The sequence below is a fragment of the Quercus robur genome, chromosome 10 (assembly GCF_932294415.1).
Source record: "Quercus robur chromosome 10, dhQueRobu3.1, whole genome shotgun sequence".
Lineage (NCBI taxonomy): Eukaryota > Viridiplantae > Streptophyta > Magnoliopsida > Fagales > Fagaceae > Quercus > Quercus robur.
The window spans coordinates 45,767,109-45,899,289 of NC_065543.1; the positions used below are offsets into that span (position 1 = coordinate 45,767,109).

Here is a 132,181-nt window from a genome sequence, read left to right on the forward strand (position 1 = left end):
TAAACTGTGGTTGTTGCTCTTTGTACTCTTTTAGTCTTTGCCACTAATCATCTCACTAAGTGTTCGTTTGACTCAGTTTTTAACTTTTTGTTTTTATATATAGTTTTTTAATAATTTAATTTTTTTTTTAAGTACAAGTAGATCTTAGCAGACTTTTAGAATTTTATTTTTATTTTTACTTTTTTTAAAGCTAATGAGCTGATATGAAATTCTTACTTAATCAATGGACAGTGTGCAGTGTGCTTTGGTTTACGATTAGATGTTTTGGTATAAGATTAGATGTTTACCTGTAATAACGATTCATTATTTGGGTCATGACATATTTCTTCGTATGTCCTATAGTAATGGCGAGGTTTCATTTACCAATTTTGTTAGAATTGGATTAATGATTTTTCATAATTTAGGGTGCATAATAAAAGTATTTTTTAAATTAGAGCATTTACATCAATTAATGTAAATTTTATCTATTTATTTTAGTATAAAAATCAACTTTAAGTGTGTGTTAAAAAATCTTTTCCCTTCTCTCTATGTATGTGTTAAAAATACTTAGTATTCTAAAAAAAAAAACTTTTTATTTTATATAATCACTTAAATATATATACATATATATATATATATATATATAAAAGTAAATCTATCTCTTTAGCAAAAATATATATATATATATATTTTTTTTTTTTTTCAAAAAATAAAATCATATACATCTTTTATTGAAAGAATTAAGAATACCAAAATACAATAATTCATTTAGCTTACCCCTTAAAAAGATTTTCAAGCTCTATAACTATATATTTATATACAGATGCTCATCACATATATGCTCATTACATATAACGGCATTATAAATTTCAATATGAACATAATCTCCTAAGTAGCAAGTATCAATATTCATGAATATTTATGAAGGCTTCTAAAAGATACACCATTCTCAAAACAGTAGGAACTGCAAATATTTCTGATTTTTTTTTTTTTTTTGTAACACAAATATTTCTGATTGATTGATGGGAGTTTCTTTTGATTAAGCATTAATTCTATACAACAATAATGCATTGCCCACTAGTTATTTTTTGCATAATTATTTATGAACTTTTTCGTGCCAAGACTCGTATGGCCAACAACAAGAAGGACGGTGTCTCTACCAACTAACGTGGAGGAGGATATACAACAGAGTCTGAGCTCTGCAAATTTACACGTGTCATGTAGTAGGCCTCACACTTGTATTTAGCTGCAGACCCACCATTTTTACGAATGGAACATTAGCCATAATTGGAAGGAATCCTTTCGTTTAGGCAAGAAATAGAAAGAAATTAGATCAACCACCTGCAAAATTTTGTGTTAGATATATATATATATATATATATATATATATAGAAAGAGAGAGACAGATAGTTAATGATGTATACTTAAACTACGTGATTACTATCATGTTATGTTATGTACATTTAGAGTGAAGTTAAATTAATAACTAAATAATCAAAAATATGCGTTTTTACTTTTCAATAACAAAATACGTGTTTTGTGTTCAAAACTTCGAACCCTCATTTCAATTCATAGTCAAATTTCGAAAATAAAAGTAAAAATATGACCACAAGGAATTTTTTTTTTTTGATAAAACTAAAAGTTGGTCATTATCAAATTTGTATGTTATTTTTAAGCTCAAAATATTTTTTGTAAACCCCTTTGTGCTGAATGCAACCTCTTCGAATAGGATGCATTGCAATCTCTGGTGGAGGTTCATGCTTCATAATATCATATTTGATTTTGAATGTAAGTTTAGGATTTAAGAAGGGAAAGCAAAAATTTGAGGAATGACACTTGTGGTTAATAGAAATTTATTTTTGATTAAACGATGGCCATACATCAAATAAATATCAGAAATTAGAGGATAAATTCTCTATGGATAATAGAATTGATGACGTGTAGTTGAAATGATGTTGGGATTTGGCTTGAAAGAGAGAAGAGAGAAATAAAAAGCATAAGAAAAATTATTATGATTTTAACTTAACGGCTTATATCTAACATTCAAAACTCTAAGAAGTTACATCTTTGTTATTAAGCTATGTGTAACAAAGTAGCTAAACTTAAGCTAATGCTAACGGTCCTAAAGTTAAAGTACTTGTGTTACAACTAAGATTACAATTACTTTAATTACTCTACAAGTGCATAGGTCGGCCTACAGTGAGTTTTGAGTCTGTTAGGCCATTAAATCTCAAACGCCTACACTCAAACTAAAGGTAGAAGTTTGAATTTGGAATGCTAAACCTTAATGTCAAATAATTGTTATATCTCAAACGCCTACCCTCAAACTTTAATTTGGAATGCCTACCGGAAAGATAATTGTTATATATGCATGTCAAAATAATGGCTGTAGTAGTAGCCAGAATAATGCATTGACAAACAAAAGCATCGTTGATACATGGATGATGGTGGAACCAACTGTGAGAATGATAAGATCAACTATAGATATAGCGTCATCAGTGGCTGGTTAATTGACAGTTAGTTTGAGACACACACATACCCTTATGAAGGGCACATGAAAGAGTTGTTGTGTGAGGACACATGAAGGCTTGTTCAGGCACATGAAAGATAATTTTGTGACTATTCTTTCAACATCATGTAGCAGTCTTTCAAGAGATTGAATTGTGTGTTTTGGAGAAGAAAATTAATATTTGGATGGGGGTAGATATGTAGCGAGTGATAAAATTTCTGAAAAAATAGGCATTGTTGTGAGGAAAGAACATCAGTTAGAGGCCGATCAATCTTCGTACATAAGAGAAAGCTCTGAATGACTATATATTTACTATTATTGGGGAGATAAACACCTACAACAGAAAGTTCTAAATGACTATATCTTTATAATTGTTGAAGAGATAAATACTGTAAGGAGACTTTTTGAGTAGTTAATATAACATATAAAGATATACTTTAACCCAAAATATTTAAACCCAATGTGTATATTCTCAACCATGTTATATTAACTAAATATTTTTTTCATTATTATTTAATATAAGACTTCTTTCACACATGTAAACCCAACAATTATTAAAGTCTACGATAATTTTACACATTTCACTCCTATGTCATAATAGCTCTTACGAAAACCGAATAAACGCTAGTGATATAAATAAAGATAAATGTCATAAATTAGAAAATAAATTGATTGATTGATATATCCAATTAAGTCGGTAGTTCTAGAAGTGTTTTATTTTATTTTATTTTTTTTCTGGCGGGAAATTTACAGTTGTGGAACAAAAGTATTGGAGTCTGCAAGTGGTGATGTTGATAGAATACCAAGTTTTGGAGGAAGGAAGATATCCAATCTGTACGACTAAGACAAGCTTTTAATCAAAGTATAATTCATAATATTATCATATCAAAGCATGATTTATAATATTATTAACCTAATAAACCAAGCAAACATGATAACCTAGCTAGGTTGGGCGGTGATTTAATGGGCTAAGCCTAAATCATAATGGAATGTACTTTTGAAAATTTGTTTTTGGATGATACGTACTCACTAGTAATTAGTACTAGTAGCATACATGAGACAATATGAGCAAAAATATTATAGATATGGAGAATTTGAAGGTCTGTATGAAAGTGATTGGGTGTAAATCAACCACTTCTCAAGGGGATCATGATGTGACAAATTTTTGTTGGCTTCTGTTTAGGTCATTGTTGCACTATCAAGACAAAATTCATATATATATAAATTGTATTTAAAACTTGTGAAAGATGATTTTTATTAAATGAATATGCTGGAAAGCATGGAAAAAGAACTTCTTTTTTTTTGTTTATAGAAGAAACACATTCATTATTGTTATAAGTCAAGGCCACTAGAAGAAAATGTATGAAATGGACCTGCCATTAGGTTTGTTTGTCATATTGTTGCTTTTAAAATTTTTTTTGAATGGAATATGGCTGCAAATTACAACAAGCTGTGGCATGATTGGCGCATATCTGGTGTGAATTTTATCACTCTAATTTATCATGCATTGTGTGCCTTTTTCTTCAAAGTAAAAAATGTCATGCATTCCTTATCACTTGGTTTTCACATTCCTCATGTGTAAGTTTTATTCACTTTTCACTTTGAATGATTACTTTTGAATTATTACTAACTAGTTTAATGTAGGAATTGTTTAGTTGAGATCTCATTGATTGTTCTTTTTCTTGCTAGTGAATTAATTGCCAAGCATGGGGTAAAACTCTAGAATAAGCTATCCAAGTGCAATCAAGAGCAGTGTGAGTGAGGCTGTGTCTGTAAACTTAATAATTGAAAGTTTTGACAAAGTTTTTAGCAATGGACTATAATGGCCATTGAGAGTGATTTTGTCGAACAGTCTAACCTATCACCTAATTCCATTGCGTGAAGTTGTATTAGCTTTTAATAACCATGTGAGCTCTCTAGTCTCAACCTCATCATGCTCCGCAATCGATCCCCATGATTTGTTCCTATTAGGAAAGGGATAGAATTCCTCTCATCAGCAATGGGGGTTTTAAATTTCAAACCCTTCCCTTCAAAATGAAGCTAATAATGTAATTTCCAATAAATTAAAAAATAAAGATGAAAATTTATAATTGGTCCTAAAATTTGAGATAGGTTATATTTTTGTTTTTGAAATTTATAGTGTTATAGTAATTGTAAAGTTATCATGTTAGTCTTTCCGTAATTTTGTATTTAAATGGAGTACTATGAGCCTTTGTCAAATTTTGTTATGTATGTAAGAATGACCAACTTGGTATGTTTAGGGTTTTTTTATATGATTGAAAATGAATTTTTTTAAAAAATTTTAGAGACTAAAATAAAGGCTTATCCAAATTTTAGGACCATGTATGAAAATTTTCTCCAAAAAATAATTTTTAAAATTGGACTGCTAAACTAAATTAAAAAGGTTAAATTATTAATTTGGTCCTCCAACTATTGGATGAAGGGAAATTTGACCTCTCAACCAATAATTGTTTCAATTGAGTCCCTCAATTTTCAAAATCAACTCAATTCCATTAATGATAATGGTTGAAAACTTGAAACTGATTTGACTTAAAAAAATTTGCAATCCTTTTAATTTTTTTCTTCATTTAATAAATTAACTAAATTCGTTAAAATTTAAACAAAAAAGTTTATTTAAGGATGAAATCGACTTAATTTTCAAAATTGAATGACTAAATTAACACAATTAATAGTTAAGGGACTAAATTGATACAATCAATTGAGGGGTGAAATAAAACCTTACCTTATAGTTGGGGAACCAAATATTAATTTAACCAAATAAAAATTGGTATAATTAATGGTTTCGCAATATAGAATATACCATTAATTTAGGTTAGGTTTCAACCATGGGCCAGGACAAACGTAAGCTTCTTAAGGTTAGACCTAATGGGTGTGAAGTGTGAATTGTGAAATCGTGAGAGACTTTAAAATAAAATGTCAATAGGAAGGGAATTGAAGCAATTAATTAGTTGGTAACGATTCAATTGTAGGTTCATGTCGTGGTCTTTTCATATTTATGGCCCATTAGCCATGTGAGACTACTTGCTTCTTCAGTCAATTTTCTAGAACAATAATTTTCTTTTAAACAAGGAATTCTTATTCCAAGCAACGTGCTAGTACTGGCTTCAAATTGAGGAGACTTTTAGAAAGCAAAACTTCACTGATTTGTTGGATTTTGAAGTACGTATATGGCATATATACTACACCAATTCTGGATTCCACAAGGTGTTAATTGAGGCCCAAGCCTATCCAAGTCCTAGTCACATTGGGTCGTTGAGTTTTTCATCTTCAAGGCAAGAAAAGTATTATTATCCACAGAATCCATATATATCCACCTACAAGAATATTCCTTGGTTTTTATCCACACAGAATCCAAGTCCTCTATTCATCCACCCTTTGCTTCTCGAAACATTTTATTCTCTTTTAGCTAATTCTTGAGAACATATGCTTTATTTTTAATAATGGGCATATAAATGAGAGATCAGGGCTTCATATCTACTTTGCTAGCATGTGTAAAATCAGCCCATATAATGGCGGAGCCAGGATTATTTTTTAGGAGGGCCAAGCTAAACATAAAAATATTCTTAAGGAATAAAAAATCTTTTATGATCAAAAAGTCGTATCTAATGTTCTTTTATGGTACTAAAATAATTTATAATTGATTCTAAATGAAATTTTTTAGCCGGATTTTTTCTACATTCACAATTAAACGATCACTTATTAAAATCTCATGTTTTATATTGTTGAAATCCAGGATCATATTTAAAGAAACGATATATAATTTTTTAAGTTCACATTTGGGAGCCTTTCTAAGATGTTCAATATCTAAAGTTTCTTTCAGCAGTAGGAATAGATTGTGGATTTTTTTTCACAAATTACTCAAATTTTAGCTAATTTAAAAAGAAAAAAATTATGAATAATTAAGTATAAACTACTAAATGCAATGAGATAAAACCAAACAATTAAAAATTTCTCTAAACCAAATATAATTACAATAAACAGTACTGTTATATATAAACATTCACTTTGAACTGACATCACTGTTATTCATTCACGCAACAACACTGTAATATACTAATACTAATATATTATTATATAAAGTTACAAACAAAAAGGTAAAGAAATTGGCAGCCCAAAAAAAAAAACTTGACAGCCACAATTTTTTACAGCTTTTCTCCACGATTTGAAACACAAAGAAAAAGAGAGTTGAGAGAGATATAGAGTTGGTGAGATTAGGAAAAAAAAGAAAAGAAGAGGGAGAGAGAGTAGATCTGATTTTTAATTTGGTTTTGTGAAAATATTGTTAATAACAAAAAAACATTAACTCCGTTTGTGTTAAAGGATTAAATTGGTCATTTTTTAAAAATGTTGAATGTGTTTGGTATTATGTCAAAAATCAGGGTAGTTTACTAGATTTTACCCTTTAAATTATCAAAGTACAACAATACAATCTACAGCACATAGTATCTCAAAACAAAAGCAGTAAAACTAACAGTATATACCATATACACTTCTTTGACCGAGTCATTCACGGCACTTAGCAATATATACTATATACACTCCTTTGACAGAGTCATTCAGTATATACTATATACACTCCTTTGTCTGAGTCATTCACAGCACTTAAACAAAGAGAGAAAAGAGAGAGAGAGATATACCGCTGGTATTGCTATTACTAAATGAAGGAGAAATTTGGGTTTTTGCTTTAGGATTTGGTGGCCATGGGTAAATGAATGGGCCATCTGGTGGGTTCTTTCTTAGGTCTTTTTTGGTATCAACTTTTTTTTTTTGGGTTTTACTGGACTACTTCAAAAATTTGAGGAGCAAGAATTTGAGGAGCAAGGACCAAATTCTAAGATTTAGGAGGGGGGGGGGGGTTTGGGTTGGGGGAGGGAATAATACACATGCCTTAAATCTCTAAGGGTCTATTTGGATTGAGGGAGAGGGAAGAATAGTAGAATTGGTCGGAAATAGACTAATTTCTAGCCAACTCTACTCTACTTTGGCCTTTGTCTCTTCCTCAATCTAAACAAACCATAAATGAGAGTTTGTGAATTGAAATATGAGGTTTGCTTGAGTTGAGTTTCGAAGGAAAAAAAAGAAAAATGGATGGACATGTTTGGGCTTCTTGGGGGCGGGACAGTTTGAAGTGTTTGGTTGAGACCAATATCTACAAGCCCATTGACAGAGCATGGGCCTCATTGCGTTGCTTATTTGTGTATACACAGAACTGTTGACTATGCCTACAAAGGTCCAACGGACCAGAATTAACATTAAATAAATGTGACCATGTGAGCCATTAAGTAGGGCAGTAAGAGCATTCCCATTCGTTCCTGCCTTTTTTTTTTTTGGTAATCCATTCGTTTATGCCTTGATACTACTTTTTTTTTTATGCGTGCTTTCATACTACTTGTGCAATGGTATATAAGGATTTGAACAAATAGCAATAAATGACAAATAAACTAACAAGCACATGTATAAAGAATACAAGACTTAACGTGATTTATCAAATAATTTACCTACATAGAGAGAGAGATCAAATTCATTGTATTTATTATGGATTACAACAATCACTTTACATAACTTTCATAGGATATTTTTTCAGCCCCAAAAGAATTACAAAATTATTTTTCCTCCTTCAAGAGTTCTCCTCTATCAAGAAATCAAAAAAAAAAAAAAAAATTACCTACATAGAGAGAGAGATCAAATTCACTGTATTTATTATGGATTACAACAATCACTGTACATAACTTTCATAGGATATTTTTTTAGCCCCAAAAGAATTACAAAATTATTTTTCCTTCTTCAAGAGTTCTCCTCTATCAAAAATTTTTTATAAAAAAAAAAAAAAACTAGATCCTTGGGTTAAGGTCACCAAACTCTTTATTGTAGTGTCTATATATATATATATATATATATATATGTCTATAAATGCTATTACTTGGTGGACAAGAAATATTAATTACTTCTTTAATAATGAATAAATTTTTCTTCCTCGTAAAGAAAACCCAAAAGAAGTAATTATATCAACTTTCTTATCACACCAAAAAGAGCCAAATAGGTAACCTAGTCCAAATAGAAATTTAAGATAATTCTCAACACCTTGGTATAAAATGTCAAAATTAAATTCTTAGCATAATCATGTGCATCCAATGAGCAATTCTAAGAATGTTGAGGTTACACTTTCTCTTAGCTTACACTTTTAAGAATGCTAACCTTTTTCAAGCCTCATATTTTTTTTCTAATAAAATTGTATTTTTATCCACTTTTAACAAATAAGTCAATCCAAACACACATGTAATCTCAACTTAAAAGCTCACAAACCTGAAAGTTCTAGTCTGACAATAGTTCATCTTGATGAAATATATTTTTTTTTTTTTTTAATTGGTTCACTGCTTCATCAAATTCAACATGATCCATTTGGGTCACAGACCATTTTCCGGAGAACAAAGTTCTTATTTAAGGTTTGCTTGAGCCACTGCCCTCTGAAGACTGAAAATTTTGTTCTGCAGCTCCATTGGATCTAGAACACCTTTAATTATAAAGCAAAACTTCAAAGTTTTGTTGAATTTTGAAGAATACAGTATGTACTACACCAATTCTGGATTCCACAAGGTATTAATTGAGGCCCAAACCTATCCAAGTGCTGGTCATATTGGGTCGTGTTGGGTTTTTCATCTTCAAGGCTCTAGAAACAAGAAAAGTATTATTATCCACAAAATCCATATATATCCACCTACAAGAAATATTCCTCGGTTTTTATCCACGCAGAATCCAAGTCTTCCATTCATCCTCCCTTTACTTCTCGAAACATTTTATTCTCTTTTAGCTAATTCTTGGGAACATATGCTTTATTTTTAATGGGCATATGCTTAACTGAGAGATCAACATTTTTCACATATACTTAGGGTCTAAAATGTTCATTCCACACGCACATACACATGCAGTAATGCTATGCCTCATTGCGTTGCTTATTTGTCTATACACAGAACTGTTGAGTGTTGACTATGCCTGCAAAGGTCCGACGGACGTGAATTAACATAAATAAATGTAACCATGTGAGCCATTAAAAGTAAAAGCATTCTCATCCGCTCATGCTTTGATGCTACTTGTGCTGCAAAGCCTGCAATGGTATTCAATGGATTTCTCGCTTGCATTAGAAACCGATTAGTATTTTAGTTTGATGATAAAAGGGTTATCACCAGGAGCGAACGCACGACATAGGTTGAAACTTTCTAAAAAAAAAAAAAAAATTATTCAATGCATTTGAACAAATAACAGTAAATGAAAAATAAATTAACAAGCATACACTTAAAGAACACAAGACTTTACGTGGTTTATCAAACAATCTATTTAAATAGAGAGAGAGAGAGATCAAATCCACTATATTTATTAAGGATTACAACAATCACTTTACATAGCTTTCATTGGGTAATTTTTTTCAGCCCCGAAAGAATTTTCAAATTATTCTTCCTCCTTCAAGGGTTCTCCTCTAAAAAAATAATAATAATAAATAAAATAAAATAAAATAAAACCAAGACCCTTGAATCAAGGTCACGGAACTCTTTATTGTAGTGTCTATTTATATGTCTATAAATATTATTACTTAGTGAACATGAAAGATTAATTACTTCTTTAAAAATGAATAAACTTTCATTCCTCATAAAGAAAACCTAAAAGAAGTAATTATGTCAACTTTCTTAACATACCAAAAAGAGCCAAATAGGTAACCTAGTCCAAATAGAAATTAGAGATACTTTTCAACCCCTTGGTATAAAATGTCACAATTAAATTCTTAGCATAATCATGTGCATCCAATGAGCCATTCTAAGAATATTGAGGTAACACTTTCTCTTTGGATTCAAAAAGGTTACACTTTCTCTTAGCTTACACTTTTAAGAATGCTAACCTTTTTAAAGTCAAATTTTTTCTAGTAAATTTTTATTTTTATCCACTTTCAACAAATAAGTCAATCCAAACACACATGTAACCTCAACGTAAAAGGTCACAAACCTGAAAGTTCTAGTCTGACAATAGTTCATCTTGATGAAATATTTTATTTATTTATTTTTAATTGGTTCACTGCTTCCTCAAATTCAACCTGATCCATTTGGGTTAGACCATTTTACCAAGAACAAAGTTCTTATTTAAGGTTTTTGCTTGAGCCACTACCCTCTGAAGACTGAAAATTTTGTTTTGCAACTCCATTGGATCTAGAACAACTACCTTACTACAAACACAATTCTTTAGATTTCCCAACCTCAGGTTTTGGGATTTATTCACTATTCCATTGATAGGAATAAATCACTATTCACTATTTCCAGGATGGTTTTTCAAAGAATTTTAACATACCAATGATGGTTACCTGCATAGTCTTTGAACATACACAATTTGACCTTATGAAACAAATAAGCATCATTTCACAGATTCTTATCAGGAAAAAAAAAAAAAAAAAAAAAAAAAGCAAAATTTGACAGATGAAAGCTGTATTCGCTCGTCAGCTTCACCCAAAGGACACAATCAGTGCACTATATTCTAATTCTTCATCATGAAGACCCTTGTTGAATGTCAAATTTAAGAAACTTTTTTGAGAAGCATATATTAGTTTTGTATAAATTAGTAGTCAATTATGCCATTAGTAACGCTACTAAGTTCAATTTTCTAAGCCAAAGGCAAGGTGTTTCTTTGATCTCAAAGTCAAGTTGTTGGGTAGTCTCAGTCAGTGGTATCTTTTGAATTTCAAGGCCAACTTGAATTTCTTGTTGAACCGTTTAATTTCTTGGTTCTAGATTCACCAGTTGTGCAAGAAAGAGGTTGATGTGTGCAGTGTACACAATTGAATCAGCACACTTTTGCTTATAGAAGGGGCAGAGCATAATAGGATGGAAGGTTTGCTTGGAGAAGGTAGTGACTGAAATTGCAGGATTGCGCCACGCCATTGACTGAGCTTCACTCAATGGCATAGCTTGCTCTCCTTCCTAAGGAGAACTAAGGTTTGAATCCTCCCTCTCCCATGATAGTAATCCTCTCCCCCAATGTTATAACTATTGTATTATCAAAAAACAAGAGACTGAAATTTCAGGATTGCTGCCAAAGATATTTGAACCTCTGTCCCCCCGTGTAGTGTGGGCCAAAAGAACAAACCCATTGCAGCTTAGAATTAATGATCTACTTATGACACTAGCAATTGGCAATGATAAGCACAAATGCTCACAGAACCTAACCCCTTTATAAAAAATATTAAAAAACAAAAAAACAAAACAAAAGAAGAAGATTTTGAGCTGTAAAGATGTTTAATTTCCCAATTAGTCCAGCCAGAAAAACTCGTTGAGGTCAAAAACAGCTCACAATATCATTTCCATTGATAAAGCAACCATGTGATTACAACAGAAAAAAGGAGTCCATTAGGTAAAAACTAATAGCTAAGATTATACTATCAATATACACCAAAAACAAATGAGAAAATTCCACTTATCCCCTCTGGCATCTCTGCTAGCTAGGTTCCTCACCATCCATTTCCATAAACTGAACATGTCAACATAATTTGCATTCTCAATCATTCTGATTCTTGACAGCAACTCACAACTGCCCCTATTTTCCTCCACGCAAAATTGATTCTTCTGTACTGTCTGTGCTCTGATTATGATATTTATTACTCCCATCCACGATTCACTTCAAGCCAACTACCTATTTAAGGCCTGTGCGAGCCTTAAGTTGCTGGGAAAACAAAACATCCAATTCAAATTCCGCTAATAGAGTTTTTTCTAATACAAATTTTGTGGACATGCAAAGGCAAATAATTGAATGTAAACCAAATAGAGCAGTCAAAAAATGAAAAAAAAAATAGTATATACTAGTCAGAAAAATAACCTTTTTTTTGGGGGGTTTAAATCAAAGTGTTATGATATTTATGTGTGAGTGGTGTGATTGGTTAAAAAGTGAAGTTCTATATTGAATATTAATAAAAGAATGAGTTATTAATATAATGTAACTAAGCTCATTCCCATAGGCTTAAATCTTTTGGGGTATAGTGGCGTCCCTATTTGTTATATTAACTACTCAATTGGAGGCGGATAACTCTCTCCAAGACAATGTAAATTTTGATAAGTCATAAACAATAACTATGACAGGAAGGGCATCTACTAATGAAGTAACACAAGAGGTCATTTCTTGCTACAGAAAGAAGTAAGCATAAGCTACATGACTTCATCTAGAAGAAGGGCATATTGGAACAATAAAGCACAGATGATACAAGAATCAAGTGGAGATAAAGATTATCCTTATCCTCCCCACCTTTTGTATGGTCCAATCAGATTCAAATTTTAACATCCAGACACCACCTCCTCTTTATTCGAGCGAATTCTCTACAATACAATGCCTACTAGAACACTCTTTTCACCAAAGTAAAGATTCTACATGTCACAGCCTAGAGAGACAGCAAAGATCAACATTTGTTACACAAAATGATTCCTGCAGCATTAAGTAGATTCTTCTAGAAAGACTTTATATTCCAATTCACAACTGGTTCGTTCTAGAGAGCCATCTTCTACCATCAACATATATAATACAAAAGTGAATTCCATGTAGCTATAAAGTTCATATATTCTAGAAAGACATACATCAGAATGCACAATTGATGGAATAAATGTATTTTGAAGAGAATATTTTGGATTTCAATACTTTGTTTAAGAACAGATTTTGCTATTAATAGAATTTATATATGGAAGAATCTGAATTTTATTATGAGCACGTGTAAGATGTCATTCCAAATCCATTATATGAGCAACATCTCCAAGAATCATATCATGATATCGTGTTAAATATATATCAAACAGTTTATACCCATAATTATTGTTCAAATTCCTCGATTCTAATTAAATCCGTAAATCAAAAGGCAACCATTATTTTCTTTGGAATCTTGTAAAACTTTATACTTGTATAACAAAAACAACAGTTTTACGTACTCCGTAAACTCTATTAACAGGTTAATACTCAAAAGAGGGTTTAAAACAACATTGTTCATTGGACAATTTCACCAAAAAAAAAAAAAAAAACTACTAAATCAATTTTCTCGACATTACTACCAGAGAAAATCCCAGATTTTACACTTACATAATAACATGAGCACAACTATTTGATCACAGAAATAGTACCTTGGTTCTGAATGACTTGATAATTGCAATCAACAGCCTATCTCCTGCTAGATGTCTTAATCGTTGTATCAGTTCATTTCTTGAAAGCTTCCTCTCCTGCCGATCCAACAAATTGATGAGAACATATGAAACCAAGGGGACAATGATAAAACAAAAAGCTAGTTTGTGTTTGTGGCCCATGATAAATGTAGTGCCGAAGTACTTACTTTGTGAGCTTCATGATGCTTGCGGATCAAGGAAACAGATTGTGTAGGTAAGAACTTTGAGAGTTCTGAAATTAGAACTGGAAATGGCATCCAAGGTGAAGTTGGTTCACATGGCTGCCTTTTAGTTCTTACAAATCCTACACAAATTACACATACACAAAAATTAGTAAAAAAATAATAATAATAATAATAATAATAATAATAAAATAAAAAATAACAACCAGCATCTATGAATTAAGTCAAATTGCTCACCTGCTAAGCTAGGGGGAGCTCTGAAACTCACAATGTACTCAGGCAAGGTATGAGTGTTCATGTGGGTGCTCCAAACAATATACTTGGTAGGGGTCTGAAGATTGTCCATTCCCGAATCAAATTCTTCAGAACTAGGCTGACACTGCTCAGAACCAATCGATACAACCTCTGATTTCCCCATTATAACTCGAGTCAACAAAAGATGTCTTAGACCATCCTTATCAACCGGCGAATTGCACGCACTATATACAACACAATCACAAATTCATCAACAAAACCACAGCAATCTAATAACAAATATACTATATAATTTATCAACAAAAATTAATCATTAAAAAACACAACAATATAACGTACATACTAAATTATCGACCTATTGTGTGCGTGTGTAAAAAAAAAAAAATTAAAAAAAAAAAAAAAAAAAAAACCTATATTAGAGAGTAAGTTACCTTTCTAAAGGAGAAGAATCCGGAGTAAGATAAACACCAGAACCATACAATCCATTATTTTGAGACATTTCATTTAGACCAAATCCATAGGAAACAATCTTTGTTATGTCCTCCTTTGAACCACCAAACCAACTATATTTGATGCTGGCATTGCCACCACATTTGTTCTCAACCGCCTTAGCGTAAATCTGAAACGAATTCAACCTCGCTTGTTCCTTCACGCCCAAGTAAACATGCTTGTGAATGCTCACCACGCTTGCTTGCACTCCAAGCCTCTCAAAACTCATCATGAATTTTCTCTTGATGATGTCGTAAACCTTTTCGCCTTCGTCAAGCTTTACCAATCCCAAACCTTCGTCGAACAGACGAAACTGCTCGTAACTGGCGCAGGACACGGCACTCTCGCTGTCGGAAACCGACGGTTCTTCTTCATCGGAGAGGCTCTCGGAGAGTGAATCCTCGACACCCATGTCGTCGGATTTTAGTTTTTCCGACGAGGCTGAAGTGTACGAGGATGAAGTCTCCGAAAGCCCATGTGGAGATGAATCACGTGTGTTTGAAATTTCTTCGGTTGACGGTAACAAACTTTGATTAACAACATTGCTATATTCCATATCAGAAAAACAAAGAAAGAAACTGTAACTTTGTTAAGGAAAAAAAAGCAAAGGCCAAGAGTGATTTTTGCAAACTAAACTAAATCCTAAAGAGAAAAGAGGTTAAAGATTTGAGGTTGCTCTTTTTTCCATGCAGGAACGTGTATATTTGTACGGAGTGTACGAACTTAGAGTTGAAAAAGAAACAGTAGATGATTTTTTTGAAAGCTAAACAGTAGATGATTTAAGAAAAAGAGAATCCCAAGAATTGTATGCTTTAATTTGGAACCAAAAGAAAAAAAATGAAGATATTGATGTACTTTTTTTTTTTTTTTTGAGAATCAGATATTGATGTACTTATATATTGGTAACAAAAGCAAACGAAGAACCCATATGACTAAGAATCTGTACCCAATTAAACACAATGTAAAGTAAGGTTTGGCTGATATTAAAGCAAATCGAAAATTGGAGAATTGGGTGTTACTATATTCAATGAAGTATGAAATGGGATGATGGGCTTTTTGTAGATTGAGGAAGATAGTATGGATTCTAGGAATAGGAGACTTGGCGAACAAGTATGTATGTATGTACGTGCTGTTGTGCTTTCAAATATGTGTGTGTTGTGTGAGTTTGGTATTTTTGAATGAGAAACAGAAATGAAATGGGTTTTTTATTTTGTGTTTAGTTGGTGAGAGAGAGAGAGAGAGAAATATCAAAAGCTATGGACGGTTATGGAGAGAGAGAGAGAGACAAAATATTGGAACCGGTGTGGGTTAATTTATGGGCGGTGAAGGGCGGCGCTAATTGTTTTTGTCTTGTTTGTTTTCAAAAGTTGAAGAGAGAGAGAGAGAGAGAGAGGGCCATCTGTTTTTGGAATTCAATTCTTGGAGAGGACTCTAGACTCTATTTTACTATTTTTAGAGTCCACAGGCGGACGTAGTTTCCTGATTTTTGTTTTTTGAATGAGTGAAATTACTGTCACACCCTTTAGATATATTTTTTTAAAAATTTATTTTTTAATTTCTGATTATTAATTAATTAATTAATAAATAGTAGAGGATAAGTCTTGTAAGGATAATATGGGAATTACAGCTTCTGGGGTGGGTAGATTTTTTTATTTTATGTTTTATTTTTTATTTAAATTTTGAGTATTATTAAATTAATTAATTAATACTAAAGGATAAGTCTTGTAAGGATAATATGGGAATTAGGGCTTCTGTTATATTTTTTATATTTATTTTAAATTCTGAGCAGTAATTAATTAATTAATTAATACTAGAGGATAAGTATTACAAGGACAATATGGGAATTACAACATTTGGGGACTCTGAAGATATTTTTTCTGGAGATATGTATGTGATGTGGTTTTGGATTGAGAGATTTTAAGTTTAAAAGTTTTGATCATGTGACATGTTAGTGTGACTCACCAATTCAATGAATGGTACTCAGAAAATTTTCTTAGTTAGGTCTCCAATAAATTTCAGCAAAAAAAAAAAGTTAGGTCTCCAATAAAAATCATCTAGTCTTTTTTGGTGAAAAATAAAAATCATCTAGTCAGTTTCTGCTTTTTTGTATTGTCTCCATAAAAACTGAAAAATATATTTATTTTAAGCTACTGTTAAAAATAGACATTTTAGATATTTTTTGGACTTTCTATAGATATACAAGATACAAAGATGATAAGCAAGTTTAATATAAACAAAAAAAAAAAAAAATGATTTATAGTGACCAATGAGAGATATTTTTTTTTTTTAATGAAAAAAAGACATGATATTTTGAGAGTGAGAGGGAGAGAGTTTTATGTAAGGAAGCTATATATCTCTTTAAGATCAGTCTCAAGAATGAGATTTTGATAGCCCAATTTCCACATAAGAGATAGATCATCTATTCATCTCTAATCTCCCAAAATTCACAAGCAAAACTAGTGGTATGGTATCAAAATTTAAGCTCATTTAATTTACCAAAAAAAGGTTCTATATTACTACTTGTGGATTAAAAAAAAAGGGTATGGTACCCTCTCCACTATTGATCAGACCCATGAAAATTAATCTTACTTTTAATCAATCATATAAAACAAAAAATATATTACTATGGAAACTTAAAATGAATCTACCATCCAAATCTGAATTTAGGGAATGTTTAGATGAGCTTATTACCTCATTTAAAAATAGAGTTTATTTTCATTAAAAAAAGAAGAAGAAGAGTTTATTACCTAACCAAATAAGCCAAAAAAAAAAAAAAAAAAAAAAAAAAGAAGAAGAAGAAGAAGAAGAAGACAAAGTTTGACTTCAAATAAGACTTCAACCACTAATAGAAAGATAACTTAACCCAACATCGGGCCGAGTTATGAGCATTACATATAGTGACATATATGTCATCTTCCTATTAGATGTTTAGAGCAAACATTTTTCAAAAATACGTATACTGAAACAAACACTCGTCTCATCTTGGAATATCCCAATATATTGTCCTGTTTTTAAAATTATAAATTATTAATTTAGTAATGTTCCTATTATGCCCCTACTTATTTCCAAAACCATTTTTGATAAATTTATTTAAGGATAATGTTGGAAACTTATACATTTTTATACCGCCGACAAGATAATAAATAATATTTTTTTTAAAAGTTGGATTTTTGAAATAGAAAAAACAAATTAAATTTGTATTTTCTCACAACACAAGTCAAACTATGATTCTTAATGTTATTGTTATTATTTTGAAAATTATTAAATGAATTTACAATCCAAAATATAAGTGTAATGAAAAATAATTTTGTAAGTAAATTTGAGGTTGCTTGTGTGACAAGTCAATGTATGCATCAAATTTGCATGAGTACAACGAATTTGCATGATCCCACGATGGTTCCATAATTGTGTACGAGTTGCAACAAACAAGCAGATCTTTATATGGAGAAGCTGTTGCTAAATAAGGGGGCGAAATATGCCAATATAGAAGAGTGGGCACATTCGTAATTGACCCAAAACCATATTCGTAAACGATGTTATGGGTATACAGTGGGCTTGGTAGGACTTTTCAGTTTTCAGGACACTTGTGCCTGGAAAGCTGTTAACACACGTAATATTGTGTGCTTGAAGCTTTACCAAAAGTAAAAATAAAAAGTAAAAAAAATTGTGTGCTTAGAGGATAAGTATGAATATGATGGTATTCCAACTCTTTTTTTTTTTTTGGTTAAAATATTCCAACTCTTTTGTTCTATCCAAGCACATCTTTTTCTTCTCTTTATATTATTTATTATTATATTTGATTTTTTTTTAAATATTATTTTTTATTTTTACTTAATAAGACAATCCTCATATTCTCACTCGATGTGGGCTGATAGACACTAAAATTATTGTAATTTTTTTATTAAAAAAAAAAAAAAAGATGGTGAATTCTAGTTAATTCAATTGGTATAGTCTCTGATAGTTGTATAAGAGATCTAAAATTCAATCTTTACTTACACAAAAAACTAAATAATGTCTTAGTTTGATAATAAAAATCATAAATTGAAATTCTCTAAAAATAAATAAATAAACCAAAAACAGGCAGCAAGAATTGTGGAGAAGACAACTGGTAGGCAAATGGGCTTCTTGGTCCGTTTCAGATTCTGAATTTCATATTTAGATTCCACATACGGAGATCAAAATCCATATCAAATTATAGTCGATAATGGGGGCTAGAATACACCAATTCTGCCGCACGTAAGGTGATTCTCTTAACTACGGAACCCAGCAATGTTATTGAATTATAAAATTCTTGAGGTGCACGTGTTTTATTATTCTTATTTGTTTAAAGGTGACACAAAATATGACTTTTGTATTTCTAAAAGAAATTACTTAAAACTTAAACCCACTTTACTTTCCTCTCCTTTGTATGTATGTGTTAGTTTCTCAAAAAATAAAAATAAAAAAGAGAGAGAGAGAAAGAAGAAGAAAAACTCAAAATTTTGGACTTTTGTAGTTTTGAGCTTATTTTAGTGGTCTTACACAAAAAATAAATAAATAAATAAAAGAAAAATAAGAAGAAAATTTTCTCACATTACTTTTAACAAATACTAGCCTCTAAGCATGCGCTCACGCGCGTGCTCAGAGGCTCTTTTATTTTTTGGGTAAAGGTTAATTTAGAGTATTTATTATACTTTGGGATTACTACATTTTTCAATCACAAAAAAACCTAGAGGTGTGATGAAAAATTATTTCACCTGTTAACGCATAATACTTATCACAACCATAGGTTTTTTTTGTGATTGAAAAATATAGTAATCCCAAAATATAATAAATGCTATAAATTAACCCTTACCCAAAAAATAGAAAAGCCTCTGAGCACTAGTATTCCGTAATTATTATCATTTTTTGTCAATTTTGTTTATGTAGTAATCAACGTGTCATCCTTCAACCATTTTTACATCTGTCATGATACAAATCCAATTTTTTGTACCTTGACAATGAGAGCCTAATAAGCACAGAACAAAGGTAATTGATAACGACTCCATAAATATTGGGAAAGAAGAATTCAAATAAATGAATACTAGGTTCCCAACCAATCACCTCTGCCATTCCAACAAGTGAAAAAAGAAATGGAGATGATAATCTTGGGTTCAATACTAAAATGCCATACGAAACGAAAGTATGATAGGTTTTCTATTTAGAAATAATAAATAGATGGTAAATATAGGATGAAAGAAAATTGCCACTGGGGGACAATCCTTGGGATGGAACCTCACGATCCTCTTCTCGTTGGCTTCGGACACAAGCGAAAAAAAGAGAAAAGCAAATCAGATTCTACACCAAAATATGATATGAAGCAATACGTATATTCCCTTGTTAGAATTAGAATTTAGAACCTTTTTTATTGCAACCACCAAATCATCTCAATGAACCTTCTGGTGGGAAAATTATTAGGTGTTCCCGGAGTACCATAAATGCGTACTCTCCCTCTCACATAAATGGTGAGTCCTACCATGAATTTAATTAGTGAGACCCATCATTCATGTGAGAGGAGAAAGTACGCATTTATGGTACTTCGGAAATACACAAAAACTTTCCCCTTCTGATGGGCAAAAATGGCCCATTACCATCAATTTTCAAAATAATTTGCCCAGAAACACTGTTTTCAAACTATATAGCAATGTACCACTTTTTTGGGTACTCGAGTTTGGTGAGCTCGAGTACCATGTTTTTTTAATCCACTGTCGTCCCATATTCAAGGAGCCCTATAGTGGCGTTTTTAAGCCCTATAGTGACGTTTTTGGGCCCTATAGTGGCGTTTTTAAGCCCCCATAACAGGTTAAGGGGCCCTATAGTGACGTTTTCGGGCCCTATAGCGGCGTTTTCCTGCAAAAATTTTTTATAAGTCCCCATAACAGGTTCAAGAGGCCCTATAGTGGCGTTTTTAAGCCCTATAGTGACGTTTTTGGGCCCTATAGCGGCGTTTTCCTGCAAAATTTTTTTATAAGTCCCCATAACAGGTTCAAGGGGCCCTATAGTGGCGTTTTTTGGCCCGAAAACGTCACTATAGGGCTTAAAAACGCCACTATAGGGCTCCTTGAATATGGGGCGATAGTGGATTAAAAAAACATGGTACTCGAGCTTGGCAAGCTCGAGTACCTAAAAAAGTGGTATATTGCTATATAGTTTGGAAACAGTGTTTCTGGGCAAATTATTTTGAAAATTGATGGTAATGGGCCATTTTTGCCCCTTCTGATGTGCTAATACAGTAAGTTATTAGTAGCACTGTTGAAGGCAGATTTAGAGGATTTTTAGTTCTATTGCGTCTCAATTCACTGTTTAAAAAAAAAACAATCAGAAAGCAAAGGAATTTGTATAATTAAGAGCGAAAAGCATAATTAATAGTTGTCCTTGAATGTGTGCGTGCCTTAGTTCACTGGTGATTGAACAGAGAAGAGGTCGAGACGTTGAATGCCGATGTGGCTGACAAAAAACGGCCCCATGTGGTCAAAGGTTAATGGTGGTTTCCGATGGCAAACGGCGTTGTAGGCATTGCTGTGAAATGAGAGATAGTTATAAAATAATTTTTTTTTTTAAATGACAAAATAAATTTGTAGTACTGATTGAATTTTGAAAACGAATAGAAAAATGGTCTTATTTTGTAGGCAATATTATACGTGAAACTTAAATAGTAGTATAGATAATTTGCTAAATTTAAGGATATGGATGAGAAGTTATAGTAATAGTTTTTTAATAGAAGTGTTTTTTGCTTTCCAAAAAAAAAAAAAGGAGTTTTTTTTTTTTAATTCAAAATAAATAAGATATTTGAAAAAAAAAAAAAACGTGAGATCATGGAGTAAGGAAAACAAATTCTATATATTTGATAAAAAACTATTATAATAATAGTTTTTTAATAGGAGTTTTTTTTTTTCCCTTTAAATTCAAAATAAATGAGAAGATGTTTGAAAAAAAAAAAACAAATGTGAGATCATGGAGTAAGGAAAACAAATTCTATTAAAAAAAAAAATGAAAACGTTTAACCAAGAGAGTGGTTCTATTTATCACCAAAAAAAAAAAAAAAATGGTTCTATTTTGTTAGCAATGTTTTAGTGGGAGTTAAAAGATATAGTTTTACCATATTATCCTTTAGTTTTGTCTCTACTTAAACCTAGAGAAATATGGGTATTTTGAAAAAAAAAATAAATCAAGTCCAAACAGGGACAGCCTCTTAAATAGTAGTATAAAAGCAATCAGTAAAGCACATTCAAATTTATTAGTTTCGAAAGCCCTGCTTTTTATAAGTACCAACAAATTTGTATGCTTTCAAGAAATCGACATAAAACTAATTTAAGCACTCTATAAGATAAACATATTCTTCTTTTTTTTTGGTTAAAATAAGATAAACATAATCTTCAATTTGAAACATAATAATTGGTATTAAGATATAGCTTTAAATGAAAGTCATTATAATATCATATTTTTATGAGTTTTTAGGCGTGAACAATAACTAAGATTTCAAATTATGACTCTCGAACTTTTTAAATAAATAACATGGTAAAACTACATAATTGCATTTCGCCCGAAAGGTGTGGTAGAGTCATGGAGAATCTGTGGGTGATGCCTCAGTGGGGCGGCTACTGCTAAGCTAAGTTAGAACTATGTTGTGGACTCGACTATAGTTTGCCTTGGAGAGAAAGATAATAATCATCTTTGTTTTATATAAAGTACAGGAACATGAAGATTTTTAAAACTTTTATTGCAATCACTGTCATGATTTATTATATATAATTTGTACATAATAAAAATAGTGTTAATAGTAGGTACACATGAAATCGATATTATTCTGACTTACTAAATCAACAAATTGTAGGAAAAAAAATAAAGTCCTGAATGTTGCTTTTTATATATATTCAATAATTTTTTTTTCATATATGATGCATATTTATTTAATAAGTATTAATAATAAATAAAGAGTCAATTAGAGTTCGATTGTGTAGAAAATGATATACCTAATTTAGTTAGAATTTGTTTATAGAAAATCAAATCAAATTTAATTAATTTAAACTAATATATCAAACCTTGATTCTTATTTACTTAATTTTAAATATCAGATTATTTCCTCAATAACTTTTAATTGCTTTAATAGAAGTACGTATTGACACGATTGGTGTCACATAAACATCATAATTAATGAACTTCTTTAATTATTATTTTTGTTGCGTTCCAATGCGTTCCAAACACCAAATTAAAAATATATCTTATAATGATGTTGTGAGAAAATATAACATTTTAAAAGCAAAATTGTGACGAAGTTGTGAAAAAATTGGTAGCATTGTACTTACACTTCTGAAGATGATAAAATATTGGGCATGATGGGCTTACCTTAATGGGCCTGACGGATTGGGTCTCTTGGGCCTGCGTAGGTATGGTCCCAGCTTTGAAGGCCCATCACTACTGACGCAGCAAGGGCCCATGATCCGGTAATGAGAATCCTTGCTCACCACGTTTGGAAGAATTGGGAATAGAGTCCCACATTGAAAAGATGTGGGAACCAGAAAGGGAAAGTCAACCCCTTATCACTATAAAAGGCGTAATACCCACAGAAATCGAGGTATGCTTTTATGAACCCTCTCTAACGCACTAAGTAAAACAGAGGAAGTCTAACTTGACCGTCGGAGAGTCTTTGGCCGGCACCACACCGGTGCTCTCTGAAGGATTCTTTAGTTTGTTTCGTCGTGCAGGTTCAATTCGAGTCGCGAGTACGGTGTGACCCATTGGTGACGGTAATCGACGTCATCAGTTGGCGCCGTCTGTGGGAAATCGACGACCGGGTACGGTAACATTTCCTAGATAAAGGAGTTACATGGTACTCACGCGCTCGATGGCAACCACAAATGACGTCCAAGAAGAAGCTCCTACGACTGCCCTTGAGAGACAGGTCAAGACGCTCGCCGCAACTGTGGAGCGCCTCACCAAACAAAACCACGACCTGACGGAACAGCTGAATCAAAAGAGTGCAGCCGTGAATAGCCAGGGAGATCAAGAAGGGAACAGTGCGGAGAGGAGAAATAATGACGGACCGCAGGAGAGCAACGCACCGAGCAAACAAGTGCGACGGGACGCTAGCATCCCCTCAGTGACGGACACAGCTCCACAACCCATCATCGCAGAGATGCAGGCGATGAAGGAACAGATGGAAGTCCTGATGAACGCTCTCAAGGGGCGAGTGTCCAGCGATCTTGACGACCTTGTCAACCGGACTGACTCGCCATTTACGGCGTCCGTCAACTCCTTCCCCCTGCCGAGTAAGTTCCGCATGCCGTGCATGGACAGTTATGACGGAGTCAAGGACCCCCTCGATCACCTAGAGACCTTCAAGACCCTGATGCACCTCCAGGGAGTGGCGGACGCAATTATGTGTAGGGCATTCCCTACAACCCTGAAGGGCGCGGCAAGGATTTGGTTCAGCCGCCTGACACCAAACTCCATCGGCACCTTCAGAGAGCTGAGCGCTCAGTTCACTACACACTTCATTGGAGGACATCGGTACAAGAAATCCACGGCTTGTCTGATGAACATCAAGCAGAGAGAGGAGGAGACGTTACGGGCCTACATATCACGCTTCAATAAAGAAGCGCTCACGATCGACGAAGCCGACGACAAAATATTGGTGGCCGCGTTCACAAACGGGCTGAAGGGGGGTAAGTTTTTGTTCTCCCTATACAAAAATGACCCAAAGACAATGTCGGAGGTGCTTTACAGGGCCACCAAGTATATGAACGCTGAAGACGCTCTACTAGCAAGAGAAGACAGACCGAAGAAAAGAGACAGACAAGAGGATCCCCGACAAGACCAGGGGCGAAAAAAAGGACGGATGGGAGATCGAAGGGACGAGAGACGTCCAAAACCCATGGGTGGAAGGTTCACAAGTTTCACCCCGTTGACCGCTCCGATAGACCAAGTCCTAATGCAGATTAAGGACGAAGGATCCCTGACGTTTCCGGGAAAGCTGAAGAGTGATCCCAACAAAAGGTCAAGAGACAAATATTGCCGCTTCCACCGTGACCATGGTCACGACACTGCCGATTGTTACGACTTGAAGCAACAAATCGAAAACCTTATCCGACAAGGAAAGCTGAAGAAGTTCGTCAGCAAGGAAAGAATGGATCAACCCCAACAAGAACAACACCCCCGTCGAGAAAACGAGCGGCCAAGGCCCCCAATAGGGGACATAAGGATGATAATTGGAGGAACAGCTGCGGCCGGATCGTCCAAAAAGGCTCGCAAAACGTACCTTCGGATGGTACAGAATGTCCAGCTGGCAGGCACGGTACCAAAGATGGCTAGAAGGGAAGGCCCCATTATCGGGTTCTCGGAGGAGGATGCAAGACGCCTACACCATCCACACGACGATGCACTCGTCGTCACCTTGCGGGCAGGCGACTACAACATCCACCGGGTGTTGGTCGACAACGGTAGTTCGGCCGACATCATGTATTATCCGGCATTCCAACAAATGAGGATTGATAGAGAGCTGCTAATACCGACAAACGCCCCGCTCGTTGGCTTCGGGGGGAGTAGGATATTCCCTTTGGGCGCCGTCACGTTACCGGTGACGGTAGGAGACTACCCCCAACAAATCACCAAGGACGTAACATTCTTGGTGGTCGATTGCTCGTCAGCCTACAATGCTATTATTGGACGGCCCACTCTCAACTCGTGGAAGGCGGCAACATCAACATACCACCTGATGATCAAGTTCCCAACGGAGTATGGGGTAGGAGAGCTACGCGGAAGCCAAATTGCCGCACGAGAATGCTACGTAGCTATGATGGAGGTGGAAGACCAGATCCAGGCCTTGAACATAGAAGAACACCGAACGACGGCAGAACCTACTGAGAAGCTAGAGGAGATAGTTCTCGACAGTTCCAATTCAGATCGAACTACCAGGATCGGAACGCTTGTCAAACCCGCAATCCGTCAAGAGCTCGTAGCTTTCTTGAGGAGCAATAAGGATGTGTTCGCTTGGAGCCATGACGATATGCCAGGAATCGATCCCTCGGTCATGGTACATAAGTTGAATGTGTTGCCCTCGTTCCCACCCGTCCGACAAAAGAAGAGAGTATTCGCCCCGGAGCGAGACCAAGCAATAGCGGAAGAGGTCCGCAAACTCCAAGATGCAAGCTTTATCAGGGAAGTCTACTACCCCGATTGGCTGGCGAATGTGGTAATGGTGAAGAAAACGAGTGGCAAATGGCGGATGTGCGTGGACTTCACCGATCTTAACAAAGCATGCCCCAAAGATAGCTATCCCCTCCCAAGGGTCGACATCCTAGTGGACTCGACGGCTCAACACCAATTGCTAAGCTTCATGGATGCTTTCTCGGGTTATAACCAGATCCGCATGCACGAGGACGACCAGGAGAAGACTTCGTTTGTAACCAGTCAAGGTCTCTTCTGTTACAAAGTAATGCCATTCGGTCTGAAGAATGCGGGGGCAACATACCAAAGACTAATGAACAAGATGTTCGCACAGCAAATCGGGAGGAACGTCCAAGTTTATGTCGACGACATGCTGGTGAAGAGCCGGAAGGAGGAAGACCATTTGGAAGATCTCAAGGAAACATTCGGCACACTCCGATCCTACAACATGAAGCTCAATCCAGGAAAGTGCGCGTTTGGTGTAACGGCAGGAAAATTCCTAGGATTCATGGTATCTCAAAGGGGGATTGAAGCTAACCCGGACAAAATCCGAGCCATAATGGAGATGGCCCCCCCGAGAAACGTGAAGGAAGTACAGAGCCTTAACGGCAAGGTAGCGGCATTGAATAGATTCGTGTCGAGAGCGACGGACAAATGTTTACCTTTCTTCCGAACATTGAAAAAGTCATTCGAGTGGACGGACGAGTGTCAACGAGCATTCGAGGAGTTAAAAACCTATCTATCTTCACCACCTCTACTGAGCCCCTCGCAACCAGGTGAAGAGCTCTTCCTCTATTTGGCCGTCTCCACTGTGGCCGTCAGCGCGGCCTTAATCAGAGAGGAGGACAGGGCACAGAAGCCCGTGTACTACGCCAGCCGGGCGCTCCGCGGTGCCGAGGAAAGATACCAACCTATGGAGAAACTCGCTTTTGCGTTGGTCACGGCGGCTCGCAAGCTCAAGCCCTACTTTCAAGCCCATACCGTGAACGTAGTGACCGACAAGCCCTTGCGAAGGGCACTAAGTAATCCTGAGGCCGCAGGTCGACTGACGCTGTGGGCAATAGAATTGAGTGAGTTTGACATCAAGTATCGTCCACGTGTGGCCATCAAAGGACAATCTGTAGCCGACTTCATAGCTGAGTTTACGCATGACGCGGACAAGGGGGCAGAAGAACCCCCCCAGTGGAACATCTACACCGACGGATCATCCAATAAGCGAGTTGGAGGAGCCGGCATAGTATTGCTGTCACCTGAAGGAGACAAGATTGAATGTATGGTCCGTCTCGACTTCCCCATTACCAACAATGAAGCAGAATACGAAGCGGTAGCAGCAGGACTCGACCTAGCCAAAGCCGCCGGAGCTGAAAGTGTGGTCGTGCATTGCGACTCTCAAGTCGTGACCAATCAAGTAAACGGAGATTATGAATGCAAAGGGGAAAGGTTGAAGAGATATCTCGATCAAGTGAGGGCTAGAGTCGACGGGCTAAAAGCAACGTTCGTCCAGATCCCCAGGGGAGACAACGAGCTCGCTGATCGGCTAGCCAAAGCCGCTTCAGCAGAACACATGATAACACTGGGTAATGTACTTCCCTTTGTTCAAATCTTTCTGCTAATAGACCCCGACAACATGCAGGAGATACGCTCCGAAAGAAACTGGACTACGCCGATAGCTTCATACTTAAAGGACGGGATATTGCCTGAGGAGAAGGAGGCAGCGAGAAAGCTAAAAGTCCGAGCGGCAAGGTTCGTCTTGATAAAAGACATTCTTTACAAGAGAGGTTTCTCCCGTCCTTACCAAAGATGTCTCGGGGTTGAAGAGGCAGACTACGTGATGAGGGAAGTACACGAAGGAATATGCGGGAACCATTCTGGATCGCGGTCGTTGGTGCACAAACTGTTACGAGCTGGTTATTACTGGCCGACCATGCAAAAGGATGCTGAGTCCTATGTTAAAAGATGCGACAAATGCCAGAGGTTCAGCAATTTTATCGGACAGCCAGCTGAAGAGCTGACCCCCATAACGGCTCCATGGCCGTTCGCTCAGTGGGGACTGGACATCATGGGACCTTTCCCAACGGCGATAAGGCAGCTAAAGTTCTTGGTAGTGGGCATTGACTACTTCACGAAATGGGTAGAAGCGGAAGCCTTGGCCACCATTACAGAAAAGAACATTAGAAGTTTTGTCTGGCGGAACATAGTATGTAGGTTTGGTATTCCTAGAGTCCTTGTCTCAGATAACGGGAGGCAGTTCGATAACGGCCCCTTCCGTGATTTCTGCTCACAACTAGGAATAAAAAACCACTACTCATCCCCCGCCCATCCTCAGGCTAACGGTCAGGTTGAGGTCACAAACCGATCCTTGCTAAAGATTATCAAAACTCGGCTCGAGGGGGCAAAGGGCATATGGCCAGAAGAACTGCCAAGCATACTGTGGGCATATAGGACAACGGCGAGGACTCCGACAGGAGAGACACCGTTTCGACTGACCTACGGGAGCGAGGCAGTCATCCCAGCGGAAGTTGGGCTCACGAGCTACAGGGTTCACAACCACGACGAGGGAAGGAATGACGAATCCATGAGGCTACAGCTGGACCTTATAGACGAGGTCAGGTCGGAAGCAGAACAGAGGATCGCTAGATACCAGGATCGCATGTCCAAACATTTCAACTCCCGGGTCCGACAAAGAAGCTTCCAAGTTGGAGACCTCGTACTCAGGAGGGTCATGGGTACAACTAGAGACCCTACACAAGGAAAACTCGGCCCCAACTGGGAAGGACCCTACAGAGTTACGTCGTGGAAAAGGAAAGGGACATACCACCTGGAGACAATAGACGGAGAAAAGCTACCACATCCGTGGAATGCCGAGCACTTGAGGAAATACTACCAGTGATAGCGACACGACAACCAGTTTCTCTCTTAAGACTTTTTGGGAATTATTAACTTTTATTGGCACTGTTTAACTATTTTTGCTACAATATTGTCGTGCCTTTTTTAAGCCCAAGGGGGCAGGCACTTTTCCTTTACGCATTCTACAATCAGATGCAATTTTTGATCTTCTACTTGAATGTATGTCATTGCAATTGCCCACAAAAGTTAACGGAGACGATAGAAGTCCGCAAGATGGACGGATTATCCTACAGGGACGATCCCACTACGTCCACAAGGTGGACGGATCGTCCTACAGGGACGATCACCCTGAGTCCACAAAGTGGACGGATCACTAAGGTGATGAAACAAAAGTCCACAAAGTGGACGGATCACTAAGGTGATGAAATATAAGTCCACAAAGTGGACAGATCACTAAGGTGATGAAACAAAAGTCCACAAAGTGGACGGATCACTAAGGTGATGAAATATGAGTCCACAAAGTGGACGGATCACTAAGGTAGTGAAACATAAGTCCACAAAGTGGACAGATCACTAAGGTGATGAAACAAAAGTCCACAAAGTGGACGGATCACTAAGGTGATGAAATATGAGTCCACAAAGTGGACGGATCACTAAGGTGATGAAACAAAAGTCCACAAAGTGGACGGATCACTAAGGTGATGAAATATGAGTCCACAAAGTGGACGGATCACTAAGGTGATGAAACATAAGTCCACCAAGTGGACGGACTACTTAGGTGATGTGACATAGGTCCACAAAGTGGACGGATCACAAAGGTGATGCAATTAGTCCACAAAGTGGACGGATCACTAAGATGTTGAAATACATGAAATAAAGTCCTTGAGATGGACGGACTGTCCTACATGAAATAAAGTCCCAAGGTGGACGGATACAATAGATGGACGTTTTCGCAAAGTGGACGTATACTGGCTACGTTAAAATTTTCTACAAGTCCATTAAATACGCGATATATTTAAAAGTGATGAACAACGCCACAAAGTGGACGGTCCGCATAATAAACCCCTCAAAACAGACGGAGAAGGAAAATCCTCACCGATGTAAATGCTCAATCAACACAAGATAACAAGTCTGCAATGTGGACGGATAATCACAGATTAACAAATATTCTCACAAAAATAATCCCTCAAGAAGGTAGACGGAGTTTTAAACAGAGCACCAAACAATTATAAAAAGCATGTGAACTTTTAAGCCAAAAGCCCCAAAGGCAAATGTTCAATACAAAAAAAAAGGGACGGTTTGTCTTAAAAAATGAATAAAAAAGAAAGACGGATTGTTCACAAAATAAAGTACATATGCATCAATCTTTCTTTTCTTCAGCATCTGGGACATCCTTCGACGGGGCGAACTCTCCGTCTCCCTGAGCAGCACCGTCTCCAAAAAGGTCCTCCGTATTTTCGGAGGCGACGGGGAGGGCAGAAGTCTGGGCTTGGTCCTCAAGTTTGACCATTGTCAAGTCCAGCTCTGGATAAGCCTTCTTGACTTGACGGAGGGAATCATCGAATCCTTGGAGGAAGGAGTCCGACAGCTCGCCCAAACAGGACTCCGAGCATCGGTACTCCTCGACGGCTGCCACTCTAGCCTGACGGATCTCTTCTTTGAGTTGTTTTATCTCAGCTTCTTTGTTCTCTATGACCGTCAGCGAAGTGGCCGTCTTCTCCTCAAGCTCCTTCCTCGCCTGCTCAGAAAGCTCCAGCTTCTTCTCCATCTTGGACCTCCATCTCTGAAGTTGTCCGAGCTCTTCCTCCGTCTGCTGCGCCTTCGCGCGCACCCGGTCCAAGCTACTCTCACGGTTGAGACACCGGTCAAGTAGTCCCTTCATCGTGACCAAGGACTGCAAGTAGAAAAGAGACCGTCACATAATGTAAGTAACAGGAAGAATGAAAAACAAAAACTTATTTGACAAACATAACCAACCTGAGCGACGGCGAAGAGGCCCGTCTCCCCCATGGCCTCCGTCGAATGGTTTCCCAGGTCTTCATAGTCTTCTGCCGTGATGATGGACGACAGTTTCTCCAATGCATACTTGGAGTCATCACGAAGAAGGGAAGGAGGTCTCTCTTGCTTACCGTCTGGGACCGCCATCAATCCTTTGCCCTTCCCCTGCTTCGCTGGGGTGACGGCCTTGTTACCCTCAGCCATTAAGCCAACCACAGGTTCAAGAGAGACCTTTGGTTGCTTAAAGGGACGGTCGGATTTTGTCGTCAGTTTCCTTTTAGGGACTGAAGCTGATGCCTTAGGAACCTCCTCGCCGGATTCCCTCTTCTTGACGGCTTGGGACTTGATCAAAGCTCTCCTCTTTGCGTCATCCATCTCTGCAAATAATGACGGATGAAATTAAAACAAAATAAAGCAAAGTAAATGACAAAGTAAAGTTGACGGGCTTACGTTTGTGAACTCGCTCGTCGTATCTTATCGCTTCTTGGGTGGGCTCAGGACCGTCGCAGTACCAATGTATGGTCCTCGGGTTCACCAACTTCGCCCAAGTCCTTTCCTCCGGCGTAGTCTTCTTGCAAACCTTTTCAAGGAAGCTAAACTCCTCGAGGCTGACTTGTGGGCGCCGTCTACCTGCAAAGAAAGATGATCAAGATATACACATATAACTGGACGGATATGAAAAGCAACACAAAATTTAGACGGATGCATACGTGTCTGATTTATAACTGCCCAAGTTGTGTCGACGGGCATGAACTCCGTCTCCCCTGGATGGTTCATCCATCTATCACCCTCCAGGAAGAAGTACCGACTCTTCCAGTCTCTATTTGAGTCTGGGGTCTCAAAGATCACCTTCAACAAGGGGCTCCGACTGGCAAAACTGTACATCCCCCTTGATCCAGAAATCTCGTCTGGACGGTAACAGTGAAGAAATTCACGGACCGTCAATTTCCTTTCCCCGTTTGACATTGCACCGTAGAGAATCTACATGGCTATGAAGACCCTCCAGGCGTTAGGGGATATCTGGGTGACGGACAACCCCAGATACTGCAAGAGTTCCCTATGAAGGGTAGAAAGCGGGAATCGAAGTCCAGCCTTCAATGCCTGTTCGTACACTCCTACACCGTCTACCCCTTCGTAATAACACTTCTCCGACACATATGGTAGACGGATGGAGACATAGTCTGGGATTTGGAAGTTGGTCCTGAAGGTGCTGAAATGTCTCTCCCTGATGACGGATGTAAACCTATGAACAATCCACTCTGGCAACATGATGAACTGCCTTAGTCCATCAGCGCCTACAACGGACTCCAGTTGTTGATCCCCGTCATCATCGGAACCCTCTACTTCGACTATCTCCACATCCTCATTTGTTGAGGATGAAGAGGAGGCAGACGGACTCCTACTTTCGCCGGGGCTCTCTTGGTCTTTATGACCGGACGGGTATACATCCTCGTATTCCGTCCCATCACGAACCACCGACTGGTTACTTGACGCACTAGACATTTCCTACAATTGACAATAAAACCTAAGACCGACGGGTTTGAAAGTGTTGACGGGTATGGAAAGCCTAACAACAATGCATGGAAGAGAATGTAACTTGACTATAGTAAATTAGAAGCACTTACCGAACTTAGCAGAGGACAGGTGACGGTTGGTGTAATCAGCGAGTATTCGTCCTCGACGGATTGCACAGATAAGGTTGACGGCTTTGCTCTGACAGGGTTGACGGCTTCGCTCTGACAAGTGTTTTCTGAGTGAAAATTGAAAAATGAAAGAGTGAGGCGCCTTATATATATAGGAAGTGCACGGAAGACGAAGCGACGCTTCGATCCTATACAACGACCATTCAGAGAGTGACACGTGGCATGCTTAATAAATGCTGACAACCTGTCAGTACGTACCAACAGATTTGTACCTGCCATGTATCCGTCAACTGGATGATTCTCCCTTTGACGGGTTGATCCAGCTAGGACCGTCGTTCTATTTTGCATGAATCCGTCATATCCATATGTAAGGACCGTCACCCCACTGATCCTTTGACCTTAAAGGTGACGGATCATCGGGGTGAAGGGGGCAACTGAAGATGATAAAATATTGGGCATGATGGGCTTACCTTAATGGGCCTGACGGATTGGGTCTCTTGGGCCTGCGTAGGTATGGTCCCAGCTTTGAAGGCCCATCACTACTGACGCAGCAAGGGCCCATGATCCGGTAATGAGAATCCTTGCTCACCACGTTTGGAAGAATTGGGAATAGAGTCCCACATTGAAAAGATGTGGGAACCAGAAAGGGAAAGTCAACCCCTTATCACTATAAAAGGCGTAATACCCACAGAAATCGAGGTATGCTTTTATGAACCCTCTCTAACGCACTAAGTAAAACAGAGGAAGTCTAACTTGACCGTCGGAGAGTCTTTGGCCGGCACCACACCGGTGCTCTCTGAAGGATTCTTTAGTTTGTTTCGTCGTGCAGGTTCAATTCGAGTCGCGAGTACGGTGTGACCCATTGGTGACGGTAATCGACGTCATCAACTTCTATCCATGATTCATGCACATCTTTTCCTTCTCTTTATATTATTTATTATTCTTCTTTTTTTAATATTATTTTTTTATTTTTACTTAATAAGACAATTCCTGATATTCTTACTCTACGTGGACTGATAGACACTAAAATTATTGTAATTTAAAAAAAGAAAAAAGAAAAAGAAAGACGGTGATTGAAATAAATACAGCTAAAAACAGGCAGCTAGAATTTTGGAGAAGACAACTGGTAGGCCTATGTGATGGGTGCACTGCACCATGGTCCAGCTCACATGCTTTTCAAGAGCTCATTTACTGAGCATGTCACTCCATGCCTTGTGATAAGTCTGACTTCTCTTAATGAGAAGTGAGACAAAGAAACAAGCTAAGGCCATTCGGCCAATGAGAGCTGAAGGAAGAGATTTTGGTTTAAGAAAAGGTAAGTGGCTTGTATTTATTGTGATTTGATGTGAAGAGTGTGGAAGGAAGAAAAGGAGAAAAGGTGAAAGATATAAAAAGGGGAGACCATTCGGCCATTTGAAGAAAAGAAAAAGAGAGAAGTCCCAGCAAGTGAGACTTAGGACTAAGTGCAGTCTGGCAGAACTGCGCGTGTGAGTAAGCAAGCAAGAGAGAAGAGAAAAACAAAGTGAGAAAGACAAAATTGTGATAGATACGCGGTGAGAAAGAGTGAGTGAATAGAAAATGAGATTTTTTTTTTTTTTTTTAAAGTTATATATCTAAATGTTGTAATTTTTATTTAATATAATGAAATTATTTAGAGTTTGTCTCGTAATTTTTTCTTTAAGAAGAAAAATTTTTTACGTAAATTTTTGTATTTTTATGTGATTGTGCTTTAACTATATTTACTGAAATTTATTCACAGTTACATAGAATTTTTCCAACACTATGGCCTTCTTGGTCCGTTTCAGATTCTGAATTTCATATTTAGATTCCATAATACATTAACCTTTGATTCTTAAATAAATAAAAAAAGATTCCATAATACATATACGAGATCGGATATCAAAATACATATTAAATTATTATCGATAATGGGCTGGAATACACCAATTTTACCGCACGTCAGATGATTCTCTTAAGTAGGGAACCAAGAAATGTTATTAAATTATAAAATTCTTGACGTGCACGTGTTTTATCATTCTTATTTGTTTAAAGGTGACACAAACTATCACAAAATATGGCCTTCTGTATTTCTAAAGGAAATTACTTAAAACTTAAAACCATTTTACTTCCTTCTTTCTTGTACGCACGTGTTAGTTTCTCAAAAATATATATATAAATATATATATATATATATATATATGTTGGAAAAATTGTATGGAGCGAATAAGAAATTGATATTTTCTATGTTCACTTAAAGATTTTATTATAAGTGGTGAAAATTCTTGAGTCCCACATTGGAAATAATAGAAAATATGAGCTTTGGACTAGATATTGGGTTGGACTTTAAGCATGTGTGGACTAGGCCCACTTATCCAATTAATAATAATATTTTATTATTTTATTATTGAGTTAGTTATTGAGTCAGTTAGTTTGGGTACAACAGTTATTACTGAAACAAAATGCATGTTTAGTAGCATATAAGTTTCATAGTTCCTCATTCATGAAAACGACTTTTTAGAAAAACTCTCAGCGTGAGAATAATTTTTGTTCATTCATTTTGTGTCAAAGAGAGAGAAAGAGGCATTGAGTTGTTCGCAGAGCACGACCTTGTGTGCTTTATTTTCGTACTGTAGATCATTTTATCTTGGGAGACAGACGTCCATGAGTTTCAAAGCACCACAGTAATTGTGTGAGGGGCGGAATCTGCTTTAAGGATATTGTGTAAAACACAATCTCCTTAAAACGATTTTTTCAGAAAAGTTTCATAGTCCCTCATTCATGAAAACGACTTTTCAAAAAAAACTCTCAGCGTTAGAATAATTTTTGTTCATTCATTTTGTGTCAAAGAGAGAGAAAGAGGCATTGAGTAGTTCGCAGAGCACGACCTTGTGTGCTTCATTTTCGTGCTGTAGATCATTTTATCTTGGGAGGCAGACGTCCATGAGTCTTAAAGCATCACAGTAATTGTGTGAGGGGCGAAATTTGCTTGAAGGAGATTGTGTAAAATACAAGACTTGATCTCAGTTGTTCATCCTTTTACGCATTTGATCTATGAGTCTTTTATTATTTGCAGATTTCTATTTATATTTATTTAGTATTTATTTATTACTTTTGCCTATCACATCTATTTGTATTATTGCTTATTCTTAGATCTATTTATTGTTCCTTTTGCTTTATCACAAAGTAAAATTTTGAAATATATCCAACAAAATATATATATATCCAAATGCATACGCAATTGCCAAAAAAGAAAAAAGAAAAAAGAAAATCCAAAATTTTGGACTTTTATAGTTTTGAGCTTATTTTAGTGGGTTTACACAAAAAATAAATAAAAAGAAAAATTTCTCATGATACTTTTAACAAATAAGCAATCAGTAAAGTGCATTCAAATTTATTAGTTTCAAAAGCTTTGCTTTTTATAAGTATCAACAAATTTGTGTGCTTTTAGGAAATCGATGTAAAACTAATCTAAACACTCTGTAAGATAAACATATTGTTCACTTTGAAACATAATAATTGGTATTAAGATATAGCTTTAAAATGAAAGTCATTATAATATCATATTTTTATGAATTTTTAGGCGTGAACAATAACTAAGATTTCAAATTATGACTCTCAAACTTTTTAAATAAATAACATGGTAAAACTACATAATTGCATTTCACCCGAAAGGTGTGGTAGAGTCATGGAGAATCTGTGGGTGATGCCTGAGTGGGTAAGCTACTACTAAGCAAAGTCAGAACAATGTTGTGGAATCGACTATAGTTTGCCTTGGAGAGAAAGATAATAATCATCTTTGTTTTATATAAAGTACAGGAACATGTAAATTTTTAAAACTTTTATTGCAATCATTGTCATGATTTATTATATATAATTTGTGCATAATAAAAATAAATAAAAATAGTGTTAATCATATCTACACATGAAATTGATATTACTTTGACTTACTAAATCAACAAATTGTAGGAAAAAAAAATAAAGTCTTGAAAGTTGCTTTTTATATATATTCAATAATTTTTTTTTTTTTTTTCATATAGGATGCATATTTATTTAATAAGTATTAATAAATAAAGAGTCAATTAGAGATCGATTGTGTAGAAAATGATATACCTAATTTAGTTAGAATTTGTTTATAGAAAATCAAATCAAATTTAATTAATTTAAAAAAAAATTATATTTGCTTTAAAAATTATGGTGGTTTTAATTAATTTAAACTAATATATCAAACCTTGATTCTTATTTACTTAATTTTAAATATCAGATTATTTCCTCAATAACTTTTAATTGCTTTAATAGAAGTACATATTGACACGATTGGTGCCACATAAACATCGTAATTAATAAACTTCTTTAATGATTATTTTTGTTATGTTCCAAACACCAAATTAAAAATATTTTATTTCTCAAAAAAAAATTTTAAAAATATTTCTTATAACGATGATTTGAGAAAATACAATATTTTAAAAGCAAAGTTGTGACAAAGTTGTGAAAAAGTTTGTAATGTTAAACTTACTCTTCTATCCATGCACATCTTTTTCTTCTCTTTATATTATTTATTATTATATTTGATTCTTCTTCTTTTTTAATATTATTTTTTATTTTTACTTAATAAGACAATTCCTGATATTCTTACTCTACGTGGACTGATAATAGTCGATAGACACTAAAATTATTGTAATTTTTTTTTTTTCAAAAAAAGAAAGAAAGATGGCGATTGAAATAAATACAGCTAAAAACAGGCAGCAAGAATTTTGGAGAAGACAACTGCTAGGCCTATGGGCTTCTTGGTCTGTTTCAGATTCTGAATTTCATATTTAGATTCCATATACGGAGATCAGAATCCATATCAAATTATTCAGCCGAAAAAAAAGAATCCATATCAAATTATTATCGATAATGGGCTGGAATACACCAATTTTACTGCACGTCGGATGATTCTCTTAACTATGGAACCAAGCAATGTTATTAAATTATAAAATTCTTGACTTGCACGTGTTTTATTATTCTTATTTGTTTAAAGGTGACACAAAATATCACAAAATACAACCTTTTGTATTTCTAAAGCAAATTACTTAAAACTTAAAACCACTTTACTTCCTTCTTTCTTGCATGTACGGGTTAGTTTCTCCAAAAAAAAAAAAAAAAATTATAAACCCAAAATTTTGGACTTTTATAGTTTTGAGCTTATTTTAGTGGGCTTACACAAAAAAATAAAAAATAAAAAATAAAAGAAAATTTTCTCACAATACTTTTAACAAATAAGCAAACAATAAAACGCATTCAAATTTATTAGTTTCAAAGGCCTTGCTTTTTATAAGTATCAACAAATTTGTGTGCTTTCAGGAAATTGACATAAAACTAATCTAAACACTGTAAGATAAACATATTGTTCACTTTGAAACATAATAATTGGTATTAAGATATAGCTTTAAAATGAAAGTCATTATAATATCATATTTTTATGAATTTTTAGGCGTGAACAATAACTAAGATTTCAAATTATGACTCTCAAACTTTTTAAATAAATAACATGGTAAAACTACATAATTGCATTTCACCCGAAAGGTGTGGTAGAGTCATGGAGAATCTGTGGGTGATGCCTCAGTGGGGCAGCTACTGCTAAGCTAAGTCAGAAACTATGTGGACTGTACTATATATAGTTTGCCTTGGAGAGAAAGATAATAGCCATCTTTGTTTTATATAAACTACAGGAAACATGAAAAATTTTAAAACTTTTATTGCAATCATTGTCATGATTTATTATATATAATTTGTGCATAATAAAAATAGTATTAGTTGTCCTATCCAAAAAAAAAAAAAAAATAGTGTTAGTTGTAGCTACATATGTAATGACTTGTTCAAAATCACAACTTATCACATCAACAAATTGTAGGGGGAAAAAAGTATTCAACATTGCTGTCTTATATATATTTTAAAAAAATTTCGTGCATGATATACATTTATTTAATAAGTATTAATAAATAAAAAATCAAATATAGATTGTGTAGAAAAGTATATACCTAATTTGGTTAGAATTTGTTTATAGAAAATCAAATCAAATTTAATTAATTAAAAAAAAAAATTCTATTTGCTTTAAAAATTATGGTGGTTTTAATTAATTTAAACTAATATATCAAACCTTGATTCTAGTTTATTTAATTTTAAATATCAGAATAGTTCCTCAATAACTTTTAATTGCTTTAGTAGAAGTTCATATTGACACGATTGGTGACACATAAACATCATAATTAATAAACTTCTTTAATTGTTATCTTTTTTGTATTGTCTAAACACCAAATTAAAAATATATCTTATAATGATGATTTGAGAAAATCCAACCTTTTAAAAGAAAATGTGAGAAACATAAGAAGACGTTAACAAAAGTTTAAAGGTTTTCATTATATATATATATATATATATATAGAAAATGTGAGCTTTCAAAAACTTATGTGCCAACATTAGAAGAAGTTATCAAAAGTTAAAGACTTTTGTTTTAAGTATATTTATAGAAAATGTGAGCTTTCAAAAACTTATGTACCAACATTAGAAGAAGTTAACAAAAAGTTTAAAGCTTTCATTTTTTAATTTTTAATACATCATAAGTGAAGTAGGAGATTTGAACTGAATCAGGGCCGGCTGAATGGGTGAGCAAAAGATGCAATCGCCTAAGGCCCCAAGTAAAAAAAAGGCCCCCAAATTTTAACCAATAGGGTTATTTATAATTAATAAATAAAATAATATTTTTTCCCATATGAGAAACAAATAAAAAAGAGAGAAAAATGCAACGTTTACAATATTTTTCATAACACTTTTACAACTAATGCTAAGTAGTAAGTTGTTGCAACTTGTTATTAATGGCAAAAAAATAATTATAGTGATATTTTCAAATAGAAAACAAAAAACAAATTAAAACCTAGGATTTGTTGCAAAAAAAATATTGTGAATGTTGCACTTCTAAAAAAAATAAGAATAATAATAAGAGGTGAGTTAGCAAACTTTTATTAGTTTTCATCTAAATCTATCACTAACCCCACTCTTTTACTTACTACTACAATAAGTATGAAAAATTTTGTCAAGTTTTTTCTGTCTATAAAATTTCTAAAAAAAAGAAAAATTATATGTAATTCATGTTAATTAGTAGTAATTTTGCATCTAAAACAAAATAATCAATTTTCGCCTTAGGCCCCCAAATAAATCAAGCCGCTCCTGAACTGAATACAACTATTAGAATCACTAAAAAGTTGAGCTTAGGTAAAAGAACCCAAGTGAAGTTTTTTCTAGACAAACAAGGGGCAAGAATATCGTCTGGTATATTGCAGAAGAATACTCATTATAGTAAGGGAAGAAAAAAAAGAAAGGAATATATATATATATATATATATATATATCTGGTTCATATCTTCGTTATTGAAATAATTATAAATTTCTTGGCTGCTACGATAAGGAATGAGAATTGATGTGTGAAGTAGCTGTTATTCTCATGTCAATATCAGCGGTGGGATCACGTATATCATTCCACACTGCATTCTTTTATTATACGATACCGATTGATGATGGTCAATAATAAGGAAAATAGTAAAAGAAAACAAAAGAAAATGAAGGAAGCAAATTGTCATTTGAGAAATCATGACAACATATGATGTACAATGCTTTTATCCAGATTCCCACTATATATTCTATTGCTAGAAGAGACTGCAAGAACCTTGAAGTGAAAGAATGGTGTCCCTTAACAAAATAATGGATCAATTTGTAAATGACACATGTCTAAGGATAAATAAAATAATTATAAAAAAAAGAAATAAAAGAGAAAATCTAAGATTTGTTTTAAAGTTATGGCTCAATGAATTAAAGAGTAGTGAGAGCATATTTAATGGCTCATATTGTCTAATTTAGTTTGTTCTTTATAGCTAGGTATATAGCATTTTGCATGGATGCAAAGGCATGTGCCCATTATCATTTAGATATTGAAAAAAGTTCGTAGCCATTAATTATTAGTCATTAGGCCATTGTCCTTTGATCATAGATGCAAAGGCATGTGGCCATTAACCTTTAGAGATTGAGAAAAAAAGCATGTAGCCATTATCAATGCTTGTATAATAGAAAAAAGTACTACATTTTATTTAATTAAATCTAAAATTCACTCACATCAAGTCATATAAAATTGTGTAAAAATGCATAGTTGCCATAGTAACCTTTTAAATTTACACTAGTATTATTCATTTGTATTTAGTTTTTTATTCTTTCTTTATGTATCCCGAGGATAAAAGAAAATAACGGATTGTAGTTGTTATTATGAAGAAATAGAAACAATTAATAAAAAAATAAGAAAAATTGATGTTTTAATGAAATACAATGTAAAATATACAATCTTATGTAAGATATTTTGAAAAATGAGTAAGTAAAATAATAATAAAAAGTAACTTTTTATGCTATAATAGAGAAAAAATTTTGCATGAACGAATGGGAATGCTTTTAGTTATTAACCATTAGTCTTTGTGCAAGAGTCCTTGACCACGTACTCCATAGTCTCTCATGAAAGCAAGGGTGAGAAAAATGCTAACTACAAGTAGGGACAACTACAACTACAACAATAAATTTTGGCCATATACTTGTAAAAGACAACTCTACTAGAGAGGCAACAATACAAAGGACGTGTGCAGGAAGCACTATACGCGTGAGTACTATTTTTTTGTCAAGACTTTGTGCATGAGCACCAACTGTATGAACATGAAGTAATATATTTTTCTAATAGGAAAACAAATTCCTACCGTTACAAAAGGATGATGGACACAAGAAAAACACACTCTCTCCCTTTTGCTACAATGGTTTCCACATCTAATAATGTCTTTATCCATTTTCTTATTCTCTAATTTTTTTTTCCTCTTTTCACTTTACTCTTTTGTAAGTATATACACTACTATAACAATTTTCAAAACAATAGTGGATCATTAACCTATGATTTTCTCCCTCTCCAAATATAGAGGATTTCCGCGTAAAATAATCTATGTTTTATTTTCCTTTACATTTGTATTTTCTCTTTATCAAGCACTAACATTTAGCTGCCATGTAAATTTCATGTGGTAATTTAATGCCTGACTCATCTGAAAATAATTCCACACTATCATGTACACCCAACAAGCTTTAACATACCTCCGGATTGTTGGAACTTGGAGGAGCTTAAGTTGCTGCATTAATATCCCACATCCATATAGTGAAGTCTAGAAAAAATTAGAATTCTTATGGAACATGAAAGGAGATAATGCCCTATTTTCAATTTTTTGTTGGATTTTACATTTTCTACTCTAAGTCTAAGGTGGTCGTCTATTAAAAGGGCAAGATTTTAAAGCAATGAATACAAGCCACACCCTATGTTAAATATTACAGGAATACCATAGATAGTAGATACTATGATTCTCTCTCTCTTTTTTAAATTCTCATTGGGATTGTCTATTCACAAGGCGTAAAGTTTTAAAATAGTGGAGTAGATAACGCAGGAAGTGGTAGTATTCGAAATTCAAAAATTGCTGATCACACGTGCGGAGGTGATGTTTCTGAAGCCCAAATGTGTCAAGCAGCAGATAGGGGACTGGGGAGACAGATGGGACGGATTGGAAAAAGGTGATCAACTTTTGAGGATGGGGTTTAGCCAACGTGATGATATGACAGCACATAGCTCAGAAACTTGCACCGATGCGGGTGTTGAGAAAGAAGTGCACGATGGTTTTTCTAAAGTGGGCTTCCCACTCCATGAGGCCGAAAATTCTCATGAAGTTACTAGCCCAAACAAGCCCAAGAAGGAGTATCAAGCTGGTGTCACGGTAGAGGAACACAAACCGGCCCATGAGGCTTGCATTAGAATGTCATTGTACTGGTGACTTAATTTTTGAATCATGCAAGTGTCAAGAAAATCAAGCATAATCCCAGATGATGAGAATTGAGACAGATAGGAGAGCAAAGTTATATTGCACCACCACGAGTTTGGTGTCTTTTTCCGTTCTAGTTAGGGCAGCAACGAGGCAGAGAATTAAATCATCCCAGTGAACCCCTAGTCCTGATCAGAATATTTACCACAAAAATAAGCTGATGATAATTTTAAACTATACGCTGCTTCTGTACAGGTTATTTGTTCAGGTATCTCGTTATATATACACCAATTTACAACCATTACAAGGAATCGGATCACAAAAGAAAATCGCCTCAACAATATTCTGCAAAATGAAAAGCCGCCTGTACAAAATTGACTGCCGTCTGGCTGAAGAAGACAGATTTTATCACAACCAAGCTCCCCATCCAGGAAACATATGACACAAACGTTCAGGATCAATTGCATCTTGTATTAGTTGTTGAACCTACAAAGGAATATTCAGATTGATTTTACATCAGATATGCTACCACATATTAAAATACCAATCTCATCCTTTGCACAAATTATGGCCACCAACCCAAAAAAATTGCAAAAGTTTCCTTGCCTGAATAGAGCGGATTAATTTTGCTACTAAATAAACTTCCTAACATCTCATATTCCACTTTTGGCTACTAACCAAAATTATAGCCCCAAGTACTAGAAAAGGAAATTGCAAGGTTTCTGAAGTTCTGTTTCGAAGTCCAATCAGCTGCTTCTAACTTAGGTTACTCAGCCTTGTTATATCCAGGTTGACTAAACCTTCAACAAGACATTTTTGTTTTTTTTTTTCTTTTCAACATATTCTTTTCAGTGTAAACACCGGCAAATACTGCAAAACATAGAACCCCCTACTCTACAGACCTTTTTTTTAAAAACTCTACAGACCCTAATTACCAGCAATATCTGTTTGAATTCAAGGTCTTCCCCTTACCACTAGGCTAAGAAGGCTGAAGTTGTGTAAACATCAAATTACAACGAAAACTAAACAAAAGTTAGGCCATGATATCGACCTTTTGTTAGGCTAAGAAATAAAAACCCGAGATACTTGTTTGGCTACAAGGCTTGCAGTGTCTTGGTTCAGGAGGCTGACAAGAATTTGCATTTGCTGTCAAAAATCTATAGTGCATTGGATAAGTATTTAACTCAATATTTCTTCACTATTTCTCTTATCAATCATGTTTAGAAGGAAAACTAGCTATTATTCATAACCATTGAACATGAACATTGCTCTGAGAAGCAAATTTTACCTATAAAGGAAACGAGAAGTATAGAAAAACACTACTAAGCATGATGATAGGGTTGTGCTCACTAACATGCATATTAATTTACATGGCCAAACTTATACACAATTAGGTAAAAGACAGAAGCCACATATTTGCATATGGGAATATGCATTAATATTGGAAAATTACCTGCCCACGTACACTTCGCATTTCACCTTCTTCATATCCATCTAGTTTTTGTTTGACACGCATCAGTGCACGTGTAGCATCCTTGTTCCCTTCACATTCATCTTGTGAGTCTTCCAAGATTGTCTCTATATCGTCATCAGTTTCCTATCGAGGAGAAAAAAAGAAAATGTTGCATGACCAATTGTGTATAGCATGCTCAACATATAGACGTGTTGGGGCAATTATACGTTTAGAAATATATAATTGAGAAGAAGATAAAGAGAATAGAGAGAAAACATGAGAGTTTACATGGTTAGGCCTTATGGCTTACATCCGCGGGACAAGAGACCAAAGGGCTACATTTTCTCATATACTTTTCTTGATAGTACATTGCAATGAAATTCATATTTATAATGGAATTTACACACAAAATCAATGATGATTTAAATTTTGAATTGGATATTGATAGTCCCAAGATTTTCTCTGCAATCAATGTCTTGATTTGCTCCACTTTCATAGAAAATAAATTTTATATTCTAACAGTAATGCAACCAATCCCAACCAAAGAGTCACAGCCAACTAAAAAGTAGTCATCAAGTAAATTGCACCAGGGACATATCTGGGTACTAAAAAACACAACAAAGAACACCATGTGGCATTTTAGCGGGGGAAAAAAGCCCTTGTAATGATCACATCTTCATTGAATTGTATTATAATTTTTAAAGTCATTTTCTAAGCTTTTTTTTTTGGGTGCCAAAATACAATATGTGATCCAGATGGAAGGATTTTTTGTGCTAGATAGATTTTTATTACAGCTTATGTGATTTTTTGTTTTTTGTTTTTACCCCCAATGAATCATTAAGGGGCCAAATTGAAACAACTTTTAAAGTTCACGATTTTATTTGAAACTTCTTAAAATCCAGTAATTTATTTTGAAACAACCCCCAAACTATAAGAAGAATAATGTAATTTACCCTTTTGTTTATTTCAAGTCATTAATATTCCAATATCATTATTGTTATAACCAGTCTTTCACAAGCTTCAACAAAATTTCAAAAAAACCTTTGTCCCTTTCCCTCTTTATTTTCCAGAGGCAAATTAGTCCTGGACCCAATATATATGCATATGATCAGAAAAATTTCTGAAATACCTTTTGACGCTGCAAAGCCTTCAGAGGAGATAATGCCCACTTATACAGGGGATCATGAATAAAAACCTGAAAAGAATTCCCATCGGCTATCAAGGATTTAAGAAATTGCAACTTTGATTCACTATTGAAAAAACTGGCAACAATAGTTATACTTCAACAATGGTCAGCAATGCTTCTTTATTTGCCCGCATAACAGAAAGTGTTTCCTCACAACATCTCCTGAAAACCCCTTCCACTCCAGTGACACCCATGCCATCAATTATGTCTCTTGTGAGCCTGAATGGAACCTGCCAAAGTTGGCATATTATGAGTTAAGACATGAAAAATAAGGAGACCATATAAAATGGTGACAAAGTAAACAGAGGAAAAGGAAAAAATAAATCTTCATAAGGACTGGGAAAAACAAACCCGCTCTGGCGTCTTTAGCATCAACCCTTGTTCAAAGGCAACACCAAGATCTATGTGAACAACTTCAGCAGTCGCTTGATCAATTAAAATATTCATGGAATGTCGATCTCCAAGACCAACAATATAACCAACCTGAATATGGAGCAAGTTTGTTGGCATTTAATACAGTTGCAAGATAAGACGATAATCACACCGCATATGTACAATTTGGCTGACTTTAATAGAAAGAGATCTTTTTCCAGATGGAAAGAGTTAAAAGTAGGATTTGGATTTTGCCTCAAAGGATGAAATTCCACTGTTTGGTTAGTTAAGGAACTTGGGGTGCAAGAGTTACAGTTATCAGAGAGAACCATACCCACATTGGTTTGGTTGTATAATCAGAAATGTCCATGGCAAAACTGTTTTGGCAGCCATATGTTGGCACAAATTAGCAGGCGATGCCATTGAATAAGAATAAAAAAAAGACATGCAAGATAAGCTTTTAGGAAAATTCATCCATCTTTCACCTGCTTCTGTTACAAGTACATGCATGTATTCATCTCACCACTAAAATAGAAGGAAAAAACAATCTAATAAACTTCCAAGTATTATATAACCATATTAAATATATTAGAGGGGAAAAGATTGCGATGAAAATGCAAACTTGGATTCCATAACAGATAGAAACCATGATCATCTCAATAAATAATGGACAACATCAATATCATAGCCAGGGTAGAACAAACTGACCATGGAACTAGCAGCCACACTTCGTGTGTAAGCAAGCCTCTTCTCAAACCAGTCAGCTGGTTGTAAAAATCTTTCCAAGAAAAAGTAATGCATGACAGGCCTGCATGTGGTGTCACAAAAAAAAGAAAAAGTTGTCCAGTTGATTTTTTTTCTTTGTGGTTTTGTTTTTAATTTTAAACGATATTTTCTACTCAGACAAAGGATTAACCTGAAATTCTCAGAGACTGCATGAAATGCTTTGCGCTTGTCCTTTTCCTATCAAAAAGACCAAAACACTTAAAGGTGAAAAAAAAATATTTTAAAAGAGCAAATGATAGAGTAATTTCAATCTACTTTCCCAATTCACTAACGCTACTTTCAAATTATCATGGTAAGGTGTTGAATTTTTTACTCTGGCAACAGAATATTTCACAAGAAGTAAAGTTCAAACGAAGGGTGTTCTCATACATGCTTTTGGTATAAGGTTCTTCTTTAATTATTGCATCATTACCACAGTTTTAAAAGCATTCGTTAAACTGGTCTGTAAGAATAAGCACTGAACTAATATTAAGGAATGCTGAGCCATGCATGAATAAAAGTTTAAAGATTATGGTCAAACTTTTTGGTAGTGAGCCTTGTATTTACCCATCCTTTAAAAGAAAGAACAAGGGCTCAAAATGATATTACAATCCTTTCCCAAAAAATCTCCCACCGGAGAATTGAATCTTGGCAAGGCCATTGACCCTTTCAGAAAATGTCATAATATCAATACATCAAAGCATTTATCTGAGAATAAAGATGCATAAAATAATCACTATTATTATAATTATTCTAAAGCAGTGCTATTAATTTTTCTTTACTTAAAATTCCCATTGGCTGTTATTCTCCAAAAGTCATTTTATCATCAATAGTGAATGTTTGCACTTGAAACAACACTTTTATACCAATGTTAGCCAGACACTCAATTAATAAACACAACTACTTTTCACAAATTATACCAAATGCTCAACTGATTTTTCAAAATCACTTTTTCATTTAGCAATTATTGAAATAGCCGATTTTTCAAAAAAGCCTGTTTTCAAATAGCCATACCAAATGAACACCAAGCCTGTTCTCCTGTGTTCTTTGTTTGAATCTTTTATAATAATGGGGGGTATCTATTAATTCATTAGTAGCAATGGATCTTTTATATTTCGAATTGCAATTCTGGAGACTTGTATTTTAGAGTCCTCTTATTAATAAAATTCATTATCACTTAAAAAAAAAAAGCAGTTATTATTACCTAAAAAGTACAGAAGTATGGTACTTACATTTGTCATATGCTCTCGGCATCTAAGAAATGACCAGTCTCCTAATCCGTACCGACCATGAGCACCTCCATTTCTGGTACTGCAATTTGAAGAATGTGATATTAACATATAAAGACCAGATATACCGAGGCAACACTAAAAGACCAGACCTGTTGGAATTTAACTGACCTCCCAATAAGATATTCCCCAAGGGGAAGGGTGCCATCAACCCATTCAAGAACACCGGCACTTGGAGTAAAAGGAACCACCTATTTAATGTAAGAGATGCAAATTTCCAAACTTCATGAGCACCATAATTATTAACAATGAACATTAAAGTTCTATGCACATATGTATGTAACAATTAAGAGAAAGCAATAACTGCAATCTTTTTATACACAAGATTCCATTTACCCCAAGATCAGTAAAGGGTCAAGACTACTAGAGTAATGTCCAACTATGGGTCAAGTTCTTCAAAAGTTGGATATCCAGTACATGTACAGAAAAATTGTACCATTGTAGGAAGAATACAAATTACTAGAACCAAGAAAAATGATACAGCCCAAAGAAGTTTATGTCAAGAGTACATATGCGTGAGGGATAAAATTGCAATCAGTATAATTTCCCACATATAAATAAGGTGTATGCGTGTGTTAAGGTAAAGTAATTAACCCAAACACAAGTTCCAAGACTTAATATGACATTGCCCTAAAAAAACATGTTGGCTGCCAACAATCAGGCAGTGAATCCCGTTGCTTCTAATCATGTGTTTCATGAGCAGACCTTGAGAAAGAGTGGAAAGAGGTGTAATTGCTACTCCACATCTCTACAGGAGCTCAAGTCCCTAATATATTTACTAAACCTTTGTGCAATACACATTTTGGATTTGTTATGTTAGGTAACAAGCTGGGATTATATAATATTTGTCCCAGTTTGGGGGTGTTATGATAATGTATATGTGAAGGGTAAAATAGTAATATTCTAATGTCAATATAATTACACACATGTAAATAAGATGCATATGTGTTACAGTAAATTAACTAACCCAAACACAATTCCAAGGGTTAACAGTTGAAAAGGATTTTTAATTATTGACCAGGTCAAAGAGTTAAATCAAAAGAAAGATGGAAGAATAATATCATCCACTTATCAACAATCAATTGTTTCCAGATGGAAATCCAAAGCAATTTTCTTTCGTGCTAAAGTTTGAACAGAACTGACTTTTCATTTTCACCAAAACTTTCATCTATAAGAAAATCCATCAAATTTAATCTCAACCGTGTCTTTTGTTATATTTGAAAGGAAAAGATACCTTGTATGTACGCACACCCAATCTTCTTTTCCATGTATCCCGATGGTTCTGTAAAAAGGTGTTAACTAAACCAAAAAATTGTTCCATAACCTGTAAATGATTTAGAGATATACCATCAGGGTGATGAGACATAAAACATGCATCCTGTATTCCTAAAAAATAAGTTATTCCAGCATTCTTAAATATAGTTATATATATATATATATATATATATCAAAAGTATTTCCACAGGGAGAGAGACAAGAAAATGTATTTTAAAACTAAGGTGAAACTATTACAGAGGAAGTGCTACGTTTATCATAATATGTATACATAGACCCAATCCCAACAAAAAGCAGCAAGTATGCTGATTTTAAAATGTGCCAATTATTTTTTTGATAAATAAGTGAAACTTTAATAAACCTGAATGAGAAAAAAACACCAAACAGTAAACAGGACATATACCGTAAGGGATAATCAAACAAAATTTCAATAATCTAGAAAATCCAGCATACTAGAGAATGAATGACCACTTAGTGTAGCCATCCAAGCATACAAGGTACATAACAAACTCAGTTTCACACTTGCCAATGAATGTTCCAAGTCTTCGAATGTCCTGTTATCCCATTCCTTCCAGATAATCAGCGTGATGCATAGAGGGATAGCATTCCAAATAACTCCTATACGATTCCTAGAATCCCGCCAATTCCAACACACCAACAGCTCCACCACCTTTTTAGGCATAACCCATTGCAACCCAAACAAGCAGACAACAAATGACCATATCTCTCTAGCCATAAGACAATGAAACAGCAGACGATCCACAGACACCCCATCTTGCTTACAAATACAACACCAGTCAACAAAAAGAATCCTCCGTCTTCTCAAATTATCATAGTAAGGATTTTCCCTAAGCAGCAGTCCAAACAAAGAAAGCCACACCTTAGAAGGAGCTTTAACCCTCCAAATTCTCTTCCATGGGTATAGGCTCGCACTCCTTGTGTAACACTTTATAGAAATATTTTACCTCAAGACAAGGAAGAAGAACTTGGCAGGTGGTTGATGCAGAACAATAAATTCATACTCATTTACGTAATGCCAATATCAGCTATAGAAGTAGCAAGGACTGAATTTGGATCAATTATTGCCAAGCATGGTCACATGGAGTTTATGCTTCCCATTCAAATTGATTGAAAACTTATTGCATATTTTCCCAATGTTTAAATGTTAACAGAGTAAAAAAAATGATGAAGAGTGTAGTTAAAATTCTTACAGCATCTTGTCGCAGATCATCATTTCCAGATTTTGCAAGCTGTCGATATCTGCGACCATCAGAACCTAGGCATTCTACCACTTTTGGAGCATTAATACCATTCATTACCCTGCATGTCTCATCATATATATTAGATTATTAGCATCACATCAAGTACTGCTATTATAGTGAGGAAAAAATTGCAATTTACACCCACTTAATTAGCCCAAAAATCATTTAGTCCTTAAAGATTGAAGTTGGTCATAGAAAATCATTTTAGTCCTTAAAAGGACTAAAATGATTTTTGGGTAAAGCTACTGGACAAAATGACCAACTTCAAACTTAAAGGACTAAAATGATTTTTGGAAAAAGTTGGCAGGTCTAAATTACATTTTTGTCACAAAAAAAAAAAAAAATAAACAAATAAATTGGTATGAAACTGATTTATCTGGCTAATACATACATTACAGAATCCACTAAACCTTTGAAGTAAGGAAAAGAGCCTTCATGATACTGACAGCTACGATCAACTGGAAAGGTAGCTGTCACTACTGGTACCTGAAGATCCAACACAAATGCAAAACTTCTAAGGTTTTTACTACTTTAAGTGTGGGACTAAGGAAAGAAAAGTAATGCAAGATCAATGACACAATGTTGCATCAATAAGCCAAATAAGAAGCAAATATTGAACACATCATCAAGCATAAGTCTCAAGAGTCACAAAAATCACTCACAAACTCTCTGATGAATTTGCATAAATGTATAGGCTATTTCAGGTTAACATTTTTATTCCAAGAATTACAAAAAAAAAAAAAGTCTTCCTTTTCTTTTGGGAGGGTGGGGGGTTGATAAAAATGAAATTGTTAGGGTTCCATCCAAAATAGGCACCTTTTACACATGAGGCATGTGATCCCCAACATTTCATTTTAGTCCATACCGTAGGGTGAAAATGTAATATTGAAAAGTTTGTGGGACTAAATTCTGATAGGGCCAAACCACAAGGAGGAAAATTGAAATTTATCCTCTTGGGAAACTGAGGGACATTTTTAGCTTTGAAACAGAAGTTGTTAGGGTTCCATCCAAAATAGGCACCTTTTACACATGAGGCATGTGATCCCCAACATTTCATTTTAGTCCATACCGTAGGGTGAAAATGTAATATTGAAAAGTTTGTGGGACTAAATTCTGATAGGGCCAAACCACAAGGAGGAAAATTGAAATTTATCCTCTTGGGAAACTGAGGGACATTTTTAGCTTTGAAACAGAAGTGTTGCAACAAAATGAAAACTTTGAACTGAACTGCATTACATTGTAGACATCCAACAATCATGTAATGCTGCTGTGGCTGTGAAATATATGATTGATATAGGAAAGCCCTTGGCATGAGATACTTGAGAATGAATTGAAAGAGTAGATATTGATATAGTCCAATGTACAAAGTGAGAATGAAGGCATGCATGCCCAACCAACCAAACATCTGAAATCTGTCTCATTTAATCATTTGGGGAAAACTGTAGGTGCCATCACTTGGCAAGCATCTGTCTAATGTATATACAAAGCAGGCCAAGGGCATGTATAAGAGAGTAATTGCCTGCCTGTAAATGTGGTTGTGGATATATGTGGAGGGATTTGCATTGCATCTTGTGGGTGCTTGTGTCAAAGGCGTGTATTTAATGAAACTAAAAAAAAGAGCACCTAGAAATCAGATAGTAGAATTGCTAACATGGCACAGTTAGAGAGAGACAAATAAAAGGATCTAGCTGACCACAAACCTATCTTGTTTTTTGTCTAAAAGCTCGACTTCAACTTCACATTACCATTCTCTCTCATCACGGAAACTATCTTGGGCTAATAGTGCATCATCAAATCAATATAAAACACAAAAATCCCAAACTAGAGATGATAGTTTTGTACTTACAAGTTCTAGCTGTCGAAGACTACGTATTTCTCTTGGTAGTGTCATCCTCTTATTGGTATCCTGTTGACAAAACAAATTCTCAGCTTTCACATTAGGAACACAATATTGAGTTTTTAACTTCCATAATTAAGAATGAAATAAATGGAAGAGAACAAATTCTGAAATTAGAACCTATTTGACTAACCTCTCTCCTTGTTTCTAGTTCTGCAAGTTTGATATAGATCTCTACCATTTGTTTCATCTATACAGATAGAGAGAGAGAGAGGGAATAATATAAGATTTTACACAAGACTGGAATCTTACAAAGGTATATTTATAGAAGTCAAACATATGGAAGTTACTTGTACTATAATAGCTCCATGATATGATGATAACTCCTTTAATAGATTTTCTGCTGCAATTTTTTTATCCAAATCTACCACGAATGAGTTTCTGCTACGCTGTTTGTCCTTAATACGGTCACCATTTGCCAGAGCTAGAAGCTAGTAACACAGAGAGAAGTAAAACATTAAAATATGAAAAGGGTGCAAAAGGCCACATTTACAATACCTCCAGTCAAACATGCAAAAGTGCATATTAATATATCATTGATAAGGTGAAGGTTCAAGTTTTGCGCTATACTTATCAGTTGCAATTCCATACAGAAGTAATCCAAAGGCAAATTATGCGGATGAAAACCATAAGCCACATAATATGCTTCAGACCAGCAAAAGGAGTGGATCTTATATACCTGAAAGATTGTGTGGTATGGATGGTCAATGGCCATTTTCTTCACCAGAGAAACCAAAGCAAACTGCATTGTCCAACAATCCTGGTTAAAAACGAACACCAAACTCTATAAAGTATAAAAATATCACCTCAGTTTCAAACCTGAAAATTATGTGGCCCCGAAGTGTCCTTTGAGCTACCCATTCTTGATGCAATTTGGTAAGCAAGTGGTATGAATTTGTAAGACTGAACCTATATTTATATATATTTAAGAATAAGACATCAAACATTTTTAAGAAAGGGGAAAAGAAATTTAAGAAGTAACCAAGCCTGCTAATTTCAACGTACCTCATTAATTGTGCTAAGCATGCTATTTACAACATTTTGTCTAGAAAAGAGAGTGAACCACAGGGAAACTAGTCGAAACACCTGAAACCACATATGTTAGGTCCTCCAAGGAAGCTAAATTCACTTTAATTAAAATTCATGTAAAGTAATTCAGATTCAGTGTCATATATTCTCATGTATCATGATTCAAGCTTTTCAACTTTATCCATTTCACCCAAATAGTGCATAACATATTTCAATTTGTTGAAAAGAGGACATGGATAAATAATTGCATACCACTCTCACATCGTATTTGTCACCTATAACCAAACAACGTTGATATCCCTCCAATGCTAGACTGAGAAAATTGTCTCTGTCATCCTGCAAGATTAAATGAAACCAATCACAAAATTTAATTAATTCAAACAAAAGTTTATAGGCTTAAAATTCCTCTCCGTTAGATATGAACAAGCATCCATGTAAAAATTAAACATAAATATTCCAAGTATGCTTCACTGGCAACTCCATCAAGTGGGTTTGAATACAGAAACAAGTTTGTACATTCATATGCTCAGCAGATTACTGACTGTTCAGTTCACCAAAGGTCCTGTTCAGCAGAACATGTGACATAGACAAATTCTCAATACCTGCAATTTTTCAGCCTCTTCCCCATCCATTGCAAGTTGCTTTTGTAATTCTAGTATTTTTACAGAGTAGTCAGTCTTCTCCCCCTAAAATATTGTACATGAAAATCTTATTAGAAAGGTAAAGCAACTTAGTGGCATACCACTATGGAACCAACAGTACAGAATTCACCAGTAAAATAAGTGGATTAGGCATTGGAGTTCACCTTTGATGAACTTCTCAAACGTCTAATAAGTGCTTCCAATTCTATTTTCTGCATAATTAACATACCCATGAAATTTAAAAAAAAAAAAAGAAAAAGTGTAACTTAGGATTCCAAGGATCTCATAAATTAGTACTGATACCTTGTGTTTCCTTAAGCGCATTGCTGCTTGCCACTCATTAGAGGTAAGTCTTTCCTCATAACTCCTAAATAGAGCGTCTGCATAATGAGCAAGATGAAAATGAGTTTGGCTTTGTCTTTCGATAGACTTCTTGTTTGTCGTATTCTGATCCGCAGCAAGCGAAACTGCAGGTTTCAAATACTTCTCTAAAATAGTTCTGGAGCTGCATTTTGAACCACAAGCAGTGTGCAAAACAATTAGAAAAATTAAAAATACTAGCACATATAAAACCTAAAGGGGCACAAAACAAATTTTTTGAATATATAAATTTAGAGTATTACTTGCTAGCTCGAGTTTCTGCCAGCCACTTCCCAACCAAGCGATATACATCTGAAGCCTCTTCATTTAACTCATAATTCTGTATGATATATTTTGCAAGGCTGATAGCAATCTCATCCTGACCTTGGGCGCGCAAAAGCTTTGCTTCTTCAAGCTGCCATCACACAAGTACTTACAATAATGCATGTGCTAATTATGTCTGAGCATATCAGCAATACACATGAAATAGATGTCTACAATTGGGTAGAAATTAATGTATTTAAACGAATAAGCACAAAGTTTCTATAGAAACCAAAAATCTTGATAGTTAGTTTTCTCTCCATTCAAACCAAGGATAATGATTAGAAATATCATGTTCTTTCCACAGGAAAAAGGGGCCTGTCAAAAGATTTTCTGCACAAAGGCTAGCAAACGTTCTAAGGGAGCAAATTATGCAGTTCACTAGTTATAGTAGCAAATAAAATCCATAGACATGACAGAAACGCAAACTAGATATTAGTTTCAATTTTTTTGGGTCAGAAGCATATTGGAAGTCTGGAAATGGTATAAACCTAAACAACTGTCACCCACAATATAAAGGATATTGCATATATGGATAGGAAGATGAAGCATTAGGTGAGGCTCATTAGAGAAACTCAAAAAGTTTAACAATGAGCAAGTGCCTAATATCTAGAGATCCAGAGGTTCATGTGTTCAGATAAAAGATAAAGAAAAATGATCCCTGTAGTAAATGAAGTGTCAATACACATGCAATCACATGTAAACCCAGACACACTGTATATCTGTCTGATATCAAAAGATTTAAAACTATTTTACTGATGTATTAATTAAATGTAGACATACAGTCAACTCTGCTTTGCATTGCATTGCTTCTGAGATCAAATGAGTTTTAAACAATTCAAAACAGATTCATACATGCAATAATTTCAAAACACAAAATTGTTCAAAACAATTCAAGAAACTAGTAAAGTCAGATTCAATATGATGGAGAGTTGATAAAAATAAATTAATACTAGCTCTAACAGTTTACACTCAAACAAAGTTTAAAGTTCCAGACATAAGGAAAAGTATTGGAAACTCTACCCTTCCAAGCCAATACAAGGTTGAGTATTGCTCTGTGGCTTCAAGACATAGGAACTTAAACTCATGCAAAGCTGCAGCAGCTTGAGAAAACCTGGAGCCCTATAACCAAAGAACAAGATATCAGAAACAGGATTAAGTCAAGTTATGGATTAAAAAATAAATTAAATAACAATAACCATTGTTCATACCTTACGAAGTGTGGATGCAGATTGCAATAGATGTTGCATCTTACTGTTTTTACAACTAAGGATTTGAAGAAGTACTCGCCTGAATGCTATAAATGGTTCCAACAGATTCATATGTAGCTGTGATCTTTCCAAAATGGAATTCCAATCCGTATTCAACCATGACAACTAGTTGACATTCAAAAACTTCGATCAGAAGAACAGAAAAAACAGAATATCTTTTCTCTTTTCTTTTTCTTTTTCCTTTGCAGTCTCCCTTCCTCTATATATATACACATATGTTTTGGGTGTGAAAATGGAAATATGCTTCAAAATTCAATCACAATAGACTTCTGCCATAAACGTACATTATTATGATAATTATGCAGCTTCTTCTCTACATGAAAATTTGGTTTAAAGGAATAAAAATGGCAATTTTCCAGGAAATATTGTAACAACGGTTTTTCTTAAGCATCTAGGAGCACCCTATCATTGCGGATAAGTATAGAACAGGCTCTAATCTTACTCCGCAAAGACCTCAAAGCCCTCTGACATGTCACTATTACAATTTAAGAACGGATCGAGGAAGTATATTGCCACAAAATTAAACATTAGAACATGACTGGAATTGAACAATCTATTAAAGGCAATGCAGTTTCTATGGTTTAGGAATAAAGGATCTATTAGAGGAACCAACATCATCAACAGAATAAAATAAAAAAACAACAAAACAGAAGAAGAGTGAGCTTTTATAGAATAAAAGACAGATGCTTGCATTTTATTCATCACAAAAGCAAGGTTGATAACAAAATACCTGGTTTGTGGTTGGAATTGCAGGCTCAGAAAATACTTTCTGCTTCTCCAGAAAGAATTTTATTCTCTCACATGAAGATGTTGTCCAACGTAAATCCCAAGACATGCCTAGATGATAAAAAATCTGCAAAGGGGACATTGACATAGCAGAAATTTGAAACAAACACTATATAAAGAAAAATAAATATATTTTATATTCATTATTAGCAACCAAAAAAAAAAAAAAAAAACCATGAGACCTGCACAGTGATTTAGGTTCTAAAATTTCACAGGATTTCAAACCATTCAAATACCTGCTAGACTTTGTGTTGGTACCCACCAAAATCAACATTTATTGAAAGAAAATCTGTTAATATATCTACCTAGGTTTTCTAGAAGTTCAGCAACTACCAGGATTGACTAAAATCAATTCTAATTATCCAAAGAGAACTATACCAATGTCAGAAAGAACCACAAGTTATAATTTAGACTTGATTTCCAAAAGGTTGCTACTACTAGTTTATGCTTCAAAATTTATGAAGCCATACTGGCTATTGCCCTTTATGTTAGGAGCATTGTATTACAAGTATTATAAGTACCTGGAGTTTGATTATTGTTGAGTAGATTTATTCAGTGCTCTCTTCACTTTAGGAGCATTGTAATACAAGTATTATAAGTACCTGGAGTTTGATTATTGTTGAGTAGATGTATTCAGTGCTCTCTTCACTTGCACGAGAAACAGACAACACAAGCTCCTAAAACAAATGAAACATAAGTTGATTACATAAAGTCCAATTGCTGGTTTAAGGATATTAAATGTTGATGAATATTACCTGCTTTGAATCTTTCAGTTTTCTATGAAATTCATCAAAATCTCCCTCCTGCAATGCCCTCAAGCAACTAATTTGTAGAATAAAAAAGATTGCATTAGCAACAATTTGATGAAAATACGTACTTTTCTTGCTACCCTATTAAGTGCACTAAATATACATTCACATGTCCTACATAATATGAAATATCTATGGGTGAAAAACATTAAAAATTAAACTCCTAGGTGTGATGTGAGGTTAGAATCATGAGCTACTTATTAGCCTTCTTTTATACTTTGTAATTAGTAACCTATGGTAAAGTGTGACTTGATGCAGCATAGTTCAAATGATTTCTCAATTTTGGCTATGTATTAAAGGGGGAAATGGTTTCTTTACTATTATATATCAAGAGTATTCATTTCAAATAAAGAAATTTATTATTGAAATGTTTACAATACACCAATGTCATAAATACCATATTGGTGGTTCTTTCAAGTTGGCCACTAGAACGAAATGTTCTGGTATTGGTGTGTACCACTATACCGTTTCAAGATTATTGCTAATATGTGTGTGTATTTGTAAAAATACAAAACCAAACTAAATATACCTTAATTTCTTTTCTTCTTCTTTTTATCTTGTTGAATAAGATTATTTTATTTATCAAAACCTTAATTTAATTTATAAATATTATTTTGTTTGTACTTTTTGGGAATTAATCTCTTAAAAAGGTGATTTGGAGAGTTAAAAAGAAAAAAAAAACCATAAGCCATGTTTGAGTTGGACTAGTAGTTCTACTTTGGCTCAAGACCTTGCTAGAGAACAATATAACAAGTCCATTGCATGACTCATTTTCCAAGGTCCAAACTCCAAAGAAAGTAAAATTAAAATGAAAATAAGTCATAGTGAAACGTTATGGTCCACTTCCCACAATTTTAGAGTCTAGATCCTTCAAGATTCCAAAGGTAAATTCAATATACAATGAAGGCATAACTGATCCCAACCATTCATTAACCCCCCACATTCACTTTCAGATTACTTCACATGCCACACTCCACCACCATTGCCGGCATTCGCTTCATCTACAGACTGCTCCTAAAGTTTCAAAACTCAAATCAATAGAAAAATTGAGAATAAGATCTCCTGAATATGGCAGCCTTGTCGGAGACTAATAAAACATTGAGACAAACAGGTTGACAGTGGCGCAGAACAAGATGTCGCGCAGTGGCTCAGACATGAAATTGCTGGTGACATTGTTGTGGCTTTGAAACTCATTCATGTCAAACAAATATTTTGGCTGAAACAGCTATAAGAAACCTAAGGGCCAGTATTTTAGGCAAGATAGAACACGGGGTTACTTGTACTAGTTGGGTGGCCAGTACGAAAAATTCTCCGAATTCCAGCCAGTAAGGTATAAAATTTAGAACTTTACAATAGACTCCTATTAAACAAAAGGCCAAAACAAATTACCTGTGCAAATTTTCATTGAAATGGTCACTTCTTATGTGCTGACTAGAAGATGGAGAATTTGCTCCCACATTAAGTAAAGAGAAATCCCAGTTTCCTGCACGCCATGCAGCCTCATACTACAAACAAAAATGAGGAAAATGGAAATTTTAGCATCAATTTATCCAAATAACTTACTACAACTAGAAAGATGGGTGACATATATTGTTAATCATAACTTTATAACAAGACAAAATAAACAAAGAAGGCAAACCTGCAATTCAGCAAATTCCAGATCATGCTGAAACTGACCCTTCCCAGAAGTCAATCCTTGGCAATATAGGTCCAGCACATGCATACAGCCAATTTGCTGCAAAGATCTAATCAGTCCTTTATAAGGTTTCCTGTGTGTCATCTCATCCTCCAGTTTGGATACCGATAGATGATTTGTTGGTTGAGTTTCTTCCAATGACAAATATCTGGAACTACCATCCATTTGTAGTGAGGCATCTGATCGTACTTGCAAGTCATAATATTCAAGGGCCTTGCTCCAGTTCCCCTCGTGCTCAAAGGTAATGATTTGAGAGATCAACTTTTGAAGCCATTACCACCAAAAGGCCACAAAAGTACAGAAGTGTGAGAATATAATTATATTGCGAATGTAAATACAAGCTACAAACCAACACAGATATTGAGTCAAACTATTGTAGCAGAAAAAAAGTTACAAGCTCAGACTTTCATTAACCAGTTTATATTTGGATGATGTTTTGGTCCCTGTCAGCTAAGCATCATCCAGAAGAACTGATGAAAGTTATATGAGTTTGCCATTACAATTGCTACTGAAGTTTGGCCATTTAGTAGTGTAAATTAAATCAAGTCATCAAATTGAGCATTAGATCCACAAAAGCTCAGTTAGATTGAATGACTTCAATCGCACAATGTTTGACCAAATCTACCAATTAAGTGATATATATACACTTTGGCAGTTCAACTCGCTAATTGACAAACCAACTAAATGGAGGATCCAATCAGTGGAGAGGTGTCAAACCCATAAAACAAAGACAATTTTAAATTATCATAAAGTTTTGGCTGGGTGAGCATTAAACGCCACCACATGAAGAGTGGTAGAGTCTGTTACCCAAAAGTAGTTTGAGAATCCAACGAATAGAAACAGCAGGTCGGAATTAACTAGATAAATCAGACTAAAAAACAAGGATGCAATCAATACATCAAAGGGGTGGCCCATAGGTCACTAAAAAGAAATATGGAGTCACATCCGTGTAGACTATTCAGTGTACAGCACCCAGACAGAAGTTCAAATTCCAAACAGCATGGTAATATACACGTAGATTACCCTTGTTAATATACATACATGCATACACATATACAAAAATAAATAAAAAAGAATCTAACCAGGCATAGTAAACAATACATCTAAGCAGGGGCCAAAAAAATTACTGATTTGCACCATTTGCCATTTATTTCCATATCAGGGACAGCAAAGGGTTGTACTATTAGAACTTTTCTCCCATTTTCCCCTTATCTCTTTTTTGTTCTGTTTGTCCTCCACACCCCCCCCCCCCCTTCTTCTCCTTTTGGGTTGTTTAGGGAGGGTTTTGTTTTTTGGGGGCGGGGACAGAGAGGTACACAAAAAATCCTCCTAAGCACAGCACAAAAGGTAGCACTACACAAATAATAAGCACTAGGGCACAAAAGATGCTGATAATGGGTCGTAAGGACATTTAGAAAGGTAAATAATATAGACTAACCTTGTGTGACTGGATGATCCCATACAAGCTGTCAGGTTCATTGATTTGAGTGACTGCTGAGACTAGTATTTCAACATGAAGTGGTAACTGGTGATCAAGAAGACCCATAAAAACAAAAAAGACTGGAATTATGAGAATCTTCAAGAATGCAGAGGAGCAATAGAAATAAGAAAAGTTCAAATGTACTTGAAGATTACATGGATCCTTGGTGGCTGTCTATTTTTCTACAACAAATTGGACCATAAACATGATCCTGAATAGCAAAAAAAAAAAAAAAAAAAAAAAAAAACCTCTATATCTAAAATGGGTATGACACACAGTATCTCCATGAGACTTACCATTTCATTATGGGAGAAATCTGGGCTCCCCAGTATGAGGCTGTTGAAATGCTCTTCACACCAATACTCAACATACATCATAGAAGTAAAATATGAACCGCAGATCTATAAAGTAAACAATCCATGTCACAGAAACCGTCAAATAAATGCTAAAGAAGTAAATGGATTGGGGCAGCAAAATTGAAAACAAAAGAATAAGAAGCAAACTTCGATACTCACAACTGCTGATTTAGCTACACGAAGATAATCAATGCAAAGCCAATAAACCTGGGAATAAATGTAACATGTTAGAAAAAAGTAAAATGGAGCAAAAAACTGTCACATATCATGATCTCCGTAAAAGACTAAATCGCAATTAAATCCAAATTTTCTTTTTTGATAAATAACTAAATCCAATTTTCATGATGTTATAAGCCAAATATTACAACATAATATGAACACAAATTTATAAGTTTTGTGTGTATGTAGATAATACCTTGTCCCATAAAGATGTTGCCATTTCTACTGCACTTGATGTAGTAACTAAATCTCTGGCCTTTACTGTGGTGGAACGGGATTTTGAGCTATAACTTGAAGGCTTTGCAGACTGCAGAACAAAGCAGTATATTATTTTTTGGGAGGGGGCAGTGGGGTCATCAAAAAGAACTCCAAATAAACCATGCACTGGCTAAACTAGTGTAATTAACACTCAAATGGGAAGATTATCACGACTGACCCAAATGATACAAGCTGAATTCATGAGATTAAAAAAATTTGTTAAGGATTTGTGAACACATTAGTATTTTTTTTATTTGAAGTAAAGAGTTTTTGTAGGTAACAGCATCAATATATGTGTTAGAGTTACTTATTATTATTTTTATATTAACATGTCAATAATGTATTCTTATAATCATTCCATAAACCCTATTATAGATATGTGATGAGGTGAAGGACTGCTTGGAGTAGCTAAACCTTCTCTCTCTCTCTCTCTCTCTCTCTCTCTCTCTCTCTCTCTCTCTCATATTTGACAACTGAACTTTGTATCTCATATTTCTCCCTTCTCCTTGTTTGGATGTTTTAAAAATTATATATGGGGAGGGGAATAGATACCCCTCCCTTTTGTTTGGATGTTTTAAAAAGTAAAATGGGAAGGAGAAGAAATGATAATACATCATATAAATTGACAATTACACCATGCTCTTTTTTAATTTAAAGAAACATATATAAATTGACATCATAAAGGTCCATAGAAAAATTTTAATACAAGTAGAATCTCTCCCCTTCCAAATTCCCCTGACTCTAAAGAATTAAAAATGAGGGGTTCGGGTGTATCTTACCCCTCTGAATCCACTCCCCATAAAAAAAAATCCAAACAAGGTCAATCAAAGACTCCCCATCCCCTTCTCTCTACTCCCTACTCCTCACCCTCCATCCAAACACACTATTAGGTGATAATCTCTCAAATTCATTAGCTTGTAACTCCTTTCTGCCATTGCCTTTCAAGCTAGGCATGTTTGGTCTATATTCTCCACCTTGAGGTGAGTGTTAAGAGTTGATTCTTGCTATTTATTTATATTAGCATGTTAATAAAGGTTATTAGAATTATGGTTAAATGATTAAATTCACTATTTCTTAACAGCCTAAACTTTTGAGAGAATTGGTAATTTAACCTGGTACCAGAGCAAGAGATCCTAAGTTCGATCCTTATCTTCACTCTTCACTCTATCTCCCATTTAAAACATTATGAAAATCCCACATGTTGAGCCCTACTTATTGAGGGGAAGTTTAGGCCCACAAGTGAGAGGGTATCAGAATTATGGTTAAATGATTAAATTCATCATTTCCTAACATCTTAAGCTTTTGAGAGAATCAGTAATTTAACAAGGGTATTCTTGTAATCATGTCATAAACATTAATATAAATATGTGCTAAGGTGAAGGGTTGATTGGAGTAGCCTAAATCTTTTCTCAAATCTCTCCCTATCTCCATTCTTTTTTCTTTTTCTCTTTTTTACCTATAACATCTCACATTCCACAACTCAACCATATGAGTTGAATATAATTGGAGAAACCTAAGGAGTCTCATATACCAACATTTAAAGCAATCTATAAAGCATAGACATGCCAAAATAAGAAAAATGTCAGTGTCCAACATGAGTCCGACATAGCCACAACTACATGTTGAAGGGAATGGCTCTAATTCCCAAAACCTATGAGAAGCAAAAATAGAGAACGCAAAGAACAATCACACAAGAAAAAGATTTACATGGTCCACCACTAGGGCTACATCCATGAGTTGCAGCGATTTTCATTATGTCAAGAAAGAATAATACAGAGGCAGCTTACAAAACATCAAACCCTAATTCTGAAGCGACAATATATATAAGCCAAAGAACAAGCCTCCACTTCATGAACTAAGTCCAATAAAAAACACTTTTAAAATCATAAAGTTTCCAAGTCAAGTCTGGTCAAAACCGAATTGAACACAAACCAGGCTTAACATAGCCTAACACATGCATCTCCCACGAGCATCTCTTTTTTTGAAGCAAAAATAATTCTTTTTTTAATGTGGACACTTTTGTAACACAAATAGGAAATGCTTACAACACAAATTGGATGTTGTTAAAGACGAGAATAAAAGCTGAAGCAAGAAAGAGAGAAGAACACAAGAGATTACTTGGTACATCCATGAAATAAAGCCCTAGTGGCTACATCTTTACCATATGCTAAAGTCATCAATTACAGTAAAAACCTTTAATAGGGTATATATAGAGACTACAAGCTAGGGATAGCAAAACATGGGCTTACAACATAATTGGACCTCTTGGGCCATTACATCAATATAAATCCAATACTTTAACAAATGAAACTATGCAAAAAAAAAGGGGGAAGAAGAAGGCCAGATTTGGCGACAGGTTTGCTAACCTAGCACCACCTCCATCATCTATTGAGGGTTTTAGCACAAGCTTCTCTCTCTCTCTCCCTCTCTCTCTCAACCGACCAACCTTAGATCAACCATCAGATTGGTGACCAACAATCCATCAAAGCCTAACCAACCTCTTTGGGGACCAGTGACCCACAGTTAATTTTTGGACTTTCCCACTCTTATTCACACTCCTCCATTCTCTTTTCTCAGACTAAGCTGTTTTCTTTTTTGGTTTTCAAAGGTGGAAGACTAGTTGCCAGGTAGTGACTTGTGAGAGGAGAGATTTTATTTGGTTTGGACTTTTGAATTAAAATTGTTTTGGAACTATTGTGGTAATAATTTTTTTTTTTTTTTTAAAAAAAAAAAAAATTATGATAGAGATTTGGTTTGGTTATGATTGTGTAATTACTTAATTTTTTTTAATTTGAACTCTTGTTTTGTACTTTAAACAGCATTTTATGGGTATCATTATACTTCTTTGGTATTTATTACTACTTTTAAATTAATTTTAGATAGTTTTACAAACATTTTGCCTAAAAATAAATATTAATTAATTAATTTCCGTGTTCTAGTTTTTTAGTGTTCAAAACATCAGTCTATCAAGCACAAATATGCAGATTAAACTCTTGAAGGCAAATACATTGTGAATGCGTTTATATCCGTGTGTGTGCGTGTGTGTAAGACAAAGAAAATAGGACTGGCTCACCCCTTCTAACACCCCACTTGGCTGAACGAGCACTAAGTAATGACCCATAGAAACTTTGACAGCTTATGATTGACGGAATTAATTTGTTTGTCTTATGACAATTAATTTATACAAAACCAAATAAGCAAAGCCTCATCCCGTCAAAAGCAATGTAAAGACCAAAATCAGGAAACTTTGTCCCAACTTTATCTATACTTATTTTCCTCAAAACTCTTTCTCAACAATCATAGCATCAACAAAATAAAAAACCTCTTCTTATCTTTTTCCTTCATATATTTCTGATAACCCAAAGCAAATTTAATAAATAAAGCTATATATATTTAGCACAAACAAATGCATCACAAAGTCATGAATTAAGTGGGAATTGATGGATGTAGTCTTAGAGGACAATATTTTATTTATTTACTGAATTTAAAATTTAACAATCTGAGAAAATCCAAGAACTCAAGGAGCATCAAATACAAACAACTCAAGGATAGTTTAACAAATTCACCTTAGAACTTTCCCTCTTTGATGGCAGAGAAGATCTTTCCATGACATGACATAATCGGAGTTCATTAAGGGCATTCAAGAAAACTTGAATTGATTTGATCAACTTATTAGACTCTGTGAATATATGTTCCTGCAACTGCAAGTGAAACCAAGTTAAAAAGCAACTTTGTGAGAGCAACAATGCAAAAGATATAGCAGAATGGCACATCAGACTATAATTACGTTAAGCTTAATTGTAATGATGCTGATGCACATTTGTCAGTGAACAACTCAACCACAAAGCCAATACCCAGCTACTTGCAAACAGTTACAAGGGCCAGTACAACCTAGTGCAGTGTACCTTTGTTTCTCATGCATAAAGTATTTGCATATTGTCCTAAAATGGTTCCACATCCAATATACAAGGATTATGTTAAATTCTTAATCTTTTATCTCTGTTTGGATATCACTTGTCCTTGTCAAAATCCTCCTTTCAGAGCTGCTTCAGAAAGCAGTTGGAATTATAGAGCATGGTTGACCTTACACTCACCTCATGATATCTTCCCATTTTATTTGAGAGCAAGAAAAGGCATAGCCCACAAACAAGAAACAAGTGACAATTCTTTCCACAGACACTCCCTGAGTTATTGCCTCCCAAAGAGTGATCGGTTTTAAACAGAAAATGTCTAAATATTCCACTGATTTTAAAAGTAAAATAAATTTCAAAAACTTATAACTAGAAACCAACCAAAAGAGCTTAAGAATACAACCTGCAAGGAGATAGTTTTGTGAAGACCAGCTTCCAAATCGTTCCTACCAGCCAGATTGACAATAACACTTGGTAATAGAAGCTCAGCAACCTCAGCTTTCAACAACACAATTTCTTGACATAATCTGCATACAAAAATTGAACCTAATTAACCAAAATATGAGGCAACCATAATGAATACCAGTAAAAAGAATTTGGTTTAGGACTCTCAGGATATCTCTAGGAAGTATAAATACAATACCTTAGAATCACATCATTGCAATATCCAATTAGTGCATACACAAGTGGACAAATCCACATCTCAAAGGTTTTACCCTGTGTCACCCATGCAGTAGATTTCTCCAACGAAATTGCTCCAGCTGATAATATAAATACAATCATATTAGTGAATATTCAATGCACTAATCATCAAAAAAAGAAGGGGAGATCTAAACTCCAGAGGATAAACTAAAATGTACCAAGGAAATAAAATCAGAATGTGAATTATACCAAACTGAAGGCATAAATTAGCCTAGTTCCAGTTTTTTTTTTAATTCAGATGATAGTTGTGAAATACTGAGGCACTTACAGTTCCAATAAAAAACGATGGTAGAATTATGATAATTAAAGAAGGGCCTGCAAAGCTGGGCTACATGATTAATAAATACAAGATAGTTATCATCCTTACTCAAACACTTGTTGGATGACATTATATCCATTCCAAATTGATAATCCTGAACATCACTTGTCAACTATTATATTTAGATCTCTTCAAATCCTTTTTACTTCATTGTCACCAGAGACATGGTTATGCAACAATTTGTCGTGTAATTTTAAAGGCTACTCCTACATATGGACTCCACATATACATAGTACATATGAATATGTGTGTTTTGATAGGAAAATACAGGTAATGCAAGTTTAAAACCAACGATTCAAGGCCAAAATAAAGGATCAAAGAACAATCATTTTCTGTAGTCTCAATAAAGAGACCATAAGAGGAATTAAAATAGAGTAGAAAGGAGATGGACAAAAAAGAGGAGTGAAGACAGAGAAGAAAACTTCTAATAAGTTTCTAAGGGGCGGAGGGTGTAACAGAGGTTCACTGGAAAATATAAAGCACATGGTTAACAGGCTATTGAAAAGAAACAACCAAAAAGCAACTGAAAAAAGAATCATTCATCCACCTATCCTAAGAGAAAGAAAAACGTTGACTATAATGAGTAAGAGCTGACAACACCATGTAATTACACATTAAAAAAATTACCAAAAACACTTCCATAAGGAAAAAGCATCACATGCAAAAAATCACATCAGAAATACAAATAAGCTTCAAAATATAGCACCGTGTACCTTTGAACTTCCTTTCCAGATCCAAAAGGAACTTTTCCACTAGATCGATGTTTATTCCTTTTGAGTGAACCTGCAAGACGACCAAATATACATGAATTTTCAATTTTCACAAAATGTTGAAAGTAAAAGTTAATTTGCGCACTAGGTTCCAACATGGTTGATTCATCATCTTTTGGTTTTCCTTTGTAATCAAAATAATATTTCACAAAAATCTCATACAAATTTGATTCCAAACCCCACCACATTGCATCTAATTCCTAACCACTGAAAGTCCCTAAAAATAACTTTGACTCATCGTTAACGTGGAAAATTCAATATGAATCAGCGATAAAAGTAGTGATGCTGAGGAAGCTATTACTGATACCCTAACAATAAGATTTGAAGCCTTTAAGCCAAAACAAGAACCTTTTTACCATATTGCCAAAATGATTTTATAGCATTTTATGGCTTGAAAAAAATAATATTAAAAAATAGAAATTTAAAATAGAAGAATACTTGCCTCAATAAGAGACCTCTCATAAGAATCAAATGACATTAAAGCTCTTTGACCACTTTCAGTTGAAAGAATTCCCTGGTTTAGGCGAAGAAACAATCATAAACACATAAATACACTGTTAGTAACAAAATAAACACTAGAAGACAATTCAACAGGAACAAAGTCAATCTTGCAAAATAAACACCTTTATATGAAGCACTGTTAGTAACAAAATAAGATTATGAACAAAAGGCATACATGCAAAGTTAATTCTCAAACAAAACATTTTGAACACAGGTCCTAAAACTAGATTTCCCACATATACATTCAACTGTCATGAGCTTCAAAGTCTAGAAACGGAAAAAAAATAACATGACAGCTACCACAAACCTTAAGAAGTATGCAGCAGGAGATCACTTTGTCAAAATCTTAGATCGTCATACAATAGCATGTAGGTAAGTATTTCAACTAAGGGAACCCAACTTTTTTTCCTAAATAATTATGTGGACAATTTAGGGAGAGTGGAATCAATGCACTTTTGAAAGGAGGAACACTCTGTTGGATGTGCGGCGTTTTTTCTTTTGTTCTTTGTATGATTAGATGGATATGATGAGTGGTCATTCTTTCTCTTCTCTTATAGAATTTTTAAATCTTTGTACTTTCTGTTGTTTCCTGTCCCTAGTATACTACCTGTGTACATGAAGGCTTGCTTGTTGTTTTTCAGTTCTTTTCAATGAAGTTTTATTACTTATCAAAAAAATTTACTATTTTCTAGTCTTTCTCATAACTATTCCAAATTTTTGAACAATAATGATATAATTGAAAATCATATCATGCCTCAATGCAGTCCTAAAGGCATATCCTTACCAGAAATTTCTTCATCTTTTTTAGAATAACTTATGTCCTCTGCCTTATTCCCATCTTGATAAGCTCTCCAATACTTTCCATGAATCTCCAAGTCCTTGCATTTCATTTCCCCCAATCTACATCCCTCAATTATTACTCTCATCAACATTGTAACACTCTAATCTAAACTTTTCCAATGAGTTTTTCTGTTGACAATTTTCATCTATAATTAATCAATTGATCAACTACAAACAATCCATTAGCTTTTACAATGTTCCTTATGTTAAGAAAGTGGATGATGAACTAAAACTCCATTGGTCTGTACATTTTACAATGATTTACAATTACAGTTCTCTTTGTAGTCGTTTTGTCTTGTAGCCCTTCAACAACTCTAGTCTTAATGGCTAACATTTTGACTATGCATTTAAGAGTAGTAACCATATTTTAAACCTTTCCATTTCCATCATCACTTTTCTTAAACCAAGTAATATCTGCAAAAGATAAAGAACAGACACCAAGAGACATAAAAATATATTAATCATAAGGTGCAGGCTAACTTGCCAGACATCCCACCTTCACCTGGGATTGGTTGTCCCGTTAAGGATCAAGTTACACCCTGTAGAACATTTAGTTATTTTTACATCCAAAAATGACTTCCTGTGCAAAACAAATACCGTGAAACCCTCCAGTCAAACTTATATCCTCTCTTGCTCCATGTACCAAGACAACAGAGGAAAAAGGACTGTATCATCTTAAAAATTTTGAAACTAAATTTCATTGAGATTTAAACAAACAAACATGATTTTGTTAATCGAATAGCTAATGAAGATATTATTTTATACCTTACCACAAGCCTTCAAAATAATAAGTCAAAAACTCCCCCCCCCCAAAAAAAAAAATGATTATCTATTGTTTTAATGAATTTTGTATTATACAACCAAATCACAGACCAGGTATCAAGCAAGTTGAGAGAGAGAAAAGGGGGGGGGGGGGGGGGGGGGGGGGGGGAAGCAAACATAGTGCACAAAACTATGTAGTTATGTCTATCACTCACCCGAAGAGCTTGTGATGTCATATCAATTATTTTAACAGAATCATCCATCAGGTACTTTTTCAGAAGTTTCAAAATAGCCATTAAAAGTTCATCAGAAATGCTAGTAAACATGTGAAAGTTGATTCCTGTAGCAGTGTCATGATTAATTGATTGGCAAACATGAATGTGACTAGAATCTCCAGGCAAATGGAAAACAACACAATGTGGGTCCCCAATACCAACCTGCAGTCAATCAACAGAGATCATGTCACAAGCCCAATTACATGAACCTGTAATAAAAAAATATGAAGTGAAACTATCTAATAATGATACCCTAGAAATGAAATCCGAAGCCAATGCTCTAACACTATCAGCATCATCTGAACCACACATACGGACAAGAGTCCAGACTGCATGCACTATCTCATGGTCACCATTCCAATATCTATCTGTCACAAGATCTTCTGAATTCTTTCCACTCAGACAAGTTTCACCCATGAGTAACTTCTTGTGCAGTGCTTGGAGACTGCAAGAATATACCAAGTTTATAAAGGATCTCACAAGCCATGTAAGATCACAAGTTTTCAATTAACAGAACTAGAACATTGCAAATTGAATAATTTAATAATAGGCAATCAAACCAACTTTCTAGTACATCAAAAGTTGATACTCTTCACCAAAAAAGAAAGTTAATACTATGCAATTCTATTCCTTATTTTGAACATTTAAAGCAATATCATTTTATAACTTCAGATTTGATGTACTTCATGAGTACAGACAATAATGGTAAATAGGAAAATCACCTCCACAAAAGTAACCTCGGTGGAAGATAGGAAGATCTCTTCACAAACTGAAAATGGGACCAATAGAAGGGGAAAAAAAGTGAAACAAGGTGTGAACAATATCTAATTACTTGAACACCAATGTAAACCTTTTAAAAGCTGAACACATTCTACCTTCAATAAGTGGTCTCTTGGAGAGTAGGCACGGCATAATTCCTGATGGAACTTTCGTATTTTATCAAAGATATCTATTTCAGGGAATGGTTCCAATTCCTGCCATAAAGATATCTTTGTCAATTTTCAGACAATATTTCAACTAAATTGAATTCAAGACTTAATTACAAATGAAATAAATCTGCTTCTAAAAACCTTACTCTGATGTAATCATAAAAGGCTGGATCAGAATCTACAGTTAGCTGGAGTAACAAAGATAAAACTTGAGACGATCTAGTTCCAGAATCCTCCCCATTAGCTTCTGATGGAATGCAACAAGCCACCAATTTTGACACCAAAAACTGCAACACACAATCAAAGGAGAGCAGTAACTTTTGACTGAGAAAAAGGGCAAACTACTAAAGATCTTATGATCAATATATGACATATACCTGAAGTTGTTCACCCAGCACACTGATCATTTCCTCAGATGGGTTACTTTTAAAAGTCCTCAGCAATGCGGAAATGATACCACAGCATTGGTCTTGTAAAGCGTGAGAACTAATGAATTGCCCAATTAAGTTGAAAAGATAACTGCATAAATTCAACATTAGAAAATCTAAATGAGAAGTCATATTAACTGCAATGTGACATAACTGAACAAAATTAGCACTGTATAACATGAAAATTAATTAATAGCCCAATTTTCAAACAACAACACTGTAAAAATTCACAGCATTAAGTGAAAATATAATATCCACCAATCATAAAGAAAAAAATAGTGAAGCACTCCCCGACCTAGAAAATCTGAAATATTTTTAAGCCAACCAGAAAGCAACCATCACAAATTACATTAAGAACATCCAGCAAGTGATCATCCTCTTGACCTTTTCTAATTAATCATAGAAGCTAAATCCAAAGAAGGAAGTTAATTCTTTCTCCCACAAGGTGAAGTCTAATACCCTCGCTAATAATTGAAACTTGGAGAACAAGTTCAAAAAAAAAGAGGGGGGGGGGGGGGGGAGACAAAGTAATTATAAAACATAGAAGAAAGAAGAGAGAAGAAAAGACAACAAAAGCGGCTGCAAGCTGACTTCAAATCTACTTGAACAGAGCTAGTAAAATAAAATCTTTTGAAGCCTAAATCCAAACCTCTAGGCCCCACAACATCTGAGAAGACTTTTTGAAAGGGGATTTTAAACATATGAGGCCTTAAACAACAGCTCCGCTTCCTGTGCACCTCAACCACATCTTAACAGACCAAAATAGATACTAATGGGCAAATTCTAAGTACTTCACATTAACAACTAAAACATAAAGCTTTTCAATGTAAACTCACTTGGAAGTACTTGAAACAGCAGCTCTGTGCCCGAGAATATTTATAAGAACTTCAATTCCGGCCAACCGATGACATTTATGCCTATGATGAACAGCTGCTGCTATTTTATAATGCATTTCTACTATAAACTGCACAATGCAGGGAAACTCTAAGAAATAAGAAAGAGACCTGGAATTTGCATGAAAATTTTCAGAAACACAGAAACGGAAAAGCATATTAGATGAAAATGCAACATCACCATGAAAACTCTATCTGGGCGAAAAATGTTAATCTTATCGACAACACCAGCAGTTATAGGATTGTCCTCCCTGCATGAGTCCAGTAAGAACAAATATGAATATAAGGCTCCACAAAGGAACACAGAGAAATCAAAGAGTGTAGAAAGGCAATGCACATTTCCAAAAAACCATCAACAACTGTTTGAACTGCATGCACAATGGTATCCTTGGAAAATAAAGGGACCGGAGGATCTGATGCACAAGAGGCTAGAGACAGAATGTGGCTGACAATAGATACCTACAAATATCAAAGAAGCCAGACAACAAATTATAACTAAAGAATCTTTAAAAAATTCACTCAGTCCTGACTAACAAGAAATATAAATTAGTTTTTTATCAACTATAATATAGATCAGAACAAATCAGCATTTGCATAACGAACCTCTCATGGAGAGATGCACATGGAAATTAGTGATGATGTACCATTGGGCTGGATGGAGAAGAATTTTCCATTGTCAATGCCCTAAACTAGCTCATAAACCCTACTAAGTTTAAGAAGTCCTTTTAATCCAATAAGAGTCCATGGAAGTCAGCTGATATATAGTAGATTATTGTTTTGACCATTTATGCCTTTTCAGGATTTTTAATTAAGGTTTTAATGTAGGGCCAGATTTACTCAATGGTGGGGCCAGAGTTTTTTTTCTTAGGGTTTTCTTTAGCATTACAAAAAAAAAATGTAATTCTAATAAATAACCTTCAACAAAAATAACCAAGCCTTAGTCCAAACACTTTGGGCTCAAACATGGATCCTCAACAAACTAGTAAGGGTTGGCCACATGTATTCTTTTCCACCATTCCATTCAATCCAAAGTCTTACTCTCTGTTACTTCCTTAATTGACACATTCTTTTTTTACTACTTCTATACATGTTATTTTTGTTCTTCCTCGACCTTTTTTCATTCCATTAACTTGAATCAATTCACTTCTTCTAGCTGGTGCATTAATTGCTATTCTCTAGATATGACCAAACCATCTCAAAAGTTTAAACTAGAAGTTACCTTGATCTTTAAAAGAATTTCCTCATTTTGACAGGAAATGGTAAAATTCAGCTTGTTCCAAAAGTTTAAACTAATAGGAAATAGTAAATTTAATCATTTAACTTTTATTCTAATACTATCCCTCACGTGTAGGCCTAAACTCCCTTAATATGTGGGGTCTAGCACGTAGAATTTTTAATTTTTTAAATTAGAGGTAAAGTGGAGACAAGCTTTCAACTCAAGATCACTTGCTCCAATACCATGATAAACTACCACTTGTCCCTAAAGATTAAGCTGATGGGAAGGGTGAATTTAATTGTTTAACCATTATTCACTCACATTTAAGAATATGCACATTTAACAATATGGCAAATTATTGAGAACTGACAGATTAGAGCTACATTTGATTTCCCAATATCTTGCTATCATTCTGTTTCTTTCTCATTCATCTTCTACTTGCTCTTTAATTTACTCTTTTTATTTCTCTACTTTAACTGTTTGATCTAAAAATTAGATCAAATCAGATCTGCAAAGTGCAAACACCCCTAGAAGCCTATTAAACCCTAAATCTTACTCCAGATACTTTTCACTATCAAATCCTAATTGGCCCTACCACTTTCTACATCAACCCTAACCCCTATTCCCCAAAATAGAGTTAGAAGGTGCAGGACTCAGCTGCTGCCTTGTTTCAATTAACATAACACCAAAATCAACAAAATACTAATACATAGCAATCACCACACATTTGATAACCAATTATTTCTTTAAAAAGTATATTAAATTAGCATAAGCCTTCCTTTCTAGGATTTAACATAATTTCTCAATCCTTCTAGCATATCAATAAATCAGATAATAGTCGATTGGAGTTGCATATGCAAGAGAAGGGGCAAGAACCCGGATCATTTCCTATTCCACTGCTCTTTTTAAAGGGAGTTGTGCAAGTTTGTCCTTGGGATGTTCAGAGTTTGGGGGGTGATGGCCAAGACTGTGCTTTTGTTGATTGAAGGTTGAAGAAGGAAGCCAAACTCTTTCTGACACAGAGCTTGGGATTTAGTACAACCATGTTTGATGTGGACTTTGTGGAGGGAAAGTAATCAAAGGATTTTTAGGGCGCAGCAATTGTCAACTACAAGAATTAAGTTGATGTTGGTAAGCTCATTGTTTTCGTGGCTTTTAGTTGATACGGGGTGACCAACTGGTTTAGTAGATTTCATATCCTCTTTACATTTTTCAGAGATCTTTTATTTTTAGGAGGAAGACACCCAGCATACTCATCAAACCAAAGATATGATGTATCGGTGACATACATTTTTCAATAAAATTTACTCATTACTTATCCAAAAAAAGAAAAAGATTACACAGTTCAAAGAGCATGAGACTATGTGATGTCTTTTAAATTAGACTAATATTTTTATGCATGCCATAGATCTTAAACTTCCTGAATCATTTATATATATATATATATATATATATATAGAGAGAGAGAGAGAGAGAGAGATGAAAAGCAGGAGCAAACCATTTGTTTCTTTATGAGTTTGTCTCGTTCACTCTCAGATATCTCAGCAAGATGCAAAATTGAACTCTGAAGCACAACTGCTCCCTTTTCCCACCCAGATTTCTTACTGCAATGCAATGCCATACAAATGGCAAAGATTGGCACAAAGTGATTTTTGACCAGAACTGCCAACGGGTGACAAGCAACCTGGTATCAAACAACCATCAGATTCAATGACAAATTTACAAGGAAATATATTTTTAAGAAGACAGATAAAAGAACCAGACACCAGCACAATCAACAAGCAATATACAGAACACAACAGTTATAACTTATATATTTAACAATGACATTCTAGAAACTCAAGTATTCAACAAAGAAACTTGATATCAAGCTGAAATTAGAGGTTCCCATCCCCTTGTTACAAAAATGAGATAGATATTAGAATATGCTCATACCTTAGCAACCCAGCTTAGGTTGGAGATATCCCCATGTAGGACCAGAGCTGGAAGAAGCCAATGGCAACAATACTGTACGAAATAACTAGGTTCGGCATCTAAAACAAAAAGTTGACGTATCTACATTGAACAGGTGCAATGTGGTCAGATGGAACACTTATGGACGCCATAACACAAACCAAGAAAAAACCATTAAAAGAATATAAACTTTGTTAGGATTATGGTTAAGTGATTTCATTCGCCATTTTTTAATAACTTAAATTTTTGGGACAATTGGTAATTTAACATGGTATTAGAGCAAGAGACCCTAAGTTCAATACCTGTCTCCACTCAACCTCATATTTAAAATGTTAAAATCCCACGTATTGGACCTCACTTATTAAGGAGGAGTTTGGGCTCACACATGAGGGGGAGTGTTAGAATTATGGTTAAGTAATTAAATTCATCATTTCTTAATAGTTTAAGCTTTTGAAAAAATCAGTAATTTAACAAACTTTAAATAGTCAACAATAGATTGATAATGTGGAAATTTCAATATAGGTTGGAGTTGAGCTACCAGCATTGCATACACATAAAGGCACTACACAAGCAACAAGCAATTGAATATTCAAAGCATCAACTTTGTTTACAACATTAATATAACAAAATAACACATTGGTGGTCAAATAAAAAGGGACTATAGGTTAACACCATTTAGACTTATAAAGTTCACAAATGCATTTCATCCAAAAAAAAAAAAAAAAAAAAAAAGTTCATAAATGCATTTTCTTATCAGTTTCATGAATCATTTTTAACTAAAACAAATGAAAAATATTGGATTTTTGAAATAGTTCATACCAAAAGGCACCAACTCCAATTAAACCACCAGAATAAGTCAAACAGGTTACAACACACTATATCAAAAAGCTACCAAAGCATTCAAATAGTGAATTCTCTGAAATTCCCACAACTCCAAATATTTTCCAAGATTTGATTTGGTGTGTGTGTTGAAATTAATTCTTTTTTTTATTTATTGCTAAGCGGTGGCAGGGTCAGAATGTGACATGTTAAAATGCAATACAATGAACAGGAGATGGACATGCCACATCAAAGGATAAAGCACAAGACATAGTTGCAATAAAACAGGCATAAAAATCAATGTAGTTTAGGATAAACTCAAATCAAGAAAATAACCATTGCTTAATCTATTTCTCAAACAGAAGATCAAACACATTGGTTAGCTTAAAAATAGAAGCATCCAGTACGGCAGTATATGACTTAAAGAATTAACCTGTAAAGAACTTGGTTCCTGGCAATATAGTACAAAAATGCATACTTAAAACCTTTTTTCCTTTTCTTTTTTTGGTAAAAATACATACTTAAAACATAATATTCAAGTTTCCCGTCAAGCATATATATCAATATCTTTGAATTTTCAAAAGATCCATGCCTTATGGAACAGAAACAATTTGATTACGGGGTAGAAATTATGCAACCCTGAATCATTTCCAGTTCAACAAAAGGAAAGCTTTTTGAAACACTTGAAACTGAGGTCACCCTACTTTGTATTGGAGAATGTCATGTAAAAATAATGCAAGGAGGAATATCACAACTTTATTTCCAGTTTATAAAGTGGGAAACAACTTAATGTTTCTTTCTAAGGGAGCAGATGCCATCCTTGTCTGATTCCTAAATCAATACATTAAACCGTAGACACATATCGGCCCCTAGTAATTTTGTGAGCATAGTGTTTATGTCAACTCCTTTTCCAACATGTTAGGTTGTAAGTAAGAAAAACATCAATTCTAGATGTTCTTCCCTTTGTCTGGTCTAAGAAGACAAAAGGGGAAAGTCGTAAAAGGACAATCTTACAAAAAAAATCAAAAAGCTAGTACAAACTTATAATTTAATTTTTTTGATGTAAGACTTTAAATTTCGTCTCCCTATCTCTACAAACTCTGTCCTCAAGTTAACTGACATGCAACCTATGCCAAATATGATAGCAGTTTCCCTACCTATGTTGGAGAAAACTATATTATCAATGAGGGTTGTTCACACACACTAAGACAAACATTACCTCCACAAGTGCAACTAAGCTTACACCACAAGCAACCCAGCAAAAGAGAATTGATCCCATTAGTTCCTCCAAATACTGCCAAAGAACACAGGAAATTCAAGAATATCAGAGAAGTACTTCAACTTTCAGGAAATTTAAGTCCATTAAGATGAATGTTCTCACAGATCCTTTAAAAAGTAAATAGTTCAATTAGTTTCATGAAATTTTAGACACTACCAAAAGAAGAAAATTATATTCATTACCTTCAGCATAGATGTGTACTTAAGCTGTCTGGATAGATTATGAAGTACTGCGTTGACCAATTCCCTGAAAAAAAATAAAAAATAAAAAGGCTGCAAATAATAAGAAACTAACCATTACTAATTGATAATGCAAACCATAGAAATAGGATGGATTTTATACCTCTGACAAGGATCAATAGCAGCAACTGCACACATCATAAATACAGCCTGGATGAACCATCAAGAATCGCGAATAAACATAATGAGTTGATATATACGCATGAATTTGAAATTCCAGTAACAGGATTGTAGCAAGTTTTAACATCCTAGGCATTTTTTATACGCCACACCATGGAAAAGAAACAGATCAGTAAGAAAAAGACTACTTATATGCAAAGTATGTATATATGAACATGCATTAAGAAATAATCCAATCTTCTACCAGCAAATTGAGTACCCTCCAATAGCTGTGATGAAACTTATTATCTAACTCTTGTTAAGGGGAACAAATCAATCAACTCTTGATGTTGTCTTCTTTGCCTCAACATCAAGATGAGAGATGCCAATAAACAAAGATTTCGTGTATAAAGGCAAAAAGGCATTGAAGATTCAGGTTGTAAGATGCTTTTTGGAGATTGACCACTTTACCAATGGTGAATTGTTTAACAATAACAAATTGGCCTTGTTCAGAATTCAATTCATGCTCATCCATCATGAGAAATTACCTGGTATCCATCCACTTTGATTGCACTAAATCTTAGGTGGAGATCTGGTAACCTTCATTATTGATGAAGCTAGGCATTACAAGAATGGACATCTTCACCACCATTTCATATTCTTTTTTTTTTATTGGTAAATTCAGATATGTAATGAATAAATATGCATATGCATATTAATTTTTCATTTTGCATAATTGGGAAAAAAAAAATTTGGGGGGGGGGGGGGGGGGGGGGAAGGGTTGGTTCATATTCTAATTACTGCGTCTTTGATTTTTCTTTGTATTTACCTCATTGTCCTTTGCCTCACATAAAAAAATGCTCTGAATAAATAAATGAATGAAAAGGCACTATGTATACCTCCAGCTCTACTTTCTCACTATAAAAAGCAATGTGCATTAGAGTAATAATAACAGTTTCCAGCGTGGGTTGAGGCTGAGGACCAGCAGCTAGGACCTCCCTCGCTGTAACAAGTTTTTCTTTTGAGGAAACCACCAATGTAACACCAAAGTTCGAACTAGAAGAGAATATTAATAGACATTAGTATTGAGAATCACTTTTTCAAAATCTAAATATCAATCTCTGTTAACCAAAATAACATTCACATTCATAGAAGAATCTAGTGACGGTAATATATACGGCTGCAACCACATGACAATAAAATATTGACCATAACAAGAATAGGGCTTTAACAGTGCAAAATTCTATTTGATTCTGTTACTTCTCTTATGGTTCAGCACTTCGAGTCTCTAGTGATGCAGGTGGCAAAAGGTTGGTCTTGTTATATTTTTGTGGTATTTTCTTTTAGTATTCAAGGGTCTTTTGGAGCTTTAAGGTTTTCCAGAACGGCTTGTAGTTTCAGACCATTGGGTCGTTTTACTTTGGGTTTAGTTATTTTATTGGGCTTTTTTTTTTCTTTGTGGTTTTTAATGGTTAAAAAAAGATAAATTTACAGCTATAATGGTGTAGAGGTTTGTTTGATGCAATCCTTCCCTAAGCAATGTCAAGGACCAAAGGTGTAACGCCTGGAAAAACTAGGTGCAATGTCACCTATCAAAAAAATATATATGCAATGTCTAGATTTATCTTCTTCTTTTTTATTCCTTTCTCTTTAATTTCCATTAACCTGAAGTCTTGCAACTAGATCATAATTCCACACCCTGAGAACCCTAAAAAGAATAGGATAAAAACCCTTGTATAATCCACAAACCTATATCTGCATTACTGAGTTATTGCTAACAACCAACCAGATCTGCTTTTCTTCCTTTTTCACACCTTTTTCAACTGTTGAGCTCCAAAATATACCCAGCTTGTTACTCCCTAATTGAATCACAATCAACCTATTTTTCCAGCATTGCCAACCACAAATCCCTAACCCCAACAACCCTAATTCCCTCAAATACATGCTGCAAAACTAAATCCTCCATCCTTAATTCCTATTTGCGGCCCCATGAAACCCTTCATAATTTAATATTTCCAAGTGCATTTTAAGTCATAGGTCAACTATGTCTTTCTTCTACATAAATTCTAAATTTTTTTAACTAGTAAATTACACACATACCCAATGGATCTTGAACCCATAGGTTTTCCACTTAATATTAAAACTGGTATTTCTGCAAAATGACCATCAACTTATTCAAAGAGAAATTCTTAGGAAAATGGTGAAAGTAATAGTTGAATATGACTATCCAATATTATTATTTAACAATTAAAATCAATAGCTTTCAACAGTGACCTGGTTTACTGATGGCCTTTCTAATATTTAAAAATCCTGAAAATCCTTAATAACAGTAATGGTTTCAACCAAACGGAGAAGAATAAGTGAAGTTAGTAGTTATGATTCAATCTAGCAAACAGAAATATAAAAGAGGTACAAAATTTAGGCAGCAACTCAATAAATGAGTACATGCATTAAGGCATTGCAACAAAGCAAATAAATGGGCACCAAAGAGAAATCACAGCTAATGATGATCAGACTGATTAGAGAAGGTAACAATATCCATAATGTACTTTTGGTGATAATCATGATGTGCATTTATGCTCAAACTAAGAGACTAACACAGAGTTGTTATCAGGAATGAGATCAGGTGAAAATCTGATTTGATTTGCGTTTATGGATTATGGTAATCTAAAGACATCAGCATCACAGATTCACAGACATTCTTGCAGAAGACAATTTCAGTACACCAAAATGTCAGAATAATGCTGACATTCTCCTTGCAACATGTATTGCTTCTCCCTAAAGACAAAAATATCCACTTGCCAAAGAATTCAATAACAATATCTACCACTAGGATGGCCTCAAAAAAATTAGGAATAACCACGACAGGGCACATTAAAGCAAATTGCACACCCCCCCCCCCCCCAAAAAAAACAAAAAAAAAAACAAAAAGGTCAACATCATATAGTAAATTTTGTGGTGGAACACACCAAATATCCTGGAATAGCTCTTCATGACCATCCCACGTTTGGAAAAGCACACCAATTCGTCTAGCAAGGAAAAATCTAACTCGATAATCAGGATCTCGAAGCAACATAAGCAACCCTTCAATCATTGCCTGTAAACAGATACACCACAGCAAACATATAACAAAGAATTGAAAGAAATTCCAAAAAACAATGCATGCAATTAGAGAGAGAGTCATAATGGCCTCAGATATCCTGAACACCAAAATTACAACCTTAGGGCTAACAAACTAAATTCCCAATCATTAAAGTCCATATGAAATCTCATATCCCAGCTCCTCCTTCCCCCCCCATGTCATCGTACCAACAAAGAATCCATTGACACCTCTCTAGCTAATGAACAGTAAATGCCTCCCTCAAAGGCTGATCTCCACACCAATTGTCGTGCCAGAAACAGACCCAACTAACAATACCTACTTCAAAGTAAAAGTGTTGTAAGAACCTATCCCACCCTTCTCACACTGGTAAATACCTCAGGCTATGTCCTTGCAACTTAAGACAGATTCATAAATATTAATCCTACTCATGAGAGCAGACAGAAACATTAATGACTAACCAACTTGTGAGTCAGTCAACGACAGGCAGACAGGCAATAGGTTTCCCATCTAGAAATCTGACTCTCACCAACCTGTCTGACTCTTAGTCGTCCGTAGCAGTGCCACCATTCGTAGCTCTCTGCCACTCTTTGCCACTTGAGATTTGCCAAATCTCATTGGATCTGGCGAGATCTCTGCCACACTCCACCATCGATGAGAAAGGCAGCTGGTTCAACTGATCTCAATCATAGAAATTTTAAGTCCATCAGTCAGCATCAATAGTGGGTTTTTGAGACCCAATCAAGTCAAACTGAGTGGCAGGTTGGTGGGGAATTTGAACGAACCTAACCCATGGATACGCCTAGTGGCAAAGATTCTTTTTTTTTTAGGGTGGGGGGGGAAGGGGGGCAATTTCATTTAGCATGACAAAGAGTTATAGCTCAAACGGTACCTCCTCTACCCCCCTTCCCAATTAAAATAAAAATAATAATAATAATAATAATTTTTTTTTAAAAATCTTTATAGGGCTTCACGTTTTAGCCCAATATCTTGTTATCTTGAGCCTCATTTACTGAAATCATAGAAAACTCAACACATAGCAAATCTGCACATTGTTTACCATAACCTACAATTTTCTTTTGGTCCTCCAACCTAAATTTATGGAAATCCTTCTGGGTGACATCATGAGTAAATTTAAATGTCCCACTACCCCCACCACCCTCAGCACTCACACCAATAATTGCGTCAAAAGATAATCACCTGACCAATCTGCGGACAAAGTAAAACAAAATCACATGTGCAATCAATCAGCTTAACACGACCAAACCAGTCAAGAAGATCTAAGTCAGCAACTTTATTCACCAGATCTCCAAGATGTGTCAATCTCTGCAAAGCAAATCAAGAAGTTTCTCAATTGAAGTTTAGATGAATACCATAATTACAATCACACAACAAAGGCAACCCAGCAACATTCATCATGATAAGTCAGAACAAGAACAAATTCAAATATCTCATTTAATAAAATTTTCTCCTCTCCCAACATATTTATTTAATACCTATTAACTGGTAAGTAAGTTAAACACACCCAGCAGGTTTTGAACCCATGACCTCACCCTCCACCCACACTTATGAGAGGAGGGAGTGCATTTGAGCTAGGGTTCATTGGCAACAAGAAGATTTGAAATACCTGTTTAGAATCCTTCTCCCCCAAAGATGGGCCAGCATATTTATCCTTTCTGACAGTCACCACGGATAATAAAGAAGCAAGTAACCCATGCATAGCAGCAAGTATATTAACACAGTTGAGCTTAAGACTCACTTGCATTTCAATCATGTCATTAAATAAATTCACCTGCAAAATAACGCAAAGGATCAAAAATAGTACAGCATATTATTATTTATATCTTAATTGATTGTTAGATGAAATGTATGCAAACGGCATCAAGTTATTCTCTTACCAAGTCTGTAATTTTTGTTGAAGAGGACCAGTAAGGATGTTGACAGAGATTGTATAAGATCTTTTCACACACCTGAATTAAAAAATAGAACCTTTAACACATCAATTAAGAAAAATTTTACATGAATTTATATATGTGGAATATACCTTCTGATCAGATTCTTTTCCCATGAGTTCAAAAAGGATATCCCATGTAACAATAGGTAAAACTGAGAAAAAACTCGAAATGACTGATATAATGCTAAACTTCCACTTCTCTGAAGAAAAGGATATGCCTGTGGCAATCTTCACACCGACAGTTAAAATATCCACATCTCTGGAATCTTCATTCACATCCAACTCCATATCCATGATCCTACTTTTATTACCATCAGATGCAAAAGAATTTTGTACAGAGTTATCAGATACAGATAAGTCCTGCAAGATATTCTCAGAACGGAAGTTCCTTACACATTCAGAATATTCTTCGTATAGTTTCACCAGTGCATGTAAAAGCCTTTCCATGGATTGCATAACCGACCCATAGAGGAATACTTCCAGATCATCTTGATCTCTCCACTTCATGAAAATTGGACAGCAAATGAAACTTCGTAAGGACGCAACCAGAGTGTTTGTTCCACCAAAAATGGAGTCAGAGCCTAAGCAACTGAGAGATCGAAAATTAGAGTAGTTTCCTTGAATGACACTACGAGCATGATCTAGCAACTCTAACAAGCACTTGCCCATTTCAGAGAGAAATGGTGAAACTTCTTCACTTTTCCTGAAAAAATTAACAAAGCCTGTAAGCATACATAACAGTGAAGAAACACAAGGGGCCAACATCAGATGCCAATGGACGCAAAATATCAAAGTACAACACCATAATGTTGATATTGCTGAATGCCTTAAAGATCCTACATCAAGAATCTAATTTAGTGCAGAATGCCTAAAGATCCTATATCAGAATTGGTATCAAAGCTCATTCAAGCTACTGTCCTGCATCAGAAGATGACACAAACCTCGTGAAACATGAGCCATATATGAAGTTTGAAAATAGCGCGCATCTAAAGAATATATCTGAAATAGGACTCTTTTCAATTTCCTTGTCCACAAGAGATCCAAGAATATAAGTCTCCATTTCCTGCAGCAGCTGATCTCTCAACTGACGGGGAAGCCGTACACCCTGATGGCTTTGAAGTGGGGAAACCTGAAAAAAATAAAAGAGAGGGATTTATCCAAAATTTATCATATAAAATCCAAAGAGATGAAGTGATTCTCAACACAATATTTCAGCACCTCAACGCCACAGTCCTGATCAATTCTCGCAAGAACTTCAACAGAGCACTCAAACACTTCATGAAGACTATCATGCTCAAAGTCTTCTGTCTACAAGCATAATCAAATTTTGGGTTTCTCAGAGAAAACCAACATGCATGTGATCCAAAGTTGGATGGTAATCAGAACAGGTCAACACAAACCTTAACCTGTTCTAGTATGGCCTCAGTATCATCTACAAAAGAGTACGACAGAGGAAACCCATTGTAGCATTGCTTAAAAGGAGCACAACCAGCACATAGAGCATACACTGCTGCAGGCAAGAATAATACCACCCGATCATTTAATATAGAAGGCTCCTACATAATTAAAAAAAAACAGTTACTAATACATAATACCACAACATTCAAAAACAAATCAAATATAAGATCCCTACCAAGTACTAACATAATTTATCAATGATTCAAGTGTGCAGGCTTCAAAAGTGAAAAATACACATCAAATAGAAGAAAGGAAATATAAAGCATCATATAAAACATCTTCAACTAATAGCAAAATGAAACACCTAAGGTCCATATGCAAATTTAAATTTTAAGTCTATCACAATAGTTCCAAAAGAAGAACATGTCAATCTCTAGCTCTTTGAAGTATAGATTATATTTTTTTTAATACTCTCTCCATCCCACTTTGTTTGTCCTCTATTCCATTTTGGGATGTCCCAAAATATTGTCCTGTTTCTAAAAATAAAAGTCATTAATTTACTAATGTTCCTATTATACTCTTATTTTATTAATAATTCAATTTTTTGATAAATTTATTTAAGGGTAGTTTGGGAAACTTATATATTTTTAAAAGGTAGACAAGACAATAAATGATGTTCCCTCAAAAAGTTTGACTTTTCAAACAGGACAAACAAAGTGAGACGGAGGGAGTAATATTTAAGGTTTCATAAAGCTGAGGGTTCAGTTAAAATAATTTTGGCATAACCATACATTTTCCTAGGGGTCTATACACATTTCTTACCCTCCTAAAAGAAAATTCCTGCCTCTTTTGTTTTCTAGGAGTAATAATGGACAAAGTACTTTTATCATGGCCACATTATGACAGTAGTTGCGGTGATCAAGGTGAGCACAAGCCAGCAATGCGAGTACATCTAGTCAACTTCTCAAATACTACAAATGGTTCAAGCCCTTTTAAGTTTCAGGGATGAGAAAACACAATCAACTAAATGATGCTTTCCTTCATCACCTAAAACCAGACCATGGAAAATTGAGCTTACCGAGATATTTTTAGTCATGGATATCCAGTACAGGGAGACTACAAAGCACAATGGATGAAAGTAATCTTACCACCTAAAAGTCAAGTTTAACAAAAATAATGCAAATTTCTTAGACGCAAGATCTTTTAGACAAAACTTCAGAATTCTAACACATAAGGATAATTTATGCATGGTAAACTAAAATATTTGAAGCTCCAGTCTTTAAGATCACATTCACAAGTACCACAACAGATATCAACATCAACATTAACATCAATGCTTCAATAAATTAGAAATATTGTAAACCAAATGAGAACAACTAGAAAACTAAAGAGCATGTCATATTCATAATACTATAAGCAAACGGACCTTCCAGTTTGCATGTCCCAAAACTGCTCTAAGGAGACTTTTCCTAAGATTTAAAATGTCACGAATGTCACCCTGCACAAAAATGAAGAAAGTGAATTCGTACAAGTACACATGTTGGTACACAACCCATAACTGAAACTCATTACATAGAACAACCCATGTAAGCATTAAAGAAATTTGCATTCTTGATTCCTTGAAGAAGGATCTGATGCGTGGCCAATCCAAGAATACATCCAAACTCATACAAAAGTCAATCAAACCCAAACTCACATGAAACTTAAATGTTCTACAACTCTAACCCAGCTTCATTAAGTTGACAAGTACCTTGTGTTTGTTTATTCTCAAGAAGTGAATTGGGTAAAAATTAAATTACCCTAAGACAAGACATTTCATTTATATGAAGTTTCTAAACATTATAAATAATTTTTCCTAGCATATATACTACTCATAACACTTGTAATGGCTTCTCAGGCGGTGTGGCCAAAGAACTATCAATGCTGGTGAAGGAGGCAATGGAGGCAATCAAGGAAGACACGGAGGAGGACTGACACTCATAGAGGAAGGAGATGAATAATATGAAGTAGACTGAAGAGAAGGCAGATCGTGGTGACATTGATGTTGAAGAGGAGAAGTAGATTATTCAAGTGCTGCTAACTAGGAGGAGTCACAAGCATCAAGATAGTAGAGTCCACCAAACTCATGTCCACCCAAAGTCTTCCTCCCAATCAAGAGATCCAGGAAGACAAAATACAAAGGATGTGATCACTGGCGATGTGGAATGTCAGAGTTGGCAATGGTAGGTGGTGGGAGGTGTGTTGTGCTTCTAATACCATGTTATTACAGGGAAGCGTGTAGGGTAAAAATTAATAATTTTCCCCTAGCTTATATACTACTTGTAACATGCTTAATTCCGTTCGGGCTAGCAAGAGCTATGACTAAACTTTTGCGTGTTCATTTGTTTCGCCTATAAATTATTTGGGAATTTTTAGAGGGATAGTTAATGTAAAGTAAAGGAGTCTGTCAATCCTTTTTACATGTGTAGAAGATAAAGTAGAGGAAAGGATAGGGGCTTTCTTTGAAGCCTAGTTACACCCACCTTTCTTTCTTTTTGGTTTAGCTGTATTTTTGGAAACACATGTTTCATTAAAAGACATTCCAACCTGTCCCAAATCGCTCGATTATGGGAAGAAAGGATAGGGAACCAAAATGGGTGGGTTTCTCCTTCCAAATTCCTCCCTTTCCTTCCTCGAAAATCTACAAGAGGCAAACACTATACTCTATATTCCTCCCTGTTCCTCTTCTTTCTGCCCAAAACCCCCCTCCCAAAGAAAATGCAAATGATATTCATCTAATGTATAAAGACAAAATCATCCATCTCAACAAACATAAGTCAAATATAAGCCAGATAATGGACAAGAAAAATCCAAAAGACGCCAGCTTAAGCCACTTACTTGAGAACCTTTCCTTGAAAAGTAACATGAAATGAAGTACAAAACAGACCTAAAAAAAATTATAAACATAATTAGTTAAATCCACATAATAAATAGAACAGATAGACTTTAAGTTCCATAAGTATACACGAAAAGAGGGGGCTAAAGTATCATGTATTTTTGGTGTCTAGGGTAAATGCCAAAGTCAATGCACGATATGCTAGCATGTTGGAAAGGGCGTGTAGGACATCAAGGCAATGGAGGGATTTGGCAAGAACCTCCTTTGTGTCTCATGTAGCTTCTTTGGAGAGAGTGTAACGCTAGGTCTTTCGAGGGCCATGAATTGAGAGGAGCGAAATTGAAATATTTATTGCTGAAGGCATTATATGATTGGATTTCAGTCTTTTGCTTTTTTCTGTCAAGGGATTCCTAGAATGCCTGCATTGCCTGAGTTTTCACTAGCTCTATACTTTAAATTGATTTGTTTCTTGCTTTCTCATGTTTTTGTGTTGCACTCGCAGTATACAACTCATCTACTTGGGTACCACCCTTCTCTTTATCTCAATGATATTTACTCAAAAAAAAAAACCCTATTTTTCCATTTTAGATGACAAAATGTGACTTTTGCGTTTTCCATGACTTGTAAGGGGGATGCTAAACATGGTTATATACTCATAGAAACAATATACACTAACATCTACAATCATGCATTTATGTTTTCTCATTAATATCTACATGGGAAATTCGCCAAATCAATGAAGAATAACACTTGCCAGTAACTAGTGTGTGAAGGAAAAAGTTTTGAACTATTAGGTATTCTATGACAGTTTGGTTTTAACAAAGATGGACAATCAGATGCAATTTGGGAAACTTATCAATCCAAAAGTCAATCACCAAGTCACCAACTAGTTCTGTCGTCTGCCCTCCCTGGGATGGCTCAGAATTTTCACTCTATTCCCGACACAAAATTTCCTCAAGAGATAAGAGTTTGAGAAATAACAAAAGGCTACAAGTGACAAAATATGTCACAATGTTAACAAAGGTCCAATACAATAATTCTAGAATGTAACCACAAAAATTAAAAGGTTGATTAGTTAACTGTTGATATGGCAGTGCCATTGTATAAGCTGTAAACACATCCTGGGTGGAAATTTCAACCCTCCACCTTTAAAATGAGTGCATCATGCTAACAAATTCTATCTTGCACAAGAATAAAACATAATATGGTGACTGCCACTTAATGGAAAACCAACAATTTACGAGTGCTTACATGCACATTTGTACCTAGCAAAAATGTCTTTACTGCACATATCACATAAATCAAACAGCCAACTAAAATTGACAAAACATACAAACGTACTGAGCAATGCAAATATTTTCTCCTCAGTTCCTCTATTTAAAAGACTATAATGAAGCAAGCATGGAGAATCAAAAGGAATTTGTTTCCACTAACATGTAATCAAAGTAAAATGCACTTACACTGATGGCATTCTTTTAAATAACCTAAGATCCCATATGTCTTGAGGTATGATATATGTGTTTATTAAATCCTGGAAAGAAGAATAGGTGACATAAAACACTTTCAGAACAAAAGTATGTACATTGGTGTAAATGGACTATTATAGAAGGCATCGCCTAATTGCTTAGAAAAAAGAATAATGCAAATAAAGTGTGAGAACACAGTCTAAGAGGATACACGTTCTGACACTCACATATGAAATTATGTTTCCAAGGAGCACCAAAGCAGCATCAACCTGCATGGAAATTAAAATGTACATTAAAGTGGCACTCGAACAAACAATTAGAAAAAACCTGCAGGCTATGTTAGTAAATTTCCCAACAATTAGATCTTTTAGGCTATTTATTTCTTACTGTCAACAAACCAAAGAAAGGTTGTCTATCATCATAACTATAATTCAGTAAGGCATAACTTACTTATAAAATAAAAGTACACAAAAAAATAAAAATAAAAAACAAACAAACAAATAAAAAAAGAGTTAAGTTGAGTGAAAATTTAAGGTGCTCAAAGAAAAATAAGTTGAAGAACTATACAAGAACTCAAACCCTCAATAGCTTATACTGAGACTACCAAAGAAGATTGAAACTACCAAAGATGATTGTACAAACTGAACTTACAAAAGCTATATTGACAATACGAAAGAAGATTCCATAAACAAAACTTACAACTGCAGTTACTGAGCTGAACATTGGTAATCCATGCATGAGACAACTCCATATTACTTGCCAACTACAGTCAAACTGCAAAATTTTCTCCCAAAAAAAAGTCAGTTTTTAGTTCAATATGATGATAACAATATTAATCAGAGCAATACAGAAGACATATATGTTCATTAATAGCATTTATAATTTTGTGATACATAAAAACATTTCTTGCAAAAAAAGAGGAACTCAACTACACAAAAGTGCACAAGAGGATCCCTTCAAGAAATTTATAGAACTCTACAATGCCCAGAGAACATAAAAAGATAGACCTAGCCCAAAGGAAAAATCAGGTAACTATTGAATCCATGACCTTACCCACCATCCCATCTATGCGGGCTAGAAGTGTCATTCAATCTAGAGGTTAGGGAATTGGATTTCTTCTTCAACTATTCCTAATTGCTGCAATTATTCACCATTTAACGATTCAAAATTGTGACAAACCCCACAAAAAAATGAACCAACAATCCCACCCTAATTTCTTTTCCTGATTCTCCAGACTGACAATTTCCCACCACCTCTAAATTAACAGTACTTAAAAACCCTAACCATTTTGATTATTAAAAAAATAACTGAAAGTGATAAAGTCTGCTGACTTCAGGTGCTGTCTATTAAAGATACATTCAAGAAAGAGGCTGGAGAAAAAAAAATTAGATACCTCACTCAAAGTAGAAGATGATATAGATGATATCTCCCCCTTTGAATCTGGAAGCAGCAGTACAGAAGAGAGTTCCTGCAAACTCCTTTTAATGCAAGTAAATATACATATGAGCTCTAAAGGAAGAAGGGGATAAGCCATATCTATGCATGCTAAGCCAAACCAACAATGAGCACTGATGCAGACATATGAACATTAAAACGGGGGTGAACTAACAATTTTTAATATTGAAACCTAAAGCACGCAATCCCCACAGTATTACTAACAAGTGCTGAAGAAACAAAATTTTAAATAAAAAGTAATGTATGGTTACACTTAATTAGGGCATGTACCGTAGAGTCCACAGCAAACCATCATAATCATGTCCCATGTTTGCATCATTCAAAATTCTGCAATATATTCCCACGTGTCAGTCCAATAAAGAACAGAACTAAAACAGCTCAAATTCTTATTCATGATAACAAGTAGGGCTTTGTGTTTGGGAATGCATAAAATGCGGATTTGTAACTGTTTTACACTAAATCTAGTATGTCAGAACAAAAAAAAAATCCTAACCAATTTATTGTCAAGCATAAATTATGTAAACAAGCCTGCACAGATGCAATTTCACACATAGATACTTGACAGGTTTTATTAGAACTGTGCATGCATGGGCACGTGCCACTCAAATTAGTGTAGATTTTCATCCATTAAAGATCATGAAATTAAGGAGTTTGTGCATGAGTTTGAAAAACAATAATCAAGGACAAATAAAAAGAAAACTGAAAAAAAAAAAAAAAAAAGAGGCATATAAACTCAAGATTTGATTATTAGTAACCAGAAAATTACACATTTCCAGAGTATTATATGTGACAATAATTCGGAAGAACAAGAAAATGGAAGTGGTAACAATTAGAAACAGAGAAGACCCTAGCATTTCGCTGTTCATATTTCAACGCTATAAGCAGTATTTTTTTCAAGAGCAATAACATTAAACCTGTGAAAAGAGAAACATAATAGAGACAATAAATCTAATAAAAACTAGAGCAAATCACAATCAACGCTATCTATAATATGCATAGAATAACCTTTCAAAGTTTGAACATATGCCCTTGAACCAGTAGACCAAAAGATCCTTACTAATGCGGTTGTTGTAGTTGTGAGTAAGATAACAGAATGCAGCATTCCTGTAGTACATCCCTTTCACATTAATATCCAGAAGCGTATAAAAAGAGAGGAAAAAAATGTTAATGAGCACATACATCTGCACATAAACCAATAAATGCATGCAGAACCATATCAAAAAATGTCCTAAAGAACTTTGTCGATGATACAAGCATATCCTTCAATGTAGAGTTACAAAATATGGTGAGGGTCAAGGGGGGTGGTGTACTAAAGTGTGCAGGAGGACACATGGGTGTGGCCTATGGAGAAGCATTAATGGAGGGTGGGAGAGCTTCTCTAAGCATCTGTCTTTTGTAGTGGGTGAAGGCACTCGTATCCGCTTTTGGCATGATAGGTGGATTGGTGATAATACTCTAAAAGATCTCTATCCTGAGCTCTACGTGTGCTCAGTGGTCAAGGAGGCTTGTATCTTTGAGGTTTTGTGGATTCCAGAAGGGGGTATTGTTAGAGTATAGGATTTAAGGTTTTATAGAGCTTTTGAAGATTGGGAGCTAGCTACATCTTATTCCCTATTCCAGCTTATCCAAACTCGTATTCCTCGGGGGGATAGGAGTGATACTCTTTGTTGGTGGTTAAAAGGTGATGGTAAGTTTGACACCCGGTCTTATTACCTTGTGATTCGAGGTGCTTCGAAGTCTTTGTTTCCTTGGAAGGGTGTTTGGAAACCAAAGATTTCTAGGCGAGTGGCGTTTTTTTTGTGGACAGCTGCTCATGGTCGGATCCTCACTTTGGATAATTTAATGCTTAGGGGTCGCCCGTTGGCTACTTGGTGTTGTGTGTGTTGTTGTGATGGGGAGTAGGTTGACCACCTTCTTCTTCATTGTCCTGTTACTCATTCCCTATGGACTTTTATGCTTCAGGCCTTTGGTATTCATTGGGTTATGCCAAGTTCAGTGGCGGGTTTGTTATCTTGTTGGCATCAGTGGCTTGGGAAACATAATTCGGACATTTGGAATTTGGTTCCAAGGTGCTTAATGTGGATTATGTGGTTGGAACGAAACCGTCGTTCCTTTGAGGATAATGAGAAGACGTTGGATGAGTTAAAGGTTTTATGCCAACGTAGCCTTTTAAAGTGGTCTCGTTGTTGGGGTTTTACGTTGTTGGGGTTTTACTGATTCTTCTTCTCTCTCTGAGTTTATGTCTTCCCTTAGCTTAGTTTCCTAATTTCTTGTTTTGCTGTGCTGTTTTTTCTATTATTTCTTGTTGCTCATCATCATGAACAACTTGTACTTTTCCTTATTTTCTCATTAATAATAGTTTTCTGATTATCTATCCAAAAAAAAAAAAAAAAGAATAGATCCAAGCAACATATATCATATTTGTCCAACCCAAGTACATCAGTGAAACTTAGTTCATGCCAATCATCCACAACCACCCAAATATAAAATCACAAGATGTCACGTTAATTAATAGAAAGTAATTATGAACATCAAAGATACTTGCAAAATTTACAACATAGGATTTCAATTTTACATGGTTATAGAGAATACAAGTTCTTAACAACCTAGGTATTTTAATATATTAGATTAAATGAGTAAATTCCCTATTTCCTAACAACTTAAGTTTTTGGGACAATCAATAACTTAACATCGTATCAAAGCAAAAGGTCCTACGTTCAAATCTTGTCTCCATCTTACCTCCCATTAAAAATATAAAATAAAATAAAATCACATGTAGGGCCCCACCTAATAAGGGCAATTTAGGCCCACACATGAAGGTAGAGTGTTAGACTAAATGATTAAATGCACCATTTCCTAACAACTTAATTTTTTTGGACAATCAGAAACTTAATATAAACAACTTAAGTTTTTTTAACAATCAGTAACTTAACATAAACTTATAAGGAAGGATTTCTTTGTCATAGTTATAGTCATATCGATTCATTTCATAATGCTTTTGATTAAGTAAAAGCTGAAGGCTGCTTTACATACCTATCAAACAAATGCCGATGCATACATCTTGCTTTATTCGCAAAGAAAACAAACAACAAAGCTTCTAATGCAAAAATTTGTGTCAGATTGAAGGTAAAATTACTTGTTCTTCAGGCTTTCAAATAATTTCTTTATATTTTGTTATTGAAGAACTTGTGGTAGATGACAGAATCTGCTTTTGTTTCTTATTTGTGGTAATCTTTAGATCTTATACACATACATGTCTTCTTTAAAAATTATATATACTTAAGGGCTGGGATGGGGAAAGAAAAAACACTTTAAGAACGTGTTTGAGATGCCATAGATTAGAATCCTACTAATTAGGAACTATATAACCAGTTATAAATTTTACCCATTTTCATTTAAATTGGAGCAAACATATTTCCATAAAAAAGATAGTTTTAGAGTTAGTTCTTTCAAAACAAGTTTTTTTTTTTTTTTTTTTTTTTTTATAAGTGAAAACAAGTTTTTAAATTTAGGCTTTTTCACATACATATTCCAACCAAAAACTAGTTTTAAACTTGGTCTTTTCGTATAGGGCATTAATTATTGCAAACTGATTAGTGTACATTGTCCGCATTACATCACCTGTTTCATGTGTCAAATGTCAAGTATGGACATGCTTAAAAAATGTGGACAACATGTGTGAAATTATGGACATTGTTTGTGCAAAATGTACACTAAAAAGTGTGTAACAATATTTTACCATTCAAATACGCAGCCATTTATTTAGGGAATTTTGTTTCATATATTTCAAAGTAGTACTAATATCTACATGTTGTAGTAAAGAATTAAAAACTATAGTAACTCTGCAAATCATGGAGGGAGCATTAAAACAGAAGACCAGCTGATCAAAAGCATTGAAAGGGATGTCAGAGGAAGAATGGAGGCTAAGCTCCATATTCAAGCCTCTAATAGTAGCATTCTTGCCTCCAATTGGGGCTTTTATTGTGTAATAGCTAATCATCATAACCAAAGGGAGTGTCTACCTCACTAGCAGACCTGATGTGTTTTTTGGTTTTTAGTAGTGTAAACTCTGTTTTGATTGGGTGCTTCCTTTCCTGTGAGCTGGTGGGTAATTTTTTTTTTTTTTATAAGTAAGAATGATATATATACGAAAAGGCTTCTCAATGCATAAAACGCACAAAACACACCAAGAAATACAAAAAAGAAAAAAAGAACAAACAAGCTGAAAGAAACCAAACAACAAATTAATTACAAAAGAGAAGAGAGCTAAGAAAAGAAGGGAGAGAATCACTAGACGTGAGTTCCCAAGCCCTAGACCAATCGAAAAGAGTTACACTAAAAGAAGCAAGCATTTGATCTCCAAAATTATCCAAATCCTCAAAAGTTCGCTGATTCCGCTCCTTCCAAAGACACCAAAATAAACACAGTGGGACTAAATTCCAAATGTTATGTGAATGCTTCCCCAACCAATTCCACCAGACAAAGAGCAAGTCTGGAATCCCTCTAGGTATGATCCATGCAATGCCAAATCGCTGGTGGGTAATATAGATTACGTGGCTTTGTGCTCTGTATTATTGTAGTTTGATCTGGATCAGGTTCTTTGAGTTCCCTAAGGGGTCTTTCTACCTTTGTATTTCTCTGCTCTTGTGATGATAAAATTTTCACTGAATTATCCTCTAAAAAAAAAAGAAGATAACGGCAGGTATATGGGACATGGGCCATGTATATAAAGATTTGATTTTGTAACTCTGTTACACTGAATCTAGTATGTCAAAGAACAAGAAAATCCAAGCCAATTATTGACAAGCATCAATTGTCTATAAAAATAAAAAATAATAAAAAGCATGCATGAATGCTCAATTTCATAAACTGATATTCAAAAGGTCTAATCATAATTGTGCATGGGAACATGCCACTCAATTAACTGACATACATAACATTTTTGTTATGAATAAATGGAGGACAATGATGATTTTATTTGCAAATCCTTCTTCAAACTCTAAAAGCACTTCTCCACTTTATTCAAAAGACTAAAAATTTATGGAAACTCTTTTCTCCAAACATTCCTCATGTGTAGATCTTTTTATAAGACAACAGACAATTCCTCTTCAAAGCCAACCCTTACAGAGCACTGTAATCTCATGATCATGATGTCAACCTTTCTTCTCCAAAACAAAATGATCAAAGTGAAAGTTAAGACACATTACTATTCACCTAAAATAAAAAGAAATTACTTGATGGCGGAATTCATCATCTTCTTCATTTTTTTAAAGGTGACACATGCACTTAGTGGGTCTCACTCTTGAACCCACAACCTCACCCTCCATCCCATTATTATGGGAAAAGGAAGTGCCAATTAAGCTATAGCTCATTGGCTTCATCCATCTTCTATTATTTTAAGTCAACATGTTTCCAATACCAAATTTTACTAAATACAAATTTGTAGAGTGGGAAGAACATATAGATAGGAAGAAATTTTCCATTTGTATCCAAATATTATTTATTCCATATAGCAAATCATGACATCCAATAAAGTACGCATGAATCACTACTACATTAATCACTAAAGAGTCACTAAAGAATGGAGATCATATGCGATGGAAGTTGACGAAGAATAGGGATTTTGATATCCAATCGTTTTATAATAAGTTAAGGGGACCCTTGCCCATTATATTTCCTTGGAAAAGTGTTTGGAAGGTTAAGGCCCCTCGGCGCGTTTCTTTCTTTGTGTGGACTGCTGTATGGGATAAAATCCTTACAGGTGACAATTTGAGGGGTAGAGGGATGGACTTTGTTGACTGGTGCATTATGTGTCATTGTAATGGAGAGATGGTGGATCCTTTGCTACTGCATTGTGGTAAGGCTTACCGGTTGTGGAGTTTGGTGTTTAGATCTTTTGGGATTTCTTGGGTCATGCCAAGATCAGTTGCAGATACTCTCTTTGGTTGGTGGAATTGACCTGAAAAGCATTCATCTAGCATTTGGAATTTAGCTCCGCTGTGCTTAATGCGGTGTCTGTGGAGGGAGCGAAATTGGAGGACGTTTGAGGACATGGAAAGTTCCGATGATCAGTTATTGGCTTCTTTCAATGGCTCCCTTTTTGATTGGTCTAGGGCTTGGGGACTCACCTCTAGTGATTCTCTCCCTATGTTCCTTAACTCCCTTCTTTGTAATTAGTATCTTTTCTTTCTATTTTTTATCATCTTTTTCTGTAATTTTTATCTCTGCCTTATGATTTTCTGCATGAGGTAGTATTTTTGAATTTACATCTTTATTACTTATCAAAAAAAATATTAATCACTAATTATCCATAGTAATATGAGTGACATTGGAAGATGAATAGAACTTTGATTAATATCTACCTGCAGACAATAGGTCCAATGAAATATTAAACAGCAGAGAACTTCATACCAATCAGTCTCAAAACTTACCATAGCCATTTTCCTTTCATGAGAGCCTCTTTTAAATGGGCAGAAGCATGCTCCCTCTTAAGGCGCTTTTGAGTTGATGGTGCTTTGGCTGTGCCAATACACGCCTGTGGAGTGAAATCATATTAGCCAGTAACCAGGGCTTCTCTCCCACCACAAAAAATAAAGGAAAACAATAATAATGATAAGAACAATAGTAATAAAATAATAATAATAATAATAAAGGAATTGGGGTAGCTTATTTTCTTGGCTTATAGATTAAAAAATAAGGTACGTAAAAGTACAGCTACACCCATAAACAGAAGGGGGCAAGGGAGGAAGAAAAAAAAGCGAGACTTTGAAAAAATGTACCCTAGTCAGGTAAACAAGATAAGCTGGGGAGTAACTAGACTGAAACAAGCATTACTCTTAACTTTTCTCAGGTTGTCTAATTCTCCAAATTATCCAAACAAAAGATAATAAGGAGTTGAGATATATATATATATATATATATATAAAATGACATGATTGGCAAATTGTTTGAAATGTGAAATCATACAAATAAAGTAAGCAAAAATTATACATGGCCAACAGGCACTTTTTTACAACACTGTACCACCTAAAACCACACTAAATTAGCAAACACAAAGGGGTTGGCAACAGTCCTTGAAGTTACTTTATGTAACCTTCAAATTGAGAAGAAGCTCTATGATAAAGACAAATCCGATTGGATCACACAGCATCATTTGCTAACCGAATACAAGTACGAGATACAAAAGGAGTCGAATAATTACCCGATAAAATACAACAGCTGCAAGTTCCACCAAACCACATTGTGAACTATTTAAAGTCCCAAATTTATCATCTTTAGTGGCATCATTCCTGAACAACAAAGAATATATAAATAATCATTACTCAGATCAATACCAAAAAAATCCACCAATAAACACGCACCAAAGAAAAGAAAAAAAGCGGGAACGGAAAGTTAAGAACGCTCACCAAGGCACACCAGTGCTGGATATATTGCTTTGATCTAGATCCTTACAAATTACGTCCAAAAGTTGATCTACCAAAGAACCCGCATCAGCACCACCTCTAGTTAAATTTAGTTGTAACCTGGCATATTGAATAAGTGCATCCTGCAAAATAAAGTATGGACATTACACACACACACACACACACACAATATATATATATAAATATATATATATATATATATATAAGCAATTTGAAACATTCAAATGCATAGACCATATTTTTGGTCCATGAAATAGAGAGAAGTTTCCAATTCGCTCCATAAATTTTAAAATTTTCCAATTTCATTCTTGAAATTTTTAACTTTGAGTGATGCAAGCCTTCCATCCATTCGATAAACAATAGCTTGTCAGTAATTTTTATAACGGCATCATCATCAATGTGAATGGAAGTTACATTGCCCAAATTTGTCAAGGTCAAAATTAGATCTTTTTTAAAATCTAGAGACTAAAATAGAATCAATCCTAAATTTCAATGACCAAAATTCTACTTTAGCCATCAAAATAGACAATCACTACAAAATATTTTTTTGATAAGTAAAATCATTACAAAATATAAGATAAAGAAACCTTAAGTGCTCGATCATGGGTTGTCAACCAACAACGGAACACAAATTGCTGCACAGAACTATGGATTTCCAGGGATTGACTGCCCAGATTTGGCCCATCCTTTAACAAGAATGTATTAACACACTCAATAAGCTTGCGTGAAATCTTTCCCTCATCCCTGAAACAGTAAAAACAATGAAAAAAGCATGTACACAACCACTATCAGCAAAAAGAAATCACAAAAAAGCACATCATTTCAATTTGGGGAGTGGGGGGGAGCAAGGTGATTTTTTTTTTTTTTTCCTTTCACCAGGAGCAGGGTGAATTCATGACTTACCTTATGTAAGAGAAAATCCCAACAAACCCCTTAATAATATCGTCCCTAAAAGTATGAGGGAAATCTCCAGGAGGATTTTCCAAAAGTGATTGGAGAGTAAGGATGCATCGAAAGACCTCCTCTTTGGGATTATATTGACCATCAATCTTCTCACCCAAACTTGTTTCCACTTTCTCCATGTAAAGAAGCACCAAGTCTTGCCAAAACAGAATATGAAAAAGAGAGAAGATTGTTAATGACTGTATTATTTAACAATTAGAAGGAGACATGTCTGCCTCATGATCATTTAAAAGAAAAACTCACTGCAATATATGCGCTTTCTCATGTGGAAACGATAATCTCTAACAGCCAAAAGATGCCGGAGAATAACCCCATATTCGGACTGAAAGCTTGGAACATTGCTTAAGACATCCCATATGTGATTAAAAAGCGATTTAACCGCAGATAACAAAGGCAGCATTTTGCCTGAAATGAGGATGAACCCAAACAAAATCTCCTAGTGTCAATTCCAAGAAAAATAATATCTATTAATGCATACAAATAACTTCATAAATAACAATCATGTCAGGATGGTACAATATAGAATTCTTTCTTTAAACAATCCCTCCATTTTTTGCTGAGAAAACTGGCAACGGAATGGGAAGATATTATGACAATTAATAACTGGATTTTGATTTACATACAAGAAAACCAGCATAAACTAAGTTACATTCAAATAAGAAGTCCTACGCTCTGCTCTCTAAGCAAGAAAACAGAGCTTCAGTTAACCAAAAACTGACAGCCATCTATTAGACTTCATCATCGGCTTAATTAAAATGCTATATACTAGTAACAAGTTTTCAGTTTAACCATGTTTCCACCAAAGTAGAAGATTTGCATTGTAGAAAAGAACTCCAATGAGAAGCTGAGTGGTTTCCAAATAAAAACTTATGGTATACCAATGAATAAGTCAATTTAATACCCACTAGAAACTAGGTTTCAGCATGCACCTGTAAAACATAAGGCAGACATATGTTTTTCTAAAAATTATCTGACACATACATTCAATATCAATATCAACCCTATAAATAACTATGTCATTCAATAACTACCAGAAAATTTAGCATCTTCAGCCCGTTGAACAACAATTCGAAGAGTTTTTGCATATATCAATTTCGGCAATCGTCTCTTGCTTGAGGATATTTCCAATGATGTACATTGAATCAGCAAAGTAACAAGAAAAGGCCATGTCTCAGCTGCAGAACCAAAACAAGACCATTTAATTTTGCTTTCAATGAGGCCATGCCCATAAAAATACATGTAATTTTGATTAAAATTCAATCTTACAATGAGGGATTTCATCAGGTCTTAGATTTGCAGTGTTCTGACCAAGAAATTTACAAAAGGCAATCGATCTTTCTCCTTCTAACCATGTATTCAACAACTTTATCCCTTCCTACACACATACATCAAACTCAGAATATGAATTAAACAAAAAAGAACCATAGAGTTACATTCATTTGGTTGCCAATAATCTAAAGTTAGACCAAAGATTATGATTATTCAGCCATGAAAACAATCATTCACAAAGCCAAGCAATCTGGTTCACTTGAATGGAGCATTGTGCTCATTCTTCCAAATAAAACAATGGAATACATCAAATCCACATAAAGTTTTACCCTGAGCAGATTGTATCAAATAACCTACACGAAAAATCACTTTGGTAACCAAGTAAGACATAGAAACTAAATCAAAATTTGTATCACATTGTAACCAATTCACCGAACCAAGCCCCATACAACTAATTCACATAATTGACTTTTTTTCTTTTTTGGTTTCTGGATGAAATCAAGAAGCAAACAGGCATACATTAAATCGTACACTAACTCAGAACATAAATTAAACGAAAAGAAGCATAGAATAACATTCATTTAAATGCAGATAATCTAAAGTAAAGAATGAGAGACTGAAATTTAGCCAGGAAAGCACAAACATTAAATGAAGCATTGTACTTATTCTTCCAAATAAAACAATGGGTGTGACCTACACAAAAATTCACTTTGGTAACCAAGTGAAACATAGAAACTAAATCAGAAATTGTATCACTGTGTGACCGTATCACAGAACTGAGCCCCATACAACTATTTCACGTAATGGGTTCCTTTTTTTTTCTCTTTCCTTTTCTTTTCTTTTTAATTTCAGGGTGAAATCAAGAAATAAACAAGCGTATATTAAAGCATGAACTAACTCAGAACACAAAATAGACAAAAAGAAGCATAGAATAACATTCATTTAATTGTAGATAATTGAGAGTAAATAATGAGAGACCGAAATTTTCAACTATTGAGCCAGGAAAACACAAGCATTCATGAACCAAAGCAATCCGTCTCAATTGAATAGAGCATTGTACTCATTCTTCCAAATAAAACAATGAGAGTAACCTACATAAAAATTCACTTTGGAAACCAAGTAAAACATGTAAACTAAATCATAATTCGTATAACGGCTTGACCGATTCACCAAACCAAGCCCCATACAACTATTTCTTCGCACAATTGAGTTCATATTTTTTTATCACATTTTTGGTTTCACAAAGCGCTATCCACAACACTTTCATAGCAAATCCTAGGTGGTAAAAGTTGTTACATCAGTATCAACTGAAAATGTTGCGAACTTAACATTTCTCTTTTTCTCTTTTGGTTTCTTGATGAAATCAAGAAGAAACATGTGTACACTAAATCTCTGTTTGGTTAACAAGAAAATACAGGAAAAATCAAACAATAGGGTTTTCGTATAACTGAACTATTCACTCTAATCGTTTCAGTATTAGAACTAATAGCAAAAATAAAGGTACAAATTCACCGAAATTCAAATTTTGGTGAATCACATACTAATCAAATAAACGCATATCGTTTAAACTTAGTCTTAAGTTCAGTCAACAATTTTTATTATCGTGTTTTTTTGTTTTTTAAAACCGAATAATCATTTTTCTTTCCTTTTCCGTCGGAAGGGAGGGAAGAGAAAAAGAGAAGTGGAGGAAGGAAAGGAAAGGAAAGAGGAGAGTTACTTCGCGAGCTTTGGCTTTATCGGAGGAGAGCTTGGAGACGATCTCCTGTACATCTCTCGAAGTAACCATCGCCCGATTTTCCTCCGAGAGCGATGGAAAATGGAGTGGCAGGTAAGAGTGAAGGGGGGAGATGCCCTAGAGTGCGTTCATCTTCTTCTTCTTCGTCGAGCTGTGTTTGGGGAGCGAGAAATGGCGGGAAAATGAAGGGGAAAGGGTTTGGGGTTTTAGAGAGAGAGAGAGAGTGTGAAACTGTGAATAAATGAATGTGAATGGTTTTTTTTTGAAGGGGACAGGAAGAAGAGGTCGATTTTTGCGGAGATTTTGTTAATACGCCAAATCGTGTTTTGTGGGAGAGAAGATCGAGAGAATTATGGTAATGCCCCTAAAGATTATTGTAATTCTAAGACCTCCCCTCTATTGTTTGGAGAAATATTCATGTAAAAAGCAAGATATTTATGCAATCAACACACCATTAGTAGTAGTGTTTCTAGAAAAAATAAATAAATAAATAAAAAAACACTATTAGTCTTTTTTTTTTTTTTCTTTTCTTTTCTGTGTGAGAGAGAGAGAGAGACAGAGAGAGAGAAACAACACACTATTAGTCTGGTGGTAAGAGGTTGGGCCAAATTGCCTCAAGACAGGGGCTTCAAGTTCCCCTACTACTGTACTACATCATGTGAGCACAGGATCTTAGTTAAATCTCATTCATAGACAACAATATTTCGATTCACTCAAAGAGAACAAGTTTTATGATATTTTGCCCACTTTTCTTCGTGCTATATTGAATATTTTAGTGAAACTTGTTTTATTGAAATGTGGAATTCAGGACTTTGATGACACGAATTTGACCAAATTTGGACTGCAAATGATCAAGTGAGATATAATTTTTGAAGATGGTACTATGTTGCCTCTAAGAATTTCACTCGAAATTGTTGGAATCTATGATTTGGATTCTACTAAAAGAAGGGGATTTTGATCTGTTTTGAGTCTTTTGACCCTATTGTGCACAAGCACACCTATACAAACAACTAGTTGCACAATTTTTAGAAGCAACGAAGGTACCATTCCAAAGCTAAAACATTCGGATCTTAAATCCTTCTTGAGCCTAAACATAGAAAAGCATCACCATGCCTATAGCAAAAACAAGAAAAACCATTATGTGTTTCTATGCAAGGCCAACCCAAGCGTTTTGGAGGCCTAAAGCGAAGTTTTCAAATGAGGTCTTTATATTATCACTTAAATAATATTTAACTAGCATTTTATATAATAATTTTTTTAAATCCATTATTTTTACTCTTTAATATGATTTTTTTTTTGGGAGAAAATGCTAAAGTTGTAACAAATTTAACTACAAACTGGTGTTGTAATGAATGTGATCAATGACATGAGGCTCACAAAGATACTAGAAATATCATAAAATTTACAACATGAGAATTACAAAAATATATCACAAATCACAAATATTCATTCAAAAATGCACTCAATAATTTGTTAAAATTTACCTATCATATTCATTGTCACATCAAATTATAAAAGTTATAAAGACCACCACGCACCCTTGGTGTAATGATCACTCCACAAATATAAGTTCTTATGGGGTGTGGGGGGCAATGGCCGAGATTCAAGTTTTTAAAAAAGAGTTTCGCACACATATACACTTAGATTAGACTAGAGTATAATTTTTATTTTGTATAAAAATAATTAAATAAATAAAAGTTATGTAGTGAAATTTATAGTATTTTTAAGATTTTTCTATTTTAATTACTTGTGATTAGTAACACGTCTATTTGTAAGACCTACTTATTTAAATTTGTTTTGATTATCTTTATTTTTAGCATTACTTAATTTTTTGAGCCTTCTTAATAGTGAAAAAAAATGCAAACTAAAATGTTTTAATATCTCCTAAAAATATTTATAAAAAAAAAAAAAATTGCCCCCAAATTTGGGGCCTTCTCTAGTGATGGGACCCTAGGCAATGGCCTAATTGGCCTAAGCCTAGGGCCGGCCCTGTTCCTATGCACCCATAGCACTAAACCATCGTTAAATGTGCATAATTTGCTTCCAAAGAGTTCATTGTTGCTACAAATATTCGAGTAGTTCTTTAGGCTGCCAATATTTTTAGTTCATGCAAGCGAGATTTGTTCATATGCAAGATCACTACAGGATGAAAGTGGTTCAGGGACTATAACAGTAGGAAAACAAGCATGGTATTTTGCAGAGGTTGCGTATAGAGCCTAAGACAATGTTTTATGAGTATAGACTATTGTAATTTGTTGAGGATAAAGTTTAACTACAAAATTAGTTATAGCCTAAGACTACAACCTTACTCAATATCTTTTTATTGAAGGTGAATTTTGACAAATCTACCATTGAATTACATCTTCTTCTTATATCCTCCATGCTTACAAAATTTATAGAAAATTAAAGATCAATAGTTATGTCATCAATAAATTGTTTAGATTGCAAATTTTTGTAGTTTAAAATTATAAATAAAATATAAGCTTTGGTAAGGCATAAGTAACGCCATGGTAAGGCGTAAGGCATCGGTTCAAATCCGATAAGGGGCTTTGGCTTTTTTCATAAAATCCCAGTCAAAGTATTCTTATTTTAAGGGGGAATAGAGATATTGGTGGTATTTCTACTAATACTAAAAAAGTAACAAACTTGATCATTCAATTTCATAATTTAATGATTTATTTAATGATAATAAGTTATTATTATAATGAATAATAGTATAGTAATTATAGTTATAAAGTGGAACATTTGTTTATTTATTAATTTATTCTATTCTTTTTCTATTTGTATTCTAATTTAAATTTAGATTCTAATAATAATAATAAATATATATTATTATGAATTTGGAATAATCGTCCTATTATTATTTTATATTTAATATTAGCTATAGATCACATAATAAATAATATCTGATTGATACAAAATTTGACATGTGTATTTTTTTTTTTTTTTTTTTGAAACGTGGACTTTCATTCAACTAACTGAAAATCAATGAGTCATTATACAAAGCTTCTCTAGCAGGTTGTGGACTATCCTCAATCCAAACCAGCTCATCTGGTACATTTCTAGCAAAACAGGCTAAAGAATGGGCGACGGTATTGGCACTTCGCTTCACGCAGCTAACGAAACTCCATCGCAGACCCCTTACAAGCCAATGAATGTCTTCAAGGACGTTGCCTAGTCTGGACCCATCCATACAGTTTGATGCCACGGCTCTCATTACCGATACATTGTCACCCTCAATTATCAAGTCTAAAAATCCCACATCTATAGCAAATTCAAGTGCTTTTCGACAAGCTAAAGTCTCAGCTTCCTCACTATCCTAAACAAATGGTCCCTTAGCAGACAGAGCTGCCATAACCTCTCCCCTCTCATTTTGAATAATAGCTCCCACCCCTAAACATCCCAAATCTGTATATATAGCCACATCAAAATTCAACTTGTAATGGTCAGAATGAGGAGGCTGCCACCCACTTGACTGCTGTTGGACGTTCTACGGAAGCACCAACTGGTCTTGCGCTTGATGATACTCTATTAAGAAATCTTCAGCCCTTTTAAGAATTTGCCGTGGATCCTTCACTTGCCCTCCATGAATCACCGAATTCCGCTAATTCCAAATAAGCCAAGACACAAGCAAGAATACTTCAAACTCCTCGGTCGACAACCTTTGCAACAATTCAGCTAAAAGTTGTAAGACATCACCTTGGCCTTGAGTGAACTTTTGTAATTTCACCAAGCTTCTTGCCCAAATACCTTGCGCAACCCCACATTCCCATAACACATGAATTCCATTTTCTGGAGCACATTTACACAGTTCACATAAGTCATCCTCAATAATCTTCCTTCGAGCTAAGTTCACGCGTGTTGGCAATATATTTTGACAGGCCCTCCATACGAACAGTTTAATCTTGCTAGGGACATTCAATTTCCACAGATTCATCCATACCTCTAATCCACCCGAACCCGATGAGCACTCAACCCATTCATCCGTTCTAAGTACCTGTTTCGCCACGTGGTAACCAGATTTTACTGAGTACTTGCCATTTCTATTGTAAAGCCACATTAACCGGTCAGCCACACACCAATTACTCAGGGGCACTCGACAAATTGCTTCTGCATCTTCTTCATGAAATTTACTCCAGATCAGCTCTCTATCCCAGCACCTCCTATTCGAATCTATTAGATCAAAGACCCTCCATTCCCACTCCTGCACTATAGGGGGATGAAGGGCCTAACATGTAGTATGGTTTGTAATCAATTTGTCATGCATGACACTAATTAATGCCCCATTCCCTACCCTCCAACAACTTCCTTGTTTCAAAATGGATATAGCAGCCATTAGACTATTCCAAACGTATGAACTATTTATGGAATCATCTGCCTCCAAGAAATTGCATCGGGGGAAGTATCGGTGTTTTAGGCATTGGAATGTGAAAGACTCCTAATTCTGCATCATATGCCAACCCTGCTTTGCTAGCATGGCTAAATTGAAGGCTCTTAGATCATGAAAACCCATACCACCCTTCATTTTTGATTGAGATAGCAGCCCCCAACTCTTCCAATGTATCTTTCTTTCATTTTCAACTTGTCCCCACCAAAATCTTGCACAGATTTGGTTTAGCTCATCACATAATCTTACAGGTAGCAAGAAGACACCCATTGTGTATGTCGAGATCAATTGGGCCACCGCTTTTATTAAAATTTCCTTCCCAGCTCTTGAGAGCAACTTGCAATTTCCTCCAAACTTTATCCTTAAAATAAGCAAAATATTGGTACTTTGCACAACCCACCATTGTAGGCAACTCCAAATAAGTCTCAAAGCGCTCCACTTCCTTTACTCCAAGAGTGGTCTTGATCCACTCCTTCTGTGAAACTAGTGTGTTGCTACTGAAGAGAACTGATGATTTTTCCATATTTATGCATTGGCCAGAAGCTTGTGCATATGTCTGAAGCGTATCAGTGATCGCAATGACCTCCCTTCGTGTGGCTTGACAAAAGAGTAGAGAGCCATCAACAAACAACAAGTGGGAAATCCTTGGTGCTCTCCTACAAATTGGAACACCATGTATACGCTCCTCCATTTCTGCCTTTGCTAACAAAGCAGCAAAACCCTCTGCACACAAAAGAAACAAATAAGGTGAAAGAGGATCTCCTTGACGGAGTCCTCTAGAGGGTGAAATACTTCCAAAAGGTTTACCATTTATGAGAACAGAGAATGAAGAAGTAGTAATACATGTCATCACCCAATTTATCCAGATTTCAGGAAACCCCAATTTAAGCATAATACCTCGTAAAAAATCTCACTCCACCCAGTCATAAGCTTTACTTATGTCAAGCTTTAGAGCAAGAGAGCCATTCTTTCCTTTTTTTTTCCTCCCATGCATTGTATGCAAGGTTTCATATGCCAACAACACATTATTTGTAATAAGTCGGCCCGATACAAATGCACTCTGTGTAGGAGATATAATCTGGGAAAGAACCTACTTCAATCTGTTTGCTAACACCTTAGAGATAATTTTATATATGACATTGCATAAACTGATTGGTCGGAAGTCAGACAATTTTTCGGGTGATTTAACTTTGGGAATAAGCACAATATTTGTATCGTTTATTTCAGACACCATAACACTAGATTGTAAAAAATCAAGTACAGCATAAACCACATTATTACCAACAATATGCCAAAATTTTTGATAAAATAAAGCATTCATACCATCGGGTCCTGGTGCTTTTGTTAGTCCCATTTGAAACGGTGCCTCCCTGATTTCATCTGCACTAACCTCCCTGGATAATGATTGTCTCATCTCCTCTGTCACCTTACATGGAACTACCTGTAAGCATTCTTCAATTCGATCACACACACTAGCACTAAACAAATTCCCAAAGTAACTAATTGCTACCCGTGCAATGTCCTCTTGTACTTCAACCCAATTGTCTCCTTCATTTCTAATCCCTTGTATAAAATTCCGCCGTCTCCTTTGCAAAGCCTTTGAGTGGAAAAACTATGTATTTTTGTTTCCATGTTTCATCCAAGATACTCGAGATCGCTGAGCCCGATAAATCTCTTGCTGCCTTAGTAAACTATCAAGCTTCTTACTCACTTCCAAAAATTCAGCTCTATTTTCCACTGTACACTCCGCTGCTTGAAGCACTTCAACCCGTTTTTGGAGTTTTTTAATCTTTTCAGCGTTCGGGTGTGTTCTAGATGACCCCCACGCTTGCAACTCATCTCCACAAATTTTTATTTTCTATCTTACTGCTTCCAAACCCGAGCTATCCTCAATATTCTTCTCCTATGCCTCATTTATTACCCCCTCACAATCTTCCCAAAGAAGCCATGATTCTTCAAACTTGAAGCTACGCCCACCACTAGTCTTTATCCGATCCATATGGGACTTTGTTTGGAGTATTATTGGTGCATGATCAGAGGTGTGTGAGGATAGATGGGTTACTGTGGTCAATGGGAATTTTTCTCTCCACTTTCCATTCGCCACAGCCCAATCTAAATGCTCCCTTGTATTAGCTTCTCCGGGTCGTTTATTGTTCCAAGTGTACTGGTAACCTTTGTAGCCCAAATCTTTTAGCTCATTCATCTCCAATGCTTCTCTAAAATCATCTATAAGTCGAGCTTGTGGTGGACGTTTGCTCAATTTTCCGATGAGCTTAGGATAGCATTAAAATCTCCTATATATATCCACAGTCCGTTCACAAATGATCTGAGATGATTTAGCAAGGCCCATGACTTAAACTGTTGATCTGCTTCCGGTCATCCATAGAAACACATCAAGAACCATGCAAATCCATCTGCCTCAGTCACTTTGACCATCACGTGGTGCATGGTGTAATTGATTAAATCCACCTGTACATCCTCCTTCCATATTAGAGCTAAGCCACCTCCTGTGTTTGGTTGTTTGACAATAATTTTATTCCGAAAAGGTAAATCCCCACACCATTCTTCAAATCCATCCTTGTCTAATCTTGTCTCCATTGGAAAACATACCTTGGGAGCTTGATCCCGCACAATTTTGCGGAGGCTTCGAACTGTCCAAGGGTTCCCAAGCCCTTGGCAGTTCCAGCTTAGAAGCTTCATTGCTCCCGGCAAGGGTGCATCTCCACCCTCACCGATCTGTCAATAATAATAATTTTTTGCCCATCTGCCTTTTGCTGCTTCAAGACCACTGCATCCAAGTTTTCGTAGTTGCTCTCATCAGCGTATTACATGGCCTTCCTTTTACCTAGCTGCTACTTGAAATCATTTCCTTCACTTGATACAGGCCCACTTTCCATGCGCTCAATACGGGTCCATTTTGGTTTGGGCCTAAAAGCCCAATCAGTCCCGTTGACATTTTTGTCATTCCCTTTCAAATATACTGAGTCATCACTCCTCTTCAGTATTAAATTGTGATTTACCTTAGCCACCTCGCCAATAACTCCCCTTTCCATATTAGTCTTAGTTGTGGCAGCCGTTATGGGAGCATCTTACTGAAAATCCGGATAACTTCCATGATTCACGTCGTTTCCTTTTTCACGTATCATAATGCTGCTAGGGTTCCGTTTTTGTTCATCTCTCGTCGCCGTCTCCTTTTCCTTGTACGGCTGAGCTCCACCATTCTTGTCAACGTGCTCATGCCCATCTCCATCAACCTCTGATCCACTTGGCTTAGTCTTCCTTTGTGGAGACCGGGGTCGACCCCCAACTGCTCTAAGCCACTCCCCATATTGGAATTGCACCGAACCCTCCTTCTTCTTAGCTGTAAAGTAACCCGCACAGTGTCGAATATCATGGCCGAGAGAGCCACAATAATGCCAGAAAAATGGGAGCCGTTCGTATTTAAAAGTAACCCAGATCCTTTCACCTTCCGACCCAACCAGATATGCCCCTCTTCTCAGTGGTTTCGATATTGGCAGTCCAACTCTCACTCTCATGAAGTAGTTTTAATCATCCTGCCTACTTCGTTTCTCAACTTCCTCCAGCATTCCCAATTTACTTCCTACCAATGCTACAACCTGAGGAGATGACATGTCAAATGGAGCCCCCCAGATCTGAACCCACAAGGAAGCATGTTCAAGCTTTACATTACTGGCACTCATACCCTTCTGCCATTTTTTCAACATAAGCAACTGATTATCAAAGGTCCAAGGCCCTCCCTTAAGGATCCGTTTCAAATCAAACTCGGTTTGAAATTTGAACTGGAATAGATTTGATCCCACATCTACAATTTGCAAATCCTTATCTAACCCCCATGCTCTCCGAATAGTATTCTTTGCCGCCCTCTTATTGAAGGGCTTACAAGTGAGAAACTTACCAATAAGACTCAAAGTGCAAATCTCTATTTCTGCCATACGTTCTTCATCAGGAATAGCAATAACATCTTCTTCATCCGCTGTTAACCGCATATTCTCCAAACTATCAATGACATCCTCCACCATGATAGAAGCCCGTGAATTGCTTGGGTAGACCAACAAGAAAGAAAAGACAAAATTCAATACCCTTAGTTAACCTAAGGGAGGAAGAAACTTGTACCTAACGAGGGAGAGAGCTCCTACTAGAGGAGAGTTTTTATACCAATCTTAAATTTGACATATGTATTAAGAGCATAAAGAACATGTAATTTAACAGTTAAATTTTCAAAATATATAGTAATATTTATTTTATTAAGTAAGATTGTAGTTTTAGGTTTGTTGAGGTCTAAAAAAAAGGTCATAATAAAATAAGCCCAAAACAGAAGAACAAGTCAAGCCCAAAAGGAAAAATTCAGGCTAAGCCCAAAGCAATAGATACGGATGACCCATGGGGGAATAAAAGGAAGGCCCAGAGGATCCTGAAGCCCAGAAAAGAAAGAAGCATCCAAAAAAGAGACCACGACAAAGTATAAAGAAGCAAGGATCCTCAATAAGCGCAGACCCCTTCAAGCACAAATAAAAAGGAAGACTGGGACAGATCGATAGAAAGAAGACAGAAGAAGAAAAACAAGAAATAAAAGCAAAAAACGCGAGCGACCTTTCATGGCACAGACAGAAAAAGGGCCTCGGGGAACTAGGACAGGGAAGAAGAATGTTAACAAATGACTTTCAAAAATGGTAGAACAGGATTCCGCCCAAATAGGAAAGAAAGGGAAAAGAGGAAGACTCTAGAAATGGGGATGCCGAGAAGGGCATACCTCAGCACGTCCCAAAGAGGATGGCCAACCAGAAGCTTTCGAAGGAATCAGAACCAAGAGAAGGAAAGAATGAGAGAAAACGGAAAAGGGACTTACCGAGACGATGGGGACAGAACATGCTCTGTTTGCAAAAGAACAAAACAGGGGAACCAACGGTTCCCCGGGACGCCTAGAAAACTCCATTATAAAAGGAGGGGATGGGTTGTGAAGAAGGCAGCGAGAAAAAAAGAAAGAAACGCAAGAAAGAAGAAATTCTCTAGGAAAAACTATCAGAAAAATCTATGCAGAAAGAAAATACTAAGGGAAAAACAAATACTGCTTCCCGATATCCTGTAAATGCCACTATTGCACATACTTGGATTCAACGAGAATCAAACTTTGCAAGTTTTGAAGGCTGAAATAGCCATTCAAGACTGCAATTTTTGAGCTTGATTGGACCTTGTATCACGTCCTAGTGAGCTTTTTGTAATCAAACAGATAATGTATTAATGAAATACTGTTTCATAATTCTCAGGATCCCCACAGCACTTCACTTTTTTTTATCGTCTTGCTAATCCTGTTTTTTCTTTCCTTCTGAACTTACGTTGTTAATTTTTGGCACTCTTCGATATCCTTGTTTGTCATTTTTCTGTATATTGTCAGAAGTATTCTCTGCATTCACTTGATTCTTAAACAGCTCGTTAGCTGCGGTGAGTCAAGGCTCGGTCCACCAAATCCTTCCTTTTTCATTCAGGCCCGGGATCCTTGGGCCTGAGTATCCCGAAAAAGGCACTCTCACAAGGTTACAACTAATTTTTTAGTTAAATTTTGTCACTTTATAAATGTTCTTTTACAATGGATTTTCTAATGAGATTGGACTCTTGGGTTTTTTTTGGGAAGAGATTCTTCATTGGTTTCCTATTTATTACCAAAATCTTTGTTTTACATGTTTAACCGCCTATTATTATTGCTTTTAGATTTGGTATTTGATATTGTGGTTGATATAAATTGTTTGTGATATTTACTTATGGAATTTGTAGTTAAATTATGCAATAGTTTCACTGTTTCAACTTGGATTCAAGAGGCAATTGTTTGCCGAACTTGTTTGCAGCACAGAGACGCCTAATAAGGATGGGCTTCAAGGATCCAAGAGGCAATTGCGAGACAAAATTGACACCAAATGATGGGCTTCAAAATGAATAAGTAACGTGCAAACTCCTTTTAGAATGGGCCTTGAGGACACACTTAAAATGTGGGCATTTAAGGGGAAAAAAAAAAAAAAAAAAACTCACAAGTTAAGTTCATTTCCATGGCCCAATGAGCTTCAAATTATTGATAACAAAGACTAAAAGTGCATTCGACTCCAAATTAAAAAGCCAACTTATTTTACTATTCAATTTATTTTTACTATTATTTATGGGCCCCACTATATTTTTTTGGTACTATTCATAGGTTCTATTGTACTATTTCAGCTAACATTTACATTTAGGGGTGTTCGCAGTGCAATTTTGAGCCATTTTTTGCATCGCATTTTGGAGTGCGGTTTAGCTAAAATCATAACTGCACTATACTTTGTTTTTGCAGTTACATGTGCGGTGTGGTACGGTTTAGAGTTTAGCCAAAACCAAAACCGCACCGCACCTCATTTTTACTGTCACATGTGCGATACTATGTATAAGATGCAGTTTGAATTCAGTATATTTTTCAAATTTTTGGGCTTTTCCTACTCAACCCAAAACTAATTTTTCAAATTTTTTGGGCCAAGTTTTAAATTATTGAGCTAGTTTTTCTTTATTTTGGGTTGGCTTTTCTAGTCAACACTTGCTAAGGTTATTAAACTTTTTTTTTTTTGAAAACTTGGGTTATTAAACTATTAATAATATATTTAATATTAAAAATAAATAAATATATTAATATATAGAGAGGGTTTGTGCGGTTTTCTTATTATAAAACCGCAAACTGCACTGCACCATGCGGTGTTGTGTGGTACAATGCACTATTACTTGCGATGCGGTGCGGTTATGCCATTTTACGAGCGGTTTTGGTGCAATTTTTGTGGTTTATGCGATTTGGTGAACACTCCTATTTACATTTATCTACAGCACTTTCAATAAAAAAAGTTTTCAGTTTCAACAAAATAAGCGAATCTCAAACAGACCCTAAATACAACGAATCAACACCCCCATCAATCCATTAACGCTAATGTGGTTTAGAAATTAAATTAAGCACATATTATGTCTCAATCAAGAAAAAGATTAATTGAATCTTGGCTCAAGTAGGACACCTAGGATGCAGTCTTGCTTGTATGTCATTTTCTTTTTTGATGAAAAACTTGTAACTTTATTAAGAAGAAGATAAATTCAGTACATCCTTTATTAAGAAGAAGATAAATTCAGTACATCATGAGTTACAACTGACTCAATCAGCGATGGATTTCCTCTATCCATGTTACATAACTATCGATATTATATATTTCTCTGGTATGTTTTGCATGTCATTTTCTTGAACCATGTTAAAATGAAAAACATCCTTTAATCCATGATTAATTATATATCTTTCTTTTACACGTGCATTACTTTGATCTAAATATTTTACTAAGGTAGTAGTTTTTTTAATTTGGTAGCCAAATTGGACTAAAATTTAAAAGCCCATTAAGGCCGAAACTAAAATATAAACCAAGCCGCCACGCCAACCTTGTGCAACACATGTTGCCACAAAGAGCCAAATCCATGTGTTCCATCACATTAAAATTCATCCAATTAGAGGGAAGCACATTGTTGAAACTTGTCAATTTTTTAGGTAAATAGCAGGCTGGACTAGCTATACGCATGGACCTATCCTGGATATATATACAAGTTGTCATCATAATTCTATTTGGTCATTTGGTGTGAAAGAAAACTTCAGATATGACTTTGGGAATCTTTAGGTCCAATTATTTTTCATATTTTGCTCGTGAATAATCATTTTCTTCTGCATTGACTCTGTGTAAGTTGAATCCATTGCAGACTTGCAGTAGTGTATCTTATATAAAGGTTAACAATTTTAACTATATACAAATAGTTTTCTCCCAAATCCACTTTTTAATGATTACATTGATACGGTGCAGGTGAAATAATTTTAAAGATCCAATTTCACAATTTGTTAACATATGCAACTGTGAATGATGTACGCTTTATGCATGTATATATATTTATATATATATATATATATATATGGAGCCACCACATTTTGTTAATTTTAACAACCACACAAGTTAAAAAGTTGTGAAATTTGATGTGAAAATGGTTGTCCCTAATATTGTTGGTGCAAGTGCAATGATATGGGTTTTAGTTAGTTCAAATGCTAAAGTTTATTGTCATCGAATAAGAGAAATATGAGATTCGAATTTCACATACATCATAAAACTAATTAATATCTTAACCGAATAATAAAAAGAAATAATTATAAATCAGATGTTATAGATTGAAATTTTGTCGTATCTATAAAATAAAATGCAAGTGCAGTGTGTGGTTGCTTCGTGGAAATGAACATATGAAGTACAAACCACAAAGAAGTTCTGCTTGGATGGGATTGTTATTAGCTTTAGAATATGAATTATTAAATTAGCGTGGTGACTGGTGAGTAGTTTTGCTTTTATCACAATTTTTATTATTGTCAATCACCTTTGTAGGGTCATATACACAATCAGTGATGATGAAATTAATAATGGCAATTATAATTGATGATGTAAAAAATCGCCAGTAAACCGAACGGTCCTCACGTGCTCTTGACAGAACCTGCAAAACACAAACACAGACCTTACAGAGAGTACTGGTGTGGTATCGGTTAAAGACCCTCCGAAGGTTAAGTTAGAAAGAAAATCTCTATAATTCTAGAGTGCCAAAGTTGGAGAATTATGTGTACCTCCTATTGCGAGAGCCTTTGGGGTTTTTATAGTTGTGTTGAGCTGACCTTTATTCCTTGGTGAGGAAGGTCTTTCCTTATAGAGAAGATTTTCATTAATGCCTATGTTTTATGGGATCCTTTCCTTATAGGAAATTTTGGATTTATGGCTATACATATGGCGCAAGGTCTTTCCATATTGGGGTTCTTGGAAACCACACATGCTACGTAGGCACCACTTGGCTCTAGTTGGGCCCGTCCGTCTACCCTGGATTCGTCTTCCTTAGAGCAAGAAACTTGTCCGAGTAATGAGTCCGTCCATGTGGTAAGTTCGTCCGAGAGGTAAGCCCGTACAAGTAGTGAGCCTATTTATTAACTTCGTGGTTAGTATATCAACTAGTCTATCACCTTCGTTTGGCTCTGTTGACTTTAGATTTTATCCCTATCAATAATTTTTTTTATTTTTTATTTTGAAATAGTTACAATATATTACTAATCTTGTAACTCGAACTCTTTCCCTCATAAACTTACAAACTCTTTCTACATGACAAATGTCAATTAAGTTATAAAGTTTTTGGCAATTTTTTCTAAACTTACGCAAGCATAGCTATAGGAGGATTGGTCTTCCTTGTAAGTAGACCAACATTTTTCATTCTTAATAAAAATAAATAAAACAATTTATCATATGTGTGGAGATTGGCGGCACCAAGTGTTAATCAGGGTGGTCACAGGACCACCCTGATTTTTAAAATTTTTTTTTAATATAACTTAAAAAATTTTGAGTTTTAAATTAATATGGGTCTTTTGACCATTCTAAAAAAAAAAAAAAAAAAAAAACTTCACCACCCTAAAAAAACACTTGAACACCCTTAATAACAATTGAGTCCATTAAAAATAAAATTAAACCTCTTCAAAAATTTTGTCCGTTGAATGTTGAAAAAAAAATTGCAAGAAATGCTATGTTCATAACATTTTCGAATATTTTTATAACAAATCCTAAATAACATGTTATTGATGAATAGAAAATAATTTCAGTGGTAAGTTCAAATTAGAACTAGTAAAAACTTACAACCTAGGTTTTGTTGTGAAATTGTTACAAAAATGCTTTGAACATAACACTTCTTAAAAATTGCTCAAACAAACATGTTAGCCTAAAATCTCAAATCAAATGTTTAATTGTGATTTAATTTTTTTTTTCAACTGGCATATTTTAAAATTGCTATTTTTTTTTTATATAAAAAAATGCGCACTTTTCAAATAGCTAGTTTGTTAGCATTTGCTTTAGTCTTTAACCGAATTTGTTGGATTTATGTGATATATTTTTTCAAAAAGATAATGTATTTTGTTTATATTAGTACTTATTTAGGCAATATGTTAGTAATTAAATAGCAGATCAGTGGCTTAATAATTGTTTGATTGTGTATATTGAAAAAGAGGAAGCTGAGAGTATTAATAGTGAAACTATCATATCACACAACAATTTTAAAATATGAAAACTTGTGAAAGAAAATTTTAAAACTTTATGTATTTGAATATGTTTTTATTTTGTGATGTTAATATATTCAAGTTTTATTATTAATAAATTTTTTAAAATTAAGTGTTTTTAATGATCACCTTGAAAAAACTTTCTAGAGCCGCCGTTGTGTGCGGAAAGGGTAAAATTCCATTTTGCCACCACTCTATATACAAGTATACATTTACATCTCATGATAAGAGGGTTGTCTCACGCTGCCGTGGAGGTTGTTGTATCCTACATCTATATTCTAAGGAAAATGAGACGTAATCAAATTAAACACTCCTATAAGATTTGATATTCCTAATAGGTATGCTGTTTATTTTTTTAGTCAGTGTTTATCCCTTCAGTGTGACAAAATAGGAGGGTTAAGACATAAGAGAGATTTTTGGGATAAAATATTTGAAGCTGTTGAAATTAAAAGTATGGATTATATCTTCAACAGTAATACAATGTGTGAGGGTTTTAGTTAGATGTCTTGAAAAGTAATACATTGTGTGAGGATTTTTAGTGTTGATTAGTTCCATGACAAAATTTAATTTGTGTTGTAATTCTAGTAATATACTATACTTTGTATTGTGTATGGGTGTAGGTTGAAGATTGAAAGTTTCATTTAGAGTGCAAATATGAAGAACTTGGTCAAGTGGGAATCTATGATCGGTTGAGCAAAGTTGGAAGTTGGACATAAATTTTTGTTAGAGGGTCTATTGAGACCCTGTCGAGCTAATTAACCTTATTATAGAAAGCACCAACTTAATTTTTCATGACAAATTTTGTAGCCTTTTTAAGCCCAAATACTACACCTTTATAAGACAAAAATAAATACTAATCCATAGAGAGGAAGGCGACTGCACTTTCACAAGAAAAATTAGATCTAAGAATTCTTTGCCTTCTGACCCCTCTTATTGTTCATCATTGAATGCATTATATTGTTCCAAACACTTGATCACCATATATGTGTTGGATGTTGAAGTTGAAACCACATAAATTATGTCAAATCTTCAAGAGATCTTGGAGTAGTTGAGAGATCAGTTCGCAAGCTGCATATCGCATTACAAATTAGATAACATATAAGGCAGAAGGTAGAGTTTGCAAAAACTAAAAGGAGCAGGTTTGCTCCAATACAGTATTCGACTACATGTATAGGAAGTCATGTGAGTACTGTTTATATAACAACAACCTTTTATAGTGATTTTGCTTATTGGGGTTCACTCTCAAAGTGTTTTTACAATTTTGGATTTTCACTTGGTGAACGAATGTTGTCTCTCTGTGTATAAGTTTATTACGTATATTCTTAATAGTTATATTATTTATTTATTTATCCATTATTCGTATGACTCAAACACTGACTAATATAAATTACTAAATTAATATTTGAAACAATTGATTAAAATTAGTAGCTAAGCCATTTAAGGGTCTAAATAGTAACTTTCATAATGCATAGGGGAAGCCTAGCTATAATATATACAAGTAGAGTCTAGAACTAATAGTAGATAATACAATCATAGAATAAAGTAAGTGCAATGGGCCAAAATGTGCTTAGGTCTAGGGATAACACCTTGAGTCCGGACAAATGATCACAAAATTGTCTTAATGGATAAGATTTAGTAACAAACATGTTGGCAAATTAGTCTCAAGATGACATGGAGTGAAGCCGCAAAGTACCCTGAAGAAGATTAATAGTGATGACGAACAAAATGGCACTCGATCTCAATACGTTTAGTTTGCTTATAAAAAAAAATGTCATTGTATGCAATTTGAATCGTGCTACAACCATCACAATAGAAAGAAGTGGCAGAGGAGAGAGTGACACCAATATCTTGCAACAACCATCACAACTAAAAAATAAAAAACCTATGGGGAAGCAACAATTAATTATAATTAGTATGGTCTCATGAACAATCAGAATCAGTGTAGGCTTGAAACTGAAGGGAGTGAGTCAAGCATAGACTCTCGTGGAGTGCTAATAATTTCCTTGTCAATAAATCAAGAGGAGAAATAAAATCAGAGGCATATTTGGTCTATTTGAGCTAGTAACCATTTAAAGAAGAAGAAAAGATGCCAAGCCCAAGAAAATAACTACGCATACTGAGGTACATATTAAGTCCATACAATATGACGAAGATGACAGAGGAAACTGCATGTAGAATTCTTCACTCAAGTCATCATTAAGAAAATTATTGATATCCATTTGAAAAAATGGCCAATACCAGAAACAACAACTGCAATAAGTGTGCTAAGATTGGTACTAATCTTACCATCATTTAAGATTCTTTCTACATTTAATTATGTAGTTTGCTAACATTAATCTATACTTATCCAACCAAATTAATGTTATAGCTCTCCAAGCCAATCATGTTGATTATTCACAGATACACATGCATCTTGATACTCCATTGTGATTATCAAACATAGAAGTCAACTTTGATTAACCAATTCAATGGCTAATGTCTAGTTGTTGTTTCGTGGGTCTTATATTATAAGATTGAAGCATGAAGTCTAGTCCATCCATTAAATAAAACCAAGTGTGAACATTGTCTCCAATGTTCATTTGCAGACAAAAACAGTAACCCAAAACCCAATCTACACGTTCCAATCCCAATCTATACGGTCCAACCAAAAATGTCTTGCTCTTGTCACTTGACTCATTGGATAATGGATATCCATCTTAGTCAAGCCAGGACCAACAGGACAATGACACAAAATTTGGAAGAGAAGATGATGCTAAAGGGACACAACACAATAAGTTAATTGATGGTCGGGTTTTCCATGCTAAAGTGGGTCCCAAATGACTTGGATACATTGCAAAATACTAAGAGAAACACCAATCATTCTTAGGGCAATTAAGATAGAGAACAAAGAGAGAAAAAAAAGAAAAAAAAAAAACAAAAACAAAAGCAACAAACAACAACAATATTATAGGCTCAAAATATGTATGACTGAAGATCCTGTCCACCGACCCCAATAGATTCGTGTATATTAGAATTCTGAGACGTAGAATATTTTTGTGACTTACATGCTAAGCCCTGCGCCGCAGTCACCGTTAGAAGTGTCGCGCATGCGCATGAGAGTTGGGTCCTGTTGCTTGGTGGGACTATGTGAAGGTCGTATCTTAGTTATATATCACTTTAGACTTATATTTACCATGGTTTCTGAATAAAAATTTGTACACACCGAAAAAGACTACACCATATAAACAAGCTCTAAACGTATATATCAATGGGATTCACTGTCACACACAATATATATATTCTTTCACATGTATACATGACAGAGACAACTTCGGATATAATCTACGTGTCCATCCTCAAATTCACTCCAAATTAACCCATATACACTTTAGCATAATGTGTGCAAGAAACTAAAGGAACCGTTGGATCCAGAGGTATATAGTTTACAATTTTTTTTCCATATCATTCCAAAACCTTTTTGAGCAATGATATTGGTCCCAAAAGGGTATAATAAAAACCAATTTGTGGGTTCATTGAATGCATCATTGCCATACATGTGGATGGTGGCCTTAAAGCGTTGGGATCAATAGGCCTATGGTGGGACCAATTCGTTGGCCTAAAACTTAATCAGATTGACTGCACCAATTACGAGACCCTGTTGGTTTGACCATCATCATGACAAAGAGCACACCAGAATCTGATGATCAGAGAGGATGCTGATCAATTTTGAAACCGTTGATTCTGTGTCTAAAAGCCACAGGCCTAACTATTTTAAATTCAAACTGACACACATTGCTGCAAATGTTATTATTCAATGGTGTTTTTGGATCACCTTTTCTTTGTTACCACAACGGGTTCGATCTATTTGCAATGGTCCTCACCTCATTTTTGAGTTTACCTTTGAGCCACATGACAAGGTATAAATGTAGTTGTATGGTATATGTGTAATGAGTAATGACCTATCCTATACTTGAAAAAAAAAAAACAAAGCATAAAGGATTTAGAGTTGAAAGAGAGAGAAAAAAAAGGCTTTTGAATTGATGTGTTAATCGGCCTTTACAAAACTTTCATTTGAGTTAGGAAAAACATTAAAGGAGAAAAGAAAAAAAAAAAAAGTAAAAGCAAAATGTACATAAAGATATATCATAGATTATAGGTTGATTGAGGTAGCTTGAAACTCAAGATTTCCCTGATTTGTTATTAACTTAATCGATCAAAGTGAAGATACTTCCAAAGTGATCTTATTGTTTCACGAGGAATCTACATTTGTTGAATAATATATACAACAAACCAGTATTGCATGGCATGCATGTGCTATGTTTTGGAAATGGTGTCAAAATATATGGTGAACTTGTAATGCGCCCTTCCTCACTCCCCTTTTTGCCATGATGTTGAAATAGATTAGAAACCGGCTAAAACATCTCCCACATATTATTGCATGAAGGTTTTCACTTAGTTTTGTCAATACTTTTTCCCGAGAATAATGATTGAAACACAACTTATTATACAACTTTTTGTTAAAACTTCTCACATGGTGAATTATGAATGATGAAAGTGTGGACCCTCATGAATTTACTATTTTTTCTCTAATATTTACAACTCGTCATATGATAAATTATAGCAAAAGTTGTGTAATAAATTATGATCTTAGCATTTTTTTTCACCTCATAGTTTCTGTGAGAGACTTTTTAAGTAAGGAAGAATGATATTAGAATATTACAAATTTTGCAACATATTATTTACAAATTAATACATCAACTTTTAAAGTAAAAAAAAAAAGTTATTTATTATGTTATTGATGTTGTATTATGACAAATTGTTAAATATTTTATAATGAATTTGGTAATGATTTTACTATTTTCTTTTAAACAAAACTATCATGATTTTGTGCAAGACCCTATAACTACAAATGTAATGATGCATTGGCAATCTCTCTTGTGAGACAGATTAAGAAGCTAATTAAGACCCAATGAAACCCACTAATAGATCTAGAAAACATAGAAAACATTTGTGTTTTGATAGCCAAACATTGTAGGTGGTCCTTCATGCATTTCATGCCAAACATCTTAGGATGACAAAGGTTTGAGATCATAATAATAATAACATCCTCATGATTGACATGCATGATTGTTAATACTTTGTCATAACTAGCTAGGAAGAGATCAAAAAAGAAAAGAAAAATCGAATGCATGATTCACTACTCACAAAAAGGAACCAGTGAGGACTTAAGGTGTGTGTACGGTGGAACGTGGACACTGGGCTCACTTTATTCACCTGACAATGTGTACTTTGGGCCCTGTTGACTGGAGTGTGTTCTTCACGCTATATCTTCTTCATTTTCTTCTGAGCGCATAAAGTGTCATTGTGAACCATCATGTTTATTCCTTGTGAGAGGCCTTCGAATCTTCATTTTAAGATCATATATTGTACCAACCCCGCCTAACAGGAAGAGAACTTTCATTTGAAAAACTTTGTATATCCTATAAGTTTTTGATTAAAATCTCAAAAAGATTATATTTTTTTGAAAAAAATAAAAATAAAAGTGTAACTACAGGCTAGAAATTGAAATTCTTATTCTCAAAGTTGATCGATTTGGTTAATTATTTTCTCTTTTGTGTTACTTTCGGCATCTATCTTGGGGAAGTCTGATTTGAATGCAAAGTTTGAATCTTCTGTAAAATAATGTTTACTTAAATCCAAGTTCTAAGTATTTGAAATAGACTAATTGTTATATCTTCAGTTAAAATGGTTGGAAGTAAAGCACATTGTAATTTGTAAGACATGAACATATACGTCACATTCCAAGTCATTTTACCCTAATTCATGTAAGAAGCACATTTCCATATAAAATTAAACGTTGAAGACAAATTTAATGCATGTGTATGTGATAACTGATACCAATATAATAAACATATTATGTGTTTGGATGAGATTGTTTTTATTTGTTTGTTTTGCTTTAAAAATTAGGTTGGATAAACTAAACTATACATAGAGGAACGAGCATAAAAAATTGCACTCAAATGGTGAGTTTTTTAGAAAGCTAAGCCAAACAGATTAGTAAGAAACGGGGATGAGATATAAAACTTTTCAAAAACGTCACTAGACTTATTATTAATGACATGACCAAGTTTACATAGGAAAAAGTATCCTAGCAACAATTATACTTAAACCATTTATGTAACAAGTTAACAAAACTTATCATTTTGTTTTATACTACTTTTTCTTTGTTATAATTAAATCAACCAACCTCTCAAATGATATTTACTTGTTTGTTAAATTAATGACTTCGTATTATTGTTATAAGAGATCTGAAAGAATGTTGAGAAATGGAACAGGCTATATACTCAACAATGGCTGGACTAGCCCTGAGTAGCAAGTGAGAAGTAAGAACCGTATGAATTTTGAACTAAACTAGTGAGCAGTTTGCCTACTAACACATCCAATTTAACAATATGGCCAAATGTTAACTTGTGATTAAACAACATGGCTTATAAATAAAGCTACCACTTATACTATTTGTATAAACCAATCATAATTTAACAATTATGGTCTGTTTGGATTGAGAGGAAAGGAAGGAGAGTAGAGTAATTTAAAATTAGCTTAAAATTGATCTATTTTTAGTCAATTTTATTCTACTTTCTTCTATTCTCCCTCTCTTCCCCTTCGATTCAAACAAGCTCTTAAGTATGTCGTGAATTCGGGCGCATATTAGGCCGTGTTACTCTTCCAAACCCATTTGAACCGCAATAAGCATGAGGCACCTGAGACGCCGTGTGTCATGTGTGGATAGTAAAACTAGAATATATCCTTTGCTTGCGAGAAGAGAGAGCTTAGTGGGGTCCACTCAAATTTGGGCCCCCAAGTGGAGTGCTCTTTCGGTATGCTCTTGCTGCTGCTCACACTCTCTCTGCTAGCCAGCCCTTAGCTCTCTTTATCGGGGTCCCAAATATTCTCTCTCTCTCTCTCACACAGTGTCACATCAAACAAAGACTTACAATGTGACGACCACGCCGATATCTCTGACGTACACTCCTATCCCCATCAACGGTTCTCCCTTTCCCCAACCCCACCAACATCATGTATATGCATCACATCATAGCCGTCCATTTAGTGAGTTTAGTCAAGCTGAGGTAATGCTGTGGGGCCAGTGTCTTTAGAGACAGTGGACAGACTGTGGGACCATGTTGTGTTCCCACCGACGCTGTATACATTGTAGCTGTAGAGTAGAGTTGCTCTCTACACTACCTTTTTCTTCCTTCTTATTCACAGCCCAACCCCAAGTCCCAAACACACACAACACTCAGTTTCCTCACTCGCTCTTAGCTCAGCTCTCTTTCTCTGTCTCTCTTAGTTTACAATATCACTCTCCTTCTCCAACACACAAACACTGAGATAGATAAGAAAATAGAAGTGAAAGAGTGCTATATATGGAGTGTTTCTAAAAGCTAACTAGGGGTTGAAGCTAGCTAGACCTGTGTTTTTGTTTTTTTTTGGCACTTTTTCTTATCTTTGGCAATTGGGTTTTGTTAATGGGTCTTACTTCTTTGCAAGTTTGCATGGATTCTTCTGACTGGTTACAGGTATATATGCCATGCTTTTGAAACTGCAGTTTATATATATACTTATATCCATTATGCATGGCAGATCAAAAATCATCTTCTGGGCCATGATTAAATTAGTATATATTGTTATTTATCAATTGGGTTAAAACTGCCTATCAATTATCTCTTCCAGACTTTACAAAAAGTGAAGATTTTGTACACTGAGCACACTTTTGTATAGAGTATTTAGTAATCAATGCCACTCAGAACAACAAATTCAATTCAATTTTAAGCCTGAAGGAGCATTTAGTTTCATCTTAATCATATTGCAATGATGCCAGTTAGGTTGTCAGACTGTATTAGTCCTATGTATGAAGCAGCAAATTTGGAGAGAAAATGATGTTATTTTGATTATAGGTCAATCAGAACAGCAATGCATGCTTATAAGTTGCAATTCTAGGAATTAAAGTTCAAGTTTTTATCTTCATATGTCAATGTTTTCTACCATGCGCTACATTAGAGATACAAACAAACAATTTGATGAATTCATGTTAAAAGCTGTGGATGAAAATTTTGCCATATCACTGCTCACTCAGTCCTCGGGTTAGGTGTAGTACTTTACAATATAATATTTCTATATAGGTTAAGCATTCAGACACTCTGATTGATATCTGAAAGGACAAAGAATGTCTAGTACTTTGCATTATTGTCATGACGCGTAAAACGCGTATATGTTTCTGACACAATTCCATAATTTATTTCAATCACTTATCTCCTTTTGATATGTATGTCAGGGCACAATTAACGATGAATCTGGAATGGATTCTTCTTCACCCTCTGGGGACATGCTAACATGTTCAAGGCCCTTGATAGAGAGGCGGCTGAGGCCACCGCATGACCAAGCCCTCAAGTGTCCAAGGTGTGACTCAACGCACACCAAGTTTTGCTACTACAACAACTACAGCCTCTCTCAGCCAAGGTACTTTTGCAAGACCTGTAGAAGGTATTGGACCAAGGGTGGCACTCTTAGGAACATTCCTGTGGGTGGTGGGTGTAGAAAGAACAAGAAGGTTTCATCTAAAAAACCCAATGACCAACCCAACCAAAACCACCTTGGATCATCATCATCATCTCACAACCCTACTGATCTTCAGCTTTCATTTCCAGAGGTGCAATATTCACAGTTTAGTAATATACTTGGCACACATGGGGCACTTGGTAACCCTACTTTCATGGAGGCTAAGTATAATAATAATGGAATGCTTGAGAATTCCATTAGGCCTATTGATTTTATGGAGAATAAGTTGGAAGCTATAGTTGGGAATTCTAGGAACTATGATTTCATGGGGAATGGTGATCACTTAGGTATGGTTGGTGGGCTTGGTGATCATCTTAGTGGTCATAGTTTGGCACCACAATTTGGTCTGTGCTCTCCATTTGGGATGTCCAATATTGATGGGAATAGTGGGACTTTCATGGACACATGCCAGAGGTTAATGCTACCATATGATCATGCAAATGATCAGGACCATAATGCAATGGATGTGAAGCCAAACACTAAGCTCTTGTCCCTTGATTGGCAAGACCAAGGTTGTTCTGATGCTGGAAAGGACTCGTTTGCTTATATCAACGGTCTAGGATCTTGGTCTGGCATGATGAATGGTTATGGACCATCCACGACTAATCCATTAGTTTAAGCTAGTTAATCTTGAGTACCTATCCACAAAGTCAAAGGTTTATCATCATGGGTTGGTGTGATAAATGACTTAATCACTCGCATAAATTAATCTTAGATTGTCCAACTATCTCTGTATCTATATGCCTTTGATGGAAAGGTTGTTTTTTGTGTTTCTCTTTCTATGAAGGTGGTCTTATTACAATCTCAGTGTGAATGAGAAGCATTATAGTCCAAAAACGACTGCCCTCAGCGCCTTACTATTGGTTTTTTGTAATTTAATATTTGATCTCTTCGTTCTAATTTGTTGTCTTGTGTGTAAGACATTCAAAGCTCTAGGATTTTGTTGTAATCTCGAGGAAGATATAGTAGTGCTTTTCCGGTTTAAAAAAAAATGCCTCATAGTAGTGTTTAGTCTATCAGATCTTTATATATATATGCTTTTGTCTCTATGTTTTAGTGAGTGATTAAGAGCTATATTATTATTTATTTGCAAAAGCAATACAACTACATTGCCTACGTGGTTAGGATTGTTTGAGACATGGAAGGAAATCAAAACAAAGTTTTCAGTAAAAAGCAAACATTCTCTTTGTGTTGCGTGTCGTTTGCATAATTGCATGTGACTCCAAATATAACACTTTGATGGCCTCTAATTATCTATTGGCTAATTAAAGATATTGATAACATCGAAGCTTGGATATGAATTTGTCTTGTTATATACTATATGGGAATATAAAACACAGATTCGGTAATGTGTAATCGACAACACAATAATGACACGAGGAAAGTATGATATGAAAATAAAATGCCATTAATGCATCATCATGATTTTAAAGGTGTAGATGGTTCTGAAATAGCAATTAGATAGCGTTTCTTTGGGACGGTCGCCTCTTTATTTTGACATCTTCTTTTTCTTTTCTTTTCTTTTTTAATCAATTATTCACTCAATCAAATAGAGCCATACAACAATTATCAACAATTTTGTACAATTAAACTATAGTAGTAAAAGCTTCTCAAAAAAAAAAAAAAAACACTATAGTAGTAAAAAGTTAAAAACTAGCAACTGGGCTGAACTCAAACAGCTAAAATTCCTATTGACTAGGACATTAAACAATAAAAAAGAAAGAAAACAACAAAAATTTCAAACATATATAGCAATAGAAAGAAAAAAAAGGGAGGAAGGAATCTGATAAGAGCAAGAATTTGCTGTAAACTAAGTTGCAGTAACTCTTGTAAAAATATATATTGTCAATGCCTCAGATAAACACTTGTTTAAACTTATATTTAAATTAAAATTTCTTTGTTAAGATTGAATTTTTCACCAAATAACCCCTTGACATCTGTGCATTTTATAGGAGTTGCTACAAACATTTTATAGGAGTTACTGCAATTTAGTTTGCAACAAATCCTTGCGCATTTGATAATGGAGAGAGAATTAATATCATTTTTAAAACCTTATATATGTGAGTGCATATTTTAAAATAATTATTTTAGAAAACAAATATTTTTCTTTATTTATATTTAGATTTGAAATTAAGAAAAATAGCAGAATCGCATTATCTTGGTAGTTTTAATGGAGACTAGATCGAGATGGATGAAAGAATTATATTGAAAACAAATGGCAATTAAAAGGAAAACTGAAAAGAAACAAAGTATTGGATATTGGGGAATAATGGATTTTGAAGTTCAGTAAGTGGACATGTTTATTGTTTGCTTTGCACTATTCTTTTATTTAAGGTAAAGGTTTGGCTTTCAAACATGTTTGCAGCTTTGGGATCCAAATTATTATTAGGAAGATTAAATATGTGTTATGTCTTGTGTAATGTGCACGGCTCATTTAGTTAGTTAGGTATCTTAGGTTAAGTGAGTCATATGCATTAATTACATACAATCATGACTAATGTCATCTTCCTATTGGTATGTGGTTGGAACTCAAGGCTCTAAAAATGTTTGGAGCCAAACTTTGTCATTTATTTAAACTAGTTGCAAACTCATGCGATATATAGGAAAATGTAATATAATTATTCTATAAGAATATGTAATGAAAAATTTGTAGGCTTTATAATGTTTGTTATTTAAAAATATTTACAATTTTTACTTTTATATAATGGAACATGTAGGGGCACGTTTTGGGGTTCGGGCCCAACAATTATGTGGTTCCGGCCCAAGGAGCCCTGAACAATGAATTTGTAGAGAGTGGGTTACTAGAACTGGGCTTTGGTGTATGAATGACGACCATCAAGGTATTTCCCATGGGCTAAGTTTAACAGAGAGAATTAGTCCTCGGCTGAATCCGAGGAGCTTTTCCTGGTGCTTCCGGTGTGTTGGGGATCCCCCCCCCCACTTTTGTTTCCCTTTGCTCCCCTTTTTATAGTCGCTTTTCTCCTTCTGACTGGGGTCCCCAGGGCAGGTATTTGTCCCATCCGCCCCTACCTCCAGCTGTTGGGAGTGGTTGTAAGGACAGGGAAGTATGGCTGTGTCAGGCACAAGGCACTGAATACAATAAGGGTTGCCTTCCCTTGTACGCTTTCGTTCTATCTGTCGTTTTTCTCCACTTTCGTGCTTTCCCTGCCCTGTGAAACGGTCTAGAGTTTTGCCATTCATGGTCTGTTACTTCTTTTACCCTTGGCTATATCCATCCGAGGAGGATTTTCCATAGCCGAGGAGGGGTTTTTCCATGGACTGGGCCCCTGGCCCAATATAGATATTCAAACGGGCCTATTGATTTTTTCCCCCCACAATAGCCTCTCAAAATCCTGCTGTTCGGCTCCTCGGACGGACAGGAGGGTTTTGGTGACATCGAACCTCTGTTACGGTTTCCCAAGCCTTGCCTTCCATTAATGCCAGAGTCTCTTCGTTTGCTCGAGGCGCGCTTTTGGCTATGGGATATTCTTTTAATCTATCCCAGCTACTTCTTCGTCGTTTCGATACACGAGGCGCGTTTTAATTAGGGCTCTTTCACGAGGTGACATAAATCCAACGGTTAAAGGCTACTTTGGAATCCGAATGAGATTAATCTCGTTTGTAATTCCTTCCTGGTGTTTCGGAGCGAATTGATTACCTCCAGATTCGTCCTCTATATAAGACGTGCAGTGAGAGATAGTCCCTCCTTATTTGCAGAGTCCTGAATTTTCAGATTTCTATCTCCTCAAAAGTTCCCAAAGTCCCTACTACAAGAGTGACTAAGATTTTGGGAGCGACATAATCATGGTTGGGATGACGGTCAAAGAACAAAGTCCCCTTCAGAAACCTTGGGTATCTCCAAGATTCAAAATGGCCCGGTCAAGACAAGGGAGACCAAGGCTCAAGTCCTTCCTTCTTCTCGATAGGGCAAGAAAGGAACCTCTTTTTCCTTCAGCCAAAATTCGAAGGAGGTGGATGTCGCATCAGATTTTTGGTGCGACTGCACTGAGATTTCCCATCGCCGGTACCATCCCCTCCCGCTCGATTATTGCTAATATGATTCTTGCTCGATTGCTGCCAGAGCTGGTACGGGGATTTGGCATTCCCGCTTCTTCCTCTCTTCCATCACTGGCGCCACCCGGGTGCCTCTGTTTCTTCTTCTCTTCCATCACTAGTGCCACCCAAACTTGCCTAGTCGTCATTAGAGCAGAGTTGAAGGGTTTATCGTCCCCATGTATTTTTTATGTTATAATTTTTATTTTCAGTTAGCTTATGATTTCAGGCTTGTCTAAGCCCCTTTATGTATATTGTACCGTCTCTTTATCTAATAAAAGATAATTTTATCGCATTTTACGTATCCTTTCTCTTTTGCAATGATTATCGTGTGAATGGATGTACTGGTGTTTTTCTTTTGAACCGTATTTAGAACCGATGACCTCGTCAATAGAGTTATTTATCGAAATCTACGAGCACAACAGTGCCGATATTAAATAAGTTAACCATACAAGACTAACCGGGATAGCAGCCGCACGCTCCGTATTGCAAACGGAGTAACCGCCTAAGGATGTGCAATCTGAAATTAACTGTCCGAAGGGGTCGCCGGGCATTAGGGTCCTTTCCCTAGTTTCCGATGATATTCGTAACTTTAACTTGTTTTAGGTATATGATTCGAGGATCATGCAAGGCCTTGGTTCTGTCTAGCACTTAGCCTTTGTGTTCAATGTGTCTAGTTTCCCCATAGGCTCGAGTCTGAGGACCATGCAAGGCCTTGATTCTGTCTAGTACTTAGCCTTTGTGTTCAATGTGCCTAGTTTCCTCATAGGCTTGAGTCCGAGGACCATGCAAGACCTTGGTTCTGTCTAGCATTTAGCCTTTGTGTTCAATGTGCCTAGTTTTCCCATAGGCTTGAGTCCGAGAACCATGCAAGGCCTTGACTCTGTCTAGCACTTAGCCTTTGTGTTCAATGTGCCTAATTTCCCCATAAGCTTGAGTCTGAGGACACTTAGCCTTTGTGTCCAATGTGCCTAGTTTCCCCATAGGCTTGAGTCCGAGGACCATGCAAGGCCTTGGTTCTATCTAGTACTTTAGCCTTTGTGTTCAATGTGCCTAGTTTCTCCATAGGCTTGAGTCCGAGGACCATACAAGGCCTTGGTTCTGTCTAGCACTTAGCATTTGTGTTCAATGTGCCTAGTTTCCCCATAGGCTTGAGTCCGAGGACCATGCAAGGCCTTGGTTCTGTCTAGCACTTAGGCTTTTAACTTCTCTCTCCGTAGGGGATTCAACGGACTGAACTACTAAGCCCGCGAGAGTTAGCCCCTTGTCAGGTACCCGGGGCAAATGTCTGACGTCAGAAACCCCTAGGACCACGTTTCACTTAACAACCCTTCCCGCGTAATCAACACTTCGAAGTATGGGCCTGAGTAGAGGCTGAGTGACGACAACGACGATGTGTTTTGAGAGACAAGGGAGGGGCTTTCGTGTAGCTTGTACCACCACCACAACGGTCTTTCTGATGGACTCCTGGTGGCAGGAGCTCGACCCCGCCATGATTGGTTGTTGCATTTACTAACGCCCCAGCTCTTCCCACAGACGGCGCCAATTATAAGGGCACGTTTCAAGGTTCGGGCCCAACAATTATGTGGTTCCGACCCAAGGAGCCCTGAACAATGAATTTGTAGAGAGTGGGTTACTAGAACTAGGCTTTGGTGTGTCAATAACGACCATCAAGGTATTTCCCATGGGCTAAGTTTAACAGAGAGAATTAGTCCTTGGCTGAATCTGAGGAGCTTTTCCTGGTGCTTCCGGTGTGTTGGGGATCCCCCCCCCCCCACTTTTGTTTCCCTTTGCTCCCCTTTTATAGTCGCTTTTCTCCTTCTGACTAGGGCCCCCAGGGCAGGTACTTGTCCCATCCGCCCCTACCTTCAGTTGTTGGGAGTGGTTGTAAGGACAGGGAAGTATGGCTGTGTCAGGCACAAGGCACTGAATACAATAAGGGCTGCCTTCCCTTGTACGCTTTCGTTCAATATGTCGTTTTTCTCCACTTTCGTGCTTTCCCTGCCCTATGGAATGGTCTTGAGTTTTGCCATTCATGGTCGGTTACTTCTTTTACCCTCGGCGATATCCATCCGAGGAGGATTTTCCATAGCCAAGGAGGGGTTTTTCCATGGACTGGGCCCCTGGCCCTGTATAGACATTCAAAAGGGGCCTATTAGTTTTTTTCCCCCCACAGAACATATAATACATTTTGCATTAAACAATAATACGTAGTGAATATATATGTGTGTGTTTGTGGAAAAACGTAATTTAATAAAAAGATATAAATTACATAATTATAATATTGTTTTATATAAATGGAGAAGATGTTATTTAAATTAATTTTTTAAATATATCATAATCGTTTGACTAATTTAAACATAACCAATATATTTTTTTTAATGTACACCCCCATCCCATGGAATACATGTAACATGTTATATTAAGTTTAAATTATTTTTTTAGAGAAAAGATAGAAGTTTAAATTATTATATAAGTTTAAAATTTTAGCATTTTATTTTTCTAAATATAAGTATAATGTCTATATTATTGAAACTTGAATTTTAAAGTAAATTTTTTTATGTTTATAATGTTTATTACGGTAGGGACAAGGGCCCAAAATAGTATATTGGACCTTGGCCCTTATTCGAGGACATTGATAGGTCAGAGGAGGAGCAAGAAGTTGTTAAACGTTCCCAATTAAAGTCTCAAAGATGGGGAACAAGTGAGAGGTTGTCCGAGGAGGAATTCCTCCTCGGATATGATGAATGTAGTTCATAATATGTACTCTATCTGTTAGCGTAATCCTCCAAGAAACTCCAATGATAGAGACATGTTTTATGAACATACGAAAAGGAAGGAAACCTAAAAATATCTAAGGGAAAGCTGTCACCACCGCATTAAATGCACTGCAACTACTTTTCTGGCCATATTTATGTAGATAAGACCTTTGAACAATACTACCTTGGCTACCACAACTCACAAAAAATCAAAGGGGGTGTCTGATGGGACAGGTACTCAAGTAAGGGCTCGAATGATCAACAGGTGTAGGGTGAAGATGGTCCAAAGGAGGATATATAAGGGGAAAGACTCTTCATGGAGAAAAGATCGGAAAAATAGAGAGAGAACACCGTAGCAATCTAAATTGTCTCTGTATCCAACTGTGATTAATACGTATAATTATGGTCTCCTCGGACTGAAACTCTATTGACATCAATACCTCTTATTTGTGCTTGATTGTCATTTAATTCCATATTAGTCGTTGTTCAACTCATTAGGGTCTAGTTCTTTGACCCACACTCTACAAATTTATTGTATTGGGCTTATTGGACCGAGATCCTGTATACTTTGGGTTTGGGCCACAAATCAGGACTCTAGAATTACTTTTTTAGGGCTTATATCTGTAATTTCTAAGGCCTATTTGTTTGTATTTTTTAGCCCAAAATTAAAGAATTTGGCCTAATAGAATAAAATTTCATACTTTTCAACCCAAAAATTAAGAATTTTTTTTTTTGAGCCTAACATTGAAAAGACAACCTACAAAAAGAATCAATTTAAAACCTAATTAGTTTGAAATGGACTAATATAAACCGATGTAGATTGAATTAGACCAAATAGACCGAAATGAACCTAATAGACTAATGTGGACCGAAATAGACCAAAATGGAACGAAATAAAACCTCTCCCAGGGCCAACTGAACCATATAAGCAATTGATGCAATTGCCTAAGGGCCCCAATAAAAAAAGGCCCCCACTTGTAAAAAAAAAAATATATATATATATATATATTATTTATCTATATATTTTAATTACAAAAAGATATATTTTAGGTACTTTTATTGGTCAATAAAATGCATTAAAAAAGCCACATTATATCTTAAAATGCAAAATAGTGCACAATAACAGTGCACACAACTTGATAGGATAAGATTGCACAGTGCACATAGCATTGTGCAGTCTTGTCAACAAGCCCCAACACATCACAAGGCCTAAGCTAAGCTGGCCCCCACACAACCCCACACTAATTAATAAATTATCACATTTTTTTTTAATGCAAACTCTTACTTTATCAATTATTATAAATTATCACACCAATTAATTATTTGATGTGTATTATATCAACTCATTTGTATTATAGTGATACTAATTTATTGAACCATGTAATAAATTAATTTTTATTTGTACAAATTTAGACTTTAAAATTAAAAAAAGAATCCACTTAAAATTTTCGCTTAAGGCTTCCAAAATTATTGAGCCGGCCCTGACCTGTCCCAAATTCTAAAGCCTACAAATATAATTTTGTCTAAAACCAAAAAGGTCGGGCCATATAAATTACAACAGCATCGTGGTCCAAAACTTTCATTGCCCACTAACAATCCATTTACAGCTGCACTCAGCCCATGGAGGCTCAAAAATCAAAATCCATTTACTCTCTTTTCTCTTCGACACACTAGCTGCAGCGGCGGTTCTACAGCCAGCCCTGGCCCAAAAAAACAAAAATTATATATAAATTTATTTTTTTGTTTTTTTGTTTTGACCCCTAAAATAAAATTTTGAACACTCTAACCTGAATTTTTGTTTAATCCCAACTTAAATAAGCTTGAATA

General features: G+C 35.1%; 5 protein-coding genes across 7 annotated transcripts; 1 reads left to right on the forward strand and 4 right to left on the reverse strand.

Annotated features, from left to right (window-relative positions):
* Positions 1 to 11,815: 11,815 nt before the first annotated feature.
* LOC126702160 (probable inactive poly [ADP-ribose] polymerase SRO5) lies at positions 11,816 to 15,895 on the reverse strand. The gene is made up of 5 exons (XM_050400822.1): positions 14,549 to 15,895; positions 14,100 to 14,341; positions 13,848 to 13,984; positions 13,642 to 13,737; positions 11,816 to 12,205 (listed from the first exon to the last, which is right to left on the reverse strand). Exons 1-5 carry the CDS (start codon positions 15,160 to 15,162, stop codon positions 12,176 to 12,178), a joined length of 1,119 nt encoding a protein of 372 aa, XP_050256779.1. The 5' UTR covers positions 15,163 to 15,895; the 3' UTR covers positions 11,816 to 12,175.
* Positions 15,896 to 30,515: 14,620 nt separating this feature from the next.
* Positions 30,516 to 31,601, reverse strand: LOC126704234 (uncharacterized). Its single transcript, XM_050403251.1, has 3 exons — positions 31,346 to 31,601; positions 31,086 to 31,265; positions 30,516 to 31,012 (listed from the first exon to the last, which is right to left on the reverse strand). The coding sequence occupies exons 1-3, from the start codon at positions 31,599 to 31,601 to the stop codon at positions 30,516 to 30,518; spliced, it is 933 nt and encodes a 310-aa protein (XP_050259208.1).
* A 10,740-nt stretch (positions 31,602 to 42,341) lies between these two features.
* Positions 42,342 to 100,798, reverse strand: LOC126703666 (serine/threonine-protein kinase ATM). 3 transcript variants are annotated; one of them, XM_050402710.1, is made up of 79 exons: positions 100,423 to 100,784; positions 98,703 to 98,811; positions 98,468 to 98,611; positions 97,680 to 97,841; positions 97,377 to 97,572; positions 97,061 to 97,217; positions 96,456 to 96,595; positions 96,251 to 96,338; positions 95,481 to 95,584; positions 90,055 to 90,153; positions 89,320 to 89,376; positions 88,988 to 89,072; positions 88,294 to 88,368; positions 87,822 to 87,863; positions 87,589 to 87,659; positions 86,131 to 86,179; positions 84,680 to 84,751; positions 83,262 to 83,411; positions 83,074 to 83,163; positions 82,797 to 82,984; positions 81,946 to 82,558; positions 81,800 to 81,871; positions 81,529 to 81,693; positions 81,102 to 81,227; positions 79,771 to 79,898; positions 77,701 to 77,857; positions 76,806 to 76,852; positions 76,646 to 76,709; positions 76,404 to 76,478; positions 74,348 to 74,467; positions 73,911 to 74,096; positions 71,534 to 71,655; positions 71,378 to 71,447; positions 71,140 to 71,267; positions 70,253 to 70,394; positions 70,022 to 70,162; positions 69,822 to 69,920; positions 69,669 to 69,715; positions 69,199 to 69,391; positions 68,887 to 69,108; positions 67,011 to 67,082; positions 66,512 to 66,581; positions 65,421 to 65,538; positions 65,181 to 65,304; positions 64,433 to 64,567; positions 60,805 to 60,915; positions 60,549 to 60,596; positions 60,330 to 60,434; positions 59,992 to 60,078; positions 58,497 to 58,814; positions 58,247 to 58,362; positions 56,804 to 56,870; positions 56,651 to 56,725; positions 55,993 to 56,115; positions 55,203 to 55,367; positions 55,015 to 55,113; positions 53,934 to 54,085; positions 53,614 to 53,815; positions 53,475 to 53,522; positions 53,272 to 53,355; positions 52,922 to 53,005; positions 52,646 to 52,726; positions 52,460 to 52,549; positions 52,320 to 52,382; positions 51,931 to 52,071; positions 51,774 to 51,830; positions 51,590 to 51,649; positions 50,135 to 50,229; positions 49,693 to 49,801; positions 48,441 to 48,530; positions 47,318 to 47,397; positions 47,150 to 47,228; positions 46,069 to 46,115; positions 45,861 to 45,960; positions 45,132 to 45,263; positions 44,876 to 45,010; positions 44,724 to 44,789; positions 43,595 to 43,738; positions 42,342 to 42,627 (listed from the first exon to the last, which is right to left on the reverse strand). In XM_050402710.1, exons 1-79 carry the CDS (start codon positions 100,489 to 100,491, stop codon positions 42,550 to 42,552), a joined length of 9,114 nt encoding a protein of 3,037 aa, XP_050258667.1. In that variant the 5' UTR covers positions 100,492 to 100,784; the 3' UTR covers positions 42,342 to 42,549. The 3 variants fall into 3 exon arrangements, with proteins under 3 accessions (XP_050258667.1, XP_050258666.1, XP_050258668.1); XM_050402709.1 differs by having other exon boundaries at positions 83,256 to 83,411; XM_050402711.1 differs by lacking the exons at positions 42,342 to 42,627; positions 43,595 to 43,738; positions 44,724 to 44,789; ... (7 more) ...; positions 49,693 to 49,801; positions 50,135 to 50,229 and adding an exon at positions 51,439 to 51,519 and having other exon boundaries at positions 83,256 to 83,411; positions 100,423 to 100,798.
* A 7,574-nt stretch (positions 100,799 to 108,372) lies between these two features.
* On the reverse strand, positions 108,373 to 108,867 carry LOC126704235 (uncharacterized). The gene has a single exon (XM_050403252.1). The coding sequence runs from the start codon at positions 108,865 to 108,867 to the stop codon at positions 108,373 to 108,375; it is 495 nt and encodes a 164-aa protein (XP_050259209.1).
* A 13,318-nt stretch (positions 108,868 to 122,185) lies between these two features.
* LOC126703668 (dof zinc finger protein DOF5.6) lies at positions 122,186 to 124,591 on the forward strand. The gene is made up of 2 exons (XM_050402714.1): positions 122,186 to 122,503; positions 123,259 to 124,591. Exons 1-2 carry the CDS (start codon positions 122,453 to 122,455, stop codon positions 124,159 to 124,161), a joined length of 954 nt encoding a protein of 317 aa, XP_050258671.1. The 5' UTR covers positions 122,186 to 122,452; the 3' UTR covers positions 124,162 to 124,591.
* The last annotated feature ends 7,590 nt before the right edge of the window (positions 124,592 to 132,181 follow it).

Excerpts from the sequence above, each read along its gene's own strand:
- LOC126704234 (XM_050403251.1), bottom strand. The coding sequence starts at position 31,601 with ATGTCAAACGGGGAAAGGAAATTGACGGTCCGTGAATTTCTTCACTGT. Across the intron at positions 31,266-31,345 it reads GGCAGTTATAAATCAGACAC|GTAGACGGCGCCCACAAGTC; the intron begins GTATGCATCCGT and ends CTTTCTTTGCAG. Across the intron at positions 31,013-31,085 it reads CGACGAGCGAGTTCACAAAC|AGATGGATGACGCAAAGAGG; the intron begins GTAAGCCCGTCA and ends CATTATTTGCAG.
- LOC126702160 (XM_050400822.1), bottom strand. The coding sequence starts at position 15,162 with ATGGAATATAGCAATGTTGTTAATCAAAGTTTGTTACCGTCAACCGAA. Across the intron at positions 14,342-14,548 it reads GATTCTTCTCCTTTAGAAAG|TGCGTGCAATTCGCCGGTTG; the intron begins GTAACTTACTCT and ends TGTTGTATATAG. Across the intron at positions 12,206-13,641 it reads TCAAGTCATTCAGAACCAAG|CAACTTAAGGCTCGCACAGG; the intron begins GTACTATTTCTG and ends TTGTTTTCCCAG.
- LOC126704235 (XM_050403252.1), bottom strand. The coding sequence starts at position 108,867 with ATGGTGGAGGATGTCATTGATAGTTTGGAGAATATGCGGTTAACAGCG.
- LOC126703666 (XM_050402709.1), bottom strand. The coding sequence starts at position 100,491 with ATGGTTACTTCGAGAGATGTACAGGAGATCGTCTCCAAGCTCTCCTCC. Across the intron at positions 97,218-97,376 it reads GGGATTTTCTCTTACATAAG|GGATGAGGGAAAGATTTCAC; the intron begins GTAAGTCATGAA and ends TTACTGTTTCAG. Across the intron at positions 70,395-71,139 it reads GCTGTTTCAAGTACTTCCAA|TTATCTTTTCAACTTAATTG; the intron begins GTGAGTTTACAT and ends GAATTTATGCAG.
- LOC126703668 (XM_050402714.1), top strand. The coding sequence starts at position 122,453 with ATGGGTCTTACTTCTTTGCAAGTTTGCATGGATTCTTCTGACTGGTTA. Across the intron at positions 122,504-123,258 it reads ATTCTTCTGACTGGTTACAG|GGCACAATTAACGATGAATC; the intron begins GTATATATGCCA and ends TATGTATGTCAG.